Source organism: Hyla sarda, chromosome 6, assembly GCF_029499605.1.
Source record: "Hyla sarda isolate aHylSar1 chromosome 6, aHylSar1.hap1, whole genome shotgun sequence".
NCBI classification, from domain to species: domain Eukaryota; kingdom Metazoa; phylum Chordata; class Amphibia; order Anura; family Hylidae; genus Hyla; species Hyla sarda.
This window is the reverse complement of record NC_079194.1, coordinates 47,810,582-47,954,760: the sequence shown is the minus strand read 5'-3', so window position 1 is coordinate 47,954,760 and position 144,179 is coordinate 47,810,582. Positions and strand designations below refer to the sequence as shown.

Genomic DNA, 144,179 nt, shown 5'->3' with positions numbered 1-144,179 from the left:
TAGTGTATGCCCACAGTGTGTACCAGTAGTGTATGCTCACAGTGTATGCTTGTAATGTATGCCCACAGTGTATGCCCAGAGTGTATGCCCACAGTGTATGCCGTAGTGTATGCCCCCAGTGTCTGAAGGCCGCACTACGGGAGGATATAAGGGAGGGAAACGATAATGTGGAGTCATTATGGGTAGAAATATATGGAGATAAAAATAATACAATTCTGATAGAGGTTTGCTATAAGCCACCAAACATAATTGTCACGATGCCGGCTGGCAGGTAGTGGATCCTCTGTGCCAGAGAGGGATTGGCGTGGACCGTGCTAGTGGATCGGTTCTAAGTCACTACTGGTTTTCACCAGAGCCCGCCGCAAAGCGGGATGGTCTTGCTGCGGCGGTAGTGACCAGGTCGTATCCACTAGCAACGGCTCAACCTCTCTGACTGCTGAAGATAGGCGCGGTACAAGGGAGTAGACAGAAGCAAGGTCGGACGTAGCAGAAGGTCGGGGCAGGCAGCAAGGATCGTAGTCGGGGGCAACGGCAGGAGGTCTGGAACACAGGCTAGGAACACACAAGGAAACGCTTTCACTGGCACAATGGCAACAAGATCTGGCGAGGGAGTGAAGGGGAAGTGAGGTATAAATAGGGAGTGCACAGGTGAACACACTAATTGGAACCACTGCGCCAATCAGCGGCGCAGTGGCCCTTTAAATCGCAGAGACCCGGCGCGCGCGCGCCCTAGGGAGCGGGGCCGCGCGCGCCGGGACAGGACAGACGGAGAGCGAGTCAGGTACGGGAGTCGGGATGCGCATCGCGAGCGGGCGCTACCCGCATCGCGAATCGCATCCCGGCTGGAGACGGTATCGCAGCGCACCGGGTCAGTAGAGCTGCCCGGAGCGCTGCGGTAGCGAGAGAGAAGCGAGCGCTCCGGGGAGGAGCGGGGACCCGGAGCGCTCGGCGTAACAGTACCCCCCCCCTTGGGTCTCCCCCTCTTCTTAGAGCCTGAGAACCTGAGGAGCAGACTTTTGTCTAGGATGTTGTCCTCAGGTTCCCAGGATCTCTCTTCAGGTCCACAGCCCTCCCAATCCACCAAAAAGAACCTTTTTCCTCTGACCGTCTTGGAGGCCAGTATCTCTTTCACTGAGAAGACGTCAGAAGAACCGGAGACAGGAGTGGGAGAAACTAATTTGGGAGAGAAACGGTTGATGATGAGTGGTTTAAGAAGAGAGACATGAAAGGCATTAGGAATACGGAGAGAAGGAGGAAGAAGAAGTTTGTAAGAGACAGGATTAATTTGGCACAAGACTTTGAAAGGACCAAGATAGCGTGGACCCAGTTTGTAACTGGGGACACGAAAGCGGACATATTTAGCGGAGAGCCATACCTTGTCTCCGGGAGCAAAAATGGGGGGAGCTCTTCTTTTCTTATCGGCAAACTTTTTCATGCGAGATGAAGCCTGTAAAAGAGAATCTTGGGTCTCTTTCCATATGGTGGAAAGATCACGAGTCACTTCATCTACAGCGGGCAAACCAGAGGGCAAGGGAGTAGGGAGGGGGGGAAGAGGGTGACGGCCGTACACCACGAAAAATGGGGATTTGGAGGAAGATTCAGAGACTCTAAAGTTATACGAGAATTCGGCCCATGGTAGAAGATCTGCCCAATCATCCTGGCGGGAGGAAACAAAATGTCGTAAATAATCACCCAAGACCTGGTTAATTCTTTCTACTTGTCCATTGGATTGAGGATGATATGCAGAAGAAAAGTTTAATTTAATCTTGAGTTGTTTACAGAGAGCCCTCCAGAATTTTGACACGAATTGGACGCCTCTATCCGAGACTATCTGTGTGGGCAACCCGTGAAGACGAAAAATGTGTACAAAAAATTGTTTAGCCAACTGAGGCGCTGAAGGAAGACCAGGAAGAGGGATGAAATGTGCCATCTTGGAGAATCGATCAACGACCACCCAAACAACAGTGTTGCCACGGGATGGGGGTAGGTCTGTAATAAAATCCATACCAATCAGAGACCAAGGCTGTTCGGGGACAGGCAGAGGATGAAGAAAACCAGCGGGCTTCTGGCGAGGAGTCTTATCCCGGGCACAGACAGTGCAGGCTCGCACAAAGTCCACGACATCCGTCTCCAGAGTCGGCCACCAATAGAAGCGAGAGATGAGTTGCACAGATTTCTTGATGCCTGCATGACCTGCGAGATGGGAGGAGTGACCCCATTTGAGGATTCCGAGGCGTTGGCGTGGAGAGACGAAGGTCTTTCCTGGAGGAGTTTGCCTGATGGAGGCTGGAGAAGTGGAAATCAGGCAGTCAGGAGGAATGATGTGTTGCGGAGAGAGTTCAACTTCCGAGGCATCCGAGGAACGAGAGAGGTGTAAATAATAACTGGAAATCTTGATCCCTCCAGCAGATGCCTCCATTCCTCAAGTGCTAATTTAATGGCTAGAAGCTCTCGATCCCCGATGGAGTAGTTCCTCTCCGCCGGAGAGAAGGTCCTAGAAAAAAAACCACAAGTAACAGCATGCCCGGAAGAATTTTTTTGTAGAAGGACCGCTCCAGCTCCTACAGAGGAGGCATCAACCTCCAATTGGAAGGGTTTAGATGGGTCAGGTCTGGAGAGCACGGGAGCCGAAGAAAAGGCAGACTTGAGCCGTTTAAAGGCGTCTTCCGCTTGAGGAGGCCAAGACTTGGGATTGGCATTTTTTTTGGTTAAAGCCACGATAGGGGCCACAACGGTAGAAAAATGTGGAATAAATTGCCTGTAATAATTGGCGAACCCCAAAAAACGTTGGATAGCACGGAGTCCGGAGGGGCGTGGCCAATCTAAGACGGCAGAGAGTTTGTCTGGATCCATTTGTAGTCCCTGGCCAGAGACCAAGTATCCTAGGAAAGGAAGAGATTGGCATTCAAACAGACATTTCTCTATCTTGGCATAAAGTTGATTGTCACGAAGTCTCTGAAGAACCATACGGACATGCTGGCGGTGTTCTTCTAGATTGGCAGAAAAAATCAGGATATCGTCCAGATATACAACAACACAGGAGTATAAGAGATCACGAAAAATTTCATTAACAAAGTCTTGGAAGACGGCAGGGGCGTTGCACAGGCCAAAGGGCATGACCAGATACTCAAAGTGTCCATCTCTAGTGTTAAATGCCGTTTTCCATTCATCCCCCTCTCTGATGCGGATGAGATTATAAGCACCTCTTAAGTCCAGTTTGGTAAAGATGTGGGCACCTTGGAGGCGATCAAAGAGTTCAGAGATGAGGGGTAGGGGGTAGCGGTTCTTTACCGTGATTTTATTAAGACCGCGGTAGTCAATGCAAGGACGTAGAGAGCCATCTTTTTTGGACACAAAGAAAAATCCGGCTCCGGCAGGAGAGGAGGATTTACGGATAAAGCCTTTTTTTAAATTTTCCTGGATGTACTCCGACATAGCAAGAGTCTCTGGGGCGGACAGAGGATAGATTCTGCCCCGGGGTGGAGTAGTGCCCGGGAGGAGGTCAATAGGACAATCATAAGGCCTGTGAGGAGGTAGAGTCTCAGCTTGTTTTTTGCAAAAAACATCCGCAAAGTCCATATAGGCCTTAGGGAGACCGGTTACAGGGGGAACCACAGAGTCACGGCAAGGGGTACTGGGAACCGGTTTTAGGCAGTCCTTGAAACAAGAGGGCCCCCAACTCTTGATCTCCCCAGTGGACCAATCCAGGGTTGGGGAATGGAGTTGAAGCCAGGGTAGTCCAAGGAGGATTTCGGAAGTGCAATTGGGGAGGACCAAAAATTCAATCTTCTCGTGATGAGGTCCGATGCACATTAGAAGGGGCTTCGTGCGGAAACGTATGGTACAGTCCAATCTTTCATTGTTTACACAATTGATGTAGAGGGGTCTGGTGAGACTAGTCACTGGGATGTTGAACCTGTTGACGAGAGAGGCCAAAATAAAATTTCCTGCAGATCCGGAATCCAAGAAGGCCATAGTAGAGAAGGAGAAGGCAGAGGCAGATATCCGCACAGGCACAGTAAGACGTGGAGAAGCAGAGTAGACATCAAGGACTGTCTCACCTTTGTGCGGAGTCAGCGTACGTCTTTCCAGGCGGGGAGGACGGATAGGACAATCCTTCAGGAAGTGTTCGGTACTGGCACAGTACAGGCAGAGATTCTCCATGCGGCGTCGTGTCCTCTCTTGAGGAGTCAGGCGAGACCGGTCGACCTGCATAGCCTCCACGGCGGGAGGCACAGGAACGGATTGCAGGGGACCAGAGGAGAGAGGAGCCGGGGAGAAAAAACGCCTTGTGCGAACAAAGTCCATATCCTGGCGGAGCTCCTGACGCCTTTCGGAAAAACGCATGTCAATGCGAGTGGCAAGATGGATGAGTTCATGTAGGTTAGCAGGGATTTCTCGTGCGGCCAGAACATCTTTAATGTTGCTGGATAGGCCTTTTTTAAAGGTCGCGCAGAGGGCCTCATTATTCCAGGATAATTCTGAAGCAAGAGTACGGAATTGTACGGCGTACTCGCCAACGGAAGAATTACCCTGGACCAGGTTCAACAGGGCAGTCTCAGCAGAAGAGGCTCGGGCAGGTTCCTCAAAGACACTTCGAATTTCCGAGAAGAAGGAGTGTATAGAGGCAGTGACGGGGTCATTGCGGTCCCAGAGCGGTGTGGCCCATGACAGAGCTTTTCCAGACAGAAGGCTGACTACGAAAGCCACCTTAGACCTTTCAGTAGGAAACTGGTCCGACATCATCTCCAAGTGCAGGGAACATTGGGAAAGAAAGCCACGGCAGAATTTAGAGTCCCCATCAAATTTATCCGGCAAGGATAGTCGTAGACCAGAAGCGGCCACTCGCTGCGGAGGAGGTGCAGGAGCTGGCGGAGGAGATGATTGCTGAAGCTGTGGTAGTAGCTGCTGTAGCATCACGGTCAGTTGAGACAGCTGTTGGCCTTGTTGCGCTATCTGTTGTGACTGCTGGGCGACCACCGTGGTGAGGTCGGCGACAACTGGCAGAGGAACTTCAGCGGGATCCATGGCCGGATCTACTGTCACGATGCCGGCTGGCAGGTAGTGGATCCTCTGTGCCAGAGAGGGATTGGCGTGGACCGTGCTAGTGGATCGGTTCTAAGTCACTACTGGTTTTCACCAGAGCCCGCCGCAAAGCGGGATGGTCTTGCTGCGGCGGTAGTGACCAGGTCGTATCCACTAGCAACGGCTCAACCTCTCTGACTGCTGAAGATAGGCGCGGTACAAGGGAGTAGACAGAAGCAAGGTCGGACGTAGCAGAAGGTCGGGGCAGGCAGCAAGGATCGTAGTCGGGGGCAACGGCAGGAGGTCTGGAACACAGGCTAGGAACACACAAGGAAACGCTTTCACTGGCACAATGGCAACAAGATCCGGCGAGGGAGTGAAGGGGAAGTGAGGTATAAATAGGGAGTGCACAGGTGAACACACTAATTGGAACCACTGCGCCAATCAGCGGCGCAGTGGCCCTTTAAATCGCAGAGACCCGGCGCGCGCGCGCCCTAGGGAGCGGGGCCGCGCGCGCCGGGACAGGACAGACGGAGAGCGAGTCAGGTCCGGGAGCCGGGATGCGCATCGCGAGCGGGCGCTACCCGCATCGCGAATCGCATCCCGGCTGGAGACGGTATCGCAGCGCACCGGGTCAGTAGAGCTGCCCGGAGCGCTGCGGTAGCGAGAGAGAAGCGAGCGCTCCGGGGAGGAGCGGGGACCCGGAGCGCTCGGCGTAACAATAATGGAATAGGCAGTGTATGCCCATAGTGTATGCCCACAGTGTATGCACGTAGTGTATGCCTGCAGTGTATACACCTAGTGTATGCCCACAGTGAATGCTTGCAGTGTATGCCCACAGTGTATGCACGTAATGTATTCCTGCAGTGTATGCCCATAGTATATGCCCACAGTATATGCCCGTATTGTATGCCCACAGTGCATGCCCGTAGTGTATTCCCACAGTGTATGCATGTAATGTATGCCAGTAGTGTATGCCCACAGTGTATGCCAGTAGTGTGTGCCCACAGTGTATGCCGTAGTGTATGCCCACAGTGTATGCCCACAGTGTATTCCCAGTGTATACATGTAATGTATGCTCACAGTGTATACCAGTAGTGTATGCCTGCAGTGTATACACCTAATGTATTCCCACAGTGTATGCCTGCAGTGTATGCCTGCAGTGTATGCCTATAGTGTATGCCCATAGTGATTGCCCACAGTGTATGCACGTAATGTATTCCCGCAGTGTATGCCATAGTGTATGTCACCCAGCCTGAGGTAGGTGAGTGTTTAGGGACCCATCCGATAAGAGGCCACCTCCGCGTGGTGGATGGGGGACACGTTTTGATCAAAAAGTGCGCTAAGAGCCTCCATTTTGTTGACCAAGTGTGCTGCTGCCATTTTCTTTTTTTACATGTTTTGTACTTGCCACAGCAGCGTGCACCCGTGTATTGGGTTTAGGTGCTGGCTACATTTTCAGTTTTTTTTTCTTTGCTGTGCAAATTTGGGGGGAGTGGCTCCCTCTGTAGCCGTGCATTCCCTCCCCTATTTTCACAGGAGGTGGTTTGGATCGTTAGTGGATCCAACATGTCACCCAGCCTGAGGTAGGTGAGTGTTTAGGGACCCATCCGATAAGAGGCCACCTCCGCGTGGTGGATGGGGGACACGTTTTGATCAAAAAGTGCGCTAAGAGCCTCCATTTTGTTGACCAAGTGTGCTGCTGCCATTTTCTTTTTTTACATGTTTTGTACTTGCCACAGCAGCGTGCACCCGTGTATTGGGTTTAGGTGCTGGCTACATTTTCAGTTTTTTTTTCTTTGCTGTGCAAATTTGGGGGAAGTGGCTCCCTCTGTAGCCGTGTATCCCCTCCCCTATTTTCACAGGAGGTGGTTTGGATCGTTAGTGGATCCAACATGTCACCCAGCCTGAGGTAGGTGAGTGTTTAGGGACCCATCCGATAAGAGGCCACCTCCGCGTGGTGGATGGGGGACACGTTTTGATCAAAAAGTGCGCTAAGAGCCTCCATTTTGTTGACCAAGTGTGCTGCTGCCATTTTCTTTTTTTACATGTTATGCCATAGTGTATGCCCACAGTGTATGCCCGTCTTGTATGCCCACAGTGCATGCCGGTAGTGTATTCCCACAGTGTATGCCCACAGTGTAGGCCCATCTTGTATGCCCACAGTGCATGCCCGTAGTGTATTCCCACAGTGTATGTCAGTAGTGTATGCCCACAGTGTATGCCAGTAGTGTATGCCCACAGTGTATGCCAGTAGTGTATGCCCACAGTGTATGCCTACAGTGTATGCTTGTAATGTATGCCCACAGTGTATGCCCATAGTGTATTCCCACAGTGTATACATGTAATGTATGCCCACAGTGTATGCCAGTAGTGTATGCCCACAGTGTATGCCTACAGTGTATGCTTGTAATGTATGCCCACAGTGTATGCCCATAGTGTATTCCCACAGTGTATACATGTAATGTATGCCCACAGTGTATGCCAGTAGTGTATGCCTACAGTGTATGCTTTTAATGTATGCCCACAGTGTATACCCAGAGTGTATGCCCACAGTGTATTCCCACGGTGTATGCCCCCAGTGTCTGAAGGCCGCACTACGGGAGGATATAAGGGAGGGAAACGATAATGTGGAGTCATTATGGGTAGAAATATATGGAGATAAAAATAATACAATTCTGATTGGGGTTTGCTATAAGCCACCAAACATAATGGAAGAGGCAGTGTATGCCCATAGTGTATGCCCACAGTGTGTGCATGTAATGTATGTGTTACGCCGAGCGCTCCGGGTCCCCGCTCCTCCCCGGAGCGCTCGCAACATCCTCGCAATTACAGCGCCCCGGTCAGACCTGCTGACCGGGTGCGCTGCGATACCTCTCCCAGCCGGGATGCGATTCGCGATGCGGGAGGCGCCCGCTCGCGATGCGCATCCCGGCTCCCGTACCTGACTCGCTCTCCGTCGGTCTTGTCCCGGCGCGCGCGGCCCCGCTCCTTAGGGCGCGCGCGCGCCGGGTCTCTGCAATTTAAAGGGCCACTGCGCCACTGATTGGCGCAGTTGGCTTAATTAGTGTGTTCACCTGTGCACTCCCTATTTATACCTCACTTCCCCTGCACTCCCTCGCCGGATCTTGTTGCCATTGTGCCAGTGAAAGCGTTTCCTTGTGTGTTCCTAGCCTGTGTTCCAGACCTCCTGCCGTTGCCCCTGACTACGATCCTTGCTGCCTGCCCCGACCTTCTGCTACATCCGACCTTGCTCTTGTCTACTCCCTTGTACCGCGCCTATCTTCAGCAGTCAGAGAGGTTGAGCCGTTGCTGGTGGATACGACCTGGTTGCTACCGCCGCTGCAAGACCATCCCGCTTTGCGGCGGGCTCTGGTGAATACCAGTAGCAACTTAGAACCGGTCCACCAGCACGGTCCACGCCAATCCCTCTCTGGCACAGAGGATCCACCTCCAGCCAGCCGAATCGTGACAGTATGCCAGTAGGGTATGCCCACAGTGTATGCCAGTAGTGTATGCCTACAGTGTATGCCGTAGTGTATGCCCGTAGTGTATGCCCGTAGTGTATTCCCAGTGTATACATGTAATGTATGCTCACAGTGTATACCAGTAGTGTATGCCTGCAGTGTATACACCTAATGTATGCCCACAGTGTATGCCTGCAGTGTATGCCTATAGTGTATGCCCATAGTGATTGCCCACAGTGTATGCACGTAATGTATTCCTGCAATGTATGCCGTAGTGTTTGCCCACAGTGTATGCCCGTAGTGTATTCCCACAGTGTATGCATGTAATGTATGCCCACAGTGTATGCCAGTAGTGTATGTCCACAGTGTATGCCTACAGTGTATGCTTGTAATGTATGCCCACAGTGTATGCCCATAGTGTATTACCACAGTGTATACATGTAATGTATGCCCACAGTGTATGCCAGTAGTGTATGCCTACAGTGTATGCTTGTAATGTATGCCCACAGTGTATGCCCGGAGTATATGCCCACAGTGTATGCCCACAGTGTATGCCGTAGTGTATGCCCCCAGTGTAATGTATTCCTGCAGTGTATGCCGTAGTGTATGCCCACAGTGTATGCCCCTCTTGTATACCCAGTGCATGCCCGTAGTGTATACCCACAGTGTATGCATGTAATGTATGCCCACAGTATATGCCAGTAGTGTATGCCCACAGTGTATGCCAGTAGTGTATGCCCACAGTGTATGCTTGTAATGTATGCCCACAGTGTATGCCCATAGTGTATACCCACAGTGTATGCACGTAATGTATTCCCCCAGTGGATGCCCATAGTGTATGCCTACAGTGCATGCCCGTATTGTATGCCCACAGTGCATGCCCGTAGTGTATTCCCACAGTGTTTGCATGTAATGTATGCCAGTAGTGTATGCCCACAGTGTATGCCAGTAGTGTATGCCCACAGTGTATGCCGTAGTGTATGCCCACAGTGTATGCTGTAGTGTATGCCCACAGTGTATGCTGTAGTGTATTCCCACAGTATATGTCCACAGTGGATGCCGTAGTGTATGCCCCCAGTGTATGCCATAGTGTATGCCCCAGTGTATGCTGTAGTGCATGCCCACTGTGTATGCCGTAGTGTATGCCCCAGTGTATGCTGTAGTGTATGCCCACTGTGTATGCCGTAGTGTATGCCCACAGTGTATGCCTGTTAAAGTAGGAATAAATATCTAGCTCTTTAAGAAATATTGATCGAAATTTGGCCCTAAGAAGTATTGATTGAATAGATTGTCTTTCCACCTGCCCAGCACGTGGGCTGAATACTGTTGATTCACGATGAATTTGCACCTGATCCCTATCTGACTTACCCACAATAACCTTTGATCCTTCTTGAGATATGTATTACTATCCGTCCGTATTAAGATCCGTCCTCATCAGCAGCGCAGGAACAAGAGAGCGATTAATGGCCGCCGCTCCCTTATATGGGCAGGGGCAGGGCCGTTTTGTATTGGTCCGTGTCAGTATGCCTGCAGTGTATACACCTAATGTATGCCCACAGTGTATGCCTGCAGTGTATGCCTATAGTGATTGCCCACAGTGTATGCCTGCAGTGTATGCCTATAGTGATTGCCCACAGTGTATGTACGTAATGTATTCCTGCAGTGTATGCCGTAGTGTATGTCCACAGTGTATGCCCGTCTTGTATGCCCACAGTGCATGCCCGTAGTGTATTCCCACAGTGTATGCATTTAATGTATGCCCAGAGTGTATGCCAGTAGTGTATGCCCACAGTGTATGCCAGTAGTGTATGCCCACAGTGTATGCCAGTAGTGTATGCCCACAGTGTATGCCTACAGTGTGTGCTTGTAATGTATGCCCACAGTGCATGCCTATAGTGTATTCTCACAGTGTATACATGTAATGTATGCCCACAGTGTGTACCAGTAGTGTATGCCCACAGTGTATGCCTACAGTGTATGCTTGTAATGTATGCCCACAGTGTATGCCCACAGTGTATGCCCACAGTGTATGCCGTATTGTATGCCCACAGTATATGCCCACAGTGTATGCCCGGAGTGTATGCCCACAGTGTATGCCCACAGTCTATGCTTCTAATATATGCCCACAGTGTATGCCCGGAGTGTATGCCCACAGTGTATGCCCACAGTGTATGCCGTAGTGTATGCCCCCAGTGTCTGAAGGCCGCACTACGGGAGGATATAAGGGAGGGAAATGATAATGTGGAGTCATTATGGGTATAAATATATGGAGATAAAAATAATACAATTCTGATAGGGGTTTGCTATAAGCCACCAAACATAATGGAAGAGGCAGTGTATGCCCATAGTGTATGCCCACAGTGTATGCACGTAGTGTATGCCTGCAGTGTATACACCTAGTGTATGCCCACAGTGAATGCCTGCAGTGTATGCCCACAGTGTATGCACGTAATGTATTCCCGCAGTGTATGCCCATAGTGTATGCCCACAGTGTATGCCCACAGTGCATGCCCGTAGTGTATTCCCACAGTGCATGCATGTAATGTATGCCAGTAGTGTATGCCCACATGTATGCCAGTAGTGTATGCCCACATGTATGCCGTAGTGTATGCCCACAGTGTATGCTCGTGGTGTATTCCCAGTGTATACATGTAATGAATGCTCACAGTGTATACCAGTAGTGTATGCCCACAGTGTATGCCTACAGTGTATGCTTGTAATGTATGCCCACAGTGCATTCCGTAGTGTATGCCCACAGTATATACCGTAGTGTATGCCCCAGTGTATACTGTAGTGTATGCCCACAGTGTAGGCCCACTGTGTATGCCGTAGTGTATGCCCACAGTGTATGCCCACAGTGTATGCTGTAGTGTATGCCCCCAGTGTATGCTCGTGGTGTATTCCCAGTGTATACATGTAATGAATGCTCACAGTGTATACCAGTAGTGTATGCCCACAGTGTATGCCTACAGTGTATGCTCGTAATGTATGCCCACAGTGCATGCCGTAGTGTATGCCCACAGTATATACCGTAGTGTATGCCCCAGTGTATGCTGTAGTGTATGCCCACAGTGTAGGCCCACTGTGTATGCCGTAGTGTATGCCCACAGTGTATGCCCACAGTGTATGCTGTAGTGTATGCCCCCAGTGTATGCCGTAGTGTATGCCCACAGTATATGCCCCCAGTGTATGCCGTAGTGTATGCCCCAGTGTATGCTGTAGTGTATGCCCGTAGTGTATGCCCACAGTGTATGCCCACAGTGTATGCCTGTTAAAGTAGGAATAAATATCTAGCTCTTTAAGAAATATTGATCGAAATTTGGCCCTAAGAAGTATTGATTGAATAGATTGTCTTTCCACCTGCCCAGCACGTGGGCTTAATACTGTTGATTCACGATGAATTTGCACTTGATCCCTATCTGGCTTACCCACAATAACCTTCGATCTTCTTGAGATATGTATTACTATGTAACTTATAAATCTTGCTTAAAGTTTTTAATAAACAAGAAGCCGTTGCGTTGTCATTGATACTCAACACTCTCGAGTGTCTGTCTCTGATTCCTCCGATATGATGTACACAATGTGGGTACCCACAGAAACCAGGGATTGGTAATTGATTCAACAATGCCCACAGTATATGCACGTAGTGGATGCCCGCAGTATAAAGGCAACTGCAAATGTCTCAAACAGCAGGTTGTAATAAGAACACATCATTCTGATGCTTCCACTGCCCCTACAAAGCCATAAGCTATCTCTTATACTAGTATTCATCCTTATTGTGTGTTTCTCTACATTCCTAGGCATAAGTTCTTATATCTATGATTTCTTACACTACAGCTTGAGATCTTAATTTAGAAATACAGTAGTGGTATAGCAGCTCACCGGTGGATCACAGCTCCAGTGTTTTGACAGTCAGGTGGCTAGGTATACAGTTTGCATATAGTGCAAGCGTATATCAATGAGTTATAGAGCATGGTCATTTTAAACTCACTATAGGGACACTTTCACACTCATTCTTATTCATAAAAAAAAAAGGTTAAGTTTTATATACAACTTATGATTTTATACCTCCATAATATTACGAGGAAATTGGTCCGTTGTGTCTGACAACTTTTCAAAAGTTCAGCTAGGCAGACCCGCCAAATTTTTGGGAAAGGTTCTGTTCACAGCGAACAGGACCTCTGCAAACCAGCAATGAAATAAGCCTGAAAACATGTACATTGCCTAAGAGCTCTAGAGCCCTGTATAACACTGTTAGGGTCAACTCGTAATGTATTCAAGTAGTTTCAAAGTGGTTTTAAGGCTCCGTTATGGCGACATGCAGTAACCAATAGACATTTTTATGCTTTTTAACACAAAAATAAAGCTGCATCAAGTATCCCTATTTCTTGGCAGATGCCTGCCAGTGTTAAAATGCACACCGAGGTATCAGAAGACACAATGGCTTTTTCCAAGCGTTCCAAAAATTCTTTCTTTTTGGAAGTTGCAGCAGGATTAGTGTCCCAAAATATCAAAGAATAAATAGCTTTTGTATGAAAAGCCGAGAAAACGATTCCTTTTTTGGGGAACATGGGTTGTGAATGTGTAGCCCTGGTTGGTAGTAGTAATAGTAGCAAGGTTGGTGGACTGGTGATAGCTGTAGCTAGTGGAAAGCAGACACTGGTGGATTGGTGGGAGTTGTAGTAGCCAGCAGACAAGACAGGAGGCAGTGGTGGATTGGTATGAGTTTTTGTAGCCAGGGGACTGTAGGCGATGGTTGATTGGTGGGAGAAGTAGTAACCAGCGGACAGCAGTCAGTGGTCGATTGGTGGGAGTTGTAGCAGACAGCAGGCATAAGTGGACTGGTGGGACTTGTAGTAGCCAGTGGATAGGCAGTGGTTGGCTGGTGGAAGTTGTAGTAGCCAGCGGACAGCAAGCAGTGGTGAACTGGTGGACAGTGTACATCCTTTTCCAAAGTATTATGCAAATTCTATTTAACCCATTAAGGACTCAGCGTTTTTCTATTTTGCATTTTCATTTTTTCCTCATCACCTTCTAAAAATCATAACGCTTTCAATTTTGCACATAAAATTCCATATGATGGCTTATTTTTTGCGCTACCAATTCTACTTTGCAGTGACATTAGTCATTTTACCCAAAAATCCAAGCAAAATGGAAAAAAAAGCAGCAAAATGGAAAAAAAAATTATTGTGCGACAAAATTGAAGAAAAAAATTTCATTTTGTAATTTTTTGGGGGCTTCCGTTTCTACGCAGTGCATTTTTTGGTAAAAATTACACCTTATCTTTATTCTGTAGGTCCATACGGTTAAAATCTTATCCTACAGGTTTGATTTTGTCGCACTTCTGAAAGAAATCATAACTACATGCAGGAAAATGTATACATTTAAAATTGTCATCTTCTGACCCCTATAACTTTTTTTATTTTTCCATGTAAGGGCCAGTATGAGGGCTCATTTTTTGTGCCGTGTTCTGATGTTTTCATTGGTACCATTTTTGTATTGATTGGACTTTTTGATCTCTTTTTTTTCCTTTTTTTTATTATGTAAAAAGTGACCAAAAATACGCTATTCTGGACTTTGGATTTTTTTTGCGCGTACGCCATTGACCGTGCGGTTTAATTAACAATATATTTTTATAGTTCGGACATTTATTAACGTGGCGATACTACATATGTTTATTTTTATTTACACAGTTTTTTTTATGGGAAAAGGGGGGTGATTCAAACTTTTATTAGGGAAGGGGTTAAATGACCTTTATTAACTTTTTTTTCACAGTGTTATAGCTCCCATAGGGACGTATAACACTGCACACACTGATCTTTTACCCTGATCCCTGCAAAGCCATAGCTTTGCATGGATCAGCATAATAGGGGCTCGATTGCTCAAGCTTGTAGCTCAGGCTTGGAGCAATCAAACGCCGATCGGACATGACGGAGCAAGGTAAGGGGGCCTCCACTCGCGTCCTAGCTAATCGGGATATCGCGATTTTATAGCGATAGTCCCGATCAGCCCGACTGAGCTGCCGGGAAGCTTTTTCTTTAGTTTTTGACACGGCGATCAACTTTTATCACCGCGTCTGAAGGGTTAATAGCGCGCGGCACAACAATCTGTGCCGCGTGCTATTAGCCCAAGGTCACGGCTATCAATAGCAGCCGGGAACGACCCGGTGAGATGCGGGGTCACGGCGTGACCCCGTTTTAAACACCGGGATCGGGCGCAGGGCATACAGGTACACCCTGCGTCCTTAAGAGGTTAAGTGTCACAAAGATTAAATATTTTGTTTTTCAGTTTAACTCATGGATGGCATTGTGTCTCAGGGCTCTTTTGATCACTGAAAACAATCTAAGATTTAGATTGCCAGGTGAGCCCAATTTAAGGAAAAACTACTAAAGGTGGGTGTTCCACATTATTAAGCAGAGCACCATTTTCAAGCAATATGGGGAAGAAAAAGGATCTGATCTCTCTGCTGCCAAAAATAGTTTAATGCCTTGGACGAGGTATGAAAACATATTTCACGGAAACCTAAGCGTGATCATCGCACTATTAAAAGATTTGTGGCTGATTCAGAGCACAGACGGGTTTGTGCAGATAAAGGCACATTGAGGAAGATTTCTGCCATATCTATGCATCGGATTAAGAGAGCAGCTGCTAAAAATACCATTACATAGCACCAAACAGATATTTAAAGCTGCTGGTGCCTCTGGAGTCCCACGGACATCAAGGGTTAGAGTCCTCCAGAGTCTTGTAACTGTGCAAAAACCTTCTATTCGGCCACCAATAACCAATGCTCACAAATAGAAACGGCTGTATTGGGCAGAAAAATACATGAAGACTATTTTTCAAACAGTCCTCTTCACTGATGAGTGCCGTGCAACCCTGGATGGTCCAGATGGATGGAGTAGTGGATGGTTGTTGGACGGCAACCCTGTCCCAACAAGGCAGTGGTGGAGTCATGTTTTGGGCTGGAATCATGGGAAAAGAGCTGGTTGACCCCTTTTAGGGTCCCCAAATGAGTAAAGATGACCTCTGCAAAGTATGTGGAGTTTCTGACTGACAACTTTCTTCCCTGGTACAGAAGGAAGAACTATGTTTTCCGTAATAAAATCAACTTCATGCATGACAATGCACCATCTCATGCTGCAAAGAATACCTCTGCATCAATGGTTGCTATGGGGATAAAGTGAGAGAAAGTTATGGTGTGGCCTCCATCCCCCCCTGACCTCAATCCTATTGAGAATCTTTGGAGCATCCTTAAGCAAAACATCTATGAGGGTGGGAGGCAGTTTACATCCAAACAGCAGCTCTGGGAAGCTATTCTGACATCTTGCAAACAAATTCAAGCAGAAACTGTCCAAAAACTCAAAAGTTCTATGGATGCAAGAGTTGTGAAGCTGCTATCAAATAAGGGGTCCTATATTCAAAAGTAATGTGACCTGTTAAAATGTTTAAAAAGTTAAAATGTTGTTAAAAGATTGATTGAAATAGCTTTTGATTTCAGTAAATATGCTGCAAACACAATAAATAAAAATTTTCAGTTCTTTACAACCTATAAAGTGTTTTGAAACTTACTGTGTGTAATAATTTGGAACAGAGCATTGTAAGTTCTTTATGTTTAAAAAAAATACTGTTATCATTAGGTTTGTTCAATAAAATTTTCAATGTACTCTTAATAGTTGATAACATGAGAATGATGCTGACTGTTATTTACATCAATTATTTAGGTATATGAGAAAATTATAATTTGCATAATAATTTGGAACAGGGGGTAGTAGTACCCAGCGTACAGCAGACGGTGGTGAGGTACAGTTATCTGTAGTCAGCAGAGAGCAGGCATTGGTGGACTAGGTATACTTCTACCAAGGCATTGTGATACTTGAGGTTCTGACGTAGAGGCCTAATTCTTAAATTTGCACCCTGCCTGTGCCTCACTTTCTCTCTGCAGAGACGGCATCATGCCTGCTTTCCTGCATCTGGTAACATACACTGCTCAAAAAATAAAGGGAACACCTAAACAACACAATGTAACTCCAAGTCAATCTCACTTCTGTGAAATCACACTGTCCACTCAGGAAGCAACGCTGATTGACAATCAATTTCACATGCTGTTGTGCAAATGGAACAGACAACAGGTAGAAATTATAGGCAATTAGCAAGACACCCCCAATGAAGGAGTAGTTATGCAGTTGGTGACCACAGACCACTTCTCAGTTCCTATGCTTCCTGGCTGATGTTTTGGTCACTTTTGAATGCTGGCGGTGCTTTCACTCTAGTGGTAGCATGAGACAGAGTCTACAACCCACCCAAGTGGCTCAGGTACTGCAGCTCACCCAGGATGGCACATCAGTGCAAGCTGTGGCAAGAAGGTTTGCTGCGTCTGTCAGCGTAGTGTCCAGAGAATGGAGGTGCTACCAGGAGACAGGCCAGTACATCAGGAGATGTGGAGGAGGCTGTAGGAGGGAAACAACCCAGCAGCAGGACCGCTACCTCCGCCTTTGTGCAAGGAGGAGCAGGAGGAGCGCTGCCAGAGCCTTGCAAAATGACCTCCAGCATGCCACAAATGTGCATGTGTCCACTCAAATGGTCAGAAACAGACTCCATGAGGGTGGTATGAGGGCCCGACATCCACAGGTGGGGGTTGTGCTTACAGACCAACGCCATGCAGGACGTTTGGCATTTGCCAGAGAACAACAAGATTGGCAAATTCGTCACTGGTGCCCTGTGCTCTTCATAGATGAAAGCAGGTTCACACTAAGCACATGTGACAAACGTAACAGTCTGGAGACGCTGTGGAGAACGTTCTGCTGCCTACAACATCCTCACCATTGACCGGTTTGGTGGTGGGTCAGTAATGGTGTGGGGTGTCATTTCTTTGGGGGGCTGCACAGCCCTCCATGTGCTTGCCAGAGGAAGCCTGATGGGCATTAGGTACCGAGATGAGATCCTCAGACCCCTTGTGAAACCATATGCTGGTTCGGTTGGCCCTTGATTCCTCCTAATGCAAGACAATGCTAGACCTCATGTGGCTGGCTGGAGTGTGTCAGCAGTTCCTGCAAGACGAAGGCATTGATGCTGTGGACTGGCAAGCCTGTTCCCCATACCTGAATCCGATTGAGCACATCTGGGACATCATGTCTCACTCCATCCACCAATGCCACGTTGCACCACAGACTGTCCAGGAGTTGGCGGATGCTTTAGTCCAGGTCTGGGAGGACATCCCTCAGGAGATCATCCACCACTTCATCAGAAGCATGCCCAGGCATTGTAGGAAGGTCATACAGGCACTTGGAGGCCACACACACTACTGAGCCTCATTTTGACTTGTTTTAAGGACATTACAAAAAGTCTGATCAGCCTGTAGTGTGGTTTTCCACTTTGATTTTTAGTGTGACTCCATATCCAGACCTCCATGGGTTGATAAATTTGATTTCCATTGATAACTTTTGTGTGATTTTGAAAGTATTTCATACGATTAGTTCACTCATTCAGATCCAGGACGTGTTATCTTAGTGTTCCCTTTATTTTTTTGAGAAGTGTAGTAAAGAATTTCAACACGGCAGGATACCATAAATAGCAAGGTACATCACCACCCGTTTATGCTCCTGTTCTAGAACGTTTTTTTCTCAAGCCTTCAGATCCAGCACCAGTGTCACCATCACTTGTTCCTGAACTGCTTGGACCAGAAGGCCCACTGACATCCTCCTCTTTAAACTCCTCTTCATCATCCCCAACACTCCTCTCAGTTAGCAATTCTGAAGTGTCATCGTGGCCTCCTTGTTCCCCCGCACCACGACTACCACCAGTCCCACTAGTGCTATGCTCGGCCACTGCAGCCCCTTCCCCTTCCTCAGCAACACGCTCCAAAGGCTGACCGTGACCCAACTCCTCCTCATGGCTAGTGCGTTCCTTCTGCGTAGCAGTAGGGGGGGGGGGGTGGACCAACGACAGAGATGAGGAAACAGACACTCTAGAACGGACAATTCCTTTAACAGACATATTTTTTAAGGATCGTTTTATTATCTTTTTTGGGTGATTTTTCACCAACCTACTTGTCAACTTCAATGCTTTGAACTGCATTTATCTTACCACAAGGTACATATAAGGCAAGTTTAATAACCCCAACATTTATAAAAATACAGTGCTTTAGAAGCCTTCTGGGGGAGATTTATCAAAACCTGCGCAGAGGCACACTTGTCCAGTTGCCCATAGCAACCAATAAACTCCCATCTTTCATTTTCACAAGGCCTCTGAAAAAAGGAAAGAAGCAATCTGATGTGTTGCTATGGGCAATTGTGCAACTTTTCCTTTGCACAGGTTTTGTAGAGGAAGAGTTGTGCAGTTGCCCATAGCAACCAATCAGATTGCTACTTTCATTTTTTAAAAGGCTTCTGAAAAATGAAAGAAGTGATCTGATTGGTTGCTATGGGCAACTCAGAAACTTTTCCTCTGGACAGGTTTTGATAAATCTCCCTCAATTTGTTTGGAATGCAAAGGCTTTTTAGTATAATGAGTGTTTACATGTACACAATTAGAGAGATTTAAGGTGTGTTCTCAGAAAATATGAAATTCAACAAAACTGTGTTAACAGGCCAGATACGTGTCAGAGGAACAAGTTTTTTCATGCCAGAGATGACAGCACAATGAGTACTGATGGTGTTTGTGGAACAATATTAAATGCAACAGATCTGTATTATCATTACAGGCTACATACGTGTAACTTCAGCACGCTTTTTGACTGGCAGAGATGACAGCACAATGAGTACTCTAGAGTTGGGAGAATTTTAATAAATCTATTTACTAGGATTTTCATGTATTACTGTAGGTCAATATTCAATAAAGTAATTGGTCTAAGGTTTTATGGTTTGTCCGGTGACTTGCCGGGGTTTTTTATATATATATTTGTTACGTTCCCCAAGGGGTCTAGTTTCCAAAATGGTATGCCATGTGTTTTTGTTTTTTTTTGCTGTCCTGGCACCATAGGGGCTTCTTAAATGCGGCATGCCCCCAGAGCAAAATTTGCTTCCAAAAAGCCAAATGTGACTACTCCTCTTCTGAGACCTGTAGTTGGGAAACCAAGCATTTTAGGTAAAAAAAAAAAATATATATATATATATATATTTTTTACATATGGAAAAGTTGTGAAACCCCTGTGGGGTATTAAGGTTCACTTTACCCCTTGTTACGTTCCCCAAGGGGTCTAGTTTCCAAAATGGTATGCCATGGGGGGGGGGGGGGGTTGCTGTCCTGGAACCATAGGGGCTTCCTAAATGTGGCATGCCCCCAGAGCAAAATTTGCTTCCAAAAAGCCAAATGTGACTCCTTCTCTTTTGAGACCTGTAGTGCGCCAGCAGAGCACTTTTCATCCCCGCATGGGGTGTTTTCTGAATCAGGAGAAATTGGGCTTCAAAATTTGGGGGGTATTTTCTGCTTTAACCCTTTGTAAAAATGTAAAATTTTGGGGGAAAACAAGCATTTTAGGTAAAATTTTTTTTTTTTTTTTTACATTTGCAAAAGTCATGAAACACCTGTGGGGTATTAAGGCTCACTTTATCCCATGTTACATTCCCCGAGGGGTCCAAAATGGTATGCCATGTGTTTTTTTTTGCTGTTTTGACACCCTAGGGGCTTCCTAAAGGTGACATGCCCCCCAAAAACCATTTCAGAAAAATGTTCGCTCCAAAACCCTTTTGTCGCTCTTTCCCTTCTGAGCCCTCTACTGCGCCCGCTGAACAATTAACATAGACATATGAGGTATGTGCTTACTCAAGAGAAATTGGGCTACAAATACAAGTAAAAATTTTCTCCTTTTACCCCTTGCAAAAATTAAAAAATTGGGTCTACAAGAACATGCGAGTGTAAAAAATTAAGATTTTGAATTTTCTCCTTCACTTTGCTGCTATTCCTGTGAAACACCTAAAGGGTTAAAACACTGACTGAATGTCATTTTGAATACTTTGGGGGGGTGCAGTTTTTATAATGAGGTCATTTGTGGGGTATTTCTAATATGAAGACCCTTCAAATCCACTTCAAAACTGAACTGGTCCCTGAAAAATAGCGAGTTGGAAAATTTTGTGAAAAATTGGAAAATTGCTGCTGAACTTTGAAGCAGCCCCCATAAGGTACATGTAGTGCAGTTCCCCCGTAGGGTAGATCTAGTACAGCAGCCTCCATAAGGAAGATGTAGTGCAGCAGTCCCCTTTAGGTACATGTAGTGTGGCAGCCCCCTTTAGGTATATGTGTTGCAGCAGCCACCTTTAGATACATGTAGTGCAGCAGCCCACTTTTGTACAAAAAAATAAAAATATACTCACCAGGTTTATGTAGTCCGCAGCGTGGCACTCCGGCACATGATGATGACGTCACTCATGCGCCGGAGCATAGAGTGCAGAGGACGGACGATCGGGCCTCTTTTTTGCTTCCTGCATATTGCAGGTGGCCACAAGAGTGATTGACAGGGCGAGGGAGGAGCCAATGGCTCTTCGCTCTATCAATCAGCCAAGCGCCGCATTTAACTATAAGCCCGTCTGTATAACGCGCTTATTGTTAAATGTGTCCTGCACCTGATGGCCCTGTGTATGGTCCCGCCCACCAGACAAATGCCCGGTATGCCCGATGGTCAGTCCGATCCTGTCTCCTGTACTTGTTTTTGTTAATAACATTAAATAGGTGGGATAAAAATGTTCCCTGTTTTTTGTTAGGGCCATAAATTGAAACAATAGTAATTTTTCTTGTTGTTAATATAACAATAAAGAAGAATAAGTCTGCCCTTAGTATCGTACTTAACACTAACTAGACGAAAGGCTATGAGAACACCTTTCTTTTTGGTTGACTAAGGGGTAAAAAAGATAGAAGGAAATCTCTTAACCCTAAACGTGTCGGATATAAGTAGGCATATTTCTTAAGTGCAGATAATATCACAGTTCAAACGAGAACATTCCTTCTAAAATAAACGTCTTTTAAAAGGGTCACATAGTTACATAGTTACATAGTTAGTATGGTTGAAAAAAGACATACGTCCATCAAGTCCAACCAGGGAATTGAAGGGAAGGGTGTAAGGGGATAAGGGGAAGGGATGTAGTTTTATAATTCTGCATAAGCATTAATGTTATTTTGTTCCAGGAATGTATCTAACCCTGTTTTAAAGCTGTTAATTGTTCCTGCTGTGACCAGTTCCTGAGGTAGACCATTCCATAAATTCACAGTCCTCACGGTAAAGAAGGCGTGTCGCCCCTTTAGACTAAACCTTTCCTTCTCCAGACGGAGGGAGTGCCCCCTCGTCCTTTGGGTTAAACATTTAATGTGGATAATTTAAATACCATGAGTTAAAGGGGTACTCCGCCCCTAGACATATTATCCCCGGGGTCCCGCTGCTGGGGACCCCCTGGATATCCGCTGCGGCACCCCGCTATCATTACTGCACAGAGCAAACTCGCTCTGTGCGTAATGACGGGCAATACAGGGGCCGGAGCATCATTAAGTCACGGCTCTGGCCCCTTGCGACGTCAAGGCCCGCCCCTCAATACGAGTCTATAGGAAGGGGGCGTGGCGGCCATGACGCCCCCTACCATAGACTTGCATTAAGGGGGCGGGCCGTGACACCATGAGGAGGCGGAGCCGTGACGTCACGACGCTCCGGCCCCTGTATCGCCGGTCATTATGCACAGAGCGAGTGTGCTCTGTGCAGTAATGATAGGGGGGTGCCGCAGCGGAGATCCAGGGGGTCCCCAGCAGCGGGACCCCGGTGATCTGACATCTTATCCCCTATCCTTTGGATAGGGGATAAGATGTCTAGGGGCGGAGTACCCCTTTATGGGTAAAAGGCTCTGAATGTAATGAAGAGTAACTGCAGAGCCAAAAAATAAAAAACAGTATAAAATCCTGAACAATAAGCAAGGAAATACATTGTTCTTAGTGAACGTGCCGTAAACCTAGAGGTATACATTGGCAATTTAGCGGAGGGAGTAAAGGGAGTAGTAAAGGAGATACAAGGCAGACATAAACAGTAATCTGTCTGGCCCTGACATGAAGACAGCAGGCAGTGGTGGACTAGTGGGAGTTGCAATAGCCAGCAGACAGCAGGGAGTGGTGGATTGGTAGGAGATATAGTAGCCATCGGACAGGACAGCAGGTAGTCTTGGACTGGTGGGACTTGCAGTAGTCTGCATACAGTTGTGGATTTGTAGGAGCCATTCTGGCTTTATACCGAGGGTCTAAGAGTGTGTCTATCCTGTACTTATCTTTTTCCTTTAAGCATGCAATATGTCACTGTGCAAGCAAGAAAACATACAGCTCACCGTCCATGAGAACCAGTATAAAAACCTAAGGAAGGAAATACATTGTTCTAAGTGAATGTGCCGTAAACCTAAAGGTATACATTGGCAAATTGGGGGAGGCGGTAAAGAGACTAGTAAAGGAATTACAAGGCAGATATAAACAGGAATTTGCTTGGCCCTGACATGAAGAGAACCAACCAAATAAAACAAAAGGAAGTACACAAAGTTCTTGGAGAGAAGTCTGCGCATTTGGCTTTCTCTATGATGGATTCACAGGAGAGTTCTGGTCAGGAAATTCTGCTTCATTTTTATGAGGCTGTGAATAGGGAAAAAGAGGGAGGAGAGGAAAGCGAATGCAGGAGTAGTGAAGGAGAGGGAGGGAAGGAGGTAACAGACAGGGAAAGAGCAGAAGCAGAATCGTAAATTAAAGCTATTAGATTCTTGTTTATCCTTGTATGTATCCACAATATAGGGGATAAATGTCTAGATTGCGCGCGGGGCGGGGGGGGGGGGGGGGCACCCCCCCTCCTTACAGCTCTATGGGAGAGGTGGGGATGCACGAACACTGCATCTCCACTTCTCCCAATGAGATACATAAAGGGGGAGTGTCGGAGGGGCCGTGTCATCGACCTCTGTACGGTAGATTGCGGAGGTCCCAGCGGTTGGACCCTCCGTGATCAAACACTCATCCCCTATCCTGCAGATAAGGGATAAGTGTCTATGGCTGCAGTTCTCCTTTAACTGGGAACCTCCTACCGGTCGGTGGATGCCATGCTGTGAGGTGAGGACCCCTTCGTTATCCTGGTCACACATAGCTCTCCTACGTTCTAACCGGCAGCCTCAACCTCCTACTTGTCATTTTTCAGGTCCAAGCCCATCCCAGAGTCCCTAGCACAGCATGTCTAATGTCCCAGTGCAGGTAAATGGTCCTATACTACCTGTAGGCCCTATTAGGTTGGTTTAATAAATTTGTGTATGTTCCTTTAATGCATAGAGAGGATCCCTATGTCTAGATAGTATACAGGACCTTTGGAGGTCTCCAAAACCTGTGAGTAAGCCTGTCACATGTTAGGTTATGCAGTTACATGATTTGTTGAAACATGTACTCCCAGAGAGAACCAGCTTTAACCTATGACCCAGAGCTTGACCAATCGGCTTTAGTCCAGCCCCCCACTATATAAAGGGGGGGGCATTTGCAATTCTCTTAGATTCCATCTGCTCTTAGACCTGAGAACAAGTCTTTGCTGAAGCCGCTACCAGAGATCTCAGGACAAGTGTTCAGCATCTGGAGGCCACAAAGCTACAAATCTCTCCAGTAAGTCTACAAGTCTATGTTTGCTGTCACTACATCTAGTCAAATCCTGCACATAGTCGAGTCAAGTCTAATTACATGTCAAAGTCAAATTTATTACAAGTATTGGTCTAGCAAGCTGCGAGGTCCTCTGGATACTGGCCACCCCTCTGAAAATTCTGGCCTTAGTTGTGAAGATAATTACACCTGTCTTCTACTCAGTAAAGCCTCCATTTACCCATAACTGGTTGTGGACTCTTTATTCACTACTAGCCCGTGGGATAGCTGAGAATCCGGGTGTGTGGTATTCCAAAACTCGAAAACCACACTGGCGTCACGAACACATAGGGGTTAATACCATCCGACCCCCGAGGTTAATAACATCTGATCCCACCACACTCACCGCAACACCCGTTGTCCCGTCATACACCGGTGGTTACCACACATGTGCTGAAGCCCCGGGGTAAGGTGTCCACCATCAAAAGGTGTCCTCAGAGGTGGAGTAATATTGCCCCGAAAACATCCTGGCAATCAAATTGATTAGTATTTGCCCCCCCCCCCCACCCACACACTGTGCAAGAGCAGCAGTGAGCAGAAGCCTTCTTGGGGGGTCTGACTCACACACAGCTTTCCCAGGCTCCTGAATGTTCAGAAATGTGTCAGTATTAACCTCTTCAGGACGCAGGGCATATGCACATGCCCTGCATCCTGAGTCCATAAGGACGCAGGGTGTATCCATACGCCCGTGGGAATTCCGTTCCCCTCCGCTCGGGGACCGTACCAATCACGACCCTGCTGGTCCCGTTGGTGCAGGCGGCAGGATACAGAAGGAGGTGAGGCCTGTTCACCTCCTGCTGTTGCTTAGCAACAACTCGCAGCATGCACAGCCAAAGGGCATGCTGAGAGTTGTAGTTTTGTAACAGCTGGAGTTCCAACTACAACTACCAGCATGCCCTTTGGTAGTCTGTGCATGCTGGGGGTTGTAGTTATGCAACAACTGGAGGCACATTTTTTCTATGAAAAAGTGGGAATCCAGCTGTTGCATAACTACAACTCCCAACATGCACAGACTACCAAAGGGCATGCTGTAAGTTGTAGCAGTGTGCCTCCTGCGGTTGTAAAACTACAACTCTCAGCATGCCCTTCGACTGTCAATGCATGCTGATTGTTGAAGTTTTGCAACAGCTGGAGACACATTGAGATGCGGCAAACTCCCAGCGAGAAACTCATCGTAAACCTCCGCCTGTGTGAATGTACCCTAAAAACACTACACTACACCAAATAAAAAGTAAAACACTACATATACACATACCCCTACACGTGTTGTATGGCACTGTTTCCAAAACGGAGCCTCCAGCTGTTGAAAAACAACAACTTCCAGTATTGCCGGACAGCCACTGACTGTCCAGGCATGCTGGGAGTTTTGCAACAGCTGGAGACACGCTGTTTGGGAAACACTGCTGTAGGGTATTTTTTTTGGTGGATTAAAATCTCCAATTTAGGCCTCAAATGCGCATGGCGCTCTCTCACTTCAGGGCCCTGTCGTATTTCAAGGAAACAGTTTAGGGTCACATATGGGGTATCTCCGTACTCTGGAGAAATTGCGTTACAAATTTTGGGGGGCTTTTTCTCCTTTTACCCCTTATGAAAAGGTAAAGTTGGGGTCTACACCAGCATGTTAGTGTAGAAAAAGTTTTTTTTGACACTAACATGCTGGTGTTGTCCCATACTTTTAATTTTCACAAGCGGTAAAAGAAAAAAAAGACCCGCAAAATTTGTAACGCAATTTCTACTGAGTACAGAACTACCCCATATGTGGGCGTAAAGTGCTCTGTGGGTGCACAACAAGGCTCAGGAGTGAGAGCGCACCATGTACATTTGTGGTCTAAATTGGTGATTTGTACAGGGGTGGCTGATTTTAAAGCGGTTCTGACATAAACGCAAAACAATAAATACCCACATGTGACCCCCTCAAGGAATGTAACAAGGGGTATAGTGAGCCTTAACACCCCACAGGTGTTTGACAAATGTTCGTTAAAGTTTTCACTAAAATGCTGGTATTACCTTACATTTTTCATTTTCACAAGGGAAAAGCCCCTCAAAATTTGCATCCCCATTTACTCTGAGTGCTCAGAAGAGAAGGAGCGCCATTGGGCTTTTGGCAAGAGAATGTGTCCGAAATTGAAGGCCATGTGTGTTTACAAAGCCTCCATAGTGCCAGAACAGTGGACCCCCCCACATGTGACCCAATTTTGGAAACTACACCCCTCACGGAATGTAATAAGGGGTGCAGTGAGCATTTATGTCCCACAGGTGTCTGACAGATTTTTGGAACAGTGGTCTGTGAAAATGAAAAATTAAATTTTTCCATTTGCACAGCCCACTGTTCATAAGATCTTTCAAACGCCAGTGGGGTGTAAATGCTCACTGCACCTCTTATTAAATTCTGTGAGGGGTGTAGTTTCCAAAATGAGGTCACATTTGTTCTGGCACCACGGTGGGCTTTGTAAACGCATATGGCCTCCCACTTCTATTCCAACCAAATTCTCTCACCAAAATCTCAATGGCGCTCCTTCTCTTCTGAGCATTGTATTTTGCCCACAGAGCACTTTACATCCACATATGGAGTATAACCATACACAGAAGAAATGGAGTACTATTCTGCTTTTACATCATGTCTTAGTCTGCAGTGACCCAGCTCTGGAGGTGACTGGAGTATAATTGGGGAGGGGGAGAAGTCTACACCATACTGTGAACCATTCACATCTTTATTAACTTGTTCATGCCCAACTGCAGTACATGAATGGTGGCTGGGTGACGGGGGACTATATATAGTTGACCTGGAGGAGATCTGTTACAATGTCATCCACTTTGCTGGTACTGTAACATACTGCAGATGTTTTACCTGCAAAATCCACACAGTAATCCACTACAGATTTGCCCTTTGTGGGGTTTAACCATAGGGGAAATTTATCATAATGCAAGAAAATGTGGTGCAGTTGACCATAGCAAACAATCAGATCGCTTCTTTCATTTTTCAGAGGCCTTTTTAAAAATGAAAGAAGCGATCTGATTGGTTGTTATGGGCAACTGCACCACTCTTCCTCTACACAGATTTTAATAAATCTCCCCCATAGTCTGTAGCACCTGTACTTTACCACTGATTAGACAGCAACAAAATGGAATAAAAAAAAGTCTTCTGTGGCAGCCTTGGTGGGGGTGTAGGGTAGTTGGGGTGTTGCTGTAGTATATGAGGGGTTAATTTAACCCTTGTCACTCGTGACGCCAGGGTGAGGGTTAAAGCTCTCTAGTGATGCTGGGCCTATCGCCACCCTTCCCAAGAGCGATAGGTGAGTGTAGAATAAATGGATTGTCCACAGCAGTGCTGAACTTAAAACTTGCAGGAACTTTACTGAAGATTTTCTGTACATGCAGTAACGGTAACAGTCCAGATAACAGAGTCTATATAGACAGCACAACAGTGACTGACAGATGCTTAGGAACGTTCATCCCATAATCCTGGTGACTGACTAATAATGTGGCATTCTCAAAGCGCCTGAGCAAACGGCAGGTGTCACATATGAGCTTCCACTGGTTGACATTGAAATTGCACAGAGGAGTAACCCTATCCGCTTGGATCATCAAGAAATCGATGATGGCTTTTCTCTGTTCGTATAGTGGGTCCAACATATGGAGGGTGGAATTCAAACGTGTGGAAATGTCGATAAATGAGATTATGTTGGGGGATACTGTTCTGATGCTGCAGCTCAAGGAGGGTGGGCTTTGAGGTGTACGAGTGGCTGAAGTGCATGCAAAGTTTCCTTCCCATTGTTAGGATGTATTGCGGATGGAGTGAACACTTCAGGAACCACTTGACAAAAAGATTAAACACGTGTGCCATGCAGGGCGCATGCCTCAGGGTTCCTTGTCGCAGCGCAGACAAGATGTTCGTTCCGTTGTCGGTCACCATGGTTCCCATTTCCAGTTTTAGTGGAGAAAGCCGTGCCCTGCACACATGGTATGCTGGAGGGGCACTGAGACTTATCTGTGCAGTGGAGGCTGAGGACACGGTGGAGGATGTCCTGCTGCCGGTGTCGAAAACGTCACACTGCCGCTCAGCCTATCGCCGGCCAAGTCGGGACTTCGCTTCGGCTGGTTATTGGCTGAGTGCAGTATGACTCGCCGACCACCGGCAACCAGGAAGAGGATCTCGGCGGAGACTGGAGCAGGTTACCGGAGGAGCGAAGGAACGTATGTATCTCTCTATTTTTTTTTTACTGCCGGGTGTATGAGGGGCAATTTTCCTATTCCGGAGTTCTCCTTTAAGCTTTAGAGTTGCTGCACACCCCACTGCAGTAGTGGAGTCTCTGTGTATTACACCCAAAAGTGTATTTTCTCTCTGTGGTAGTGGGGTGTGATGAGGGCAGATGTTGTTACCCTAGGGCAGATGGCATTAACCCCTTGTATGCCAGGGCGTGGTTTATCCTCGATACCACCCGAAGGTATACCGCTAGCTCCTGGGCTAGGCACGGGGGCAATAATGACTCCGACGCCAAGTTACCGATAACGGTAGCTTTACTGAGGGTAGACAGATGGTAAAGTCTATACAGTTCAGCCAGGGCCCACGGAGGTGACCAATGACTCAGAGACCTTAAGGGCAGAGACTGGACAATTTAATGCAGGCCCCGCTAACTTGACAGTTGCTGACAGGGACTGACTTGACTTGACTGATGACTGACAATGCTGTGACTGTAGCTTACTTGCAATTGACTGTGGCTGCAGACTTGACTTGAGGCCTCTGAAGACTCTGGACACACACACTAGGACTCGACTTGACTGGACCTCAGCTTAGCAGAAAGAGGAGAGCTCAAAGAGAGTGAGCTAGCTCCTCCCAGGGCTTATATGGGGGAGACTAGCAGGGAGCCCATAGGTCTCCCTGATAGTAGAGGTGTTGAATAGTAAAGTAGCAATCTTTGCAAATGATACTAAACTCTGTAAAGCGGTAAACACTATAGAGGACAGTGCACTGTTCCAAATGGAACTGGATAGGTTGGAGGTTTGGGCTGAGAAGTGGGAGATGAGGTTCAACACTGATAAAGGTAAGGTAATGCACATGTGATGTCACAGTACAGGAAATGGTCCTATACTACCCTTAGGCCCTGTCAGGTTGAGACCTCAGTGACCTGGAGGCTCTCATGCAGTGTCTCCCCTGCTGTTTATAGACTGTCCTTTTTTGTCACAGGATTATAGTCAGTATGTCAATGTAAAGTCAGTATAAAGTTATGTATTTTGTGTATAAGGTCTTAAGTACCTGTGGAAGTCACATGATATGTTCACATGATGTTATCACATGATTACCCAGAGGGCACCAGGTTAACACATGACCCGCAGCTTGACCAATGAGCTTTGGCTCAGCCCCCCTCTATATAAGGAGGCAGCCTTTACAATCTCTCTCTTTCTGCTGAGGACAGCAAAGCACAGACATCACAGATCTTGTGTCCAGTACACCTGGAGGCCATAAAGCCTGCACACCAGCCACATTGTCAGTAAGTCAACTCATCTATATCTGCTGTCTCTACTAAAGTCAAGACACTGATCAAGTCTATTCTAGCCTGCATGGCTGAATTTAAGTCTATTACAATAACTACAAGTCCCAGCAAGGTGCATGGCACTTTCCATGTTACTGGTCTTCTCTCTGGGATTCTGGCCTAGCTGGGAAGATAATAACACCTGTCTTAACTCAGTAAAGCCTCCGTTAAACCATAACTGGTTGTGGACTCTCATTTCACTGCCTAGCTATTGGAATAGCGGAGATACCGTTTGGGTGGTTCCGGTACCCAAAAAACACTCTGGCGTCACGAACATTCGGGGGTTAACAACACCTTGCCCCGGGGGTTAATACCATCTGACCCCACCACCTACACCGCTACATCCCGTGGTCCCGCCATACACAGTGGGTCACTACACACATGGGGAGGAAAAATCCGGGCTGGGATTATATATTAAATGGGAGAACACTTGGGACGACTGACGTTGAAAAGGATTTAGGAGTCCTAGTTAACAGTAAATTTAGCTGTAGTGACCAGTGTCGGGCAGCTGCTGCCAAGGCAAATAAAATCATGGGGTGCATCAATAGGGGCATAGATGCCCACGACAAGGAAATAATTCTACCGCTGTACAAATCACTACTTAGACCACACATAGAATACTGTGTACAGTACTGGTCAGACCACACATAGAATACTGTGTACAGTACTGGGCACCAGTGTACAAGAAAGATATAGTGGAGCTGGAGAGGGTTCAAAGACAGGCAACCAGGGTAATACGGGGAATGGGAGGACTACAGTACCCAGAAAGATTATCAGAATTAGGGTTATTTAGTTTAGAAAAAGAAGGCTAAGGGGAGACCTAATTACTAGTGTTGAGCGGCATAGGCCATATTCGAATTCGCGAAATTTCGCAAATATATAGACGAATATTCGTCATATATTTGCTAAATTCGCATATTCATAATATTCGCGTTTTATTGTCGCATATGTGAAAATTTGCATATGCAGAAATTAGCATATGCGAAAATTACCATAAGCGGACAATTCGTACACAAGTCTCACACAGTAGTATTAGAGCCTTTTTTACACCACACAAGCTGGAAGCAGAGAGGAGTGATCACTGTGATGTGTACTGTGGAAAAAAAAAACAATATTCATAATTGCGAATATATAGTGCTATATTGACAAATATTTGCGAATTCGCGAATATGCGATATTCGCTAATAAAATTTGCATTGCGAATATTCGCGAGCAACACTACTAATAACTATGTATAAAGATATCAGGGGACAGTACAGAGATCTCTCCCATGATCTATTTATACCCAGGACTGTATCTATAACAAGGGGGCATCCTCTACGTCTGGAGGAAAGAAGGTTTCTACACCAGCATAGACAGGGGATCTTTACTGTAAGAGCAGTGAGACTGTGGAATTCTCTGCCTGAGGAGGTGGTCATGGGGAACTCTGTAAAAAAATGTAAAAGGGGTCTGGATGCATTTTTGGAGAATAATAACATTACAGGTTATGGATACTAGAATTATAGGGACAGAACGTTGATCCAGGGATTTATTCTGATGCCATATTTGGAGTCGGGAAGGAATTTTTACCTCTAGTATGAGGGTTTTTTGCCTTCCTCTGGATCAACTCAGTTGGGTTATACATTGAACTTGATAGACTCTGGTCTTTTTTCAACCTTATGAACTATGTTACTATGTTACTACATGTTACTATGTTACCTGGTCACTGGTACCTCCTGGGTAACAATCCCATGGTACATTTCTTAAAGCAACAACACATTATATATTATAATACATAGCAAAACATATACAGGGGGGAGGGGGGGGGGAACAAGTACAAGGGGCCCAGGGGAAACTGAAGGGAGGCTGCTGGACAGGGCAGCAATGTCACAGGGTAACACCTCCCGTACTGGGCCACCACATCTCTCTGTCAGTGCTTTTATGCAGTGATTTGGGCTTATGGTGAATCGCTGCTGTGAAGCTGTTTTTCTGTGCAATGCACACAATGCTCTATCTCTGCCTGCAATGAAACGCTCTCTTCTGAAATAAAACGCTGATGTGACTGGCAGCAAGATGGCTGCCGATTAGGGCTGTGACATTACAGGGGTGACTGGCTGCTGATAGGCTGCATCATGTATGTGATTGAGGGTCATCCCACCTACCTGCCTTCCCAGAGTTCCTTGCCCTATGTCCTCACATGTGGATCCGCCATTTTAGATGCCTTGAAGCCTGGACTGCACTAAATGGAGTTTAATGATGTGATTTGTTTTATCAAATCGCGGCAATATTCGATTCGTTGCGAAGCAAGTTTTTCCTGGAATTATTAATGAATTCGGATTTGTCAGATTCGATTCACTCATCCCTAGTGTATACATTTAGGATGGGACTTTTTTCTGTGTAGTAATGGGATAAGTGCAGAGAGCGGAGATTTCAGAAACAAAAACACTGAAAGTGACGATTTCCATAGAACAGCGCCTTCTAGTGGTAAAAGAAAATAAAACACTGACAAAGAGCAAATCCCAGTGAGGGGCAAAAAGCTCCTTTATAAGTCACCAAATTAGTAAGAACTGTAAAGTAAAAGTCTGTGATTTCCATATATATTGTTGTTAGAGTATCTCAGTATAAGGATGGCAGGTTTGAGTTTTGAACGTTGCTATCTTGGCTAGATAGAAGTTAACTGAGATGAGGCACCTTAGGCTGGGGGGGGGGTTAAGATGGCGGCTGAAGTCTTCTGATGGTGCTGGAGGAGCACTATAGAGATAAATAAAAGAGAGATGCTTATGTTGTGCACTCTCTAAATATTCTGTATGCAGTTCCTTTAAGGTAGGTCCAGAATATTAAAGGCTACTCACTTGTAAGGCTCTGGAAGTGAGAGAGCAGTCTGCCCAGTAATAGGGCATGCGGCAGTGATGGTGAGCCCCATGCAGCACTGCCTGACTTAGTGGACAGCAGGTGTAGTAGGGCAGGTCATTCAGCAGTCAGCTGAGGAGTTGAGATGGAGGACTGGAGCTTGCATGCCACGTGGCCCTCCCGCTTGGGTAAGGGTAGCAAAGCTTTTCTGAGGGTCCAGGAGTCAAGCTGGTTAGGAAGGGGGCACATGAGTAACACTGGAGGCACAGATGGGGCTTCTGGCTTGCCGCAGAGCTTCTAGGTCTCTTCCTAATGAGCAGTCCCACGAAGATGGAGGGGAATGAGAGGGGACTGGGGAAAAGGAAGGGAGAAAATGGCACCACACCTCCGAGCAGCAACTTTGGTGGATAAAAAGCTGTCCTGGATGCAGGGTCATACCCCCAACAATCTGTGCAGATTGTTCAGCTGCTAGCCATGTCTCCTCTTTCTTCTGCTGCTAGCCATGTCTCCTCTTTCTTCAGCTGCTAGCCATGCCTCCCTTTGGCTGTCAGGGCATGCTGGGATTTAATTTTGCAACAGCTAGAGGCCCCCTTTTTGGGGAACATTGCAATAGGGAGTGAAGAAAGAAGAGTAGGGGACAGCAAGAAACTCACCAGGACTTTAAAAGGATACTCAGCCCGTAGACATCTTATCACCTATCCAAAGGATAGGGGATAACATGTCTTATCTCAGAGGTCCCGCCACTGGGGATCCCCGCAATCTTGGCTGTGGCACCCCAGAGATCCGGTGCACCGAGCGAACTTCACTCCGTGCCGGATGACTGGTGATGTGGTGCAGAGGCTCGTGACGTCACGGCCATGCCCCTCAATGCAAGTCTATGGAAGGGAGCATGATGGCGCTGCACACAACGCTCTAAACTAACTAAGATGTCTAGGGGCAGATGTCAAAATACAGTCTAATCTGCAGGCATCATGTTATAGAGCAGAAGGAGCTGAGCAGAATAATATATCATTTTGTAAGAAAAGTTCTAGGATAACTTGTCATTTTTTCATGTACATCTCTGCACAATCTGTGCTAAGTAGTCACGTGGGTGGTCCTACCCAGTGATTGACAGCTCTCTGTATAAGTGTGCGTATATGGGAAGCTGTCAATCACTGAGTAAGACGGCCCACATGACGACGACTTAGCTCAGAATGATGGTCTAAGGAATATTGTAAGCATATATACAACAAGGATACCATTTTATTTAGAAACTTTGTTATAGGATAAACATATAATTAAACTTTGTATGTAAATGTTTGATTTATTTGTGTGCTTTCTATAACTATTCAGATTTGAATTACATTATTATTACCCTGTTCACATTTGGTGTATATTCTGGATAACACTCCAATACATTTAGTTAACATGCGCAGCTGTATTAAATACTGTGTGGCAGGCATGCTTTATTGTAGGATCCCCTATTTTTCTTGGCAGCCAAAATGCTCCTTTAAAAGTATAGGAAAAATGCTGCCAAAAGAATAAAAACAGCAACAACTTTCAGTGCCAGAGGAACAGACCTATCTACGGTATTATTTTCAAGGACTCTGGTCCGAGTTGGCTTTATAATGCGGTTCCACTGAGTCAGGATGGCCTCTCTGGCACCGTGCCACTTCCCTGGTCCCGTAACCCGATACTGGTAAGGAGTGCAAGGTCCGAAAAACACATGAAAAGCCAACCGAGGATCTGTGAGGAACATTGTGAACAGATTGGGCTTCACACCAGCGAGCATAGCCAGTTCATCCATATACTCCAAATAATCCACTTGTATAGTATGACGCTGGCTCTTCGCATAGCTTAAAGAACAGAGAGAGAAAAATTTTAATATACAGACGTACAATGTTAAATATTTTACAAACTATTTTTATGTGGTTAAAACATAACCACACGTTACACATTACAAGCAAATAAGTAACATACTTAACCCCCTCATTCTTAATATTAAACCCACACAAATGTATACATACAGCAGAGGTATCACCTGGCCATCAGATAAATTGGACAGTCCATATAAATAACAGTAACAACCCCCCCTCCCCCAAAATATCAATGCAACATATCAAACTTAAATGGACACTGTCACTTGAAAAAACTTATGACATGTCTTAGGGACACTTTAAAAGTTTTGATTGGTCGCGGTCTCAGTGCTGACACCTTCACCAATCAGGAGAATGAGTGGGGATAAGAGCACGGCAGTGTACATGGCTCTTAGCGATCTTTGTCTTGCGGCTCCATTATTCTATTTGGTAGCGAGACAATTGCTTAAACCCGCTTGTTTTCCTGATAATTTGGGGTCTCAGTACTGAAACCCGAACTGATCAAAACATTTGACATGTCTTTATGACAGATACAATTTTGTAGAAGACAACAACTAGCTGAGGCAGATCACCCCTGCGACTAGTGATACATGTTCTTCAAGAATGTGATATCTTCGGAAGCAGGAAGAACTAGGAGAGCACCAGGGATCGGGCACTGTCAAAACAGCAGTGGCAGGGGATGGGGCAGGTGAGTATGGCTTAAAGTGTACCTGTGGACAAGAAAACTCAAAAGCCTTTGACATGTCCTTGGGACCCCAATGTCTCTACAGCATTTTAAAATATTTTTTTAATGGCATGTACCATTGAAAATATCTTTGTGCCCAGAAACCCCTTTCTAATGGAGTGGACTCCTATCTAGATGCCACAAGCCCTTAGGAGGCTTGATACTAAGAAGAGAATTTAGTGTACGATCCATCCTGATGAGGTCACTTTACTGCAGTGGAATGGTGGATACAATGGTGAGCTAATAAGCTAAGAACCCCAATGTTATGTTTGATATATATATATATATATATATATATATATATATATATATATATATACATATATATATATGGTGACGGGGTGGTGCTGGTGATAGTGTAGGGTATCTTGATGTTAACCCTTTAATGTTGTGACGCCAGGGTGAGGTTTCCTAAATGTGGTAATCCTACCGCCAACTGTCCCACAAATGGCAGGGAGAAATAATGGAATGTCCACAGCAAATTTTATTAAGTAAACTTGAAGTAACTTTACTGTATATTTTATGCAACGGCAGGTAGCACAACAGTCTTTGAGAGAGAGAACCGTGGTACAGGTTCCTCACAGGTTTGCAGGGACTCCAGACTCAATGAGCTTCGTTTGCTAGCCACTGTGCTACTATTTTTAGGAGATTTGGGTTTCTAGTAGTCACACAGGATTCAGTAGTTTTAGCTTTGAGCAACTCATGTTTAGTGGCCACGGATTCTTAGGCTTGGGGCCTAGCTTGAATTGATGATTTATGCTGAGATGTGCTTCTCTGATATTCCAGAACTAAGAGAGTGCAAAGAGACAGAATCTAGTGGCAGCAGCCCCTTATATATTAAGGGGGTGGGACAAAACTCATTGGTCAGCAGAAACTGTCAGTCCTGACCCAGTGAACTCTGGGTATCACAAAGGTCCAAAGGTCCTTAAACCATAGTGCAATTAATTTAAGGCACGTGACCTCTAAGGTCCTATACAGAGGTATTCCTATATAACATATTAAATATACATATTTATACATTAAATATCATTTATATGAGTCGACTAGGGATTAGTCCTAAAAGAGAGCCCTATTGTCATGGAGGGGCTCTGGCTGATGGGACTTTAGACAAAGGGACAGGACCAGGTCCTGCACCGGAACACCACATATATATCATAAATTACATTCTAAATGATTCATATATTCAGTGTATACATATATCATAGCATTTTCCTGTGTGCTGCTGTGGATATTACTTTTACACTGAATAGCACTGTTATTTAGGGAATAGTATTTGAGCAATGTATGTACAGTTATTTGGGCACCAGACTGTATATATGGTTATTTCCACATTTTATGACCTATCACCAGATTAAGTAACGAAGCACCAAATGAAGACATTGGACAGTGTTGTCCTCCAACATAAGGCTGGCCCTTACACGTTTTAAGACCACCTTCATGTACAGTATATTCATAACCTACCGTTCAGACATTTTGAACGATTTAATTATTATATCTCTGGCCATGTTTAATTTATCGGGTAGTTGTACCAAACCTATAAAACAAAAAAAGATGGTTGGATGGTAAAATATCATTTTATACTGAACATGTGCATTAGATAAACAAATAAATAATTCTCCTTGGTTGAACTTGATGGACATGTATTTTTCTAACACTGCTAACTATCAAACACTAAAAAGACTGTTGAAGGACATCCATGTTGAAGGGATCCATTGGGTTCCAACATCCTGTCTATTTTTTGCCTGGTAGAATAGCACAGCACTCTGCATGTTTTCTTCCCATCAATCTGACAGAACTACCAACACAAGCTCTGAACGATACAATGTAGCTATCTTGAGTATGAGGTGCAGAATGTTCCGATAGAATGGAGTGGTGGTTGTGCATCCACTACGCAGCTTAATTTATTGTCTACGGGAGCAGCTAGAGATAGTTGAGCACTGTACTCAGTTAATTCTGGCATCTCCCACAGAAAAGTACTAAAAGCAATGTTAACCACAAGTGTCCAGTTATTGGTCAAAAAAATATCCAGAAGTCAAACTTTGCAACAGCTTATTGTTCAGTAGTTGGTCTCTTCAATAGAAGAACATGAACAATTCTTGGTTAATCATAAGATAAGTCATCCACTATGGTCAATATTCATTGCATGCTTATGGTCTGCACAAGAGAAACGTTTAGTATAAAGATGCCCATATAGTATAAATAATATAAATATTCCACATACACATGAATGTTAGACTTGGCCATTAAAGAGAGGAAAGGTACCCCACTGCCAGACTCTTCTGGTGGTGATCTATGTCTCTGAAAACAAAAGGGTCAAGCAGTTGAAATCCAACATGACTGATCATTCTCTCCCCTGACATCATCTATTGGGGGAGGGGCAAGTTGGAAGGCCCCAATACACTTTAGTCAACCAGTCCAACTTATAAGGATGGTTTGGCCCAACCTTTAATTAATGTGTATGCCATGTGTTTGGCCCAACCTTTATGGATAGCCATTTCAGCTCTGCTTTCTTGTAGCTGAGACATTATGTCACACTTTCTGAATGCAGTCAGCTCCATCCTTGCTCCCTCCTCCCATCCTGCCTGCTTAGGACTAGACCATGAAGTGAAGAGGGGGGACTCATATTACTGAATAGATTGTAAGGCAGCAGGAAGCCTTTCTCGGATAAGAAAGCACTGAGCCTGTTCTGATGGAAACTACTGTGACTGAGGAAGGCTTCCTGCAGCCTAAAATCTAATGAGCAGTAGTATGAGCTCCCCCTCTTCACATCTCTAGTCTTGTCCTTAGCAGACAGGAGGGGGGAAGGAGGGACAGGAACTCTGCTTTTAGAGAGGGTGATGTGATGTCACAGCTACAAGCCGTACAGCTCATCTTATATGTAAGACCTGTGCAGTATGGCCAATAACATCATATTATTAAGTTGCTTTAGTTACTTTTTGACACCATCTACAGGTTATTTCTTTAGCAGGACAACCCCTCTAAGGCTAGCCTTTATTTATATCTATTCTTTAAACTAAACATAGCTTCGTAGAGTGCTATTCCGTCCGAAGGGGGAGGGGGGCCTGGGCCTCCCGGACTGCCGTCTATACTATCTGGCTGCCATGCATGCCAGACTGTTAAATTTACTACACAACTCTACATCGAAACTCTGGGTATGGGTGGCCCATGACATCTACCCGGGAAGGTTGGCTGGACTGCTGTGGACATGGCCCCCGCCCCCCTCCTCCTTGCCCTCTTTATATTTTACCTCGCGACAGACACTGACTGCTCTTTGTGACCGGAGGTTGAGGGATTCTTTGATTGACCATAATGGACCTATGCTCCCTGTGACAGGTAACCCTGCATTCCTCCCAGGTATGTCCCCCAGGTGTCTACTGAAGGTCCCTGATGTGCTCCCTTTGCGTTTTTATCATGTACTCTCCTCTGCTGCGTTGCTGCCCATGGCTTCTCTTGTGCGGGATAGGTCTTCCGAAGGCAGTGGCCTTTTTATTTATTCGCAGCTCCAACATTTTTATGTCTCGGGTTAAGCAGCATGCAAAATTGCATAGAGACCTGACTACATTCGAGAAGCTGTGACTAGCACCCCCGGTTCCCCCAAACACTATTGGTTTTCTATATAGCATACTGCTTTCTCGCTATTATTCCGCCTTGCCTACATATTGCGCAGCATGGGAACAGGAACTGGGCTTAACACTAACCCCGGCCCAATGGGCTAAGTGTTTTCAGCTATTTCACAAATCGGTGGTAGCGTGCAAGGCTCAAGAGACGAATTATAAAGTGCTTTCTCTCTGGTACCGCACACCGGTCCAACTTCACGGTTGGTTCCCTATGGTTCCTGACTCATGCTGGCGATGTGGGGATTCGGTGGGCACCATGTCACATATATAGTGGGCGTGCCCCAAATTGTCATCCTTCTGGTCCATGGTTCTTAGGGTGACTCGGGAGGTGACAAAAATAGCTATCCCTAGTTCCCCGGAAGCTGCTTTACTGTCCCATCAGTTCCTTTCAAAAATCCCTTGGTTACATGCTTCAAGCAGCATGTACGGTTATTCCCCGCAGGTGGAGGTCCAATGAACCTCCCATGGTTGGTGAATGGCTGGCTGAAATTGCGCTCACTCAGAGAATGGAGGAATTGGTGGCCATTACCCCTGTGGAGAATGATCGCTACACGAAGATGTGGTTTGATTGGTTGACGTTCCAGTCTTCGCCTGGATACGGAGCACTGTTTGCCCATGTTCCCCTGGCCCCCCTTGAGATGCTTGTCCTTCCCCTTAGAGTGGACCTTCCCCCTTTTCCTTTCCTTCCCTGGATGTCCTCTGTGTCCCCCTCCCTTATTGCCTCCAGTGTGTTTCCCCCTGTCCGTTCATGTTTCTTCCTGCTTTCCCTTCCGTACACTTTTGTTTCCCTTCTCACTTTGGCTGCTTTTCCTCTTTTCTTCCTTCCCTTCCCCCTTTTTTTTCTTTTCTTTTTTGCATGGTTATGTTTCTTCCTTTCATGTTAAGTGTATGCAGGTCTCACATCTTGGAGATTGCGAATACTCACCTACTTTGGCTTCTCATGCTGTTTACGCCTTGTAATTATTGAGGTAAATGTAGCCTTATGTTCTTTTGGATAATGGACTAACACGGTCTATCACGAATGAGCATCCCATTTTTGTGCCACACATGCGCCACTCTTGTGGTCTTGTGTATTGTCTGCCTTATACCAATGTACTATGCCATTTTCATTGTTTGCAATCTCTTAAGTTGTACATATTACTCAGTTCTTATGTTGTTTCTGTTTTATCATCTAAAAATAAAAATTTTCAAATAAAAAAATAAAAAAAATAAACGTAGCTTAATAAAGAGCATATACCTGTTTATCAATAATAGAAGGTGTCACAGATACCGGTATTCTATGATAAATACTAAAGTGTAAGACAAAGCCGAATACCTTTAAAAACTCGGGAGGCCAGGCGGGACTGAAGCTCAGAAATTGGCATGATGGCACCAATTGGCTGAATGAGTCCGACTACTGCGAGCGTGGGCTTCTCCAAATGATAAGGAAACATAAACTTGTATAAGGAAACCTTGTTCTCTTTAACAGTGATGACCGTTTCTTCACAAAATGGGAAAGAAAAACTGTATCCTGTAGCGAAGATGACGGCATCAATATTTTCCTCTTTTGTCCCATCTTCAAAGATGACACCAGTGTCTGTAAATTCCTTGACATTCGACCTGACCTGAACATATCCAGACACAATGCGATTTGGAAGGTCATCATTGACTGTTGGGTGTTGGCTAGTATATCTGTGAAGAAAGATACAACATTCTTCATGTTTCAGGCCACTGTATTATAAGGACTCAATAAGCCATTGCAAAACTCAATGAGAAAATAAACATATTTGGCCCAGATTTATTGATCTATCATAGGCAAAGACTGTCTGATTTGTAGATGGCAACCAATCACAGCTCAGCTTTTATTACTAAAGTTACTCTGGTCATATACATGATGAGCTGGTTTGGTTGCTATGGGCAACTCAGAGAGTCTTTGTCTCCAACAGATTGATAAATCTTGGCCCATGTCATTCTAAGTCTATATTAATGCTATCTCTACACAAAACAACAAATATAGTCCCAGTAAGTCTTGGGGTAAATTACTATAACTCTCCAATTCCCTGATTGGAAGGGGAAACCCCCTTCGGGGAATAATACCCTCAACTGAAGACCAAACTAAAATTTAACTTTTATTTTCAATTATTAAAACTGACAATACAAAACATATGTGGGTTAAAATTATCAGGTAGTGCAGTGAGGCAAGTTTAGAATTGCCCACTACGTGGTGCTTTTGTATAAGTCTCAGCTAGTTCTTATCACTGTTAATAAGTAATCCTAGATTGGGATTTTATCTGTCTTATTGAGACCATGTTTCCTGCTGCACACCTGTCTAAAACCAGCAAACACCTGCTCTAACGTTTCGCTAGAAAACTAGCATTCTCAAAGGGACATCAGGTATTGTGGTGTCGGCGTCCGGCGGGTTTTACATAACCTCATATGACTGCATCACTTCCCATACGCTGCCTACACTAGTTGATCCAATGAGTGACTGCCACATCGGGACATCCCTGTGTCCCGAAAAATCTTTTACTTCTCGGTGGTAACTTTAAAAATGCAGGGGCCGCCGGGAGGTAGCGCACGCAGGGATGTCACTGATGTCCCTGCGTGCACCCATTGGAGAAAAGCAGAGTGGAGCAGAGCAGTGAGGAGTGACCAGCGGCACATCATCTCCAGTGTTCCGACCACCGCTCCTCTACTCCCGGGACCTACTGCTATGACCGGAGGAGCGGTGGTCGGAACACTGAGGCATACTGACGCAAACAGGCTTACAGCCCCCAGCCATAAACTGTTATGGCTGAAGGCTGTATGTCTGTGGGGGAGCTATACTGCACCTAATGTGGGGGACTATACTGCACCTAATGTGGGGAACTGTACTGCACCTAATGTGGGGGAACTATACTGCACCTAATGTGGGGGAACTATACTGCACCTAATGTGGGGGACTATACTGCACCTAATGTGGGGAACTGTACTACACCTAATGTGGGGAAAACTATAATGCACCTAATGTGGGGAACTGTACTGAGCCTAATGTGGGGGAACTATACTGCACCTTATGTGGGGGGAACTATACTGCACCTAATGTGGAGGAAACTATACTGCACCTAATGTGGGGAACTGTATTCCACCTAATGTGGAGGGAACTGTACTGCACCTAATGTGGGGGAGCTATACTGCACCTAATGTGGGGGAACTGTACTGCATCTAATGTGGGGGAACTATACTGCACCTAATGTGGGGAAACTATACTGCACCTAATGTGGGGAAACTATACTGCACCTAATGTGAGGGAACTATATTGCTCCTAATGTGGGGGAACTATACTGCACCTAATGTGGGGGAACTGTCAGGGGGGGGGGCAACATAATGAAGCACTCCGTCTTCCAGGCAGCCTTAATCTGGCCCTTGTTATGGTATGTACACTTTTGTATTAATGAACTGTCAATCAATAAGAATCATAGCAGGAAGACGTGGTGAGTGCTCCCACCATCTTTTGTCTCTTCAGCCTGATACAATTATGCAATTTATGTTATCGTTTGTGTAGCACACCTATGAGATCCTGCAGAGATACCTATGCCCACTCAGCATATGTAACACCTTTCATAGTCACCTCACGTGGGCAGTGCCAGGTACCTGTCTATATTACTGGTGATAATAATAATAGTCACTTATTTCTTAGAAGCTATACATCTGACCTGTGTCGAGGTAGGAGTCCATAGTTGCCATGATTGAATCTCCTGTTGACTTCTTTTTCTGCCACGTAGTTCCCTAAACTTTTTGGCAACATTTTTTTAAGTAAGTTTAAAAACCGAGAAAGCTTTGCAATGTCTACTGGATAGCCATTAGTAGAGACACGATTGGAAATCCAAGCACCTTTTCTTGTGCTTAGAAAAACCTTATAAGAAAAAGAAAAATAGAATAATCCATAACATTTCAAAGAGAAAAAAAATAGGTTACCATGGGTCTAATAAAAATAAAAGCCAACTATCGGATGGATAGAAATATAACATTTTGGCTTCACGATCACTATTTGCTATCTATGACTGGAGATTTTTTTATGTGATGTAAAAAACAAAGTGTAACTCCAACTATACCTGTTTCTTAGTCTTAAAGGGGTACTCCACTGGAAATTTTTTCGTAAATTACCTGGTGTCAGAAAGTTGAACAGATTTGTAAATTACGTCTATTAAAAAATCTTAATCCTTCCAGTACTTATCAGCTTCTGTATACTACAGAGGAAGTTCTTTTCTTTTTGAATTTCCTTTCTGTCTGACCACAGTGCTCTCTGCTGACACCTCTGTCTGTCTCAGGAACTGTCCAGAGCAGGAGAGGTTTTCTATGGGGATTTGCTCCTGCTCTGGACAGTTCCTAAAATGGACAGATGTGTCAGCAGAGAGCACTGTGGTCAGACAGAAAAGAAGTTCAAAAAGAAAAGAACTTCCTATGGATCATAAAGCAGCTGATAAGTACTGGAAGGATTAGGATTGTTAAATAGAAATTATTTACAAATCTGTTGAACTTTCTGGCACCAGTTGATTAAAGAAAAAATGGTATCCAGTGGAGTACCCCTTTAAACCCACAAGATATGGGTGAATTCATACACACCAGATTTGTTGCAAATTTTTTTTTGCTAAATTCATCTGAAAAGGGGATAGGAGAAAACTTTGGGCATGCTGCAGAAACATCCCCATTCAGATATATACAATTGATTTCAGATATAGAAATTACCAGAAGAGGACCTTTATCCTTTAGTACTAGTGTTGAGCGGCATAGGCCATATTCGAATTTGTGATATTTCGCAAATATATGGATGAATATTCGTCATATATTCGCTAAATTCGCATATTCGTAATATTCGCGTTTTATTTTCGCATGTGCGAAAATTAGCATATACGAAAATTAGCATATGCGAAAATTTTTCGCATATGCGGAAATTCGCACGCCAGTCTCACACAGTAGTATTAGAGCCTTCTTTACACCACAGAGAGGGATGATCACTGTGATGTGTACTGTGAAAAAAAAAAAAATAAATAAATATTCGTAATTATGAATGTATAGTGCTATATTCACGAATATTCGCGAATTCGCGAAAATGCGATATTCGCAAATAAAATTTGCATTGCGAATGTGTGGTACATATTTAGACAAAACTTTACAAGAACACCATCTCCAAAATTTGACATTAAACCTCTTTAGCGGAATAATTGACAGAAACACTACATCTCTCTCACTGATATTTTAGGGATATATAGGATTTAGCTGGTAATGTTAGTTATACCAAATATCATTATTCATCTTACAGGAAAACTGTCACTTGTTTTCTCCCGCACGACCCACAGGTAATGGTGGATAGTGCAGGAGACACTGATTAAAATGAGCCCTACCTTGTCCGGATCTGCGCCGCCGTTCACCCGTAATTGTAGTTTTATTATCTGTTGAAATCTTCCTGTAACTGGCACGGGCGGGGCTTCGGTGCTTAACTGGCACTGACGTCAGCGCCGCTTATGAATATTCATCCCCCCTCCCCCCCAGTTAGGAGCGGCAAAGAGAGGGAGAACTGGAGGGAGGAGGATGAATATTCATAAGCGGCGCTGACGTCAGTGCCAGTTAAGTGCCGAAACCCCGCCTGTGCCAGTTACAGGAAGATTTCAAAAGATAAAAAAAAAAAATTGCGGGAGAACGCCGGCATCAGCGTCTCCCGCACTATTCCCCAGTACCTGTGGATCGTGCGGGAGAAAACAAGTGACAGTTTTCCTTTAACTAATTATCTATAGGATGCCACATTCAGTATAGTGTTGAGCGGCATAGGCCATATTCGAATTCGCGAATATTCGTGAATATATGGACGAATATTCGTCATATATTCGCGAATATTCGCATATTCGTAATATTCGCGGTTTATTTTCGCATAAGCGAAAATTCGCGAATGCGGAAATTAACATATACGAAAATTAGCATATACAAAATTAGCATAAGCGACAATTCGCATATGCGAAAATTCGCACTGTAGTATTACAGCCTTCTTTACACCACACAAGCTGAAAGCAGAGAAGGATGATCACTGTGATGTGTACTGTGAAGAAAAAAAAAAAAAAAAAAAAAAAAACAATATTCGTAATTACGAATATATAGTGCTATATTCGCGAATATTCGCGAATTCGCGATATTCGCGAATAAAATTCGCATTGCGAATATTCGCGAGCAACACTAATTCAGTAATCCCTGTTTATTCTACCAACAACTAACTCCCAATCCTAACAGGATCTACACCAGCGGTCTTCAAACTGTGGCCCTCCAGATGTTGCAAAACTACAACTCCCAGCATGCCCGGACAGCCAACGGCTGTCCGGGCATGCTGGGAATTGTAGTTTTGCAACATCTGGAGGGCCACAGTTTGAAGACCACTGATCTACACCACGGATTTCAATCATCTGGAATGGAGTGCTAATTAGTAACTCCCAATCCTAACTAACAGGATCTGCCTATTAGTATGGGACACTATAAAAAAAAAGACCTATATCTAGCCATTGAAAAAGGGGGACTCCCCCGAAACGCGTCTGGCCTTATCAGTAGTGTTGAGCGGCATAGGCCATATTCGAATTCGCGATATTTTGCGAATATATGGACGAATATTCGTCATATATTCGCTAAATTCGCATATGCGAAAATTAGCATAAGCGGAAATTAGCATATGCAAATTTTCGCAAATGCGAAAATTCGCACGCCAGTCTCACACAGTAGTATTAGAGCCTTCTTTACACCACACAAGCTGGAAGCGAATATTCGCGAGCAACACTACTTATCAGTACACCATATGGTTGAGTGTATATTGGATCCAACATAACCCACGCTAATAATTAAAACAAGAAAGAAGAGCACTCCATAGCGTAAAACCGCCACTCCAGGGTCCAATTTAAAGTGGTAAAAAACCCTTACCGAAGGCGGTTGTGAGAACTCACACACAACAATGGTCTGCGTGGATGAGATAGTACATCTGGTCTGCAGCCTCCCCGACCTAGGCAATATTCAACAGGTGATGACTTCCAAGGGGCGGTGGGGGGTAACGGCGCTGGCCAAGATCGGACACGTCCGGTGAGTAAAAGATTTTTTATTCAAATTCAACGCGTTTCACCGCACTTAGGCGGCTTCATCAGGCATCTGCCTGATGAAGCCGTCCTAAGTGTGGTGAAACGTGTTGCATTTGAATAAAAAAATCTTTTACTCACAGGACGTGTCCGATCTTGGCCAGCGCCGATACCCCCACCGCCCCCTGGAAGTCATCACCTGTTGAACCACGCTAATAATTGACTTTCAGCATAACATCAGAGACAATTCATTAAGGTGGCATATCCCCATTCCTATGTACTTATTTTGTTTTATTTTATACCTATAACTGTTTTCTTAATCCTATCATTATTTTATTAATTTTTTATCAACTATTTATTACCGGATCTAGAGCAAGGGCCCTGCCCAGATACCAGTCTCTGTATTTAAATAATAAATTACACTATTTTATATGAAACCAGCTACATCGTATTTCTCTAGTTACATTTTCAATTAATTACAGACCATAATATCAGTTCATTCCTTGAGGTCTGATTTCCATTATTATTGCTATTTACTTAAAGGGGTACTCCGGTGGAAAACGTATTATTTTTTTAAGAACTGGTGCTAGAAAGTTAAAGGAGTATTCCAGGAAAAAAAACATTTCAAACAGATTTGTAAATTACTTCTATTAAAAAATCTTAATCCTTTCAATAATTATCAGCTGCTGAAGTTGAGTTGTTGTTTTCTGTCTGGCAACAGTGCTCTCTGCTGACATCTCTGCTTGTCTCGGGAACTGCACAGAGCAGAAGAGGTTTGCTATGGGGATTTGCTTCTAAACTGGGTGGTTCCCGAGACACATGTCATCATAGAGCACTTAGGCAGAAAAGAACAACTCAACTTCAGCAGCTCATAAATACTGAAAGGATTAAGATTTTTTTAATAGAAGTAATTTACAAATCTGTTTGAAGGGGTTATCCAGGAATATATATATATATATATATATATATATATATATATATATATATATATATATGTATGTATATGTACACACACATATGTATTCCTGGATAACCCCTTCAAACAGATTTGTAAATTACTTCTGTTAAAAAATGTTTATCCTTCCAGTACTTATTAGCTGATGCATGCTACAGAGGAAATTCTTTGCTTTTTTAATTTCTTTGTTGTCTTGTCCACAGTGTTCTCTGCTGACACCTCTGTCTGTGTAAGGAACTGTCTAGAGCAGCATAGGTTTGCTATGGGGATTTTCTCCTGCTCTGGACAGTTCCTGATACAGGCATCAGTTGTAAGCAGAGAGCACTGTGGACAAGACAAAAAAGAAATTTAAAAAGAAAAGAATTTCATCTGTAGCATACAACTGCTAAAAAGTACTGGAAGGAAAAATATTTTTTAATAGAAGTAATTTACAAATCGGTTTAACTTTCTGGCACCAGTTGATTTAAAAGAAATGTTTTCCACCGGAGTACCCCTTTAAACCCAGAAGATACATTTGCTCCTCAATGTTTGTTTAAAGGGGTTCTCCGCCCCTAGACATCTTATCCCCTATCCAAAGGATAGGGGATATGATGTCTGATCTCTCCTGCAGAACCCCCTGTCGTCTCGTGAACAAATCGAACTTTGCTCCGTGCCTGATGACTGGCGATACAGGGGCTGGAGCCTAGTGACATCACACCCCCGCCCCCCCTTGATGTCACGCCCTGCCCCCTCAATGCAAGTCTATGGGAGGGGCCTGGCATCCGCTACGCCCCCTCCCATAGAATTGCATTGAAGGGGTGGGGCATGACGACATGAGAGTGGCTTGGGCCTGCATCGCTAGTCATCAGGCTCGCTCCATGCACCAGATGGGGTGCTGCAGGAAAGATTGCGAGGCTACTCCTTTAAGAAACATTCAGAAATTCCTGCAGACTAGCAAACAGCCCACAAGTGCACAGTCGAAAATCTGCAGCAGATTACATTGACCTCAAATGGGTCTGCTGTAGCTTTTCTGCTGCAGGAAAGTCCTGGGCAACTTGTCCGTATGAGCGTTCCCTTAGTGCTCATTCACACCGGTGAATGTCTGCCCAGGCAGACATTCTTCGCGCAGCAGGTGCCGACTGACTAAGCAGGCGATAGGGCCGCTTGGAAATGGGCTGTCTATATTATTTCTGAGAATTCTGTTGTGGGTGCCGCTTTCTCTATACACTCATACACAGCTTGTGTGATCTTCCCTCCCTGAAAACGTGGATGCTTTCCCCAATTCAACAAAATTCTTCTCCATCTATTTGCTGCCATCTCTAAGAGAAAAGGGAGTGAGATAGGTGGGAGCTATAAGAGAGATATGACATCGCATCTATGTTGGAAGCAGCAGGAAAGCCGTTTATGTGAAGTAGCAACACAAGGCAGCAAAATAGTAGGACATTTTTAATTCATAAAGTTGCTTCATTTTGCATTTTGGAAGAAACAATAATAAAAAATAAATAATTAAAAAACAGTGCAAAGGTGTCTATAGACTTTAAATTACTAATACTGTGGGGGGGGGGGGGGAGGGTTCATAAAGATGTTTCACTGTACTTTAAATACAAATTCTAATACAGGATACATGCCTGTTGTGCCGTCCGACTTAGTTCCACAGCTATGTCACCTCCAGAGTTGCCAATTCCGATCACCACAATCCTTTTGTCTTTAAAATTATCGGGGGCTTTATAATCTCGACTGTGCATGTATTGTCCTCTAAACTTTTCAATCCCTGAAAGGGAATAAACACAAAATCAGTCAACTTGTACAATGCTTTAAACAACAGTTCTACTGTAAGTAATAATACTTTAAACATGATGTTTTTTTTTTTCTTGCTTTAAGGTGCAAATAGAAACGTACACAAGAATGTACTGCCAATATGCTCAACAGAACGGAATAAAATAAATTATTAATAATTCAAATCAACATCATGTAAAGTCCTACAAGCTATGTGAAAAACTGAATCTAGGCAATGATAAAAATCCATGGCCAAAACTGGATCAAATCTGTAACACGAGCATAATTAATTGTTGATTTTGGTGCAGAGTCTAAAGTTAGTTTGGTAGGTAATTGTTTAAACCATTAGAGACTGGCAAAGGGGAAAAGGAGAAAGAATCAAATGATCACAGGAAATCCTATAATGCCTTACAAACAGCTCTGCCAGCCAACCAGGAGGCAGCATTGGGGTGATGTCAGAGCCACTATAAAAGCACATAACTTCAGCAACCATGTTAGAGATAGCAGGTGTTAGGTGAAGATCTCTGTGAGGGACAGTGAGGAGTGAACAACACAGAGAGGAGTAAGAGCCACAAACATAATAGCTAGTAAAGCAGCAGAGAGCTTTCTGCAGTTCTGTCAGTGCGAAATTAGTTTTAACTGGAAGTTAAGTGTAACAGTTCTTTTGTTTTGCCCTAATTGTGAAGGCCACATAGAGGGTTTTGTGTCAATCCTGTGCATTTTCTAGGATGCCAATCCTGTTGCTATGCCATGAATGGGAATTATTATTCGCAGCTTGTAAAAAGCCATTGCTTCTTCACTTTCCGGGTGCAAAACCTGTTGCTACTCGCAGAAAGGGATAATTTTTGGACTACTTGGAAAATGCCACTGCTTCTTTCAAAACCTCTGTGTGTATATAAACTCTGGCAGGTATCCAAAATTTATTTTGAACTTTTTTTTATTTTAACAAACATAAAAAAATCTGCTAGTGCAATGTGTTTTACCCTTACATGTTGCCATATCTTTGAAATTAACTTTGCCTTAAAAACAGCTCAGAAGTCGATAGATGCACTCCTAGGTGACCTAACAGTGTTATACAGCGGGTTTAGGATCTTAGTGATTCTGATCAAGAACCATTTCACATCATAAAAACAAATGTGGAACTGAATAAATATGAAAATACTGGAAATTTATATCTAATATTGGCGCTGCTACCCAATGTCAGGGTCTCTTTGCTTTGACCCTAGTTTGGCTAGTATTAGATGGTTTTCTTTATTTTTGAGAGATTTGCATACATATTGGGGGATGAAATTGAGGTGAAATCAGATTAGAATTCTTGGTTATACGTTAAATATTTTTTAGATATCTAGGAATTTTTGACTAGGAAAGTCCGTCCTATAATATAGTTGTCACTTATGTATTAACTATAATATATGCTGTGATAACAGATACAGTTACCTGGAAATGAAGACAATGGTAAGTTAGGAAATGTATGATGTCCACTACAGATCAGCACAGCGTCATAAACAGCTTCTTCTTGGTGTCCTTCCTTTTCAGTGGTGACAATCCATTGGCCAGTGGTTGAGAAGCTCGGGCTTCTCTTAATGCTGCACACTGTAGTCTGAAATACATTGACATAATGTAGAGGATAATATTAGCAGATTATGTATCACAGATGACAGACCTGAACCTACTGTAGAGAAGGACAACAATAAGTCTCATCTGGCATTTAATGGAGCTGATAGTGGTTGCCAAACTTATTAAAACCCATTTTTATTTTGCGGTTAAGAGTCACAGATGCAGATCCAAGCTACTGAAGTGCCTAGCACGTCTCCCTCACCTCTTGAAGCTTATTTGTGGTGTCGGGTGAGGGTAATGTGCAATTGACCTTTTGGTGACGCCAGGGCGTGTTTAGCCTATATTCCACTCTGTAAAACGTAACCGCTTCTCCTGGGCCAGATACTGGGCAATAAGTACTCCGACGCAAGGTTACGGAAAAACTGACTTTACTGAGGCAGGCTAGATTATAAAATCCGTTACAGTTCAGATTGGTATAAAGAGATGTGCAGGATCACAGGGGTCCCCAGTGGCGGGACTCCCGCGGTCAGGCATCTTATCCCCTATCCTTTGGATAGGGGATAAGATGTCTAAGCACCGGAGTACCCCTTTAATGGTGTCCTCAAGGCTATAAAGGTAAAAATACATTCTAAGGTGCATAGCCCCTAATGCTATGTTCACACAGCAGAATATTTGAGGAATGTCTGCCCAGAACATTCGGACAGACATTCTGCAAATAGCGGGTGCCGGCAGAACATTCCGGTGCCAGAACCACACAGAAATACACCGTCTCCATAGACTAAAATGAGTTTCCAAGGGATTCTTTGCGGAACTCTTCTCTCCAGGAAACGGTTGTCTGGAAATATTGGGGGGGGGGGTTCATGGAAAGAAAGGGAAAATAATCACTGGAGCTTTCTATCCTGGGGCAGAATCAGGCACCACAATTGTAGGCCCAATTCAATAATTGGTATAGGGTCCATTTCTTTAATGTAAATCACTGCCGGTTTCAGTTGTTGTTTGACACTTGAGCTTTATTTTTGCGTTGTTGTGGTGCATATATATAGTATATAGCGTACATGTATATATAGTCTTGCACTGTGTGTTCTGCTCCTGTACTATTGTCTTGCTTTTCAGCCTGCACTGTGTCGTAGTACACAACATGTATGTATTTTTGATGACTTATTATGAATTAAGCAACTTTAAATAAATAAAATTTAAAAAAGAAAACTGGAAGTACCCTTTAAACACTCACACACAGTTATATTATTGATTCATTTTTTCTTAAAAAATGTGGAGCCAATGCATTGAAATAGCTGTAGTCACATTTTTATGTGCATGTCTTATTTTTCAGCATACAGCATGTGTCAACTGTTCTGTTTTGTGGATTGTCCTCGCATGCACAGTGCAGCATTGGAGGTTGACAATCAGACTAAATGACAGCGCATGCGCAGGCAATACATACAGAACCATCAATAGCCAGTGAGCCTGTGAATCAATCAACAGGTGGAGCAGGCGTGACATCAGAGGAGAGAGACATTGTGGACCCTGATCTCTATGCCTCTCTGACACTTAGGGACACTCTAAAAAACAATTTTTTAGTACAGCAGAAGCGAGGGTGACAACATAACAGGAGGTGCAGCAGGAGGGAGGGTGACAGGAGGGGCAGCAGGAGGGAGGGTGACAGGAGGTTAGCAGGTTCCAGTAGAGTTACTATACAGTGGGGAAAAAAAGTATTTAGTCAGCCACCAATTGTGCAAGTTCTCCCACTTTTAAATAGATAAGAGAGGCTTGTAATTTTCATCATGGGTATACCTCAACTATGAGAGACAGAATGGTGGGAAAGAATACAGGAAATCGCATTGTAGGATTTAAAATGAATTAATCGGTAAATTCCTCAGTAAAATAAGTATTTGGTCATCTACAAACAAGCAGGATTTCTGGCTCTCACAGACCTGTAACTTCTTCTTAAGGAGTCTCCTCTGTCCTCCACTTGTTACCTGTAGGAATGGCACCTGTTTGAACTTGTTATCAGTATAAAAGACACCTGTCCACAACCTCAAACAGTCACACTACAAACTCCACTTTGGCCAAGACCAAAGAGCTGTCAAAGGATACCAGAAACAAAATTGTAGACCTGCACCAGGCTGGGAAGACTGAATCTGCAATAGGCAAGCAGCTTGGTGTGAATAAAACAACTGTGGGAGCAATTATTAGAAAATGGAAGACATACAGGACCACTGATAATCTCCCTTGATCTACAGCTCCACGCAAGATCTCACCCCGTGGTGTCAAAATAATCATAAGAACAGTGAGCAAAAATCCCAGAACCACATGGTGGGACCTAGTGAAGGAACCGCAGAGAGCTAGGATCCAAGTAACAAAGGCTACCATCAGTCACACACTACGCCACCAGGGACTCAAATCATGCAGTGCCAGACATGTCCCCCTGCCTAAGCCAGTACATGTCAGGGCCCGTCTGAAGTTTGCTAGAGAGCATTTGGATGATCCAGAAGAGTATTGGGAGAATGTTATATGGTCAGATGAAACCAAAGTAGAACTTTTTGGTAAAAACTCAACTCGTCGTGTTTGGAGGAGAAAGAATGCTGAGTTGTATCCAAAGAACACCATACCTACTGTGAAGCATGGGGGTGGAAGTATCATGCTTTGGGGCTGTTTTTTTCAGCAAAGGGATTAAGACGACTGATCCATGTAAAAGAAAGAATGAATGGGGCCATCTATCGTGAGATTTTGAGTGAAAACCTCCTTCCATCAGCAGGGCATTGAATATGAAACGTGGCTGGATCTTTCAGCATGACAATGATCCTAAACACACCGCCCGGGCAACGAAGGAGTGGCTTCAAAAAAAGAAACATTTCAAGGTCCTGAAGGGGCCTATCCAGTCTCCAGATCTCAACCCCATAGAAAACCTTTGGAGGGAGTTGAAGGTCTGTGTTGCCCAGCGACAGCCCCAAAACATCACTGCTCTAGAGGAGATCTGCATGGAGGAATGGGACAAAATACCAGCAACAATGTGTGAAAACCTTGTGAAGACTTGCAGAAAACATTTGACCTCTGGCGTTGCCAAGAATGGGTCTATAACAAAGTATTGAGATGAACTTTTGTTCTTGACCAAATACTTCTTTTCCACCATAATTTCCTAATAAATTCTTTACAAATCAGACAATGTGATTTTATGGATTTTTTTCTCTCATTATGTCTCTCATAGTTGAGGTATAGCTATGATGGCCTCTCTCATCTTTAAGTGGGAGAACTTGCACAATTGGTGGCTGATCAAATACTTTTTTGCCCCACTGTATGTATCACCTTGGCAGTAGCAGGCTGCAGAGTAGGAGCCAGTTGTACAGTCCCCCTCTCAATCTTGTTGGCTGTGACAGTGCTGGCCACCTCTTGACTGTCTCCTTCGCTGCTAATGAAAGCTTCTCCTACTGGTTGGTAGGACACACCCTCTGCTACCACTCTTCTTGTGCATTCAGGAGGTGGCACAGAAGGTGGCACAACACTGTTTCGTTACCACTTTCTCAAGGAGCAGCAGCCCCTTGAGAAAGTGGTAACGAAACAGCGTTGGGGTTCAGAGCAGCACTACTAATGGGTAAGCACATATGCACCTAATGATTCTCTGTTATGCACTTTATAAATGTTAGTAGCTTTTGCACTTTACTGATATTTGAGAGGGACTTTAGTCAGTGCTAATTTAAGCACAGATGCAAGGAGGGTATTAGCCCAATAGATATAGGATTAACATGTTTTGCGCCTCTCTTCTCTACATGGATGAAGTGCAATACTGATATAAAGTGCTCCCATGTAATTATTCATACATGCTCCTCTGTTTTTTTCTCAGCCTATTATCTGGGTCCCTCATGATATCCAGATTTTGAGAGCTGTTTGTGATCATATTTTATTATATTCTCTTTCAATAAAGTTAATTCTTTTATTTATTCTAAGTGGTGTGGTGTGAGCTCGTTATTCTATTGTGTACTATATTTAAGGTTGAGTTTTTCAGCTTTATAAGTAGGATCTATAGAGACACGATGTAGCCATGAGGGCCATATATAAATAAAACATTGTCATTTGGGATTCTTTGCTTATGTTTTGCTAAAATGCAAAGCACACAAAGACACACAGGTCTGAACAGGGACCAAGATCAGGATACACAGAACTAATTCACACTAGATACCAAAAACATACTGACTCCTATGTTATGGACAAAGCGAAGCTCAGGAAACTGATCTAACAACAGGAGGAACCTGATAAACTACAAAATAAAACTCTAATCATGGAGGAACACAAAGTACCAAATCCAAATAGACTCCAAGTTAGGGGTACACAACTGGACTTATTCTTTGGGGAATACACAAAATATAAACACACCGGTAAAGATTTGGAATCACAGAAACAGGTGTGAACACTAACCAAGTCACAGGTTCACTAAACAGAAATAAAGCAAGACATGGAAATACCGGCCACAGCACACACAGAACACTGGTAAAATCCAAACAAGACTAAACCAATAAGCCATGGCAAACACAAAGTGCATGTGCACAGACAAGAGTGCAAGGTGAATTAAAACCAGCGGCAAAGACAGAAAGGCTGGAGGACTGGAAATACAACCCACTAGCTGCTGATTGGTCAAAGACTGTTACTCTTACCTGGCCAGAGAGAAAATACACAAAATGGTCAGGTGCACTTATTACACCCTGAAAAGAGCTTGCAGAGCTGCCCTGAAAGAAAGATGGTCGGCCACGCCCCTCATGACATCACTGACACGTCTATAGACTTATATTGAGGGTGTGTGGCCGTGATGTCATGAGGGGTGTGGCCAACCCCCGCAGCGAGAAAACAGCGTTTGGAACATTTAATTCCGAACGCTGGCCAGTGAAGTAACCCTTTAAAGGTATACGAACAATGAATGGCCGGTCTATGAGAATAACAGAGCTCCTTACTTCACACAATACATATCTGAAATGCTAATTTTAATCATCAGGAAAATTAGAAAGATTTTTATTTAAATGAGTTTTGGAAAAGTAACATATTGGAAACATTTACCACAAAGTGATGTAATAGATATATTATAGATATAAACTATAAGTATCACTACTAATAATAAAACATCGACAAAGTAAATGATAAATGAACTTGTTGTACCAGAAGGTGGCAGCATTAGATCAGACATTAGTCTATACTCCTTACCATGTGAATATATCTCGTATATTAAAGGGGTATTCCAGGAAATTTTATTTATTTGATTATGCTACAGGGGCTGTAAAGTTAGTGTAGTTCATAATATAGTGTCTGTACCTGTGTGTGACTGTTTTCTCACAATTCTTCTGTGATTTTCACTCCAATATTTATTTTTAACAGCATACAAAATGACTGTTGTCTCAGATTTTTACCAGCTTGCAATGCGGCCAAGACCAGACTCACTAGTCAGCTGATGACAGGGAGCCTGTCTACTTCAATGGGTGGAGCGATCACTTGGTGGGAGAGAGATCAATCTGCATCTAATGCAACAGCTGTAGGCACCCTGATTGAAAACCACAGGTCTTTTGAATAGATGCAGCTCATTTATGTTTCAATGGGTGGGGTGACTGATGTGTGGGAGGGAGGAAAATGAAATTATGGGACTTGTAGGCAAAAAAGAAAAACTCAAACAGGAAATACCAGTTCACAAAAAGCTAGCCACAGTGTTATGGTAATCTCACAACATAGCCATTTAGCCCCAAGACAAGCACAGATGCTTCCTAAGCATGTCCATTACTGTCTGCCAGGTACATACTAAAATCACCTTATGATGGATAAACCCTTTAACACGCTGCCATATAATAGAAGTACCTTATGACCTCTCGTGGGGACACAGGCTCATGGTCAGAATACAGGTGTAACCTCATTTGGTTTATTATCATACCTTGAGCTGGATGTGATCGAGAAGGTTGAAGTGCTCAGCATACATTCGGAAGTAATCCATTATTTTAGAATTATGCATGTAGTTTGGAAAATGTTCAGGAATTGGGAAATCACTAAAACACATCATCTCCTTGGAAGTGTTAATGATGACAGATTTATAGATGCTGGCCCGGTCATCTTCAGAATGATCCTGTGGAGAAACAAGTCCCTGCTTTACTATACAGAAGACATCAGATGTAATGGTTCATTGCCTAATGTTACTCCTTACAACCACCATATACAGATATAGTATATACAGTAATCCTACAAAAAGGACTATACCAAGTATACACAATCTTATCATGAAAACAATATTCTTTATTGATTTAAAGGGGTTCTCCGGTGCTTACACATCTTATCCCCTATCCAAAGGACATGGGATAAGATTCCTGATCTAGGGAGTCCCGCCGCTGGGGACCCCCGGGATCATGCACGCGGTACCCCGTTTGTAAACAGTCCCCGGAGCGTGTTCGCTCCGGTTCTGATTACGGGAGACTACAGGGCCGGCGGCGTGTGACGTCACGCCTCCACCCCCGTGTGACGTCATGCTCCGCCCCTCAATGCAAGCCTACGGGAGGGGGCGTGATAGCTATCACGCCCCCTCCCGTAGGCTTGCATTGAGGGGCGGAGCGTGACGTCACACGCCGCCGGCCCTGTAGTCGCCCGTAATCAGACCCGGAGCGAACACACTCCGGGGGCTGATTACAAACGGGGTGCCGCGTGCCAGATCACGGGCGTCCCCAGCTGCGTGACTCCCGCGATCAGGCATCTTATCCCCTATCCTTTGCTTAGATGACATGTGCACAGGAGCAAACATGGGAGCCAGTCTACTGTGGCAGTGGCACCGAAATTGCTACCATTCCTATGTGGCAGAGTGGATAGGCGTCTAATGGCTGATACTAAATCAGAAAAAGTGCATGTAACAGTTCAGGTTACAACTAATAGGTCACAAGCACTTAAACATCCAAAATTATGAAACAAGGGGCAAGCAGTTAAACTAGGTCCCAGAAATAAAATCCTTCCCAATAGACCCATAAAATGCCTGAGGCCAAGGTCCCAGTCCCTAGAGACAGTTCAGCAGTAGGATTCTAGGCACACAGGGTCATATTGTCCATGGGCAGGAGAAGGATGGTGGAGCAACGAGAGACCCAGAGTGGCAGGATGCCAGAACCCGGATGCTGCAGGTATCCTGAGCGGGGCATTTCTCTATGACATTATATGCCCTAATGTGGCACATAGACAGTGGCTGTGACCATGAGTCAACCCATGTAATGATTTATTGCTATTTGCAATGTTGTGATTCTCACCTTGTATCTCCATAGTCCTCCTATATCATCACTTTTTTCAAAGCACGTGGGTTTGAGTCCCTCATCGAGACAACACTTTATGGCTGCCAAACCACTGGCTCCAGCTCCAATAACAGCTACAGTCTTCACTGGCATTATCTGTATGACAAATAGCTTGAAAATTAGTTTTTTTTTACAATAGCTCAGTATGGTGCATCCTATTAAGGTCTTTTCCACTTAAAAATAAATAAATAAATGAATGAATGAATGAATGAATAAATAATTTAAAGTGTACTTGTATCAGAAAAAGTGATAGCGTTACTACACAAAAGTATCCACATAATATAATGGAAATATAATGTGGATAAGTGCAAGATAACGCACCATGGACATAAAAACCCAAGAACATAAAAGAATAGAATATGTGATACAGTCCTGACCTTATCTTACCAGGAAAGGTTATAGGACCTTAACTTGTATAGAAAAAAGACGAGACAGAGGGGATATGATAGAGACTTTTATATACATAAAGGGAATCAACACAGTAAAAGAGGAGAGGAGATTTATATAGAAGAAAAACTACCACAAGAGGACATAGTGTTATATTAGAGGGGGAAGGTTTCTGCAGTAATATCAGGAAGTATTACTTTACTGAGAGAGTAGTGGATGCATGGAATAGCCTTCCTGCAGAAGTGGTCACTGCAAATACAGAGAAGGAGTTTAAGCATGCATGGGATAAGTATAAGGCCATCCGTTATATAACATAGAGATATCCATAAGGCTATCCTTTATATAAGATAGAGATAGGCATAAGGCTATCCTTTATATAAGATAGAGATAGGCATAAGGCTATCCTTTATATAAGATAGAGATAGGCATAAGGCTATCCTTCATATAAGATAGGGATAGGCATAATGCTATCCTTCATATAACATAGGGATAGGCATAAGACTATCCTTCATATAAGATAGGAATAGACATAAGGCTATACTTCATATAAGATAGGGATAAGTATAAGGCTATCCTTCATATAAGATAGGGATAGGTATAAGGCTATCCTTCATATAAGATAGGGATAGGCATAAGGCTATCCTTTATATAAGATAGAGATAGACATAAGGCTATCCTTCATATAACATAGGGATAGGCATAAGACTATCCTTCATATAAGATAGGAATAGACATAAGGCTATCCTTCATATAAGATAGAGATACACATAAGGCTATCCTTCATATGAGATAGAGATAGGCATAAGGCTATCCTTCATATAAGATAGGGATAGGAATAAGGCTATCCTTCATATAAGATGGGGGTAGGCATAAGGTTATCCTTCATATAAGATAAGGCAGGGACTATTCATAGTATTCAGAATATTGTTGGATCTATCACACTATACCACCTGCCAACCTGGCAGATGAGTGTGGGGGCTGCCAGCTGTGTATTTCAAGGGAAGAGGAGGAATATTCGCCTTGTAGTTTTTCACAGTTTGAACAGGTACCTATAACATTATGTAAAGATTAATGTTTAATGTTTTTGCTTACCAAACCATCTTAAATGTATTCTATTATTTTCAATATTATTGTTTTTTCTTCAGTCTTCTTCAGTTATCACTGCACCTTAGATAGTATTTATACCTAGTAATTATATGTATCTTATGATATCTATGTATGTTATCTTTATACATGTTTCCTTGATCTTTGTAGTAAACCTTGATCCTGCAGTTCTTTATGTGCACACATATTATTTTGGAATATGTTTGAGATGTGAAGAATCCAAAAACTGTCCATTCACTTGAATTTCACTGAATTCAATCGTAAAATGTCTGTTCATTTATACTTCATTTAATTTTAAAGGGAAACTGGTCGAAATTATTATTTTACCAGGGGCATTAGCAGGGTGAGGCTAAACAGCTGCCCTGTGCCCCATCTCACCATGCGGCACTATTCATCTGCTATTCACCAGACTCCATGCCCGAAGCTCTACATTGTGTCTAGCCGTTTCAACCAGGGGTTTATGTGTAATGCAGAAGTCACTATCTCTATATAAGTCTATGGCGGAGATTTATCAAAGCTGTCTATGTTCCGCATCAATATAGACCAAACTACAGAGCGTTAGGCTGGTCTATTGTGCGTCTACTTTATCAAAGGCGCACGGCTCTTGATACATTCTGCGCTCGGACTTTGGGATCTATGCTTTACACTGTATTTAAACGTGCTCCAACATGGTCTGACATTTCGGCATACTTTCAACCGATGCGACTTGTCGCCGAAAAGTCGCTTTTGATAAATTCGGCACCAATGCATTTTTCCGTCTAAAATAGACGAGAATGCATCATGTTCTAAAAATCCTCTAAAGCAAAATTTGCAGAAAAGTCTCACATATTCAGCCTGCGACTTTCTGTGCGACAAATTTAGACAGGAAAAACGAGTCTAAATCCTTTGATAAATCTCCCCCTATGAGTCTATGACTTCCACTTTATGCATAAACTCCTGTGTGAAATAGCTGATCACAATGCACAGGCTGATGAACAGGCTCGCATGGTGAGATGGGGCACAGGTCAGCTGTTTAGCCTCACCCTGCTAATGCCCCTGATAGAATGATATTGTTGATTGGAGTGGTGCTTTAACCCCCTTCCCGCTATAGAAAGTATGCATACATCCCAGCACCCCACACGTTCGCGCACTGGGACGTATGCATACGTCCTAGCAATCTCCGGCACTGCCGCAAGCAGCGCAGGGGATCGGTGGCGGGACCCGGCTGTGATTGACGCGCCACAGCTGCCGGAGCCGTGATTGCGCCAGTACACAGGCTGGATCGCACAGGCTGTACAGTGTGCAGCTGATCGGGTCATGCTGTGCTGCAGTACTAATGTATTGCTGCATAGTATAACCTGTGAAAAGTGTAAAAAATAAAAAGTTCTTCAATAAAAGTATGAAGTATTTCCCAATAAATGCCCTATATTATCACCCAAAAAGATCAAAAACACAAATCATATACATAATAGGTAATGCCACGTCCGTAATGATGTGTGCTATAAAACTATAATGTAAATTATCCCGCATGGTGAACTCCGTAAAAAAAAAAAAATAAATAAAAATGCACATAGCAGAATAAAAAAGATCAAAAGGTAGCATATCAATAAAAAGTACAGCTCATCCTGCAAAAAATAAGCCTTTACTCAATGGCGTCGAACGAAAAATAAAAAAGTTACAGCTGTTGGAAAATGAATGGCAGAAAAATTATTTTGCTCAGAAAAGGAAAAAGAACATAGATAGCTATATAAAATGGGTATCGCCATAATCAAACTGACCCACAGAATAAGTATAACATCACTTTTACCGCACAGTGTACACCATAAAAAAAAATTTTAAACACCAAAAAAATTTCACTTTTTCACAATATTTTCGAGTTTTTCACAAAAATGTGTCAACAAAAATGCACCACTTATACAAAGTACAATATTTCACAAAAAAACTATCTCAGAATCGCTCCGCTCAGAAAAAACATTCTTAAGTTATTACCATTTAAAGAGACACGTGTCAAATTGAAAAAAAAAAAGAGCCGGATCATTAAGGTAAAAAATGGGTCAGTCTTTAAGGGCTTAAGTATGTAATTATTAAAAACTTAAAATTAAAGGAGTACTGTGGCGTAGGACAACTCATCTAAAGGATAGGGGATAAGTGCCTGATCGCAGGGGGTTTGACTTCCCCCGCGATCTCCTTCCCAGCACCCGGCTCTCTGCACAAAGCTGTAGTCAACTCTTCCCCTCCATGTTTCTCTATGAAAGAGCCAGAGATACAAGAACGCTGTATATCCGGCTCTCCCATAGAGATGAATGGAAAGGGTGTGTTGGCCACCCTGGTCGACATAGCTCCTTTTATGCGGATAGCGTGGTGCGCCATGCAAGAAATCAAGGGGTGTATGATGGGTCGGAAAAGGACCCCACATGGTCAGATACTAATCCCCTACAGATTCCTTTAAATGTCAGGGACATAAAAAAAACAAAAAAAAAACGTGTGTGTCTTGAAATTACATAAAAGATGAAAAAGTCTTTAAAACTTTACAAAATATGCAATAAATGAAAAAAAATTCAAAAAATTTCACACAAATTTAAAAATAAGTTTTGACTGTAAAACAGATGTTTTTTTGCCTCAAAATCCAGAAAGTGCGCACTCAATGGGGGGAGCTTTATCAAAACCTGTTCAGAGAAAAAGTTGCTGAGTTGTCCATAACGTGCCACAAGATAAATCCCCTAGGGGTTTCTGGGCCAATTTAAGTTCCACAAAACCTACTTGGGGAATGAATCCCCTCAGGATTAACCCTGACTAGAAATCCCCCATAAAAATTAACTTTTAATTACGCTCATTAAAATAGTGTCCAAACTAGGAGGTTGCACATCTATTGCTTCTAATTAGCAGTGGTGTTTAAACGTTTTCGCCATTCTGAATGGCTTTCTCAAAGAAATGAGGCATGTCAGACTCACGAGTTTAGCAGATATTTATAGACTTACCAATTACCATAGCTGATTGTTCGGCGTTCTTCACAGCCAATCACACATCGTAGTATCTCTGATGTCACTCCCTTTCATGATGCCTCCCTAACCAATCAAATTGCGTCCTCAGCGCATGCCGTTAATCTTTTTATTTTCGGGCTGAAAATGAACTCTCTGCGCAAACTCAAGTTTCCGCGCAGGTCCGCAAACTTAGAGAAAAAGATGTGGATCTTTATATTGTGCTTTGCGCATGACCGAGTAACTACCATTATATTCGGACTTAGTTTATTTTTTAGTCCTTCAACTGCGCATGTTTTTGAACTTAGATTAATTCCTAAGCTTTTCCATTTACTGCGCATGATTTTAGACTTTGTCTCATTCCAAACTAATTCATGGCATTGCGCATGTTTTAAATCTTAGATTATTTTACAAATCAGGATCTTATTTCTTTCTTCTTAGATGGATTTTTATACGGTCATTTTTTACATATATATGAATTAGTTTATTGATTTTTATTTATTGTGCCACATTTATATCATACCTTGTGATTTTATTGTCAATAATCTCATATTTACAGATTTATGATCACTTCGCCCACAGTAGAAGAGCTCTTGTCACCATACTTACAAGGTAAAGAACTCCATCTATTGAATGTGTATTGTCCATAACAACCAATCAGATCGCTTCTTTCATTTTTTTAACCCCTTAAGGACTTTTTCCGTTTTTGCACTTTTGTTTTTTCCATCTTACCTTTAAAAAATCATAACCCTTTCAATTTTCCACCTAAAAATCCATATTATGGCTTATTTTTTGCGTCGCCAATTCTACTTTGCAGTGACATTAGTCATTTTACCCAAAAATGCACGGCAAAACGGAAAAAAAAATCATTGCGCGACAAAATCGAAAAAAAAGCGCCATTTTGTAACTTTTGGGGGCTTCCGTTTCTACGCAGTGCATATTTCGGTAAAAATTACACCTTATCATTATTTTGTAGGTTCATACGGTTAAAATGATTCCCTACTTATATAGGTTTGATTTTGTCGCACTTCTGGAAAAAATCATAACTACATGCAGGAAAATTTATACGTTTAACCCCTTAAGGACCCAGGACGTACTAGAACGTCCTGGCACCCTGGGCTTTAAGGACCCAGGACGTACTAGTACGTCCTGGTATTTCTCCGGTCTCTGCCGCGCCCCGGGCAGAGATCGGAAGCGGATGCCTGCTGAAATGCTTCAGCAGGCATCCAGGGCAAACGCCGAGGGGGGCCATGTAGGCCCCCCATGTCGGCGATCGCCGCAAATCGCAAGGGAAATCGCCCTTGCGATCTGCGGCGATACCGGGCTGATCGGGTCTCTGGGACCCGACCGCCCGGTAATTTCGCATGATCCCGGCTGTCACAGACAGCCAGGACCATGCTGGAGTATAGGAGCGAGGTGGCAAGCCGGCCACCTCCTCCTATACCCTGCGATCTGTCGGTTAACTAACCGACCAATCGCAGGAGGGGGGGCGGTTACTTCCTCCCGTCCTGCCCGGCCCCTTGAAGTCCGGAGAGGACGGGAGGAAGACCGGAGAACGCGGCGGGGGACGGGGGAGTGCTGGGGACCGGCCCCGGTACTTACCTCGTCCTTGAAGACCCGGATCCCGGCGAGGAAGAAGGCGGCGGCGGCGACAGGTGAGTTGATCTTCAGCCGCGGTCGGGCCCTTTACAGCAATGCACGTCGCCGTAAAGCGACATGCATTGCTGTAATGGGACCCTGTAAACTACAACTGCCAGCATGCCCAGACAGCCCTTGGCGTCTGGGCATGCTGGGAGTTGCAGTTTTGCAACATCTGGAGGTCCACAGTTTGGAGACCACTGTGCCCTTCCAGATGTTGCAAAACTACACATCCTCAGCATGCCCTTACTGTCCAGGCATGCTGGGAGTTGTAGTTCTGTAACATCTGGCCCTTCAGATGTTGCAGAACTACAACTCCCAGCATGCCTGGACAGTTTTGGCATACTGGGAGTTGTAGTTTTGCAACATCTGGAGGGCTGCAGCTTGGACACCACTACACAGTGGTCCCCAAACTGTTCTCCTCCAGCTGTTACGTAACCACTACTCCCAATATGCCCTTCGGCTGCCTGGGCATGCTGGGAGTTGTGGTTTTGCAACAACTGGAGGCACACTGGTTGGGAAACATTGTCTGTTTCCTAACTCAGTGTTTCCCAACCCGTGTGCCTCCAGCTGTTGCAAAACTATAACTGCCAGCATGCACTGATAGACTGTGCATGATGGGAGTTGTAGTTTTGCACCAGCTGGAGGTCCCCCCCCCCCCCTGTGAATGTACAGGGTACTTTCACATGGGCAGGGGCTTACAGTGAGTATCAGGCTGCAAGTTTGCGATGCAGCAAATTTTGCGCGGCAGCTCAAACTCGTAGCGGGAAACTCGCTGTAACCCCCGCCCGCGTGACTGTCCCCTAAAAACACTACACTACTAACACAAAATAAAATAAAAAGTAAAAAACACTACATATACACATACCCCTACACAGCCCCCTCCCCTCCCCAATAAAAATTAAAAACGTCTGGTACGCCACTGTTTCCAAAATGGAGCCTCCAGCTGTTGCAAAACAACAACTCCCAGTATTGCCGGACAGCCGTTGACTGTCCAAGCATGCTGGGAGTTTTGCAACAGCTGGAGGCACCCTGTTTGGGAATCACTGGCGTAGAATACCCCTATGTCCACCCCTATGCAAATCCCTAATTCAGGCCTCAAATGCACATGGCGCTCTCACTTCGGAGCCCTGTCGTATTTCAAGGCAACAGTTTAGGGTCACATATGGGGTATCGCCGTACTCGGGAGAAATTGCCTAACAAATCTTGGGGGGCTTTTTCTCCTTTCACCCCTTATGAAAAGGGGAAGTTGGGGTCTACACCAGCATGTTGGTGTAAAAAAAAAAAATTTTTTACACTAACATGCTGGTGTTGCCCTATACTTTTCATTTTGACAAGAGGTAAAGGGGAAAAAAGCCCCCCAAAATTTGTAATGCAGTTTCTCCTGACTACGGAGATACCACATATGTGGGCGCAAAGTGCTCTGGGGGCGCACAACAAGGCTCAGAAGGGAGAGTGCGCCATGTACATTTGAGGTGATTTGCACAGGGGTGGCTGATTGTTACAGCGGTTTTGACAAACGCAAAAAAGAAAAAAAAAACACATGTGACCCCATTTCGGAAACTACACCCCTCACGGAATGTAATGAGGGGTGCAGTGAGAATTTACCCCCCACTGGTGTCTGACGGATCTATGGAACAATGGGCTGTGCAAATAAAAAATTTTGTACAGCCCACTGTTCCAAAGATCTGACAGACACCAGTGGGGGTAAATGCTCACTGTACCCCTTGTTACATTCCTCAAGGGGTCTAGTTTCCAAAATGGTATGCCATGTGGGGGTTATTTTGCTGTCCTGGCACCATAGGGGCTTCCTAAATGCGACATGCCCCCGAGCAAAATTTGCTCTCAAAAAGCCAAATATGACTCCTTCTCTTCTGAGCATTGTAGTTTGCCCGTAATGCACTTCATGCCAACTTATGGGGTACCTCCATACTCAGAAGAGATGGGGTTACAAATTTTGGGGGGTATTTTCTGCTATTAACCCTTGCAAAAATGTGAAATTTGGGGGGAAACACACATTTTAGTGAAATTTTTTTTTTTTTTTTTTTACATATGCAAAAGTCGTGAAACACCTGTGGGGTATTAAGGCTCACTTAATTCCTTGTTACGTTCCTCATGGGGTCTAGTTTCCAAAATGGTATGACATGTGTTTTTTTTTTGCTGTTCTGGCACCATAGGGGCTTCCTAAATGCAACATGCCCCCCAAAAACCATTTCTGAAAAACGTACTCTCCAAAATCCCCTTGTCGCTCCTTCGCTTCTGAGCCCTCTACTGCGCCCGCCGAACACTTTTCATGGACATATGAGGTATGTGCTTACTCGAGAGAAATTGGGCTACAAATACAAGTATAAATTTTCTCCTTTTACCCCTTGCAAAAATTCAAAAATTGGGTCTACAAGAAAATGCAAGTGTAAAAAATGAATATTGTGAATTTTCTCCTTCACTTTGCTGCTATTCCTGTGAAACACCTAAAGGGTTAAAACGCTGACTGAATGTCGTTTTGAATACTTTGGGGGGTGCGGTTTTTATAATGGGGTCATTTGTGGGGTATTTCTAATATGAAGACCCTTCAAATCCACTTCCAACCTGAACTGGTCCCTGAAAAATAGTGAGTTTGAAAATTTTGTAAAAAATTGGAAAATTGTTGCTGAACTTTGAAGCCCTCTGGTGTCTTCCAAAAGTAAAAACACGTCAATTTTATGATGCAAACATAAAGTAGACATATTGTATATGTGAATAAAATAAAATAAATATTTGGAATATCCATTTTCCTTACAAGCAGAGAGCTTCAAAGTTAGAAAAATGCTAAATTTTCAAATTTTTCATCAAATTTTGGGATTTTTCACCAAGAAAGGATGCAAGTTACCACAAAATTTTACCACTATGTTAAAGTAGAATATGTCACGAAAAAACAATCTCGGAATCAGATTGATAAGTAAAAGCATTCCAGAGTTATTAATGTTTAAAGTGACAGTGGTCAGATGTTCAAAAAATGGCCGGGTCCTAAGGTGTAAAATGGCTGGGTCCTTAAGGGGTTAAAAATGTCATCTTCTGACCCCTATAACTTTTTTTATTTTTCCACGTACAGGGCGGTATGAGGACTCATTTTTTTGCGGCGTGATCTGAAGTTTTTATCGGTATGATTTTTGTTTTGATCGGACTTTTTGATCACTTTTTATTCATTTTTTAATGTTATAAAAAGTAACCAAAATACGCTTTTGAATTTTTTTGCGCGTACGCCATTGACCGTACGGCTTAATTAATGATATATTTTTATAGTTCGGACATTTACACACGCGGTGATACCACATATGTTTATTTATTTATTTTTTTACACTGTTATTTTTTTTATGGGAAAAGGGGGGTGATTCAAACTTTTATTAGGGAAGGGGTTAAATGACCTTTATTAACACTTTTTTTTTTGCAGTGTTATAGGTCCCATAGGGACCTATAACACTGCACACACTGATCTCTCATCCTGATCACAGGCGTGTATTAACACGCCTGTGATCAGCATTATCGGCGCTTGACTGCTCCTGCCTGGATCTCAGGCACGGAGCAGTCATTCGTCGATCGGACACCGAGGAGGCAGGTAAGAGCCCTTCCGGTGTCTAATCAGCTGTTCGGGACGCCGCGATTTCACCGCGGCGGTCCCGAACAGCCCGACTGAGCAGCCGGGATACTTTCAGTTTCACTTTAGAAGCGGCGGTCAGCTTTGACCGCCGCTTCTAAAGGGTTAATACCGCACATCGCCGCGATCGGCGATATGTGGTATTAGCCGCGGGTCCCGGCCGTTGATTAGCGCCGGGACCGACGCGATATGATGCGGGATCGCGGCGCGATCCCGCTTCATATCGCGGGAGCCGGCGCAGGACGTAAATATACGTCCTGCGTCGTTAAGGGGTTAAAAGGCCTCTGAAAAACAAAAGAAGAGATCTGATTGGTTGTTATGGGCAACTCAGCAATTTTTCCTCAGGACAGGTTTTGATAAATCTCCCCCAATGTCCCCGTAAACCTTGTATGAGTCAAGTTTTAGTTTTTTTTGGGGGGGGGGGGGGGGGGAAAGTAAGTGACGGTAAAATCCCAGAAGAGCAAAACTAAAGATAACTTCTTACGGCAATAAATATTTCAATGATCATATCTCTAAAGAACTGTAAGCTTCACCCTCCTTAGTGATGAAAAACTAATATTATCCATCCTCCGAGGCATTCAGCAGATGAAGTATGTGAAGGTTTATTTCATTAGAAGAGATACCTCGAGGACAAATAATTGTACTGATTTAGAGCCGATTCATGTGTGTAGATACAGTGTTGACTGAGCAGCAGATTGTTGACATCTTTACCCTTCTAATCAATGATAATTGTTATTAAATGTTCATTATATCAATTCTGGATATTTAGCTCTAAGGGATTTTTATTTTAATGAGCAATTCTGAACTTGTCCATGGAAACCTTAGCGCCCCTACTAATAATATTATAATTATACTGTATATGTTCAAGCTGTTGTTTAGCAAGAAATGCTTCAGCCTGTGGATGATGTCCCCATATGTTCACTATACCTACATATCTGGGGGCTGGGATGATAGAAGATGCTGCCATCTGTAGAAACATTTATGATTTAATTTATTTATTATTGTTGGCCATTCAGAAAAGGGTTAAAGGGGTATTCTTGGATTTTTCTATTTGACTATGCAACAGGGGTTGTAAGGTTAGTGTAGTTCATAATAAAGTGTCTGTACCTGATTTTTGCCCCGATGTTCACTTTTATTAGTATACAAAAGGAGTTTTGCAACAGCTGGAGGCACACTGGTTAGAAAGCACTGGTCTGTTGCATGGGAGGCAGCACAGGTGTGTTTCAACAGGCTGACCTGTGGAAGAGAGAAAAGTGACAGGAAATAGTCATTCTACAAAAAGAAAGCAGCAGCGTTATGGTGGACTAACAACACATCCATTTAGCCCCCAGACAAGCACGGATCATTCCTAAGCATGTCCATTACTGTCTGGCAAGTACTTAAGTCTACTTATGTTACCTTTAAATTGGCACTGTTAGATTTAAAAACTTTTTATATGTTGTTACTGATGAAAATTAAATACATTTTGTAATATGGTTGCTTAAATTCTTTTTTTTATCTTTAATAAAGAAAACGGCTCCTGAAAATCCCACCACTAGGGGGCCCCGTACCTCCTGAGACATTAATCAGTCCTGCAGCAGCATCAGGCTTGTCCATGAGTCATGGACAAGTGACGAGTCATGAACAAGAAATGACTTTTGGACAAGGCTTTGTGGTATGCCTCGGGGGGTGTAGGGTAGTTGGGGTGTTGCTGTAGTATATGAGGGGTTAATTTAACCCTTGTCACTCGTGACACCAAGGTGAGGGTTAAAACTCTGAGGTAATGCTGGGCTTATCGCCACCCTTCCCAAGAGCGTAAGGTGAGTGTAGAATAACGTATTGTCCACAGCCATTGCTTAGCTGAAAACTTGTAGAAACTTTACAGAAGATTTTCTGTAACATGCAGCAGTAACAACAGTCCAGATAGCAGAGTCTATATACAGCTGAAGCAGCGATTGACAGATAGTTGGGACCTTGTAAGTTCTCCGCATAGATCCACTGGATTTAGGGGTAGGTTTAGGTCCAGTGATCTTGCGGAGATAGCGGGGAATGAGAAGAACTCACAGTCTTTAGCGTAGGCCGAGGCTGCAAGGCTTAGGCCTAGTAATTGTCTTTGTAAGTTGCGGAGGTCCTACCTCTTCCAGAGTCAGCAACCCAAGAGAGCGATCAATGGCTGCAGCTCCCTTATATGGGCAGGGGCTGAGTGGTTTTGGATTGGTCCATACAGCTGTCACTCACCGTTACATTGCATTGTGGATGAACATCTGACACAAGAACCACCAAAGGTCCTTTAGCAAACCATAGAGTTCTGTGAACCAAGTCACATGACCCGCAGGTCCTGCGACGCTAATGAGGTAAGCATCTTAAATATACATATTTACACTTTTATTTACATGAATTTTAGCTAACTGAGGGGTGACGAGGGGTTAACTAAAGAAGAGGCCCCCCACTGTTCCAACGGACTTTGACTTTGGGGACCCCACCACAAGGTACGGTATGAAATACGGTACCGGGACACCACAGCTGCATAAGCAGACACACCAATCACCTTCCACCACCACAAGGGAGGGACACACCCCCTTCCACTACACACCAATCACCTCCCACCACCACAATGAGGGACATGCCCCCTCCCAATACACACCAATCACCTCCACAACGACTCACGCAGTAAATAATATTGGAGCCTTTTTTTTAACACAGTACACATCATTTTTGGGATGTGTACTGTGAAGGAGAAAAAAAGTCAGTATTATGACTGACCGATAATTCGTTTTTCCTGAGACCACCATGACAGCGACCAGAGAGATGGTCCCCTAGGACCTAATAGGAACAGGAAACAGAGGTTAAAAGCTCCTCCCTCCAACTCCTCCTCAGTGTATTTCAAATTACCCATAGGGACAGGATAAACAAAAGAATACACAACATAATATAATAAACATAAGGGGCTGAATTAAGGGGCTGTCATGGTGGACTCAAAAAAGCTGAATTATCTGTAAGTCATAATTCTAATTATGTAACACCTTTCTACCAAAGGAATGGGTCTGAGAATCTGATAAGTCAAGCCTATAATGTCTAAAAAATTTATGAGAGCTAGACCAGGTGGCAGCCTTGCAAATCTGGTCAATAAATGCGGCAGATCTTTCTGCCCAAGAAGTAGACATGGCCCTAGTAGAATGGGCCTTTAATCCTTTCTGGACCGGTTCCCCTTTGGAAGAGTAAGCTTCTGAGATAACGGATTTCAGCCATCTAGCAATGGAGCCCTTGGAGGCTTTTTTCCCCTTGTTTGGACCTTGAAATTGTAAAAGCAGATTTTCATCTTTCCTCCAAGGATTGGAGACTTCAAGATATCTAAGAAGACATCTCCTGACATCCAGGGTATATGTCATGTCTCTTCTTGCTCATTTTTAGGGTTGTTACAAAATGATGGAAGTACAATTTCCTTGTTCCTGTGGAAATCAGAAACTACCTTCAGCAAAAAAGCAGGGTCTAATCTCAGAGTCACTGTCACCAGATATAGTCATATAAGGTTCCCTTATGGATAGAGCCTGAATTTCTCCCACTCTACGGGCAGTAGTGATTGCAATCAAGAAGGTAGCTTTGAAAGTCAAATATTTTAGAGAAGCTTTATCCAAAGGTTCAAATGGAGGACTAGTTAAGGCTGACAGCACCCAATTTAGATTCCATGATTGAGTTGCGAACTGGAATTCTAGGTTTAATTCGAAATAATGCCCTGAAAAAACGCTTTATCCAATGGTGATCTGCAATTTGTTGATCAAACACTGCACCCAAGGCTGCCACCTGGACCTTTAGGGTACTAAAAGGCCCTTCTCAAATCCTTCAGTAGAAAATCAAGAATACAGGGAATATCAGGTTTAGAAATATTAATTTCTTTTGGAGCACTAGAGTTCATAAACTTCTTCCAAGTTTTTAAAACGATTTTGGATGTAGACTTTGTCCTACTCATCATAAGAGTAGAGAGATCACTCTTTTAGATAGTCCCCTTTGTTCTAAGAGAAGCTCTTCAGAATCCAAGCCATGAGCTGTAAATTTTGGATGCCCTGATGACATACTGGGCCCTGGAAAAGAAGATCGTCCCTCAAAGGAAGATGAAATGGGTTGTCTATTGTTAGCTCTTCAGAAGACAAAACCCCTCTTTGGCCAAAAGGGGGCTACAAATATTACTGAAAGATTGCTGTCCCTGATTTTTGCCGTGCTATTGCAATAAGAGGGATTGGAGGGAAGGCATATGCTAGCGGAAATTACCAAGTTTGAGCTAAAGCATCCACTGCTTCTGGGCAATCTCTCGGGTCCAGGGAGAAGAACCTGTCTACCTATGCATTTTTCAGGGACACAAAAAGATCTCTACAGGGCATCTCCCATTTGTTTGTTAGTAACTGGAAGACCAGAGGATTGACAGACCATTCCCCTGGGTCCAGACCTCTCCGATTTAGAAAGTCTTCAGGTGGACTGCCGTGATTGAGGTTAGGTTCCTTTCTGCCCAGACAAAAATTCTTGAGGAGATCGCTTGCAGAGCTCTGTGTTTTGTGCCTCCCTGATGTATTATAAACGCCACTGCAGAATTGTCCGTATACAGTCTTACATCCTGGTTGGACAGAAGATGTTTGGCTTCCTGTAGGGCTTCCCAGATTGCTCTTGACTCCTTGTAGTTTGAGGAAAACCTTACCAGGTGTGGAGGCCATTGAGCTTGAACCCGAGGTGCTTGCATCTGTTGTGATTATCAATGGATCTGGATACCAGACAACTCCTTTCTTCAGATTTGACTCCTTCAGCCAATTTATGGATCTTCCCACTTTGGGTGATAGGCAAAATTTCTCCTCTAGAGAAAACTGGGTTTTGTCCCAGACCGCTAAAGTCTGGGCTTGTAGTAGCCTTGAGTGAAATTGTGCCCACTGTACTGCTGAGATGGTGGATGTCATGGATCTTAATACCGACATTGTTTCCCTTACTGACACCAACTTTTTCCTCTGAACGCTTGAAAATTTCCCCCGAATTTCTTCCGAATCATCTTTTCTTTTGGAAGAAATGTGGACATCTTCCTTGAATCCAGGATAAAGCCAAGAAATATTTTCCTGTGGCTGGGAGTCAAATCCGATTTCTCTAAGTTGATTAACCAACCTTGATTTTGTAAGCAAGAAATCACCTGATCTTGATGTACTCTGGGAAGACCCCTTAATCCTGCTGAGATAAGGAGATCGTCTAGGTATGCCATTCTTTCTACCATCAGCTTTGTGAAGAGTCTGAGGGCGGAAGCAATCCTGAACGGAAGTACTAAAAATTGGAAAAGCAGGATCTCCCCGTTGTGACAAATGGCAAGTCTGAGGTACTTCTGAAAATGTACATGAATGGGGACATGGAAGTAAGCGTCCTTCAAGTCTAGTATTATCATCAGAGCCCCCGCTGCAATCATAGCAATTGTTGATTTCAAGGATTCCATTTTGAATTTTTTGTATACAATAAACGTGTTTAGAGGCTTCAAGTTTATTATCGTGTGGAATGAGCCATTTGGCTTCAGAACCATGAACAGAGAAGAATAATGACCCTGACCTTGCTCCAGCACTGGAACCCGAGAAATTGGTCCCAATTGCAGGAGACTCTGAATGCCTTCCAACATTCTGTTTTGAAGCATAGGTGATGCCTGACTTGAAATAAGAAATTTTGGAGGAGGGAGAGAAGAAAATTCTATCTTGTATCTAAATTTTATCAGATTCAAGATCCAGGCATTTGAAGTAATCTCTTTCCATTGGGAGAGAAAAAACTTCAGTCTTCCTCCTACCGGTCTCCCATCATTGTTTCTTGGGGGTCTGACTGGGGTTAAGGATAAACTTCTTTCCCTTACCCCCTTTAGGGTAACTCCATCTCCTGGATTTATCTTTACCTCTGAAATTTGTGACCTTATTCCCTTGGGGACGAAAATTTTTCTGAGATTTTTTTGTTTTTTCTTCCAGGAAACCATTTTTCCTGTCTGCCGCCTTCTCCAGAATGTCGTCTAGGAAAGGACCAAACACCACTTTTCCTATGCAGGGAATAGCCCAAAGTTTAGATTTAGAAGTATTATCTCCCTTCCAATTTTTTAACCACAGGGCTCTCCTAGATGAGTTAGAAAGTCCTGCAGACTTTGCCGCCAATCTGATTCCAGAGATGCATTAGCCAAAAACCCTGCTGCCAGTTTCAGCATGGGAATAGATGAGAGAAGGTCTTCCCTAGGGGTCTTATTCTCAATATGATCTTCCAGATTAGAGAACCATACATACAAGGCCCTAGCTACACTTGTAGCTGCAATATTCGGATTAAGCATAGCTGACAATGCTTCCCAAGTTTTTTGCAAGAGAGCATCAACTTTGCGATCCATAGGATCTTTTTATTGAGATGAATCCTCGAATGGTAAAGATAACTTTTTTACAACCTTAGTAACCTGAACTTAAACTTTTGGGATCTCATTCCACAAATCAGTATCTTTTTCACCAAAGGGAAACAACTTTTAAACTCTCTGGGAAGGACAATTCTTCTCTCAGGTTCTTTCCACTTATCAATAATAATGTTCTTAATATTTTCTTGAATATTTTTAACATAACCATTTTCTTTTGAGGTCTTAGACCCCCCCAAACATTTCATCCTGAATGGTTCTAGGAGGATTCTCATTCTATAATCCCATAATATTCCTGACTGCTTTCGAGGGAGTCTCTGTATCATCAGATGAAAATAAATATTTAGGATTATCCCGTTTAGAGGGCTCAGGAGAAACTTCACCCTCCTCCATACCCTCTATATCAAAGCGAGATATTAAAGGGGTTATTCAGGAAAAAACTTTTATATATATATATATATATATATATATATATATATATATATATATATATATATATATATATATATCAACTGGCTCCAGAAAGTTAAACAGATTTGTAAATTACTTCTATTAAAAAATCTTAATCCTTTCAGTACTTATGAGCTTCTGAAGTTAAGGTTGTTCTTTTTTGTCTAAGTGCTCTCTGATGACAAGTGTCTCGGGAACCGCCCAGTTTAGAAGAGGTTTGCTATAGGGATTTGCTTCTTATCTGGGCGGTTCCCGAGACACGTGTCATCAGAGAGCACTTAGAAAGAAAAGATTTTTTACAAAGTGGTTGGTAATCCCCGGATGTATGAAGACTCTGCACCTATTTATGATAACCAGATGGAATACTGGGGTTTAATGACATACTTTGATTAAAACCCAAGGGCGACAGACCAGGAGAAACCTGAGAAGTGACATTAGGTAGGTATCCCGTAGGTACAGAAGCTATACTAATAGCAGTATCTGAGGTAGGTACAGCCGGGAACACATTCACAGCAGGAGGAACATTCATAGAGGCATGACTGCCTGTAGAAGGAGTAAATTAAAGGCCGCCATGGATGCTTGGATTTCTTGATGAATAAGAAAATACCTCAGAAATTCCCGGCTTCTCCTCTTGCACTACTTAAAAAATACAGCCTTTATAGTTTTTTTTTTATAAGATTCCGGTAATTTCGTAAAACACATCATACATTTCCGGACTTTAACTCTAGGCTTTTGAGATGGTTCCTTGTCTCCCTAAAAGAAACAAAGAGAACCATAAGCACTAGCAAGAGGAGAGACAACCATGATACTTTTACTAAAGCAGCAGTACTCACAGACAGGAGGAACAAGCTGCTGCATAGGATCCACCTTGGAGGGAGCTTGAGAGTCCATTATAGCATGTAGCAAAATACACACTGCACAATAGACAGGAAAACAATGCTGAGACCCTACCGTTATGCTTCAGAAATTCAAATTCTAGCACCCTGTGACGTCACTTCTGCCCCCTCGGCACCTCTGTGCAGACCGGAGCTTCCGGAGGCTGGCGTTTACCTTACTCCTTCCGGCTGCGATGGGGTTTAGACATTTGCGGCTGGGCAGAGAAAGATGCAGAAGAGATCCACTCCCCTGAATGCTGCTGCAGACAGCCTGCAGGAGCTCCGCAGCACCCGGAGGTACGGACAGCCTGCACATACACACGGGGAACCCGGTCAGGCAGGATACACAGTATCCTAGTATGGGGACATGTAACCCCACAGGAGAGCAGTCCCCATACAGTCTGCAGGCAGGTGAACCAGCTCCCCCATGACCAAGGGGCTGTTTAAGGTTAGGGAGCCCAGAAAGGGACCTCAACCCACCCCGGACCAAAAGTTAAAAATAAAAAATGAAAAATCCCCAGTGTCTATTACGGAGAACGGACCCCGGACCTCTGTCCTGGACCTAATAGGATCAGAAAAAACACTGAGGAGTGGGAGGGGAGGGGCTATTAACCTCTTTGTTTCCTGTTCCTATTAGGTCCTAGGGGACCATCTCTCCGGTGGCTGTCATGGTGGACGCATGGTGGACACAAATATTTGCATTTCAAATGTTTGCGCTCAACACTAGTACACTTTAAGATAACAGGGTGCTGTCAGATAATTCACTACTTCCCGGGCCTAGTAATGTGATTCGATGTTACATTATTTCATGTACAGACAAATGTAATTGCAAATATAATAGATATTATATATTTCAGAAGAAAACTAAATAACCTGTTGCCCCAAAATCAATGACTGGACTAAAATTTGCCTTACACATTGAAAACTTTGTATTTTAAGGGGAGACAAAGCTGTTCAACTATATAGTCTTGAATTATTAACAAGAAAAATGAGGATGGTCAATACAATCTGAACCTATTAAAGGGAAACACAAAAAAGCAGTTTATCTCTTATTTAACTCATCCAAGTTAAGCGACTGTCCAGTCGTGACCTCAAAAATGATATGTAAGTCAGATCTTGCCCATTGGCTTGTTTTTAGCTGAGCTCCATTGTGGCAGTGCGGGGATCTGTGACTATTACATAGCTCCAGTGTCTATAGGGAGAATGTGGTGATCTATGACAGGCCGGCTGACCCCTATCACACCAAGAGTCTCACAGAGACTGACTCTCTCCAGGATCACGGGGTACAAATCCTGTGCTTGATGACTGGTGAAGCAGGGGCCGGAGGATCATGACGTCACGGCCCCGCACCCTTAATGCAAGTCTATGGGAGGGGGCATGGTGGCCACCACGCCCCCTCCCATAAACTTGCATTAAGGGGAGGGGGGTGGGGCATGATGTCATGATCCTCCGGCCCTTGCATTGCCAGTCATCAGGCACAGAGTCAAGCTTTCTCCGTGCACCAGATAACAGGGGGTGCTGCAGGAGAGATTGCGGGGGTCCCCAGCGGCGAGACCCCCATGATCAGACATCTTATCCCCTATCCTTTTTGATGTCTAGGAATGTCTACCCCTTTAAAACCAAAGATCTTAGTCCACTGAGTATATAAGTTGCTTTCAGCCGAGAGTCTTGATAACAGGGTCTGCTGTATGGACTGGGATACTGATGAATAAAATATTAACTGTTCGCCTCCCCTACATGTAAAGCATAAAGAAAACTCTGGTTGCAATATTTGAGACTTCTTCTCGTTGTCAGTTTTTATACATGAGACTTAAAATTTTTCATCTATTTTTATCTCAGCAATTATCATTTAAATCTCAATTTACAATACATTACAGACATTAAAAAAGAACTAAAGAACTGAAAATCGAATCCGCCTATGGCGAGACAACTACCATAATCTCTTTATTTCATTAGAATCTTTTTATGTAAAGTTAAAAGCTCCTTTCCCACTTGTTTAATCTTCCAGCTATAGCAAATGTTGTGAACATCATCTCCCAACCTGACCCCAAAGCATTACCACTGTGCATACATCTACATCTACACAAAGACTGTGTGAATGCTTTATGGGAAACGAGAAGCATATCATAGATAATGTATTTAAATATTTCTTCCAGGTTTCTTCATAGTTTTTGTGTTCACAGTTTTCTTAAAGGGGTAGTCCAGGATTTTTTTTTCTTTGACTAAGCTACAGGGGCTGTAAAGTTCGTGTAGTTCATAATATGGTGTCTGTACCTGTGTGTGACGGTTTATTCACAATTCTTCTGTGATTTTCACCCCAATATTTATTTTTATCAGCATACAAAATTACTGTTGTCTCAGATTTTTCCCAGGTTGCAATGTGGCAGCTGATGACAGGGAGCCTGTCTGCTTCAATGGGTGGAGGGATCGCTTGGTGGGAGAGAGATAAATCTGCAACTAATGCAACAGCTGGAGGCACCCTGATTGAAAACCACGGGTCTTTTGAATGGATGCAGCTCATTTATGTTTCAATGGGTGGGGTGGCTGATGTGTGGGAGGGAGAAAAATTGGAATTATGGGATTTGTAGTCAAAAAAAAGAAAAGTCAAACAGGAAATACCAGTTCACAAAAAGCTAGCCACAGTGTTATGGCAATCTCATGACATAGCCATTTAGCCCCAAGACAAGCGCAGATCCTTCCTAAGAATGTCCATTACTGCCTGCCAGGTACATACACAAATCCCCTTATGAAGGTGAACCCCTTTAAATTTTGGTTATACAACCGATCTCTAAAACTGTTCTCCAGTCTTCACAGAAACTGTTTAGTAAAGGGGAGTAAGATTTCTCCTTACCATAGAATGAAGCCCCTCTACTTCCCATGTCCCCCTGATGTTACTGCTAAGAAGTTTGGCCCTGTGATACACCCCTTCCTACTGTCACGATGCCGGCTGGCAGGTAGTGGACCCTCTGTGCCAGAGAGGGATTGGCGTGGACCGTGCTAGTGGACCGGTTCTAAGCCACTACTGGTTTTCACCAGAGCCCGCCGCAAAGCGGGATGGTCTTGCTGCGGCGGTAGTGACCAGGTCGTATCCACTAGCAACGGCTCACCTCTCTGGCTGCTGAAGATAGGCGCGGTACAAGGGAGTAGGCAGAAGCAAGGTCGGACGTAGCAGAAGGTCGGGGCAGGCAGCAAGGATCGTAGTCAGGGGCAACGGCAGAAGGTCTGGAAACACTGGCAAGGGACACACAGGGAACGCTTTCACTGGCACTAAGGCAACAAGATCCGGCAAGGGAGTGCAAGGAAAGTGAGGTAATATAGGGAGTGCACAGGTGATAACTCTAATTGGAACCACTGCGCCAATCAGCGGCGCAGTGGCCCTTTAAATCGCAGAGACCCGGCGCGCGCGCGCCCTAGGGAGCGGGGCCGCGCGCGCCGGGACAGAACAGACGGGGAGCGAGTCAGGTAGGAGAGCCGGGGTGCGCATCGCGAGCGGGCGCTACCCGCATCGCGAATCGCATCCCGGCTAGCAGCAGGATCGCAGCGCCCCGGGTCAGAGGACGTGACCGGGGCGCTGCAGCGGAGGAGGTGAAGCGAGCGCTCCGGGGAGGAGCGGGAACCCGGAGCGCTCGGCGTAACAGTACCCCCCCCCTTGGGTCTCCCCCTCTTCTTGGAGCCTGAGAACCTGAGGAGCAGACTTTTGTCAAGGATGTTGTCCTCAGGTTCCCAGGATCTCTCTTCAGGACCACAACCCTCCCAGTCTACTAAAAAAAAATTTTTTCCTCTGACCTTTTTGGCAGCCAAAATCTCCTTGACCGAGAAGACGTCCGAGGAGCCGGAAACAGGAGTGGGAGGAACAGATTTGGGAGAAAAACGGTTGAGGATGAGTGGTTTGAGAAGAGAGACGTGAAAGGCATTAGGGATACGAAGAGAAGGAGGAAGAAGAAGTTTATAAGAGACAGGATTAATTTGACACAGAATTTTGAAAGGACCAAGATAGCGTGGTCCCAACTTGTAGCTAGGGACACGGAAGCGGACATATTTAGCGGAGAGCCATACCTTGTCTCCAGGGGAAAAAACGGGGGGAGCTCTTCTTTTCTTATCCGCGAACCTCTTCATGCGTGAAGAAGCCTGTAAGAGAGAATTTTGGGTCTCTCTCCATATAATGGAAAGGTCACGAGAGATTTCATCCACAGCGGGCAGACCAGAGGGCAAGGGGGTAGGGAGGGGGGGAAGAGGGTGACGGCCGTACACCACGAAAAATGGGGATTTGGAGGAAGATTCAGAGACCCTGAAGTTATACGAGAATTCGGCCCATGGAAGGAGATCTGCCCAGTCATCCTGGCGGGAGGAAACAAAATGTCGCAAATAATCACCCAGGATCTGGTTAATTCTTTCTACTTGTCCATTGGACTGGGGATGATATGCAGAGGAAAAATTTAATTTAATCTTGAGTTGTTTACAGAGAGCTCTCCAGAATTTAGACACGAATTGGACCCCTCTATCCGAGACAATCTGCGTAGGCAACCCGTGAAGACGAAAAATGTGTACAAAAAATTGTTTAGCCAACTGAGGCGCAGAAGGAAGACCAGGAAGAGGAATGAAATGTGCCATTTTGGAGAATCGATCAACGACCACCCAAATAACGGTGTTGCCACGGGAAGGGGGTAAATCAGTAATAAAATCCATACCAATCAGAGACCAAGGCTGTTCGGGGACAGGCAGAGGATGAAGAAAACCAGCGGGCTTCTGGCGAGGAGTCTTATCCCGGGCACAGATAGTGCAGGCTCGCACAAAGTCCCCAACATCCGTCTCCAGAGTTGGCCACCAATAGAAGCGGGAGATGAGTTGCACAGATTTCTTGATGCCCGCATGACCTGCGAGATGGGAGGAGTGACCCCATTTGAGGATTCCGAGGCGTTGGCGTGGAGAAACAAAGGTCTTTCCTGGAGGAGTCTGTCTGATGGAGGCAGGAGAAGTGGAGATCAGGCAGTCAGGTGGAATGATGTGTTGCGGAGGGAGATCAACTTCTGAGGCATCCGAGGAACGAGAGAGAGCATCGGCTCTAATGTTCTTATCGGCAGGACGAAAGTGAATCTCAAAATTAAATCGGGCAAAGAACAGAGACCACCGGGCCTGGCGAGGATTCAGCCGTTGGGCCGACTGGAGGTAGGAGAGGTTCTTGTGGTCGGTGTAGATAATAACAGGAAATCTTGATCCCTCCAGCAGATGCCTCCATTCCTCAAGTGCTAATTTAATGGCTAGAAGTTCTCGATCCCCGATGGAGTAGTTCCTCTCCGCTGGAGAGAAGGTCCTAGAGAAAAAACCACAAGTGACAGCATGCCCGGAAGGATTTTTTGTGGAAGAACAGCTCCAGCTCCTACTGAGGAGGCATCAACCTCCAATAGGAAGGGTTTGGAAGGGTCAGGTCTGGAGAGCACGGGAGCCGAAGAAAAGGCAGACTTGAGTTGTTTAAAGGAGTCTTCTGCTTGAGGAGGCCAGGACTTGGGATCAGCATTTTTCTTGGTTAAAGCCACGATAGGAGCCACAATGGTAGAAAAATGTGGAATAAATTGCCTGTAATAATTGGCGAACCCCAAAAAGCGTTGGATAGCACGGAGTCCGGAGGGGCGTGGCCAATTTAAGACGGCAGAGAGTTTGTCTGGATCCATCTGTAGTCCCTGGCCAGAGACCAAATATCCTAGAAAAGGAAGAGATTGGCATTCAAACAGACATTTCTCAATTTTGGCATAGAGTTGGTTGTCACGAAGTCTCTGAAGAACCATACGGACATGCCGGCGGTGTTCCTCTAGATTGGCAGAAAAAATTAGGATATCGTCCAGATATACCACAACACAGGAGTATAATAGATCACGAAAAATTTCATTGACAAAGTCTTGGAAGACGGCAGGGGCATTGCACAGTCCAAAGGGCATGACCAGATACTCAAAGTGTCCATCTCTGGTGTTAAATGCCGTTTTCCACTCGTCCCCCTCTCTGATGCGGATGAGGTTATAGGCGCCTCTTAAGTCCAATTTAGTGAAGATGTGGGCACCTTGGAGGCGATCAAAGAGTTCAGAGATGAGGGGTAAGGGGTAGCGGTTCTTAACCGTGATTTTATTAAGACCGCGGTAGTCAATGCAAGGACGTAGGGAGCCATCTTTTTTGGAGACAAAGAAAAATCCGGCTCCGGCAGGAGAGGAGGATTTACGGATAAAGCCCCTTTTTAGATTCTCCTGGACGTATTCGGACATGGCAAGAGTCTCTGGGGCAGAGAGAGGATAAATTCTGCCCCGGGGTGGAGTAGTACCCGGGAGGAGGTCGATAGGGCAATCATAAGGCCTGTGAGGAGGTAGAGTCTCAGCTTGTTTTTTGCAGAAAACATCCGCGAAGTCCATATAGGCCTTGGGGAGACCGGTTACTGGAGGAACCACAGAGTTATGGCAAGGGTTACTGGGAAGCGGTTTTAGACAGTTCTTGGAACAAGAGGACCCCCAACTCTTGATCTCCCCAGTGGACCAATCCAGGGTTGGGGAATGAAGTTGAAGCCAGGGAAGTCCAAGGAGAATCTCCGAGGTGCAATTGGGGAGGACCAAAAGTTCAATCCTCTCATGATGAGATCCGATGCTCATAAGAAGGGGCTCCGTGCGGAAACGTATGGTACAGTCCAATCTTTCATTATTTACACAATTGATGTAGAGGGGTCTGGCGAGACTGGTCACTGGGATGTTGAACTTGTTGACGAGAGAGGCCAAAATAAAATTTCCTGCAGAACCAGAGTCCAAGAAGGCCACTGTAGAGAAGGAGAAGGCAGAAGCAGACATCCGCACAGGCACAGTAAGACGTGGAGAAGCAGAGTAGACATCAAGGACTGTCTCACCTTTGTGCGGAGTCAGCGTACGTCTTTCCAGGCGGGGAGGACGGATAGGACAATCCCTCAGGAAGTGTTCGGTACTAGCACAGTACAGGCAGAGGTTCTCCATACGGCGTCGTGTCCTCTCTTGAGGTGTCAGGCGAGACCGGTCGACCTGCATAGCCTCCACGGCGGGAGGCACAGGAACAGATTGCAGGGGACCAGAGGAGAGAGGAGCCGAGGAGACGAAACGCCTCGTGCGAACAGAGTCCATATCTTGGCGGAGTTCCTGACGCCTTTCAGAAAAACGCATGTCAATGCGAGTGGCTAGGTGAATAAGTTCATGTAGATTAGCAGGAATTTCTCGTGCGGCCAGAACATCTTTAATGTTGCTGGATAGGCCTTTTTTGAAGGTCGCGCAGAGGGCCTCATTATTCCAGGACAATTCTGAAGCAAGTGTACGGAATTGTACGGCATACTCGCCAACGGAAGAATTACCCTGGACCAGGTTCAACAGGGCAGTCTCAGCAGAAGAGGCTCGGGCAGGTTCCTCAAAGACACTTCGGATTTCCGAGAAGAAGGAGTGTACTGAGGCAGTGACGGGGTCGTTGCGGTCCCAGAGCGGTGTGGCCCATGACAGGGCTTTTCCGGACAGAAGACTGACTACGAAAGCCACCTTAGACCTTTCAGTGGGAAACAGGTCCGACATCATCTCCAGATGCAGGGAACATTGGGAAAGGAAGCCACGGCAAAACTTAGAGTCCCCATCAAACTTATCCGGCAAGGATAAGCGTATCCCAGGAGCGGCCACTCGCTGCGGAGGAGGTGCAGGAGCTGGCGGAGGAGATGACTGCTGAAGCTGTGGTAGCAACTGTTGTAGCATAACGGTCAGTTGAGACAGCTGTTGGCCTTGTTGCGCAATCTGTTGTGACTGCTGGGCGACCACCGTGGTGAGGTCAGCGACAACTGGCAGAGGAACTTCAGCGGGATCCATGGCCGGATCTACTGTCACGATGCCGGCTGGCAGGTAGTGGACCCTCTGTGCCAGAGAGGGATTGGCGTGGACCGTGCTAGTGGACCGGTTCTAAGCCACTACTGGTTTTCACCAGAGCCCGCCGCAAAGCGGGATGGTCTTGCTGCGGCGGTAGTGACCAGGTCGTATCCACTAGCAACGGCTCACCTCTCTGGCTGCTGAAGATAGGCGCGGTACAAGGGAGTAGGCAGAAGCAAGGTCGGACGTAGCAGAAGGTCGGGGCAGGCAGCAAGGATCGTAGTCAGGGGCAACGGCAGAAGGTCTGGAAACACTGGCAAGGGACACACAGGGAACGCTTTCACTGGCACTAAGGCAACAAGATCCGGCAAGGGAGTGCAAGGAAAGTGAGGTAATATAGGGAGTGCACAGGTGATAACTCTAATTGGAACCACTGCGCCAATCAGCGGCGCAGTGGCCCTTTAAATCGCAGAGACCCGGCGCGCGCGCGCCCTAGGGAGCGGGGCCGCGCGCGCCGGGACAGAACAGACGGGGAGCGAGTCAGGTAGGAGAGCCGGGGTGCGCATCGCGAGCGGGCGCTACCCGCATCGCGAATCGCATCCCGGCTAGCAGCAGGATCGCAGCGCCCCGGGTCAGAGGACGTGACCGGGGCGCTGCAGCGGAGGAGGTGAAGCGAGCGCTCCGGGGAGGAGCGGGAACCCGGAGCGCTCGGCGTAACACCTACCTACTCCTACAGTCCCCCTTTCCCTCCCTGATCACTTCCCTCCCTGATCACAGATTGTGATGTTTTGTTATTAGATTTTGGTGTTTTTTCTCTTTCAGGAAGGAGTGTTAGTCTAGCATGTGGTGCGATGTATAGTTTAGGGAACCTGTGCTGCGTATTGTACTGCCATGCTGGACAATCAATAAAACTCTTTTAATAACAGTAACAGATGTCTGCGGACACTCTCACAGACACACGGCAGATACTCTGCTGTCTGCAGACACTCTCACAGACACACTGCAGGTACTCTGCTGTCTGCAGACACTCTCACAGACACACTGCAGGTACTCTGCTGTCTGCAGACACTCAGACACACCGCAGGTACTCTGCTGCCTGCGGACACTCTCACAGACACACGGCAGGTACTCTGCTGTCTGCAGACACTCTCACAGACACACTGCAGGTATTCTGCTGTCTGCAGACACTCTCACAGACACACTGCAGGTACTCTGCTGTCTGCAGACACTCTTACAGACACACTGCAGGTACTCTGCTGCCTGCAGACACTCTCACAGACACACTGCAGGTACTCTGCTGCCTGCAGACACTCTCACAGACACACTGCAGGTACTCTCCTGTCTGCAGACACTCTCACAGTCACACTGCAGGTACTCTGCTGTCTGCAGACACTCTCACATACACACTGCAGGTACTCTGCTGTCTGCAGACACTCTCACAGACACATGGCAGGTACTCTGCTGTCTGCAGACACTCTCACAGTCACACTGCAGGTACTCTGCTGTCTGCAGACACTCTCACAGTCACACTGCAGGTACTCTGCTGTCTGCAGACACTCTCACATACACACTGCAGGTACTCTGCTGTCTGCAGACACTCTCACAGACACATGGCAGGTACTCTGCTGTCTGCAGACACTCTCACAGTCACACTGCAGGTACTCTGCTGTCTGCAGACACTCTCACATATACACTGCAGGTATTCTGCTGTCTGCAGACACTCTCACAGACACACTGCAGGCACTCTGCTGTCTGCAGACACTCTCACAGACACATGGCAGGTACTCTCTTCTTCTGGAGAGATCTCTGGCTCGGTTTTAAATCCCAATCAGTTTGTAAAACTCTATAGTTGGAGTGAAAAGCTGATGTTTAGGGAAAACTACCAGAAAAGATGTGTATGAGCTGCTTCCTTTACCAATAAACTGTTCAACAGAGTAGATAAAAGGATGACAATTCTCTCTAATACAATCTGCTCAACTCATAGGAGGATTCTTGCTTATGGCAGCAGCTGCTGGCATGTCATCGCTTTCTTCCCACAATAGTCACTTATTTAGTCATAAAATACGAGGCTATTCCCTTGCACAGCAAATCTTTTGAAATATTAAGAGATGCAGTTTTGTTATTTAGATATCCTCTGGGCATTATGTTCACACTTTCTTATATAATCTATTATGTAAGCAACTGCTGAGCAAACAATATAAAAAGTATATCACTGTACTGAAATAAAAGCAGCGCTATTGTTACTGTCTTCTAGTAAAGCCAAATAAAGAACAGACCCCAATGATACTTAGTACAGTAAACATGCATCAAAATGGACTTACCTCGAATGGCTGTCTCTTACTTCTCCACCTAAAGATCCATTGACATATTAAACACAGAAATGCTGCCAGATACTCATCTTGCAGAGCAAAGGACACGGGGCTGGAGTTATTCCTGTGAAAAATTAACTAGCGGCGACCTTAATAAAGTCATTGTCCCTTACAAACCAGAACTGTTTGTCATGCAAATGACTGCCAGGAGAGGTTTGCTATGGGGATTTGCTCCTGCTCTGGACAGTTCCTCACACAGACAGAGGTGGCAGCAGAGAGCACTGTGGTCAGACTGAAAAGAACTACACAACTTCCTCTGAAGCTACAGCAGCTGATAAGTACTGGAAGGATTAAAGGAGTACTCCGAATGGAAAAACATTTTTTTTCAAATCGACTGGTGTCAAAGAGTTAAACAGATTTGCAAATTACTTCTGTTTAAGAATCTTAAAGAGGTACTCCGCTGCTCAGCGTTTGGAACAAACTGTTCCGAACGCTGGAGCCGATGCCGTGAGCTTGTGACGTCATAGCCCCGCCTCCTCATGACGTCACACCCCACCCCCTCAATGCAATTCTAAGAGAGGGGGCGTGACGACTGTCACGCCCCCTCCCATAGACTTGCATTGAGGGGGCGGGATGTGATATCATGAGGGGAGTGGGGCTATGACGTCACGCGCTCACGGCACCGGCTCCAGCGTTCGGAACAGTTTGTTCTGGCACAGACACAATTATGTTGCAAAAACGATGTTATCAATAGTAAATCATTGTCTTATAATGGAACAACAGAATGCAGAGGCGCACATCAAAAACCAACCAAATACAATAAAAAACGAGTAGACTGTTAACAAATCGGACCAAATGGGAAAAAAAACTCTAGGCCATAATGTTCTTATAGGAATCTTAGTAATACTATAAGTATTGTACCTAAAAAAGAACGTGTCATCAATATTATGGGCATAGATTTAAGAATATATGCATAGAGATTTTAGACATGTTTTGTGCAAATTGCTGGACACAGAGATAAGTAGCAATATGAACATTACATATTGATAGATATGTGTACTCTGGAAGGGGAAAAAAAATTCAAATGGTGCCAGAAAGTTAAACAGATTTGCAATTTACTTCTATTTAAAAATCTTAACCCTTCCAGTATTTATCAGCTGCTGTATGCTACAGAGGAAGTTGTGTAGTTCTTTCCAGTCTGACCACTGTGCTCTCTGCTGACACCTCTGTCCGTGTCAGGAACTGTCCAGAGCAGGAGAGGTTTGCTATGGGGATTTGCTCCTACTCTGGACAGTTCCTGAGGTGTCAGCAGAGAACACTGTGGTCAGACAGAAAAAGACTACACAACTTTCTCTGGAGCATATAGCAGCTGATAATTACTGGAAGAATTAAGGTTTTTAATAGAAGTAATTTACAAATCTGTTTAACTTTCTGGCACCAGTTGATTTGAAAACATTTTTTCTCTCTGGAGTACCCCCAACTTTGGATTTTTATGTTATTCCCCTTTTTTACCTTCTAAGACCCATAAAGGGTTTTTCTTTTTTCTATCTATGGAGTTGTCATGGACTTATTTTTTCACAAGAAGAGGGTTACTTTTTTATTAGCAGCCTTTATTTTACCATATAATGTACTTCATACAAATTTCCAATAGTGTTTTTTCTTTTTTATAGGCACTATCTGTTGTATATACTTATCCATTAATGTAAACTGATTTGGAGCCCTGTATATGGGGTCTGGTGTGTCGGTGCTTTTCTATATAGTGCATTGCAAAAAATAGCACAATTGTATTTTCTGGACCATTGTAACTTAAAAACCAGACACAACATACAATGCTACAGACAGTCCAGATCTGCGAAACATGTCAATGGCTGGAAGAACGACCAATCAGAATGGGCAATCACTGGTAAATCCCCTGTATTACTGAAGTGCATGCACTGACTGGTGTCTGGTAGTGCCCCCTACAGTACAGGGGTACTACATGTTCTGTACTACTCATTACCTGTGCCAGGGTTAGTTGCTCCTTTGGACACCAGGTAAAGGCGGCTCCATGTGACTTTTTTAGGACATTGCGTGTACTGTACAGGACCCTGAAGAAGCTCCTGTCCTCTACATAGACAGTGATTACAGCTCCCAGCAGATCTTTCTTACTTTAATATGTAAGGACTTGCTTAACCCCTTAAGGACCCAGCCCATTTATACATTAAGGACCCGGCCATTTTTTGAACATCTGACCACTGTCACTTCAAGCATTAATAACTCTGGGATGCTTTTACTTTTCATTCTGATTCCGAGATTGTTTTTTCGTGACATATTCTACTTTATGTTAGTGGTAAAGTTTTGACGATACTTGCATCATTTCTTGGTGAAAAATTCCAAAATTTTAACTTTGAAGCTCTCTGCTTATAAGGAAAATGGACATTCTAAATAAATTATATATTGATTCACATATACAATATGTCTACTTTATGTTTCCATCATAAAATTGACGTGTTTTTACTTTTGGAAGACACCAGAGGGCTTCAAAGTTCAGCAGCAATTTTCAAATTTTTCACAAAATTTTCAAAATCTAAATTTTTCAGGGACCAGTTCTGGTTTGAAGTGGATTTGAGGGGCCTTCATATTAGAAATACCCCATAAATGACCCCATTATAAAAACTGCACCCCTCAAAGTATCCAAAATGACATTCAGTAAGTGTGTTAACCCTTTAGGTGTTTCACATGAATAGCAGCAAAGTGAGGGAGAAAATTCAAAATCTTCATTTTTTACACTCGTATGTTCTTGTAGACCCAGTTTTTGAATTTTTACAAGTGGTAATAGGAGAAAAAGCCCCCCAAAATTTGTAACCAAATTTCTCTCGAGTAAGGAAATACCTCATATCTGTATGTCAAGTGTTCGGCGGGCACACTAGAGGGCTCAGAAGGGAAGGAGCGACAATGGGATTTTGGAGAGTGAATTTTGCTGAAATGGTTTTGGGGGGCATGTCACATTTAGGAAGCCCCTATGGTGCCAGAACAGCAGAAAACCCCACATGGCATACCATTTTTGAAACTATACCCCTGAAGGAACATAACAAGGGGTCCAGTTAGCCTTAACACCCCACAGGTGTTTGATGACTTTTCGTTAAAATCGGATGTGTAAATGGAAAAAAAAATGTTTACACTAAAGTGCAGTTTTTCCCCAAATATACCATTTTTACAAAGGGTAATGGGAGAAAATGCCCCCCCCCAAAATTTGTAACCCAATTTCTCTCGAGTAAGGAAAAACCTCATATGTGTATGTCAAGTGTTCGTCAGGAGCACTAGAGGGCTCAGAAGCGAAGGAGCAACAACACCCCTTAAAGAACGTAACAAGGGGTACACTGAGCTTTAACTACCCACAGGTATTTGATGACTTTTTGTTAAAGTTGGATGTGTAAATGAAAAAAAAAATGTTTTTTTTTTTACTAAAATGCAGTTTTTTCCCTAAATTTTACATTTTTACATGGGGTAATAGGAGAAAATGACCCGCAAAATTTGTAACCCTATTTCTTCTGAGTATGGAAATACCCCATATGTGGATGTCAAGTGCTCTGCTGGCGAACTACAATGTTCAGAATAGGAGGAGCGCCATTGAGCTTTTGGAAAGAGAATTAGTTTGGAATGGTAGTCAGGGGCCATGTGCGTTTACAAAGCCCCCCGTGTTGCCAGAACATTGGACCCCCCCCCCCCCACATGTGACCCCATTTTGGAAACTACACCCCTCATAGAATTTAATAAGGGGTACAGTGAGTATTTACACCCCACTGGCGTTTGGCAGATCTTTGGAACAGTGGGCTGTGCAAATGAAAAATTAAATTTTTCATTTTCACGGACCACTGTTCCAAAAATCTGTCAGACACCTGTGGGGTGTAAATGGTCACTGAGGGGTGTAGTTTCCAAAATGGGGTCACATGTGGGGGGGGTTGCATTGTTCTGGCACTATGGGGGCTTTGTAAACACACGTGGCCTTCAATTCCGGACAAATTTTCTCTTCAAAATCCCAATGGCGCTCCTTTTCTTCTGAGCATTGTAGTTCGCCCGCAGAGCACTTTACATCCACACATGGGGTATGGTCTTAGAAGAAATGGGGTTACAGATTTTGGGGGCTTTTTTCCTATTTTCCCTTGTGAAAATGAAAATTTTAGGGTAACACCAGCATTTTTAGTAAAATTAATTTTTTCATTTTCCCATCCAACTTCGTGAAACACCTGTGGGGTGTTCAGGCGCACTATACCCCTTGTCACGTTTCGTGAGGTGTGTAGTTTCCAAAATGGGGTCACATGTGGGTATTTCTTTTTTTGCGTTTATGTCAGAACCGCTGTAAAATCAGCCCCTCCTGTGCAAATCACCAATTTAGGCCTCAAATGTACATAGTGCGCTCCCACTCCTGAGCATTGTTGTGCGCCCACAGAGCATTTTACGCCCACATATGGGGTATTTCCGTACTCAGGAGAAATTGCGTCACAAATTTTGGGGGTCTTTTTTTCCTTTTACCGCTTGAGAAAATAAAAAGTATGGGGCAACACCAGCATGTTAGTGTAACATTTTTTATTTTTTTACACTAACAGGCTGGTGTAGCCCCCAACTTTTCCTTTTTATAACGGGTAAAAGGAGAAAAAGCCCCCAAAATTTGTAGTGCAATTTCTCCCAAGTACAGAAATACCCCATATGTCGCCCTAAACCGTTTCCTTGAAATACGACAGGGCTCCGAAGTGAGTGAGTGCAATGCGCATTTGAGGACTAAATTAGGGATTGCATAGGGGTGGACATAGGGGTATTCCACGCCAGTGATTCCCAAACAGGGTGCCTCCAGCTGTTGCTAAACTCCCAGCATGCCTGGACAGTCAGTGGCTGTCCAGAAATGCTGGGAGTTGTTGTTTTGCAACAGCTGGAGGCTCCATTTTGGAAACACTGCCATACAATACATTTTTCATTTTTATTGGAGGGGACAGTGTAAGGGGTGTATATGTAGTGTTTTACCCATTATTATATGGTAGTGTAGTGTAGTGTAGTGTTTTTAGGGTACATTTGCACTGGCGGGTTAGCGTGAGTTTCCCGCTAGGAGTTTGCGTTGCGGCGGAAAATTTGCCGCAGCCCAAACTTGAAGCAGGAAACTTACTGTAAACCTGCCCATGTGAATGTACCCTGCACATTCACATGGGGGGCAAACCTCCAGCTGTTTCAAAACTACAACTCCCAGCATGCACTGACAGACATGCTGGGAGTTGTACTTTTGCAACAGCTGGAGGCACACTGGTTGGAAAACCTTCAGTTAGGTTCTGTTACCTAACTCAGTATTTTCCAACCAGTGTGCCTCCATCTGTTGCAAAACTACAACTCCCAGCATGTACTGATCACCGAAGGGCATGCTTGGAGATGTAGTTATGCAACAGCTGGAGGTATGCAACTACAACTCCCAGCATGCCGAGCCAGCTGTTTGCTGTTTGGGCATGCTGGGATTTGCAGTTGTGCAACATCTGGAGAGCTACAGTTTAGAAACCACTGTACAGTGATCTCCAAACTGTGACCCTCCAGATATTGCAAAACTACAAATCCCAGCATACAAATCCCAGCATGCCCAAAACTACAAATCCCAGCATGCCCAGAAGATCCACTTACCCAGCAAACAGCTGTTTGGGCATGCTAGGAGTTGTAGTTTTGCAATATCTGGAGGGCTACAGTGTAGAGACCACGGTATAGTGGTCTCACACTGTATCCCTCCAGATGTTGCTAGGCAACTTACCGGCTTCTGTACGATCCAGGGAGCCGTCCTCTTCTGCCGCACGACTTCGCCGCCCGCGCCGATCACCGTAGCCTGCGCAGATCACCGTCGCCCGCTGCCTCCTGACGGGTAAGTGGATCTTCAGCATTCGGTCCCCTTCGTTTCCCCGTTCTGCCCCGCCTATTGCGGGTGGGCAGGACGGTGAAAACGAAAGTTAACCCCCCCGCCCCCGATCTGCTATTGGTGGTCACTTCTGACGCCCAATAGCAGGGATAGGAGGGGTGGCACCCCTGCCACCTCACTCCTATCCCTTCAGGGGGATCGTAGGTGTCTTAGACAACCACGACCCCCCTTATATTCCAGATCACCGGGTCACCATAGACCCGTATGACCCGGAATAGGCGCAAATCGCAAGTGTGAATTCACTTGCGATTTGTGCCGATCGCCAACATGGGGGGGGTCTGATGACCCCCCTGGGCATTTGCGCGGGGTACCTGCCGATCGATATCAGCAGTCACCCCGGTCCGGTCCCCCCCCCCCCCCCCCGGCGCGTGGCAGGTACCGAAATTCCCACAGGCGTATGGATGAGTCCTGGGTCCTTAAAGAGGCACTGTCATTGTTAAAAAAAACTTTTCATATATTGCAGGACTCATTATAATATGACATTTCACAATATACACCTGTTGAAAAAAAAATTCAATTTTCACCTGAAATTCAAGCTCAAAATAGCCACCACTAGGGGTCGCCCGTCTTTTAGCCAGACAGACTAGTCTAGATTTTACAGCATACTGGATACCGGCCGTAAAGCATACCGGTATCCAGTATAGGAGATTTCTATTGTGTATGCAAAACTACAGATAAAGGATGTGTGGACATGCTGGGAGCTGTAGTTTTAAAACAGCTGGAGGCAACACTGCTCTAACACAGTTATTTACAAACATTGCAGCTTCAGTTGTTACTAAACTACAATTCCCAGCATGCTGAAATATTCAAAGCTTTCTCGGACTCCTGAATGACAAAGAAGTTGATCAGACATTCAGGAGTCTGTGAAAGATGAATGACACACATAGTGACAGCTATGCTGATTAGCATACAGCTTTACTAGGAGAAGATAAAACAGATAGAACATGTATTCATAAAAATGCTGTACTTTCATCTAAAAAATCCTTGCACTAATTTTATAAAGATCAATTGTTATATTTATACATTTTATCCTGTTATGAATTCACCATAATGTCTTCTGATTACTGCAGGCAAGCTCCAAGTATCTTCCTCTGACACATGACACAGCATAAAACCAGAGAGGAAAGGGTTACAGAGTAGAGAGTACTGATTGGCTGACTGCACAGGCTTGCTCCTGTGAGGGAGACAGACTGACACGCCCCCTCCAGCCTGCACAATGAAAAAGTAACTCACCAGCAGATAAATGCTTATATCTCTGGATATATAGGTCAGAGACACGTAACAATTATATGCACATGATCAGGATTGGGTCCTGAGTAGCATATCACTTTTTTCTTTTTTTTTGCACTATGACAGGTACGATTTAAGTACCAGAAAGCCAGGGTGTATCCATATGCCCTAGGTCCTTAAGGGGTTAATCCATATTAGTTATCTACTTATTTTTCTTTAATCCTCACTTTTTGCTACTTTTGGATGACATTTTGGTGGCTTCAGAACCAATTACCAGGTTTCCATAGAGTTGTGGTCTCAACATACAATGGTTTTAACATACAATGGTCGTCCTGGAACCAATTAAAGGGGTACTCCGGCCCTAAGACATCTTATCCCTTATCCAAAGGATAGGGGATAAGGTGCCTGATCGCTGGGGTCTCGCCGCTGGGGACTTCCAGAATCTTTCATGCAGCACCCCACTATCATCATCCTCTGGAGCGAACATCACTCTGGTTCTGATTAATAACAATCAAGGGGCTTGAGTATCGTGACGTCACGGCTCCTCCCCGTGTGACATTATGCTCTGCCCCCTCAATGCAAGCCTATGGTAGGGGGCGTGGCGTCTATCACAACTTCTCCCATAGGCTTGCATTTAGGAGGCGGATCGTGATGTCACAATACTCTGGCCCTGTGATCGTGATTCATCAGACCTGGAGCGATGTTTGCTCCGGAGGCTGATGATAGCAGGGTGCTGCATGAAAGATTGCGGGGGTACCCAGCAGCGGGATCCTCGCAATCAAGCATTTTATCCCCTATACTTTGCATAGGGGATAAGATGTCTTAGGGCCGGAGTACCTCTTTAATATTGTATAAAGAGACAGTAATATTATATATACATATATAAAGAGACAGTAATATATATACACACACACACACACATATATATATATATATATATATATATATATATATACATATATATCTAGACACAGTGATATTATATATGCATATATATGTTACAGTTAAAACTAGTTTTGACTTCATGCCTTTGTGAAAACTAGTGTTGACTGCTTTTCCCCAGTAAAAACTAGTTTTGATTGAACATCTTTGTAAAAAATAGAATTGACTGCATTTTCCTAGTTAAAACTAGTTTTTACTGAATGCCTTTGTTGAAACACCATTTTTTACTAAAAGCCTGTGTACAAACTAGAATATTTACTGAACGCCTTCGTATAAACTAGAATTTACTGATAATCAAAAAGCAAATGTCAATTGAAACTGGTTTATAGTAGAGAAAAATGGTTCAGTTCAAACTGTTTCCACAGAGGTCAAAGTTCATCTAGCTTACATGTGATGCTTGAGATCAAAATTAATCTAGCTCAGTGGTATACCCCTTGACAGCCCATTCCTGAAAATTTGTACCCCCATATTAGAGACATTTTGTAATGATTATAGTATAAATCATATGCTTTACTTTCCTATACAACAGGCCCCCTGTTCCTCTCCCTGTCTCCCCAGTCCCCCCGATTTATAGGTGACGTCTTCTCTAACCGGAGTTGTTTACTTCTCTTTTCTTCACTATCTGGCCTAGACCGCCATTAAGATTTGTCCCTTACAAGACTTCTCCACAGAACCTTCCTGCAGTACAATACCTACCTATTTACAAAGTCCCCATGTTTATTGTCAAACACAGTAATCGCACCCGCTTTGCGGACCCATAAAGTTGATAGGCCCCCTCTGTGCCCCCAAATATAGCTCTAGGCCCCCCAACTTCCCACATATATAGTTGTAGGCCACAATACTGTCCTGCTTTGCTGCTCCACTGCTCCTTTAGTCTGGGGACCTATTGCTATGGCTCATAGTAGTAGGTCCCCGGTCTGTAGGGGCAGTGGAGCAACTAAGCTGATGGTAGCCCAGTGCCCGCGTTGCCCCTTTGCTGTCCTCCTGCTCCGCTCCTCGGTGCAGTGGCGTCAGCCAACCATTTCTTTCAAAGTGATCCAGACCAGTAACCAGTGGCTGCCATTACTGATTTTTTTTCAAGTACCCCCTGGACACCACCTCCGCATACTTGTGTACCCCTCTGCTAAGCATGCTCATGCTGTTTGACCATGCTGCCTCCACATAACCACGTACCCCCTCCACTAAGCACGCTGGTGCGGGCTGACCACATAGCCCTTGCAAACCCGTGTATCCCTCCGCTAAGCACCAAAACAAAACTTTTCATATGCTGTGCATCTTGGCAAAACAATAGTTTTTCTAATATAATTCTAAAAAGAAAAAAAAAATCACATTTTATTAAAGAAATTTGTCTTTGAAAATCGTCTCTAGGGGTCCCCATACCTCCTGGGACACTGATGAGTCCTGCAACAGCATCAGCTTGTCCACGAGTCACGAGTGAGGGACTTCTGCTGCCTACCTAATGTGGGGAGCTATCTACTACCTGAAAGCTATAATGGAGACTAACTACTAAGCTTATATACCTATCTGGGCCCTGTGACCCTCATCATGCTAGGAATGCTACCTACTACCTACATAGCTTTTATGAGGGTTTTCATTTATGGGACAGCTAGCTGAGGGATTTACTTTTACATTCATTATGTTTAGTTTTTTGTTTTTATATAAAAAGCCATTCCCTAATAAAAACTTCCCCCCCCCCCCCCCACGCATTAAAACAAAACAAAAAAAAAAACTTTCACATTTAAAATAGTATCGTAATTGGTATTGGCGAGTACTTAAAAAAAAGTATAGGTACTCGTACTTGGTCTTACCAAATTGGTATCTGGACATCCCTAACAACTAGATTTATTTGACATGACTATCTCTCTTACAAGTAGAGAATTTCAAATCTAGAAAAATGCAAAATAAAAAAACCCTGCATATGTCAACAAAATTTACTACTAATATAAAGTACAATATGTCACAAAAAACAACCTTAAGCAAAAAAAAACAAAAAAAAAAAACAGTCAATTCTAGTTTTCACACAGGCATAAATTCTAGTTTGTACAATGGCGTTCAGTAAATATTCTAGTTTGTATGAAGGTGTTCAGTAAAAACTTCAGTTTAAACTAGGAAAAAGCAGTCAATTCTAGTTTTCACAAGGCGTTCAGTCAAAACTAGTTTTCACTGGGGAAACTAGTTTTAACTGTAACATATAGACACAATAATATTATATATACATATTTATAGACACAGTAATATCTCAGTAGTGAAATGGGGTTTAATGGATGAACAGAAAATGTGCAACTTGCATCAAAACCAAAGTAGACGGGCGCATAAATTTGGGCCCCAACAGAAATATCCCATCAATACTTAGTGTCTCCTCCTTTAGCAGAAATAACGTCCTCTAGAAGATTCCTAGCATGATGAGGGTCACAGGGCCCGGATAGGGATATTATATACAGCCCGCATATAGGTATATTATATACAGCCCACATATAGGTATATTATATACAGCCCACATATAGGTATATTATATACAGGGCACATATAGGTATATTATATACAGCCCACATATAGGTATATTATATACAGCCCACATATAGGTATATTATATACAGGGCACATATAGGTATATTATATACAGGGCACATATAGGCATATTATATACAGGGCACATATAGGTATATTATATACAGGCATCATATAGGTGTATTATATACACGGCACATATAGGTCTATAAAAATATAGGTATAGACATGAATTGAGGGGGTGTGGTGTGACGTCACATCTCCCGCCTCAGGAACCCAGTGTTTTAAACATACTGTTTAGAATGCCGGGTGCTGCACACAGATCACGGAGGGTCCCTTTGTATAGGGGATAAGATGTCTAGGGGTGGAGTACCCCTTTAACAAGACTCCCAGTACCGGCCACACAGCCCCCACAACATGATGGAACCTCCACCAAATGTTACGGTGCGTAGCAAGGGTTTTGTCTTGGGACGCTTTGTGTGTTCTTTTAACAACCCTTTATGAGCAAATAATTCCAACTTTGTTTGGTAAGTCCACAGAACCTTCTTCCAAAATGAAGCATTTGCATACCTGCTGATCCAAAATCCCAATATTTATAAATGAAAACCATGAAATTGTCAGGGGGGCATAAACTTTTGTATACGACTCCATACTGTATGGACAATTCTACCTTTAGTATTAAAGCCAGGACGATGTGTTATTCATCTGGAATAAATGTGTTATCCAACAACGTCTACAATGAAAGTTCGGTAACATAACTGACCTCATCTGTACAGGATCTATTTATACTGAAACACTTAATAAGTATTATAGCCGGTGAGAACTAATCTATATCTATTACGGAGTCATCTCTTAATATGTCAATCCTTCTTTAACATCTGAGCATTCCGCCAGAGGGGTTACTTTTACGACCAAAGAAAGGGACTTGTCAAAACGTATATATCCAAGAAATAATTAATAGATAATAAAGGTAAATGCAGTTTTTCTGGACTTTGCAGTAAATAAAAATTTGAATCCTGTAGAACCAAACAACTATTTTCATGTTATTTTGAAAAAGAATCTTCTTACCTTTGTTGATATTGAATATTGATGGCAAGTCCTGATGCTGAAAGACTGACAGAAGACAAATCACTTACTTTACACTCGGTATTTGGGGATTTAAAAAGAGAAAAAAAAAACTCCCTGTTGCCAGAAGGAGCTGATCTAACAAAAAACAAATAAATATGTCAGCTGTATGGACGGCCCTAAAATTCAACCAACCACAACCCTCTCTGCAAAAATGATTTATCCGTGCAGTCTATAGCCTCCCGAGTGCATATCATGGTGGATAGTTACAATTTATGTCATCCCTATTAGTATGCAGAAGAAATGTTTTTTTAACCCCTAGAGCCCTGGTACATAGCACACAGCGTCATACTGAAAATGTATGTCGCAGTGTTCCGTGATCATTGCATGTCCCAAAATAGTGACTGCGATCAGCAGCCAAGGACCTTAGTGATTATGCTGATGTCCGCCATTAAAGGAGTACTGCAGCCATAGACACTTACTCCGCCTCTCCCATAAAGATAGATGGAGGGGGGGTTGCCAGCCTCGGCATCATGATGCAGCTGACATGCCTCCTGCACGTTGAGAGCGACGGCAGAGCTGGGGCCCACACATTAGATCGAGGGGGTCCCAGTGGATAGAGGGTATATAAGTTATATTAGGCTGCAGTTTTCCTTAAATCCTTTAGGTGCCGTGGTCCTTTAGGTGCTGGTGGCCAGAGGTCTACTTACCTTGTTCATGCCGCTCTGCTGTGATTCATCTGTATGGTCTGCCTTCTCACAGGCTATACATAAGTGGATCGCAGATATCACTGATCAGTGCTATGCCCTTTTTCCTATTTTACAAAGAAAAAAAGTAAAGAAAAAAAAAAACAACAACATTATTATTACATATAGCAGGATGCGGAAATGTTGGAACAATAAGTCTTGCATGCACAATTTTGCTAATTTTGGAGGGTTTCGTTAACATGCGCATTGCTGCAGATGCCATGATCTGTATTGATCACAGCATCTGAGGGGTTAATGGCGGACATCAGCGCGATTGCTTATGTCCACCATTACCGGCAGGTCCTCGGTTGCTGCTAGCAGCCGGGACCTGCCGTGTATGATGCAAGCACCGCTCCGATGCTCACGGTCATACACAGGATGTAAATGTACGTCCTGGTGCGCAAAGTACCTCCGCACCAGGACATACATTTACATCCATGGTCGTTAAGGAGTTAAGTGTCCCAAAGATATTAAATATTTGTTTTTTCAGTTTAACTCATGGATGGCATTGTGTCTCAGGCTCTTTTGATCACTGAAAACAATCTCGGACACCTGTGATAATTAGATTGCCAGGTGAGCCCAATTTAAGGAAAAACTACAAAAGGGGGCTGGATGTTCCACATTATTAAGCCGAGCACCATTTTCAAGCAATATGGAGAAGAAAATGGATCTCTCTGCTGCCGAAAAGAGTGAAATAGTTCAATTGGACAAGGTATGAAAACATTAGATATTTCCCAAAAACTTAAGCGTGATCATCGCACTATTAAGAGATTTGTGGCTGATTCAGAGCACAGACGGGTTCGTGCAGATAAACATTGAGGAAGATTTCTTCCAGATCCATGCATCGGATCAAGAGAACAGCTGCTAAAATACCATCACATAGCAGCAAATAGATATTTGAAGCTGCGGGTGCCTCTGGAGTCCCACGGACATCAAGGTGTGGAGTCCTCCAGAGTCTTGCAACTCTGCATAAACCTTCTATTCGGCCACCACCAACCAATGCTCACAAGCAGAAATGGCTGCATTGGGCAGAAAAATACATGAAGACTAATTTTCAAACAATCCTCTTCACTGATGAGTGCCGAGCAACCCTGGATGGTCCAGATGGATGGAGTAGTGGATGGCCACCCTGTTCCGACATCAGCAAGACAATGGTGGAGTCATGTTTTAGGCCAGAATCATGGGAAGAGAGTTGGTCGGCCCCCTTTGGGGTCTCTGAAGGTGTAAAGATGACCTCTGCAAAGTATGTGGAGTTTCTGACTGACCACTTTCTTCCCTGGTACAGAAGAAAGAACTATGCTTTCCATAATAAAATCATTTTATTATTTTTTATCTCGTGCTGCAAAGAATACCTCTGCAACAATGGCTGCTATGGGGATAAAAGGAGAAAAATTCATGGTGTGGCCTCCATCCTCCCCTGACCTCAATCCTATTGAGAACCTTTGGAGTTTCCTAAGCATAAGATCTATGAGGCTGGGAGGCAGTTTACATCCAAACAGCAGCTCTGGGAGGCTATTCTGACATCTTGCAAACAAATTCAAGCAGAAACTGTTCAAAAACTCAAAAGTTCAATGGATGCAAGACTTGTGAAACTGCTATCAAATAAGGGCCCTATGTTAAAATGTAGCATGACCTGTTAAAAATGTTTAAAAAGTTAAAATGTTGTTAAAAGTTTGATTGAAATAGCTTTTGATTTCAGTAAATATGCTGCAAACACAACAAATGACAATTTCTAGTTCTTTACAACCTATAAAGTGTTTTGAAACTTACTGTGTGTAATAATTTGGAACAGAGCATTGTAAGTTTTTTATGTTTAACAAATACTGTTATCATTAGGAGGTTTGTTCAATAACATTTTTATTGTACTCTTAATAGTTGATAACATGAGAATTATGCTGACTGTTATTTACATAAATGATTTAGGTAAATGAGAATAATATCATTTGCATAATAAATTGGAACAGGGGTATGTCCAGTAGGTCCTGAGATATGTTTCCGAGAAGATCCTCTGCTTAACTGTTTCTATTTACATATTTATTGCGTCTGACTCCACATCCTAGTAAAGTGGAGTCACAGACAATGAATATGTAAATTGAGCGGACAGAGCCACGCCCCCTGCGTGCAATTCATTGAATTCAGCAGAAGATCTTCTTTGGGACTTATCTCAGGACCTACTGGACACATTTAAGTAAGTTACCCATCGTTGGACTCCTGTTCACCCACACTATAACCCAAAGTATTGGGTTTAGTGTGGGTGAACAGGCTGACAGTTTTCCTTTAACCCCTTAAGGACCAAGACCATTTTGACCTTGAGTTTTTGTTTTTTCCTCCTTGCCTTCTAAAGTCCATAACTCTTTTATATTTCCATCTACAGACCCATATAATGGCTTGTTTTTTGCATGACCAATTCTACTTTGTAATGACATCACTTATTTTACCATAAAATGTACAGCGAACCCAAAAAATTATTTTTTTAGGGAGGAAATTAAAAGCGTACCCTTCAGATACAACAAAAAACTATTTTATAATATATCACTCAGTACCTAATCCTGCCCATGTACATCTAATTTTATGTGTCTAGCACATTTATTTATTTTTTTATTACACTTTTAATTTAGCTCACTAGTCTGAATTCCTAGCAAAGGGAGGGGGCGTGGCCTCACTGTGCAGGTCTCCGCCCCGTCCCTCAGTATGCTGTCTGCTCACATGTCCCCAAGCATTAGCAAAACTACAACTCCCAGCTTGTCCTCACTGACAGAAGTGGGACACAAGCTGACAGTGCTCACAGCTGTTATATCAAGGAAGTGTGTCCATGACATAGGTGATGATGCATGGACACAGCAGGACTAGTATGTGTTTAAGTAGGCAGGGGGGGCAGTTGTTTGACTGGCTTTTTAAGTATAAAATACTGAAAATATTCTAATGAAAGCAATTGCAAAACCTATTGGTATTGCATGCTTTACAACATATCAAAAGTTTTTGTATCTGACAGTACCCCTTTAAATGAAAACCACAATTTTGCAAATTTTGGAGGGATTCGTTTTCACACTGTACACTTTATGGAAAACAATTACATGTGTTCTTTATTCTGTGGGACAATATAATTAAAATGATACCCATGGCTACTTACTTTTCTATTATTGTACCGCTTAAAAATGTTTTGTACAAAATCAGCATGTTTAAAATTGCCCTATTTTGACCACCTATAACTTTTTCATTTTTCCATATATGTGGCAGTATGAGGGCACTTTTTATATGCCGTGATCTGTACTTTTTATTGATACCTCATTTGTGTATATGAAACTTTAAAATCACTTTTTATTAAAAAAAAAAAAAAAAAGTTGAGCCTAAAATGTGACAAGAAAGCAATTTTGGACATTTTTTTTCTTTTTTTACGTTTATGCCGTTCACCATACGGGATCATTAACATTATATTTTGATAGGGACGGACATTTATGCACTCGGCAATACCAAATATGTATTTTTTTTACGCTTTTTTTTCACTTTTTATGTCCCCATAGGGGACTATTTATAGTAATCACTTGATTGCTAATACTGTTCAGTGCTATGCATAGGGCATATCCCTGATCAGTGTTATCGGTCATCTTCTGCTCTGGTCTGCTCGATCTCAGACCAGAGCAGAAGACCCCTGGAGACGGTCGGAGCCAGGTGAGGGGACCTTCGGCCACCAATCATTTATTTAAGATGCATGATGTGAATTGCATGATGCCATGATGTGAATTGATTACGGCATCTGAGGGGTTAATGGCAGACATCAGCGCGATCGCTGATGTCCGTCATTACCGGCGGGTCCCCGGCTGCTGATAGCAGCTGGGACCTGCAGTGCATGACGCGAGCACCGCTCGTACAGGACGTAAATGTACGTTCTGGTGTGCGAAGTACCTCCGCACTAGGATGTACATTTACGTCCGTGGTCGTTAAGGGGTTAAAGGTGTATCATAAAACAAGAAGCGGGATCAGGATCCCGTTCCAATGGAAAAATACACAGCAAATACATGGCATAGCATTGATCAATCTATAGATTGCATGTAATAGTCCCCTCTGGGGACTAAAACATAGTGAAAAAAATTAAAATAATAAATGTAAATTAACCCCTTCTCTAATAAAAATTTGAATCATCCCCTTTTCAAAAAGTTTAAATAAAATAAAATAAATATATATATAAAATAAAAAAATATAATATAATACTGAAAACAGCTATATCATAATACAGTGAGAAGATAGTAGTAGGAGTGTGGTGTCCCAGGACCAATAGCTGTCCTGTATCTTTGGACTGTCTTGGGCAGCTTGGTAGCGTACGGTGTTGGGCCCACTAAACAACTTACTGTTGTATTCTATTGCAGAGTAATATATATTTTCTAAATCAGTTATATTCTTGTTATATGTATATATGTTTTTCTGTTACTGTACCCTTAAGAGTGAATAGTGAACCTCATGTGACCCTGCCTGCCAATGGGAACCACTAAATTCTACCCTATGTAGTGTAGTGGGGAGAGGAGTTGCCTCAGTATAGTTACTGCTGAGCTGCAGTGAGGTTCAGGTGTGCTGTGTGTCGTGTGCTCTGAGGAGAGGTCTCGCTCAAATCTAATCTCAACTGGTCATCCCAAAAGGATTACTCGCACGGTGGAAGTTCATGCTCCTGAAACGAAGGCTTCAGTACTTTGACAGGACCCTACCAACCGGGATTCATCTTTCGTCTCACAAGTCATTATCGATCTGTTTGGGGCAAGCACCACACGTCCCAGCAAGGCAACAGGACTGCCAAGGTGTTACACTGCACTCTCTCACCTAAAGCTAGCTCTACCTGTATTACCATCTGCACCCTGTTCAGTAAAGACAGGTATCTGTAACCTGACGTCGGTGTGTTCATTTATTCCCCGTGTCTGGCCCAGGACAAGCTATCCCTAAACTCGGTCCATGAATAGGATAACAGTGCCCTGGCATCACAAAGTGATCAGTTATTCTTACTAACACCCCATAGCTACCACAGGAGGACAGTTTGAAAATCCTTCAGAGAATCAGAATTTTTAAACCAATAACCTAAATAAGTACATAAAAAAGAATACATAAAAATAACCAGCACACAAAGTACCCATATTTATATACAAAAGACATATAAAAGTATGCACATTAAATAGCTTTATCCGTTAACTAACAGGAAGAGTGACTTTCTAAATCAGCGAGCTGGATAAACCCAAAGACTATTGTATTATGCTGAATATTTTACTGTTTGCTTATAGGGGGAAAACATTATGTTTTTATTTCAGCATTCCACAATGGATGCCTCATCTCAGTATACAATAGTACATTGTGTCATTTTGTTCTTTGGGTCTCTGATGTCCCCTATTACCTGTACACATCTGGTCCCACGATCGTGTCCATGATCAGCAGCTGTCCATATATCGTTACTTGGTTGTATACTCACTGGGTATATAACAGGAGTTAATGTGTTTTGAGAGATGATACACTGACAGTGCAGTCATGTGTTTACACACCTCATGTGTATTCACGATCTAATATTAAATTATGATAATGATTTTATATCACCTTAGTTGTCTTTGGAGTTTTAATTTCTTGTATGTTTTAAGAGGTGTTTTCATGCCTTCTCATCTTATTAAAGGGGTTTTCCAGGATTGTTTTTTTTTTGACTATGCTACAGGGGCTGTAAAGTTAGTGTAGTTCATAATATAGTGTCTGTACCTGTGTGTGACTGTGGTCTCGCAATTCTTCTGTGATTTTCACCCCAATATTTATTTTTAACAGCATACAAAATTACTCAGGTCTTAGGTTTTCCCAGGTTGCAGTGCGGCCGAGACATTACATCACTAGTAAGGTGTGCAAAGGGAGACTGTCCTGCTTCAATGTGTGGAGCAACCGCTGGGTGGGAGAGAGATCATTCTGCAACTTTTTTTTTTTTGCAACAGCTGGAGGCACCCTGGTTTAAAAACACTGGTCTTTTGAATGGAATGCAGCTCACTTGTGTTTCAATGGGTGGGGTGCCTGATATGTGAGAGGGAGGAAAGTGACCTCACGCTTACAAACAAGGAACTATGGAATTTGTAGTTGAAGAAGGAAACTCCAACCGGAAACAGCCAGTTCAAAAAAAGCCTCAGCGTTATGGTGGACTCACAACATGGCCACTTAGCACCAAGACAAGCACACATCTTTCCTAAGCATGTCCATTACTGTCTGGCAGGTACATACTAAAATCCTGTTATGGTGGAAAACCTCTTTAAAGGAGATCTGTAGTGCTCTGAACTTAAAATTTTAGACCGCGGGGGGGGTCCGAGCACCGGGGCCCCCCACGATCTCCTGTATGGGGCCACGGCAATGTACAGGAAAGGGGGCATTCCATCCCCGCATGATGCGGCAGCTGCCACGCCCCTCCATGTATCTCTATGTTCAGAGCACTACAGATCTCCTTTAGGTTATTCCCTATCCAGGAATAACAAACAGATCATGGAGGGAGGGGTCCAACCTCTGGGACCCCTTGCATATCTCAAAAATGGAAAAATTATTGTCACTGAAATGAATGGTAGGGACTGTGCCTGCAAGGTCATCAGTCTAATTACTCTCTATGGGGCCACAGAACCTCTCCAAGTTTAGCACTTGTAAATGTTCTGCATCCTTACAGACAATAAATTGAGCAGTGGCAATGCAGGAGCTGAGGAGCTGTAAATAAAATGGCTGGAGTACATATAGAAGTTGTCAACTAGACTTTGCACACATACCCCATCCAGGGGGGTGGCACTGTCATCCAGATCATTTCCCCACTTTAACCCAACAGTATATAAAGGACTCAATTGAGTGCTAATGTATGGAGCTGAGGAAGGGGGTTGCAATACCCCCAAAACGTGTTGTTCCTTGTTATTTTGTTTATTTAATTTTATTTATGTCACGATTCGGCTTCCAGGTAGTGGATCCTCTGTGTCAGCGAGGGATTGGCGTGGACCGTGCTAGTGGACCGGTTCTAAGAGGCTACTGGTTTTCACCAGAGCCCGCCGCAAAGCGGGATGGTCTTGCTGCGGCAGTAGCAACCAGGTCGTATCCACTAGCAACGGCTCTACCTCGCTGACTGCTGAGAAGGCGTGGGACAGAAGGACTAGGCAGAGGCAAGGTCAGACGTAGCAGAAGGTCGGGGGCAGGCGGCAAGGTTCGTAGTCAGGATGGGTAGCAGAAGTTCAGGTACACAGGCTTTGGACACACTAAACGCTTTCACTGGCACAAGGCAACAAGATCCGGCAAGGGAGTGCATGGGAGGAGGTCAGATAAAGGCAGGGAGCAGATGGAAGCCAATTAAGCTAATTGGGCCAGGCACCAATCATTGGTGCACTGGCCCTTTAAGTCTCAGAGAGCTGGCGCGCGCGCGCCCTAGAGAGCGGAGCCGCGCGCGCCAGCACATGACAGCAGGGGACCGGGACGGGTAAGTGACCTGGGATGCGATTCGCGAGCGGGCGCGTCCCGCTGTGCGAATCGCATCCCCAACGGCCATGACAGTGCAGCGCTCCCGGTCAGCGGGACTGACCGGGGCGCTGCAGGGAGAAAGACGCCGTGAGCGCTCCGGGGAGGAGCGGGGACCCGGAGCGCTAGGCGTAACAGTACCCCCCCCCTTAGGTCTCCCCTTCTCTTTGTCCGGTAACTGCCTCCCCTGGGATGAGGACACCGGGAAAGAATGGAGGGTTTCCTCAACGGCAGGCAGTACAGCAGGAGTGGGGATGGGGAGGGAGGGCAGAGGGCGAGGCCTGGCACGGGGCAGTGTGACACCAGGACGGGGGCCATGGGGAGGCACAGAGGCTTGCCTGACGGGACTGGGAGGGGGGGAGAGGCACTTCCTGTGGCAGGCAGAGTCCCAGTTCCTGATCTCCCCGGTGGTCCAATCAATGGTGGGGGAATGAAGCCGGAGCCAAGGCAGACCGAGGAGGACCTCAGAGGTACAGTTGGGGAGAATGAAGAACTCAATCCTCTCAAGGTGGGGTCCAATAGACATGAGGAGGGGCTCTGTGCGGTAACGCACGGTGCAGTCCAATCTGGCTCCGTTGACCGCGGAAATGTAGAGCGGCTTGACGAGACGGGTCACCGGGATGCTGAATTTATTAACAAACGACTCCAAAATAAAATTTCCAGAGGCACCGGAGTCCAAGCAGGCCACGGCTGAGAGGGAGGAGTTGGCTGAAGAAGAAATCCGCACGGGTACCGTGAGACGTGGAGGAGCAGACTTGGAACCAAGAGACGCCACACCCACGTGAGCTGGTTGCGTGCGTGCGTTTCCCAGGCGTGGAGGACGGATAGGGCAATCCACCAAGAAATGCTCGGTACTGGCACAGTAAAGACAGAGATTTTCTTCTCTACGGCGATTCCTCTCTTCCTGGGTCAGGCGAGACCGATCCACTTGCATGGCCTCCTCGGCGGGAGGCCCAGACGAAGACTGCAAAGGATGCTGTGGGAGAGGTGCCCAGAGATCTAAGTCTTTTTCCTGGCGGAGCTCTTGGTGTCGCTCAGAAAAACGCATGTCAATGCGGGTAGCCAAATGGATGAGTTCTTGGAGGTTGGCAGGAATCTCTCGTGCGGCCAGCACATCCTTGATGCGACTGGATAGGCCTTTTTTAAAGGTCGCGCAGAGAGCCTCATTATTCCAGGATAGTTCAGAAGCAAAAGTACGGAATTGTATGGCGTACTCGCCAACGGAAGAATTACCCTGGACCAGGTTCAACAGGGCAGTCTCGGCAGAAGAAGCTCGGGCTGGCTCCTCGAAGACACTCCGGAGTTCAGCGAAGAAGGCCTGGACTGTGGCTGTGGCAGGATCATTGCGGTCCCAGAGCGGTGTGGCCCAAGACAAGGCCTTTCCTGAAAGAAGGCTTACTACGAACGCCACCTTAGACCGTTCTGAAGGAAACAAGTCCGACAACATCTCCATATGCAGGGAACACTGAGACAAAAATCCACGGCAGAGTTTAGAGTTCCCATCAAATTTGTCCGGCAGGGACAAGCGGAGGTTAGGAGCGGCCACTCGCTGCGGAGGAGGTGCAGGAGCTGGCGGAGGAGATGGTTGCTGCTGTAGCAGAGGCAGAAGTTGCTGTAACATGGCGGTCAACTGCGACAGCTGCTGTCCTTGTTGGGCAATCTGCTGCGATTGCTGAGCGACCACCGTGGGAAGATCAGCGAGACTTGGCAGCGGCACCTCAGCGGGATCCATGGCCGGATCTACTGTCACGATTCGGCTTCCAGGTAGTGGATCCTCTGTGTCAGCGAGGGATTGGCGTGGACCGTGCTAGTGGACCGGTTCTAAGAGGCTACTGGTTTTCACCAGAGCCCGCCGCAAAGCGGGATGGTCTTGCTGCGGCAGTAGCAACCAGGTCGTATCCACTAGCAACGGCTCTACCTCGCTGACTGCTGAGAAGGCGTGGGACAGAAGGACTAGGCAGAGGCAAGGTCAGACGTAGCAGAAGGTCGGGGGCAGGCGGCAAGGTTCGTAGTCAGGATGGGTAGCAGAAGTTCAGGTACACAGGCTTTGGACACACTAAACGCTTTCACTGGCACAAGGCAACAAGATCCGGCAAGGGAGTGCATGGGAGGAGGTCAGATAAAGGCAGGGAGCAGATGGAAGCCAATTAAGCTAATTGGGCCAGGCACCAATCATTGGTGCACTGGCCCTTTAAGTCTCAGAGAGCTGGCGCGCGCGCGCCCTAGAGAGCGGAGCCGCGCGCGCCAGCACATGACAGCAGGGGACCGGGACGGGTAAGTGACCTGGGATGCGATTCGCGAGCGGGCGCGTCCCGCTGTGCGAATCGCATCCCCAACGGCCATGACAGTGCAGCGCTCCCGGTCAGCGGGACTGACCGGGGCGCTGCAGGGAGAAAGACGCCGTGAGCGCTCCGGGGAGGAGCGGGGACCCGGAGCGCTAGGCGTAACAATTTATTTCAATACACTTTTTATACCTCGACTGCTATCCGAGACGCAAGTGAATTCCTCTGTCTAAATCAGGCATAGGTAATCATCGGGGAGCGCCAAACTCACAAACATCATCTTTTCCATGCTGGCTCCAAAATTTACCCTAAGCAAGGCCGGCCTTAGGGGTGTGCGAGCTGTGCGGCCGCACAGGGCGCCATAGCAACAGGGGCGCCGGGCGGCCGACACAGCTCGCACCAAGTATGCCAGTGTAATGAAGAAAACTGTGCCCTGTAGCGGAATGTGACCCTCCGCACAGGGACACAGCTTTCTGCTTTGCAGTCCGCTCCCTCTTATTACATTCCCACTACCCTCTCTCAACTGTGTCCCTATGCGGAGGGTCACATTCCACTTCAGGGCACAGTTTTCTTCATTACACAGGGAGGTTTCACTTACCCCGGCCTCCTCCACGTCTCTGGTTGGCTGGCAGGCCCGAGTATGAAGAGGGACGTCACACATGTGACGTACCTCCGCAAACCCGCACAGGAGGACGTAAGTAACATCACTCGTCAGGCCGACGCCGGAGAGAAGAGAAGCGCAGCGCAGGTCAGGTAAGATTGTCTATGTGTATGTGTGCATGTGTGGGTGTCTGTCTGTGTGAGTCGGTGGGGGGACGTGGGGGGGGGGGTAGGTGGTGGGATAGGGGAACGACAATGCTACCAAATTTAGGGAACCTGCTACTACCTAATGTGGGGCTATACTGCACCTAATGTGGGGCTATGCTGCACCTAATGTGGGGAGCTATACTGCACCTAATGTGGGGGAACTACACTGCACCTAATGTGGGGGAACTATACTGCACCTAATGTGGGAGAACTATACTGCACCTAATGTGGGGGAACTATAATGCACCTAATGTGGAGGAACTATACTGCACCTAATGTGGGGGAGCTATACTGCACCTGTGGGGAACTATACTGCACCTAATGTGGGGAACTGTACTGCACCTAATGTGGGGAACTATACTGCACCTAATGTGGGGAGCTATACTGCACCTAATGTGGGGAACTATACTCCACCAAATGTGGGGAACTATACTGCACCTAATGTCGGGAACTATACTGCACCTAATGTGGGGAACTATACTGCACCTAATGTGGAGAACTATATGGCACCTAATGTGGAGAACTATACTGCACCTAATGTGGGGGAACTATACTGCCAACCTAATGTGGGGAACTATACTGCACCTAATGTGGGGGAACTGTACTGCACCTATTGTGGGGGAACTGTACTGCACCTAATGCGTAGGAACTATACTGCACCTAATGTGGAGGACTATACTGCATCTAATGTGGGGAACTATACTGAACCTAATGTGGGGAACTATACTGCACCTAATGTGGAGGACTATACTGCACCTAATTTGGTGAACTATACTGAACCTAATGTGGGGAACTATACTGCACCTAATGTGGGGAACTATACTGCACCTAATGTGGAGAACTATATGGCACCTAATGTGGAGAACTATACTGCACCTAATGTGGGGGAACTATACTGCCAACCTAATGTGGGGAACTATACTGCACCTAATGTGGGGGAACTGTACTGCACCTATTGTGGGGGAACTATACTGCACCTAATGTGGAGGAACTATACTGCACCTAATGTGGGGAACCATACTGCACCTAATGTGGGGAACTATACTGCGCCTAATGTGGGGAACTATACTGCACCTAATGTGGGGAACTATACTGCACCTAATGTGCGGAACTATACTGCACCTAATGTGGAGAACTATATGGCACCTAATGTGGAGAACTATACTGCACCTAATGTGGGGGAACTATACTGCCAACCTAATGTGGAAAACTATACTGCACCTAATGTGGGGAACTATACTGCACCTAATGTGGGGAACTATACTGCACCTAATGTGGGGGAACTGTACTGCACCTATTGTGGGGGAACTGTACTGCACCTAATGTGGGGGGAACTATACTGCACCTAATGTGGAGGAACTATACTGCACCTAATGTGGAGGACTATACTGCACCTAATGTGGAGAACTATACTGCACCTAATGTGGAGAACTATACTGCACCTAATGTGGAGAACTATACTGCACCTAATGTGGGGGAACCATACTGCACCTATTGTGGGGGAACTGTACTGCACCTAATGTGGAGGAACTATACTGCACCTAATGTGGAGGACTATACTGCACTTAATGTGGGGAACTATACTGCACCTAATGTGGGGAACTATACTGCACCTAATGTGGGGAACTATACTGCACCTAATGTGGGGGAACTGTACTGCACCTAATGTGGGGGGAACTATACTGCACCTAATGTGGAGGAACTATACTGCACCTAATGTGGAGGACTATATTGCACCTAATGTGGAGAACTATACTGCACCTAATGTGGAGAACTATACTGCACCTAATGTGGAGAACTATACTGCACCTAATGTGGGGAACTATACGGCACCTCATGTGGGGGAACTATACTGCACCTAATGTGGGGAGCTATACTGCACCTAATGTGGGGAACTATACTGCACCTAATGTGGGGGAACATACTGCACCTAATGTGGGGGAACCATACTGCACCTATTGTGGGGGAACTGTACTGCACCTAATGTGGAGGAACTATACTGCACCTAATGTGGAGGACTATACTGCACTTAATGTGGGGAACTATACTGCACCTAATGTGGGGAACTATACTGCACCTAATGTGGGGAACTATACTGCACCTAATGTGGGGGAACTGTACTGCACCTAATGTGGGGGGAACTATACTGCACCTAATGTGGAGGAACTATACTGCACCTAATGTGGAGGACTATACTGCACCTAATGTGGAGAACTATACTGCACCTAATGTGGAGAACTATACTGCACCTAATGTGGAGAACTATACTGCACCTAATGTGGGGAACTATACGGCACCTCATGTGGGGGAACTATACTGCACCTAATGTGGGGAGCTATACTGCACCTAATGTGGGGAACTATACTGCACCTAATGTGGGGAATTATACTGCACCTAATTTGGGGAACTATACTGCACCAAATGTGGGGAATTATACTGCACCTAATGTGGGGGAACTATACTGCACCTAATGTGGGGAACTATACTGCACCTAATGTGGGGAACTATACTGCACCTAATGTGGGGGAACTATACTGCACCTAATGTGGGGGAACTATACTGCATCTGATTAAGGGGGACATGGGACTGATTAAGGGGGTAGGGGAATGATTAAATATAAAAAAATATATTTGTTACAAAGATTTTTTTCCTCTTTGTATATGTTTATGGGATAATGGGGGGGGGGGGGGGGGGGTGCCACAAGGTTAGCTCGCACAGGGCGGCTGAACACCTAAGGGCGGCCCTGACCCTAAGTTTTGCCAAAAAAATCTACTGCCATGAATTTTTGACATATAAATTCATGACAGTGAAAGATGCATCATCTTTCCCTTTACACCGGCATATGATGTTGGGGATTGGAAGCCCTGTTTTCAGATACTTTTTGTTGCCTTATCCAACCAAGAGGGAATGGTTTCTATGACATAGGTATGGCTTAAATGCCACAAAATGGGCCATAATTGCACCAAGATTTGCACCATAATTGACCCAATTGCACGCCCTTAGTTTTAATAAAAGTGAATAATCCCCTTCCCCCAAAAATAAGGTACCCTATTTTCCCATTTTCCAAATAAAAAAAAAGTTAAATAATTAAATAGATAAACATATTTGGTATCACCGCATGTGGAAATATCCAAATCCGATCTATTAAAATAAAATGTTAATGGTCCAATGCGGTGAATGCCGTAAACATAAAAAAATACCTAATAGTCCAAAATTTCACATTTTTGGTCACATTACATAAAAAAAAAAAAAAAAAAAAAAATGTCACATATACACAAAAGTGTGAAAAACTACAGATCATGGCACGAAATGAGCCCCCATACAGCCTCATACTTGGAAAAATAATGAAGTTATAGGGGGGGTCAGCAATGCAATACAGCAACACACAGCACTGAACACAGCCCCTTTTTCTTTCAGTTTGAAATTGACTGTGCTGGGGTAATTTCCCCTAGCTGTGCATTGCTCCGACAAATTTATCCCATGCTGTGCGCCATTTCATATATTTGACGTACGTCAGCACTTTCACTGCTGTAAATGATTGACTGTAAAACATGTCCACCTCAGATAATAATGATAAATTTGCCCCATTGACCCCCAACTCCTCAAAAGTGCTAACAGTGCCCCCCTGCTTAACAATCCGTTTCTTATTCTCAAAGAAGGTACAGTACTTCTAAACAACCAGCAGGGGGTCCTCACATTTATCTTCCAAAGCCTGCGCTGATAGGTCATCTTGGTTGGGTGTCGCACACACCAGCACTATGCGTAGTGCACTATGCGTAGTGATATAAAACAATGTAAGTCCATGCACACCCTATCAGTGATGTTCACTAATGTCAGTATTATTGGAGCAAGAACCTGTCCTTATTCTGGATGCTATCTTTATCATTTGCACTTATGCCTCCATATACAGTGGTCCCTCAAGTTACAATATTAATTGGTTCTGGGATGACCATTGTATGTTGAAACCATTGTATGTTGAGACCAGAACTCTATGGAAACTTGGTAATTGGTTCTAAAGCGCCAAAAGGTCATCCAAAAATAGGAAAAAGTGAGAAATAAAGAAAAATAAGTAGATAATTAATATAGATAAAGCAAATCCTTACATATAAAAGTAAGAAAGATCTGCAGGGAGCTGTAATCACTGTCTATTTCAGTGTTTTCCAAGCAGGGAGCCTCCAGCTGTTGCAAAACTACAACTCCCAGCATGCCCGGACAGCCTTTGGCTGTCCGGGCATGCTGGGAGTTGTAGTTTTGCAACAGCTGGGGGCACCCTGCTTGGGAAACACTGGTCTATGTAGAGGACAGGGTCCTGTACAGAACATGCAATGTCCTAAAAAAGTAACATGGAGTCGCCCTCACCTGGTGTCAAAAGGAGCAGGTAACCCTGGCACAGGTAAAGTGTACAGAACATGTAATACCTCCCTGTACTGTAGGGGGCGCTACCAGACACCAGTGAGTGCATACGCTTCAGTAATACAGGTAGAGTAGTACAGAACATGTAATACCTCTCTGTATTGTAGGGGGCGCTACCAGACGCCAGTGAGTGCATACGCTTCAGTAATACAGGTAGAGTAGTACAGAACATGTAAGACCTCCCTGTACTGTAGGGGGCGCTACCAGACACCAGTTAGTGCATATGCTTCAGTAATACAGGGGTTTTACCAGTAAATTGCCCATCCTGATTGGTCAGTTCTTCCGGCCATTGACACGTTTCGCAGATCTGGACTGTACATTGTATGGTGAGTCTGGTTTCAACTTACAATGGTCCAGAAAAGACCATTGTATGCTGAAACTATTGTATGTTGAGGCCATTGTAAGTAGAGATGAGCGAACTTACAGTAAATTCGATTCGTCACGAACTTCTCGGCTCGGCAGTTGATGACTTTTCCTGCATAAATTAGTTCAGCTTTCAGGTGCTCCCGTGGGCTGGAAAAGGTGGATACAGTCCTAGGAGACAGTCCTAGGATAAGTAATCAACTGCCGAGCCGAGAAGTTCGTGACGAATCAAATTTACTGTAAGTTTGCTGATCTCTAATTGTAAGTTGAGGGATCACTGTAGTCATAAATCAGATTTTTTTAATGAAAAAATATGGAAACTAAGTCAAAGCAAAAGGTTAATGTATTACCTGCAGATGGTTATGTGAGTTGGACCTTGTGGAGTTCATGCCGGTGGAGCAATGTTATGTTAAAGATTACAGAAACCTTATTGATCTAACATAAATAAAGAGATAATCGTACATGATCCCCAAGAAACAGACTCATAAATAACTAAACATTATTTAACAGATAAGCAAAAATTATACATGACATGGACAGAGGTGGCAGCAGAGAGCACTGTGCTCAGACTGGAAGGAACTACATAACTTCCTTCAGGACATACATCAGCTGATACGTTTTGGAAAACTTTTTTTTTTTCAATTCTTTATAATTTTCTGGCACCAGTTAATTTGAAAACTATTTCTATAATTATTTACTACAGTCATCTTGTGTAAATTGGAATAAAAACAATAAAAATAAATGAAAAATAAAATGAATAAATTAATTAATTAATTAATTAATTAATTAAAAACCCACCTTGAAAAATTGACTTAAATCTGGCATTATTGTACAACTTTATATTATTGCTAATTGTTATTGTGCTAAAATAACATACATTATAATAACCTGTATAATCCCGGCCATGTTCAGCCCTTCTGCTCCAGTCTTCTCCGCAGGCTTGGTTTCCATGGCTACAGCAATGTAAATAAAGCTGGCAGGGAGGACTGAGCCGGGGTCCTGGAACACAGCCGAGATTAAACTGGTTATTTGTTTGGCTTTTTTTCCTGTTTTGCACAGTCAAAAAAAAAAACTATGGGAAACTTTTCTATATGTATTTTATTTTATTAAATATGTCTGCGAACCCCTATAAAACTTTATCCCCTTAAAGGGGTACTCCACCCCTAGACATCTTATCCCCTATCCAAAGGATTGGGGATAAGATGTCAGATCGCCGCGGTCCCGCTGCTGGGGCCCCCCGGGGATCACTGCTGCAGCACCCCGCCATCATTACTGCACAGAGCGAGTTTGCTCTGTGCGTAATGACGGGCGATACAGGGGCCGGAGCAGCGTGACGTCATGGCCCCGCCCCTCATGACATCACGGCCCCCTTTATGCAAGTCTATGACAGGGGGCGTGACGACCACCACGCCCCCTCCCATAGACTTGTATTGACGGGGGCGGGCCGTGATGTCATGAGGGGCGGTGCCATGACGTAACGATGCTTCGGCCCCTGTATTGCCCGTCATTACGTGCAGAGCGATCTCGCTCTGCGCAGTAATGGTAGCAGTGATCTGACATCTTATCCCCTGTCCTTTATCCTCTATCCCTTATCCTTCGAAGAACTATAACTTTTTTATTTTTCTCACTTCAGACCCATATGAGGGCTCGATTTTTTTATATGACCATTTGTACTTTGTAATGGCACCTTTATTTTTACCATAAAATGTACGGCGAAAGCAAAATGTATTATTTGTGGGGAGAAATTGAACAGAAAACTGCAATATTGCATCTTTTTTGGTGGTTTTGTTTTTACGCAGTGAACTTCATGGTAAAAATGATATATTATCTTTATTTTGTAGGTCAATGCGATTAAAATGATCCTCGATTTATATCCTTTTTCTATTATTGTGAGTCAAACTTTATTGAACAAAATTAATATATTTTAAATGATCCTCTTCAGACCCCTACAACTTTTTTATTTTTCCATATATGGGGATGTTTGAAGGCTAATTTTTTGCGCCCTGATCTGTAGTTTCAATCGGAACCATTCTGGGTTTTTTTAACATGTTTTTGATTGCTTTTGATTAATTTTATTTTCCCATATATTGTGTGATTTAAAAATCTATATATTTGGTATTTTTTTTACATTTACGCCGCTCATCGTATGGGATCATTAATGCAATATTTTAATAGATCGGACATTTCTGCACGCAGTGATACCAAGAAGGTTGATTTATTTTTATTTTTTATTTGGGGAGGGGCTGTTTCACTTTACTAGAAACTTGTTTTTTTACACTTTTATAGTCCCAGTCACAGGGGACTATTTTTTGCAATCTTTAGATTGCAGATACTGATTAGTGCTATGCATAGACATAGCACTGATCAGTGTTATCTGCGATCTACTTCTCTGGTCTGCTCGACGGCCGACCAGAGAAGAAGACCCCATGATGGCAGCAGGAGGCAGGTAAAGGAGACCTCCGGCCACCATCTTAGCTGATCTGATCCCCACAGTCGTTCTGTGGGCAATCAGATCAACCACAGGAACCGCCACAATATTGATCACAGCATCTGAGAGGTTAAGGGCGGACATCAGGGTGAGGTTTGAAAAATGTATGGCAAAATATAAGAATAAATGATATATAGTGTAGCAAATAGAATTTCCTTATGAGAAGACCATTTGATGTTCCCTTTTATAAATAGTTTAACAATTGGTTGCCCAATCAGTTTGCAGCTAAATGTTAATTCTTAAGCTTATATTGATTTTTGCTTTTTGTCTTATACCTGTGAGATTCCTTTTTGTTGATTATCACTTGTTAAAGGGGTACTCCCGTGGAAAAACTTTTTTTTTTTTTTTAAATCAACTAGTGCCAGAAAGTTAAACAGATTAGTACATTACTTCTATTTAAAAATCTTAATCCTTCCAGTACTTTTTAGGGGCTATATACTACAGAGGAAATGCTTATCTTTTTAGATTTCTCTGATGTCATGACCACAGTGCTCTCTACTGACCTCTGCTGTCCATTTTAAGAACTGTCCAGAACAGGAGAAAATCCTCTTGCAAACATGTGCTGCTTCGGACAGTACCTAAAATAGACACCAGAGGTCAGCAGAGAGCACTGTGGTCATGACATCAGAGAAATCTAAAAGGATAAGCATTTCCTCTGTAGTATATAGCCCCTAAAAAGTACTGGAAGGATTAAGATTTTTAAATAGAAGTAATTTACAAATCTGTTTAACTTTCTGGCACCAGTTGATTTAAAAAAAAAAAAAAAAAAACGTTTTCCACGGTAGTACCCCTTCAATACAAAAAGAGGGGGCTCAACCTATATGTATACATACAAGGGTGCTACTCTCAGCAAAAACAAAAAACAAATGTACTACACCGAGAAAAGCTATCACTGCACAAAGCGCACACTTATAGATCTAAAAGTCTTATATAATTCTTTTATTAGTAGCCCTCACATATATACAAATACATAAACAAAAGGGCATTAAAAACAATTAAAATTGCTCATAAAGAGCAAAGCAGAACATGGGGGAGGGGCCATGAACCCCCTCTCTCCACAGACCCCATCCTCTAGTGGATAGTATCTTATTGCTGTAAATCCAAATTATTCACACCGCACAGTCGCACCAATATTAAATAAATACCGTAATTCACTATGGTATACCAATAAAGTGTCTAAATAGTGCCATATATATACTCATCAATAAGTGACATAATAATATAATAGCTACCACAGTGTATTTAATACATAAAGCAGGAAAAGTCCAGAGGTATTGTAAACCACAAATGGAGAAACAGCAAGGTGTTATGATTCATGGGGCGGGATCACAAGAGAACCCTACGCATTCCATCACTAATGGCGACTTCCTCAGGGGTGTTGACACTTTATTGGTGTACCATAGTGCATTATTTATTTTATCCAATGGAAAAGAAGAGAAATTGCACTCACCGCTCCGGTATGGACAAAAGCCGGTTTATTTCACATATTCATAGAAAAGGTACAAGGTGCAAACATGGACAAGACGTGGCTTCTTTCAGTAGATGGGTGACAGCTGTTGCGCGTGCGCAACAGCTGTCACCCAACTACTGAAAGAAGCCACGTCTTGTCCATGTTTGCACCTTGTCTATGAATATGTGAAATTTGTCCATACCGGAGTGGTGAGTGCAATTTTTCTTCTTTTCCATTGAATTTATCTGAACTGTACCTCTTGAATACGCACCCCGTATGCAGGTTCTTGCTGCCGCTTTTCCTGCTGCATTCGGATTTCAGTGTACTTTGGGTTGAAGTGCCGACTCCTGTGTCTGTGTGCAATCATTATTTATTTTGTATTGGTGTAACTTGCTGGAATATGCTGTTCAGTTTTGGTCGCCTGTTCATAAAAGGGACACTGCGGAGTTGGAAAGGGTGCAGAGACGCGCGACTAAACTAATATGGGCCATGGAACATCTTAGCTATGAGGAGCGATTAAAGGAGTTACAATTGTTTAGTCTTGAGAAGAGACGTTTAAGGGGGGATATGATAAACGTACATAAGTATATAAATGGCCCTTACAAAAAGTATGGAGAAAAACTGTTCCAGGTTAAACCCCCCCAAAGGACGAGTGGGCACTCCCTCCGTCTGGAGAAGAAAAGGTTTAGTCTAAAGGGGCAACACGCCTTCTTTACCGTGAGGACTGTGAACTTATGGAACGGCCTACCTCAGGAACTGGTCACAGCAGGAACAATTAACAGCTTTAAAACAGGGTTAGATACATTCCTGGAACAAAATAACATTAATGCTTATGCAGAATTATAAAACTACCTCCCTTCCCCTTATCCCCTTACACCCTTCACTTCAATTCCCTGGTTGGACTTGATGGACGTATGTCTTTTTTCAACCATACTAACTATGTAACATCTGTGATTAATTTGGATTTACAGCAATAAGATATTATCCACTAGATGACGGGGTCTGTGGAGAGAGGGGGTTCATGGCCCCTCCCCCATGTTCTACTTTGCTCTTTATGAGCAATTTTAATAGTTCTTAATGCCCTTTTGTTTATGTATTTGTATATATGTGAGTGCTACTAATAAAGGAATTACCGTATATATGACTTTTGGATCTATAGGTGTGCGCTTTGTATAGTGATAGCTTTTCTCGGTGTAGTAGATTATCACTTGTCATCATTCTTTGTTTGTATACTTAGATGATGTTATCCATATCCTACACACTTGTGACATACGATTTGTACATTTCTGAAAATGCAGTGCCCTTGATTTTCTAAAAAAATTCCCCTGAACTCTTTGATGTGTAACTTAGCTGTCATCAGTTTTATGCTGCCCAAGCCTCGGGCAGCATAATACTGGTGCAGTCATCACGATCCTGACACATTATGAATTACTCTGAGACGCTCGGACATTACACAGTAACCGCACTTTATAAACTAGTCATTGGTGGGGAAGAAAAGTCCAACCAGCTCACCCCGTCTGGACAACCGGAGCACGAATCCAGGTGCTGGACGGCAACGAAGCAAGTAGGAAAAAACATAGAGTAGGATCCAGCTCCAAGTGCAATAAAACCGTCTTTATTCAAAGGACATAACAGGAACAGCAGAGGTTACGCGTAACCTCTGCTGTTCCTGTTATGTCCTTTGAATAAAGACGGTTTTATTGCACTTTGAGCCGGATCCTACTCTACGTTTTTTCCTAGTCATTGGTGGGGGTCCTATTGGCTGCTCTCTGCCCTACAACCATTGGGTGACACGTCTCACCCTATAGATTGCTCACAGAGACATGTCACTCAAGCCGGCCAGGTTAGGAACAGCCACCAGGACTTGCCTCAATGACTACTTACCTGGGTCCTGGTGGCATTTTAAATTATGGTTACCCTCAATATATTTCATAGTGACCCGCGAACGCGATGCCTGCAACAGTGTTATGCTGCTTGCAGTTTGGGCAGCAAAAACTAATGACAGGTTCAAGTTAATATAAATGTATTGAAATAACTTAAAAAATCTTAAAGCCAACTGGTTGCTATGTGCTCCACTTTTAATTTGAATAAATATTCTGTAGTGTACCTCAGACCTCATTAGCAGTGAACTCTTGAGAATGGGAAAGCTACCGCAATCACTTATTAAAAATAGTTGCACCAGCACACCCAAATAATTGTCTAGAACAATGAGAAAGGTTTTGGATGTATAAAGAAGCTTGCGATATGATTGTGAAATGTATATTAATCCCCTTATCCATTATTCTAATAAAAGTCACCTCCAATAAGTGATATGGTGTATGAAAGCTTTCCTTTTATAATATAGATTTGTCATTCTCATCAGTGATTTGCTCTAGGCCACTTTCTATTCACATAGCATAGAGAAAGAAATAGTGTTAAACCGCCAAAGTGTATGTACATAATCTGTTTGTCTTTAAAGGAGAAGTCACATGCTGAAAAAACCTATCCCCTATCCATAAGATAGGGGATAAGTTTTAGATCACGGGGGTCTGACTGCTGGGGCCCCCTGAGATCTCCTGTACGGAGCCTCGGCTCTCTATGGAAGTGGCGTGTCACAACCCCCACACCCTCCATATATCTCCATGTCACTTCAGGCAGGGGTCATGATGTGCTGCTCCCGGGGGGGGGGGGGGGGGGGGGAAGCCGGGGCTCCGTACAGAAGTTTTTTTAGTATGGGATATCTACTTTTACTGGTGTGGCAATGGGGGCAGCCTATCTGTCTATGCTTATAGTTGTGGGAGGGGACCATTTTCCTGTTAGATCAGGCTGTGTCAATCGATCATGTGCTTCTTTAGGTGAAGACCATTGACAAAATTGTCATGATCTGCCTGGGACCACTAGAGGACTTAAATGGGTATTCCAGTGTGGACAAAAAAATGGATGTATTACTGGGGAGTATTGATCATGTTGACCTTCGAGTAACAAAGTAACAAAGAAGAACACCACCCAATAAACTGGCACAGATTGAGAACAAATGGAGCTAGAAACCAACAACAATACAATGATTTGGCTCAATCATGTCAACTGGTTTACAAGGAGATATCAGGCCAAAAGTGTTAAAAATAAAAACTTAAATAAGATATATAAATAAATATATATATATATATATATATATATATATATATATATATATATACTCACCATGACTCCATAAGGCATCCCTACTGATTTACTTCATAATCGGACTCCCATAAGCAGCCTTTGAAAATCCAGCTGAAAGCTGCACAAGACTACACAAAGCATCAGCCCCGGCTCTTGTTTCCTGCGTGAGCTGCCTTGAGAGAGCTGAGAAGGTCACATGGTTAGAGAAGCAGTAAATATAGATGAGGGAGGCATGTTTACCTCAGTCAATCAGCAACAATCATACACTGCACGCTGAAGCGCTGAACTGAGGAGAAGGGAGTGTGAACAGTAGTCTACTGTAGACGACAGTCATCATGTGTAATAAGAACTACTGAACTTCCTGCCTGGAAAAAAAAAACTTGAGAGAAACAGAATATGTGCTCAGCAAAAACCACACTTGTACATTGCAAGGTTATATAGCTTAAATATGTGCAGCTATATAAAGGTAATTTCATTTGGCTGGAGTTCCCCTTTAAGGACCTGGGAGGTTGGTTCTTTGGCTTGTGATAAGACGTGTTGATTTACAACTTGTAACTCCCTCCTCAACTCATATCCCCCTCCTCCCCACAAACCTATTAATAAAGTATTGTGCTTTGTGTCTGAAGATGTTTCTAGTGACCCAACCCTCCAATAGGGTTAGTCTAAATCTGTGTTTCCCAACCAGGGTGCCTCCAGCTGTTGCAAAAAAAAAGTTTTGCTACACTGGTCTATAGGCAGCCAGCAAGCGGATAATTCTCATATACAGTTGGGCAAAAAAGTATTTATTCAGCCACCAATTGAGCAAATTCTCACGCTTAAAAAGATGAGAGAGGCCTGTAATTCATAGTTATACCTCAACTATGAGAGACATCATGAGGAAAAAAAAAATCCATAAAATCACATTGTCTGATTTTTAAAGAATTTATTTGTAAATTATGATGGAAAATAAGTATTTAAGGTTTTCTATGGGGTTGAGATCTGGAGACTGGCTAGGCCACTCCAGGACCTTGAAATGCTTCTTACTAAGCCACTCCTTTGTTGCCCGGGCGGTGTGTTTGGGATCATTGTCATGCTGAAAGACCCAGCCACGTTTCATCTTCAATACCCTTGCTGATGGTAGGAGGTTTTCACTCAATATCTCACGATACATGACCCCATTCATACCTTACTCTACACGGATCAGTCGTCCTGGTCCCTTAGCAGAAAAACAGCCCCAAAGCATGATGCTTCCACCCCCATGCTTCACAGTAGGTATGGTGTTCTTTGGATGCAACTCAGCATTCTTTCTCCTCCAAACATGACAAGTTGAGTTTTTACTAAAAAGTTCTACTTTGGTTTCATCTGACCATATGACATTCTCCCAATGCTCTTCTGAATCTCTAGCAAACTTCAGATGGGCCCAGTCATGTACTGGCTTAAGCAGGGGGACACATCTGGCACTGCATGATTTGAGTCCCTGGCAGTGTAGTGTGTTACTGATGGTAGCCTTTGTTACTTTGGTCCCAGCTCTCTGCAGGTCACTCACTAGGTCCCCCTGTGTGGTTCTGGGATTTTTGCTCACTGTTCTTGTGATCATTTTGACACTACGGGGTGAGATTTTGCGTGGAGCCCCAGATCGAGGGATATTATCAGTGGTCTTGTATGTCTTCCATTTTTCTAATAATTGCTCCCACAGTTGATTTCTTCACACCAAGCTGCTTGCCTATTGCAGATTCAGTCTTTTCAGCCTGGTGAATGTCTACAATTTTGTTTCTGGTGTCCTTCGACAGCTGTTTGGTCTTGGCCATAATGGAGTTTGGAGTGTGACTGTTTGAGGTTGTGGACAGGTGTCTTTTATACTGATAACATGTTCAAACAGGTGCCATTAATACAGGTAACGAGTGGAGGACAGAGGAGACTCTTAAAGAAGAAGTTACAGGTCTGTGAGAGCTAGAAATCTTGCTTGTTTGTAGGTGACCAAATACTTATTTTCCACCATAATTTGAAAATAAATTCTTTAAAAATCAGACAATGTGATTTTATGGATTTTTTTTTCTCATTATGTCTCTCATAGTTGAGGTATACCTATGATGGAGATTACAGGCCGTTCTTATCTTTTTAAGTGGGAGAATTTGCATAATTGGTGGCTGACTAAATACTTTTTTGCCCCACTGTAAACACATTTATACTATAAGCACCTATTAGCAGAGCACCTGGCACTGCTCCCCGGACCTATGCGTAATGTGTACTGTGGTCACTAGGTAGTGTGATTGCACTTCATGTGGACCTGAGGTGGTGCTCACGCTGGAAAAGTTCCAAGTAACATATATCCAATGTAGACAGAAAAAAGAGAAGCGGTTCACTCACCAATCCGTGCACTGCCATTCCATCTGACTTTATAGTGCCTATGTAACTACTCTACCTAATAAAGAGCACAGCAACGGATTGGTGAGTGAACCGCTTCTCTTTTTTTCTGTCTACATTGGATATACATTTATACTATATTTCACTACCTTACATTCATTGTTCAATTATAAAGGGATATTCATCCTTGCTCTCCATTAGCTCCTGTAGATACAACCTGAACAATTATAGGATTATTTCTTCAGATCTCACCTGTGTCTTCTTATGTAAGAACTTAATTAAATAGGAGCAGTAATCTTCTGGGGTGCGCTGTGTGACTGGCACCTACAATATCTGACTTCAGGCCAAAGACAGGAAAACACCTTAATAGCACAGACTCAGTAATCTGGGAGTATCCAAGCCCTTTAAATAAAAGGTTTTAAACATAATCCAGTTTAAATTAAAGGAGATATCTCATGAATAAAAATGTATCCCCTATCCACAGGATAAGGCATATATTTATGATCATGGGGGGTCCGAACACTGGGCTCCCCAGAATCTCCTGTATGAAGCCTCAGCTCTCCCCTGGACGGCGTGTCACGACCCCTGCCCGAAGCGGGGGCTGCCACGCCCCCTCTATATATTTCTATGGGAGAGCCGAAAATAACCAAACGGCTCTCCCATAGGGATATATAGAGGGGGCGTTGTGGCCCCCCACTTCAGGCGAGGGTCATGGCACGCTGCTCCAAGGAAGAGCTGGGGCTCCATACAGGAGATGGAGCCAGATGATATGGAAAAAAAAAATTTTCACCGGAGTACCACTTTAAGATTTCTGGTTGCTTCTTTACATTTTCGATGCAGAAGTCTGATGGGTGTGACGACATCGTGACCTGCTTTATCCAAGGGTCCTGGCCTATGCAATTTGGCAAATTAATAATGGAGGGCTAGCTGACACATTCTCTCCATTCTGTTCTGTAAGTCACAGAACCGCTGAGCATGTCAGAACATGCTGGGAGTTGCAGTTTTGCAACAGCTGGAAGCACTCTGGTTCGGAAACACTGGTCTACACTGACACAGAGTCATTTAGACGTATGGTTTACAAAAAAAAACAGCTTACTCCTAAAATATTTCTAATAAAACATGATTGGTGTTATGGTGGCAACAAAATTTTTGCAGACCTATTGTAGCTGTAGCATGATGTTTAGCGGTGAGTCAGCGCACCTCAGAATGCAGACTGCAGGGCTATCGGAAGAGAACAAAGTGTCCTCCCTCCAGAGAGAAATAACTATATCTTCTTAAGGATAGGCAGAGATTTCATATAGATTTCATGTACATACACTATAAGAACAAAAGTATTGGGACGCCTCTCTTAACCCCTTAAGGACCCAGCCCAAATATACCTTAAGGACCCGGCCATTTTTTGAACATCTGACCACTGTCACTTCAAGCATTAATAACTCTGGGATGCTTTTACCTTTTATTCTGATTCCGAGATAGTTTTTTCGTGACATATTCTACTTTATGTTAGTGGTAAAATTTGGTCGATACTTGCATCATTTCATGGTGAAAAATTCCCAAATTTGATGAAAAAATTGAAAATTTTGCATTTTTTTTTACTTTGAAGCTCTCTGCTTATAAGGAAAATAGACATTCCAAATAAATTATACATTGATTCACATATACAATATGTCTACTTTATGTTTGCATCATAAAGTTGACATGTTTTTACTTTTGGAAGACATCAGAGGGCTTCAAAGTTCAGCAGAAATTTTCAAATTTTTCACAACATTTTCAAAATCGGAATTTTTCAGGGACCAGTTCAGTTTTGAAGTGGATTTGAAGGGCCTTCATATTAGAAATACCCCATAAATGACCCCATTATAAAAACTGCACCCCTCAAAGTATTCAAAATGACATTCAGTAAGTGTGTTAACCCTTTAGGTGTTTCACAGGAATAGCAGCAAAGTGAAGGAGAAAATTCAAAATCTTCATTTTTGCACTCGCATGTTCTTGTAGACCCAGTTTTTTAATTTTTCAAGTGGTAATAGGAGAAAAAGCCCCCAAAATTTGTAACCCAATTTCTCTTGAGTAAGGAAATACCTCATATGTGTATGTCAAGTGTACGACGGGCGCAGTAGAGGGCACAGAAGGGAAGGAGCGACAATGGGATTTTGGAGAGTGAATTTTGCTGAAATGGTTTTTTGGGGGGCATGTCACATTTAGAAAGCCCCTATGGTACCAGAACAGCAGAAAACACCACATAGCATACCATTTTGGAAACTACACCCCTCAAGGCACGTAACAAGGGGTCCAATTAGCCTTAACACCCCACAGGTGCTTGACAACTTTTCGTTAAAATAGGATGTGTAAATGGAAAAAAAAATTCACACTAAAGTGCAGTTTTTCTCCCAAATTTACCATTTTTACAAAGGGTAATGGGAGAAAATGCCTCCCCCCCCAATTTGTAACCCCATCTCTTCTGAGTATGGAAATACCCCATGTTTGGACGTAAAATGCTTTGCGGGCGAACTACAATGCTCAGAAGAGAAGGAGTCACATTTTGCTTTTTGAAAGCAACTTTTGCTGAAATGGTTTTTTGGGGGCATGTCGCATTTAGGAAGCCCCTGTGATGCCAGAACAGCAAAAAATACCCCCATGGCATACTATTTTGGAAACTACACCCCTCAAGGAACGTAACAAGGGGTCCGCTGAGCCTTAACACCCCACCGGTATTTGACGACTTTTCGTTAAAGTTGGATGTGTATATGAAAAAAAATTTTTTTTTTACTAAAATGCAGTTTTTACCCTAAATTTTACATTTTTACAAGGGGTAATAGGAGAAAATGACCCCCAAAATTTGTAACCTCATTTCTTCTGAGTATGGAAATACCCCATGTTAGGACATAAAATGCTCTGCTGGCGAACTACAATGCTCAGAAGAGGAGGAGCGCCATTGAGCTCTTGGAAAGAGAATTCATTTGGAATGGTAGTCAGGGGCCATGTGCCTTTACAAAGCCCCCCGTGGTGCCAGAACAGTGGACCCCTCCCACATGTGACCCCATTTTGGAAACTACACCCCTCACAGAATTTAATAAGGGGTGCAGTGAGTATTTACACCCCACAGATCTTTGGAAAAGTGGGCTGTGCAAATGAAAAATAAAATTTTTCATTTTTACGGACCACTGTTCCAAAAATCTGTCAGACACCTGTGGGGCGTAAATTCTCAATGTATCCCTTATTACATTACGTGAGGGGTGTAGTTTCCAAAATGGGGTCACATGTGTCGGGGGTCCATTGTTCTGGCACTATGGGGGCTTTGTAAACACATGTGGCCTTCAATTCTGGACAAATTTTCTCTACAAAATCCCAATGGCGCTCCTTCTCTTCTGAGCATTGTAGTTCGCCCGCAGAGCACTTTAAATTCACATATGGGGTATGTTCTTACTCAGAAGAGATGGGGTTACAAATTTGGGGGGGCTTTTTTCCTATTTTCCCTTGTGAAAAGGAAAAATTTAGGGTAACACCAGCATTTTAGTGAAAAAATATAATTTTTTTCATTTTCCCATCCAACTTTAATGAAAATTCGTCAAACACCTGTGGGGTGTTCAGGCTCACTATACCCCTTGTCACATTCGGTGAGGGGTGTAGTTTGCAATTTGCAGTTTGGGGTCACATGTGGGTATTTTTTTTTTTTTTGCGTTTGTCAGAACCGCTGTAAAATCAGCCACCCCTGTGCAAATCACCAATTTAGGCCTCAAATGTACATGGTGCGCTCTCATTCCCGAGCCTTGTTGTGCGTCCGCAGAGCATTTTATGCCCACATCTGGGGTATTTCCGTACTCAGGAGAAATTGTGTTACAAATTTTGGGGGTCTTTTTTTCCTTTTACCGCTTGTGGTAATAAAAAGTATGGGGCAACACCAGCATGTTAGTGTAAATTTTTATTTATTTTTTTACACTAACAGGCTGGTGTAGCCCCCAACTTTTCCTTTTCACAAGCGGTAAAAGGAAAAATAGACCCCCATAATTTGTAGTGCAATTTCTCCCGAGTATGGCGATACCCCATATATGGCCCTAAACTGTTTCCTTGAAATACGACAGGGCTCCGAAGTGAGAGAGCACCATGCGCATTTGAGGACTAAATTAGGGATTGCATAGGGGTGGAAATAGGGGTATTCTACACCAGTGATACCCAAACAGGGTGCCTCCAGCTGTTGCTAAACTCCCAGCACGCCTGGACAGTCAGTGGCTGTCCAGAAATGCTGGGAGTTGTTGTTTTGCAACAGCTGGAGGCTCCGTTTTGGAAACCCTGCCGTACAAGACGTTTTTAATTTTTATTGGGGGGGACAGTGTAAGGGGTGTATATGTAGTGTTTTATCCTTTATTATGTGGTAGTATAGTGTAGTGTTTTTAGGGTGCATTCACACTGGCGTGTTACGGTGAATTTCCCGCTAGGAGTTTGCATTGCGGCGAAAAATTTGCCGCAGCCCAAACTTGAAGCAGGAAATTTACTGTAAACCTGCCCGTGTGAATGTACCCTGTACATTCACATGGGGGGGGGGGGGGGGCAAACCTCCAGCTGTTTCAAAACTACAACTCCCAGCATGTACTAATCACCAAAAGGGCATGCTGGGAGATGTAGTTATGCAACAGCTGGAGGTACCCAACTATAACTCCCAGCATGCCGAGACAGCAGTTTGCTTTCTGGGCATGCTGGGATTTGCAGTTTTGCAACATCTGGAGAGCTGCAGTTTTTAGACCAGTGCACGGTGATCTCCAAACTGTGGACCTCCAGATGTTGCAAAACTACAACTCCCAGCATGCCCAGACAACAATCAGCTATGTGGGCATGTTAGGAGTTGTAGTTTTGCAAGATCTGGAGGGATATAGTTTAGAGGCCACTGTATAGTGATCTCAAACTGCAGCCCTCCAGCTGTTGCAAAACTACATATTCCAGCATGCCCAAACAGCTGTCTGGGCATGCTGGGAGTTGTAGTTTTGCAACATCTGGAGGGCTATAGTTAGAGACCACAGTCTCAGACTGTAGCCCTCCAGATCAACTTACCGGCTTCCGTAGGACCCAGGGAGCCGTCCTCTTCTGACGCACGTCACGCCGCCCGCCGAACAACGTCGCCGCAGCCTCCGGACGGGTAAGTGGACGTCGACGCCCGGTCCCCTTCGGTTCCCCGTTCTGCGCCGCCTATTGTGGGTGGGCAGGACGGGGAAAACTAAAGTTAACCCCCCCGCCCCCAGTCTGCTATTGGTGGTCGCCTCTGACGATCAATAGCAGACCAATAGCAGGGATAGGAGGGGTGGCAACCCTGCCACCTCACTCCTATGCCTACAGGGGGATCGTGGGTGTCTTAGACAACCGCAATCCCCCTTCTATTCCGGGACACCGGGTCACCATAGACCCGTATGACCCGGAATCGGCGCAAATCGCAAGTGTGAATTCACTTTCGATTTGCGCCGATCGCCGACAAGGGGTCTAATGACCCCCTGGGCATTTGCGCGGGGTGCCTGCTGATTGATATCCCGGCACGCGGCGGGGACCGAAATTCCGACTGGCGTATGAATAAGCCCTGGGTCCTTAAGTACCAGGATGTCAAGGCATATCCATCCGCCCTAGGTCCTTAAGTGGTTAAAGAGTACTCTAGGACAGTGTTTCCCAACCCAGTCCTCAAAGCACACCAACAGTCCAGGATTTTAATTTTTCCCTGTTCTATTCCAATGGATTAACTGATTAACTGAAAAAACCCGGAATGTTGGTGTGCCTTGAGGACTGGGTTGGGAAACACTGCTCTAGGATACAAAAATGTATAGCTTATCCTAAGGATAGGGGATAAGTGTCAGATTGCGGGGGTCTGACCACTGGGACCCCAAGCATTCTCCCATATGGCGCCCCCGCTCTCCTCCGGAATGGGACGTGTCCAAACACCGCAAGGAGCAGCCGCTAACGCGCCCCTCAATGCAGCTCTATGGGAGAGCCTTAGCGCTGCACTCAGCAACCTCCAGCTTTCCCATAGAGCTGCATTAAGGGTATTTGTCGGATGCTGCTTTGTGCGGTGGTCGACATGCTCCATTTTGAAGGAGAGCTGGGCCCAGTAAGAGAGATCGCGGGGGGAGGGGAATGGCATTGGTATGCTATGGGGTGGTGTTTTAGGGGTTGGCCTAGGCCCCTTAGATCCAGCACAGGTAAATCTTAAGGCACCTTCAAAGCAATTTGGACAATTTTATGCTTCCACCTTTGTTGCAACATCTTGGGTTTGGCCCTTTTCTTTTCCGACATGACTGTTCCCCAGTGCACAAAGCAAGGTCCATAGGAGTCTGGTATGGAAGAACCTGTCTGGTTTCACAGAGTCCTGACTTCAACATCACTGAACACCTGCTATTCTGCTTAAATTCCGTTCTGCAAAGCTCACCGTGGAATTTTTCCAGTTTTGCAGAATATGAGCAGTTTCGGCAGAAAATCTGTTTGCTCAAAACACTGAAATGTAAAGCCCCATTAAGTTCAATAGGATTCAGACCAAATTTCTGCAGAATTTAAAGACAGATCTTGAATTTTTCCAGCGCTTCGGAAAGCAGAACTTCCACAGCAGAAATTCTGCCGTGTGAATGGGACAGTGGAAACCCCCATTCAATTTAAGGTGCAATAAATTTTGTAGAATTTCCAAGCAGAATTTTCTGGTGGAATTCTGCACAGAAATTCCGCCATGTGAACATAGCCTCAGTATGGAGGGGCATGACGTGACGTCACAAACACGAAAGCCCCAGGCTTCCATGTTCAGAACTTGCAGTGCCGGCCCAGGAATTGCGGGGGGTTCCCAGCAGCCGGACCCCCCCACCCCCACCCTCTGACATCTCATTCCCTATCTTTTTGGATAACTGAAGTTGGTTACATTTTATAATAGTCTGCTGAATGAACACAGCAACTGCAATGAATAATTTGTACACTCCATTGTGGCAGGATCAGTAGGATTTATAGCTACATATGAACTATTTGCTATAGAAATGCAACAATTATTTTTATATTTTAATCTAAATACTGGTGCTATATAACATATTTAATTGTGTAAACCTATATATCAATTACCTCACTGTGATGATTACAATGGCCCTGTGGTCTCCCAGTTTTTTATTTAGATCGCCAATCCTATTATGAATTGTTTATTGTAATATTTTTATGGTGTATTAAATATTAACTACTAACTAGTTGCAAATAGAGGTATCCTCTCTTAGAGACTAATCTGCTCGGAGCGCCCGCTGCGTAAATTCTGCTGTGTGAATATCTTAGCAAAATCCCATTAAAGTTAATGGGCAATAAATTTAGGTGGAATTTCCGTCATCTGAACGCGGCCTTAGGGGTAAAATAAAAGCTAAAAGGTAATCAGTTATTCTTAACCCTAAACGTGTTATTTATAAGTAGGTGCATTTCTTGAGCACAGATAATATCAGAGTTCAAACGAGAACATTCCTTCCAAAATAAACTTCTTTTTAACCCCCTTAAGGACACAGGGTGTACAGGTACGCCCTGAGGTCCTGGCACTTAAGGACCCAGGGCGTACCTGGACACCCGGGGGAATTCCGGTCCCTGCCGCTCGCCAGGAGGGGACTGGACCGGGATGCCTGCTGAAATCATTCATCAGGCACCCCGTGCAAACCCCTGTCGCCAATTCCGGGCCTATCGGGTCTCCGGTGACCCGGAAAAAAAAGGGTGATAGGTGGTGTCCTTTTATCACCCTATACCAGCAGGTGTGAGAGGGCACGGGTACCACCTCACAATCACTGTCCTGCTGTGTGGTGATCAGCGGTGATCAGAGCCTTACTTACCTCAGCGGTTACATTACCATTGGGTCCTGTATTGGCTGAGATATATGGGCAACACGTCTCCCCAAACATTTTACATACCCCCACTTTTTCCGATAACACCATATTTAATGCCATACGATTTTGGAATGTCATAGTGGACGTGGCACTTAGTTGTTCGGCCTGACCTTTAAAAGCATACACTGAGAAATATATGAATCTCTGCTGGTTGTAAAAGATATAATTAATCCAGTCTACATTCTTGTTTATGGAAATCTGGGGCATTATACACTCATCTGGCTTTTACTTGATCTCTAGCTTTAAATTAATCTGGGACCCCCCTTTGGACTCCTATAGCATCAATACACACACAGGGGTCAAGTCTCCCAGCAGGGGCTGCACATTTAATAATGGAGTGTGGTTTGGGTTCCTTTGTAGGTTCGGTAGTGAAAATGTGTATAGGTATAAGAGCCTTGGCTAATGTGTATTCTCCAGTCCAATTCCCTTCTCATCAGGTTCTGCGCTTCACATCCTCAAGTATCCCATACCTTACAGTAGTTAACATGTACTCATCCCACTGGCTAGGCCTATCATTTCTATATTTTTACACCAAGTATTCTTTTCCTTATAACATTATCACCCACTAAGATGCTTATTTCACCCCACTATTTGTACAGGACACCAATGTTCACCCACTGATTCTCCTCATACAATGTCACATCCTAACAATTTGTTGTGATTATCTTTTCCTCTGAAAATACTATGGTTATGTAAGGACATAGTTTTAACAGTTATCAGAGAATATATCTTAAATACATCTATACGGGATCATCATATGTCTCTCACTTGTAAACATCTCTCACTTGTTTCCTGACACACAATCATGGGTTTATGGAATTGGGTAACAATTACAGAATCTGAACTAGGCACAACTCTAGAAAAGGTTCTTAGTTGTATTCTTTACTGTATCTATGGTTAGGGAATCATTACAGTCAGACAAGGAGATACTTATATTGGTCCACCTTAGGCAGTTAGATGAAGTCTACTCATAGTCTCTGAAACAGGTAAGATGATTATGAAGTGATTTAGTCAGGTACCATATATGTTACCATGGGTTACAAGACTGTGGGCACACACAGTTTCTTACCAACTCTCCAGATGCCGTCTTTGCCCTGTACCACCTCTTTCTTCTTCCATTGGACTCTCTCAGCATGCATTGCCAGTTCCTGCAAGAGATCCACACTCCCCATCCACCTGTACATATGTACCATAACTGTGGGAAGACAGGAGCACTGCAGCCTTGGCAGCCTTCTCCACCATCGAGTCCCCTTGGCTTCTGAGGTTGTTTCCTTCATGTGGGTCTGATCTTTTATGATAGAAAACAAAAGCAGATGAGCACACCAATGTGCAGTGATTCCCAGACAAATAAAGGGATCCACAGGTTGGATAAAACTTACCAATTTTTGTTGTGCAACAACCGAGGCACAGCGCTCAAAGAATTGAATGGACCCTCACGTCCTACAGGCTCAGATGGTAATGATCGAGAATCTGTCTTGACTGCAGCTTCAACCCTTCACTCACATATCCATGTGGAGTCGACAATATACAAGTGGTTCCCACACTAATTAAAATGCCAGTTATAGGGATGTGCAAAAAAGTGCTGCCACAGATAAGATGCAGAGGTAAGTGAAAAATTTTGAAGAAAAAAAAGTGCAAATGTATTATAAACATGTAACGTGTTTCCACAAAACAGTCACACTGCAATATAACTAAATCAAATCATAATTTGCTCTCAAGAATCACACTGCTGTATATGACTGTATATAACACTGCTATATTTGAATAATTTTGTCCATCAACCATCAGTATATTTCAAACTTTCAACTGCCTTAATATCCATAATATCCATTCTCCATTTTGTTTCTCTAGTATACATCAAAACCGTGAGTCTCCATTTTGTTTCTCTAGTATTCATCAAAACTAGAGATGAGCGAATTTACAGTAAATTCGATTCGTCACGAACTTCTCGGCTCGGCAGTTGATGACTTTTCCTGCATAAATTAGTTCAGCTTTCAGGTGCTCCGGTGGGCTGGAAAAGGTGGATACAGTCCTAGGAGACTCATTCCTAGGAATGTATCCACCTTTTCCAGCCCACCGGAGCACCTGAAGGCTGAACTAATTTACGCAGGATAAGTCATCAACTGCTGAGCCGAGAAGTTCGTGACGAATCGAATTTACTGTAAGTTCGCTCATCTCTAATCAAAACATGAGTCTCCATTTTGTTTTCTCTAACCCTATTCTGCTGCTAACAACAGTCTGCTCCTCTTTTACTTGTCTTATCACTTAGAGACAAAAATAACCCAACCCGTGCTCGGCTCACAAAAATAAAAAAGAGAGGGGGGGGGGGGTTTGGGGAAACCAAATATGAACACCTATATGTGCACGGCATGCTTGAACAATACCCCCAAGAAAATAGATGTGTAAATAAATAAATAGATAACTTAATGTGAAAAAAATCTATATGTTTTATTTAATTCATGGTTATGACAATATATTACACATAAGAACAGAGTAAAAAGATAAAAACACAGTATGAAATGAATTTAATATATATATAAAACCTGCAAGGAGTGGGGGGGGGGGAGCCCGTTTAATGTGCCTAATAAAAAGAGGGAGCAAATAAATAAGCCTCTATGTATGCTGAGGACACTGCTGTATAAAAAAAGGGGGAATAAAAATGTATGTGAAAAATAAATAAACGTGAATACACACCGTGGTACAAGTGAAGTCAGCCTATATAACATTTTGACAACCAAAAAATAAAAAAAGGAGGCGTGCAACAATTCACATGAAAAAATTACTTGCTAAGTGCAAAAAACAATCAGATGTGACAATGTGAAACAAACAAAGTGCTAGTGCAAAGGAAATAGCAGCAGTGACACTGGTCCGGTAATACATACAAAGCAGGACTCCGCTACACCACTCCGCATCTCCAATGCATTTCGCTCGAGGGCTTTGTCAACATCTGAGGTATGGAGGGATAAGTGCGGTATAAATACAGCTCTGAACCAATCCGGTTCGATATACACACCTGCCGGTGTTCGAAAATCTCCGGCGGGGATGGCCATGATCAATTGTGCATGCGCATGATGTGCGAAGCATCGTGAGATGCCCGCAAGTCACATAATCTACAAGTGACTACAAATACAGGGCTGCCGCTGTAGCCAATGCGCATGCGCGCGCAGTGAACGCTAGAGGTAAAGGTGGATATTATCTCCACCAAAATGGCCACGGTCATTGTGGAAAAAATACTGTACTGTGACATCACTGTGTGTATTATCTCTGTACTGTGACATCACAGTGTGTAATATCTCTGTACTGTGACATCACTGTGTACTATCCCTGTACTGTGACATCACTGTGTGTATTATTCCTGTACTGTGACATCACTTTGTATTATCCATGTACTGTGACATCACTGTGTGCATCATCCCTGTACTGTTACATCACTGTGTATTATCCCTGTATTGTGGCATCACTATGTATTATCCTTGTACTGTGACATCACTGTGTGTATTATCCCTGTACTGTGACATCACTGTGTGTATTATTCCTGTACTGTGACCTCACTGTGTATTATCCCTGTACTGTGACATCACTGTGTATTATCCCTGTACTGTGACATCACTATGTCTATTATGCCTGTACTGTGACATCACTGTGTGTATTCTCCCTGTACTGTGACATCACTGTGTGTATTATCCCTGTACTGTGACATCACTGTGTGTATTATCCCTGTACTGTGACATCACTTTGTATTATCCCTGTACTGTGACTTCACTCAGCATTATTATATTATATATATGTGGGGCACAGGACAGGGAACATTATTACTATATTTGAGGGGCACTGAGTGTTTTGCATTTCAGTGGTATGGTGTATATTAAAAGCAATTTCTGAGGGGTGGTACAGTTTTTATGGGCCACAATATGTTGCGATATTGTATTCAGAGGGTACTGTATGGCAAGGTTATATTCAGAGGCGCCGTGTGTAATAGTATTATATTCAGAGAGCACAGTGTGTGGCAGTATTATATTCAGAGGGTACAGTGTGTGGTAGTATTATATTCAGAGGATACAGTGTGTGTCTGTATTATATTCTGAGGGTACAGTGTGTGGTAGTATATACAAAGGATACAGTGTGTGTCAGTATTATATTCAGAGGGTACAGTGTGCGGTAGTATTACTTTTAGAAAGTGCAGTGTGTGGCAGGTTTATATTCAGAGGGTACAGTGTGTGGTAGTATTATATTCAAGGGTACATTGTGCAGTAGTATTACTTTTAGAAAGTGCAGTGTGTGGCAGGTTTATATTCAGAGGGTACAGTGTGCGGTAGTATTATATTCAGAGGGTACAGTGTGTGGTAGTATTAAATACAGAGGGTACAGTGTGTGGTAGTATTATATTCAAAGGGTACAGTGTGTGGTAGTATTATATTCAGAGGGTACAGTGTGCGGTAGTATTACTTTTAGAAAGAGCAGTGTGTGGCAGGTTTATATTCAGAGGGTACAGTCAGTGGCGTTGCGACCGGGGTGCGGTGGGTGCGGCCTCTGTACTAGCACCAAATCCCCCCCCCGTCATCACTTGCACTGTCTCTGTAATAGCACCCCCCCTCACTTGCGCTGTCTCCGTACTGGTAGCACCAATCCCCCCCGTCACCTGCACAGTGAACCGGCCTGCGCCCCCACGTCTTCTGTTGCGCCGGCCCGACGTCCCTCCACAGGGCCACGCAGGAGGACGTGACGCCACTCACAGAGCGCCCGGAGAGGAGCGCTGCGTTGGATGGGTGAGTGAGTGTGTGTCTTTCTCACTCTATCTCTGTTTGTGTGTCTCTGTCTGTGTGTGACTCTCTGTCTGTATGTGTGTGTGTGTGACTGTGTGTGATTCTCTGTGTGTGTGTGTGTGACTGTGTGTGACTCTGTGTGTGTGTGACTGTGTTTGACTGTGTGTGACTCTGTCTGTGTGTGTGACTGTGTGTGACTCTGTCTGTGTGTGTGTGTGTGTGTGACTCTGTGTGTGTGACTCTGTGTGTGTGTGACTCTGTGACTGTGTGTGTGTGTGACTCTCTGTCTGTGTATGTGACTGTGTGTGACTCTGTGTGTGTGACTGTGTGTGTGTCTCTGTCTGTGAGTGTGTCTCTGTGTGTGTGTGTGTTTGTGTGTGTGTCTGTCGCTATCTCTGTCTGTGTGTGGCTCTCTGTCTGTGTGTGACTCTCTGTCTGTGTGTGACTCTCTGTCTGTGTGTGACTCTGTGTGTGTGTGACTCCGTGTGACTGTGTGTATGTGACTGTGTGTGTGTGACTGTGTGTGACTGTGTGTGACTGTGTGTGTGTGACTGTGTGTTACTGTCTGTGTGTGTGTCTCTCTCTGACTGTGTGTGTGTGTGTGTGTCTCTATCTGTGTGTGTGTGTGTCTCTGTGTTGTGTGTGTTTTTTTTGTGTGGGGGGAGGGGGGGTTTGTTTGAACCAGCGATCTAATGTGGGGAGACTTTGATCTATTGTGGGGAGCATGCAAGGGAACCTGCGGCCTAATGGTGGGAAACTACTACCAAATGTGGGGAATCTATACTACCTAATGTGGGGAAACTGCTACCTAATGTTGGAAAACTGCTACCTAATGTGCGAAGGCTGCTACATAATGTGGGAAAACTGCTACCTAATGTGTGGAATCTGTGCTACCTAATGTGTGGAATCTGTGCTACCTAATGTGGGGAATCTGTGCTACCTAATGTGGGGAAATTACTACCTAATGTGGGGTAACTGCTACCTACCTAATGTGGGGGAACTGCTACCTACCTTAAGTGGGGGAACTGCTACCTACCTTAAGTGGGGGAACTGCTGCCTACCTAATGCTCCCCCCCCTGGCAGTAGCACCCACATCATTCACCAGCAAACCCCTCCCCCCCAGCAGCAGCACCTCCATCAGCAGATCCTGATGATGGAGGTGCTCCTGCCAGGAGGATGATCCTGCCGATGGATGATGGGGGTGATACTGCCAGGGGGGATGGCCAGTAGCACCCTCATCATCCTCCAGCAACATCCCCCCAGTACTAGCACCCCCATCATCCACTAGCAACACCACCAGATTTATATTCAGTGGGTACAGTATGTGGCGATATTATATTCAGAGGGTACAGTATGTAGCAGATTTATATTCAGAGTGTACTGTATGTGTTGGTATTATATTCATGTACAGATGTGTGGTAGTATTATATTCATTGGTTACGGTGTATGGAATGTTTATAATCAAAGAGTATAGTGTATAGTAGTATTATATTTAGAGGATAAAGTGTCTGGCAGGTTTATAATAATACTTGTTTTCATATAGAGGATGAGAATGCGCTGACATAGTGAGGAGACGTCTGGGCGTCACATTCTACAGACAGACGTTTTAGCTGGACCAGGCGGTATGTACCATCTGAATTAGATAAGGGAAGACTATAGAGAAGACGTCACCTGTAGTCACTGATATCATTGTGTATTCTCCTCACTATAGAGAAGACGTCACCTGTAGTCACTGATATCATTGTGTATTCTCCTCACTATAGAGAAGATGTCACCTGTAGTCACTGATATCATTGTGTATTCTCCTCACTATAGAGAAGATGTCACCTGTAATCACTGATATCATTGTACATTCTCCTCTCTATGTCCCATCAGAGCTGTAGTCACTTGTCAGTTCTACAGTTATGATGAGTGAAACTACAACTCCCAGCATAACCTCACCACTGCTAAAGGGGTACTCTACTGGAAAACATTTTTTTTAACCAACTGGTGCTACAAAGTTAAACAGATTTATAAATTACTTCTACTTAAAAATCTTAATCCTTCCAGTAATTATTAGCTGCTGTATAAGTGATTCACAGGAAGTTCTTTTCTTTTTTTAATTTATTTTCTGTCTGACCACAGTGCTCTGTGCTGACACCTCTGTCCATGTCAAGAACTGTCCATAGTAGGAGCAAATCCCCATTGCAAACAATCCTGCTCTGCACAGTTCCTAACATGGACAGACAGAGCACTGTGGACAGACTGGAAAGAACTACACAACTTCCTGTGGAGAATACAACAGCTTATAAGTACTGAAAGGATTAAGATTTTAAATAGAAGTAATTTAAAAATCTGTTTAACTTTCTGGCACCAGTTGATATAAAAGTAAATGTTTTCCAGTGGAGTACCCCTTTAAGTAATTCTGGGAGCTGTATATTTAAATGGTGAAAACTTCTTTAACAATTTACCATTCTGTGGCAACTGGTATATCTGATTATTATACTGGAATTTCTTACAATGCGCTCCAACAGTGGTGTCTGTCACAACAGGCTAAAAGCTTACTGAGGGGGGGAGGTATGGGGTGACGCCATTTTCTACCGCACCGGGTGACACCAACCCTAGCAACGCCACTGGGTACAGTGTGTGTCAGTATTATATTCAGAGGGTACAGTGTGTGTCAGTATTATATTCAGAGGGTACAGTGTGTGGAAGTATTATATTCAGAGGGTACAGTGTGTGTCAGTATTATATTCAGAGGGTACAGTGTGTGGAAGTATTATATTCAGAGGGTACAGTGTGTGGCAAGTTTATGTTCAGAGGGTACCGTGCGTGGTAGTATTATATTCAGTGGGTACGTGTAGTGTGTGTCAGTATTATATACAGAGTGTACAGTGTGTGGTAGTATTACATTCAGAAAGTGCAGTGTGTGGCAGGTTTATATTCAGAGGGTACAGTGTGTGGCAGTATTATAATAATTATTGTTCTCATATAGAGGATCAGAATGCACTGACACAGTGAGGAGCCATCTAAATTAGATAAGGAAAGACTATAGAGAAGAAGTCACCTGTAGTCACTGATATCAACATCCCCATACCACCACTTAGATCAGTGATTCCCAACCGGCGTGCCGCGGAATTTTGCCGTCAATTGTTAATTAATAAATTTTTTTATTTACCGCCCAGCCTGCACGCCTGTGACTTATGGTGCCGCAGGGGGAAGGAAAGCCTGTGCGCACACAGCATCCCCCAGCTTCCCCCACTCCCTCCTGCGGCGCAGTGAGTGACTCGCAGGCCGAAAATGGTGCCCTGCTACACCGGAGAGGGAAAAAACTCTCTGTGCAAGCTGCACCGGATTCCTGTGCCGGCTTGCTTAAAGGGGTACTCTGCCCCTAGACATCTTATCCCCTATCCAAAGGACAGGGGATGAAGGGGTTACTGTATTGTATGTATCCATCACACAGTGTCTTTATCCTGTCAGCATTTAATGTTATATCTTTGCTAGGAATGTAGCCGCGAAGGTTAATTAACCATATTAGGACTTCCTATTCTTACATGTGTTATGGCTTTCTCGATCATCTGTCTCTCCCATGAATTCTCTCAGAAACCTCTGTATACCTAATATTATAGGCTAGAGATTATACCAAATATTTGAGTGACGGAAGGAGGGGTGCAACCCCCCCCCCTATATTATGTGCTTACGGACTACCGAATAAACTAGAGTGAATTTGACCAGACAAACTGTTGTTACGTGTTATTTCTGGTAGATTCATTCTCCTGGATCCAGATAAAGACTTAAATCAAGCTAACCACCGAAGTTCGGTACCAGGGGTACTTAGATAAGATCAGATCTCCTTACAATCTGGGGGCTCGTCCGGGATCGAGAAAGTCATCCCTGGATCCGTATGAGGGATATCTGTTTTATCCTCTGGCTGATCCGAGGGCACTGACAGCGTCTCGATCCAAGTAAGTAGAAACTTCGGGGGGTTGCTGTGTCTGGGACACAGAGTGTCAGGGACACAATAGACAAAGGCTCAGGGAGTCATAGGTGATTATAAGAGGTGCTCCGGGAGCCCCATATCACCTTAGTCAGAGATAAGTGCACTTAAAACTAAAAGAAGCTGTTCGGGGAACAGAAGGTAACAAGCTTGATTTAACTCTTATATATATGTAGTTTGTAATAATAAGAAATTTTAGAAGTGATAAGATCATTTGTTTGTGTGAGACGTTGACCGGGTGGTAAGTGTACGGTCAAATCTCACTGTGATTTTTTTGTACTAACATCATTGACTGTGTAAAATTGCATGCGTTGTGGAGAGCTGCAAGACGCCCCACCACTCTGGCTAGGAGAGAATCTGTTGACCCAGAGACCGGTGAACGCAAGTGGCGGCTCAAAACAGCACTAGTCGATAGGGGTTTTGGGAGAGTGAGCAAACATTAAGACACGAGTCCGCTGATCAGTTGACAGGAATTGTCGGAGCCTCTGCGGCTCAGTACAGCCAGTCCTGACAGTGATTGTATGATCGCACTCCAAAACCAAACATACTAACATGGGAGCAAAAGGCTCTAAAACTAAGTACCCTGAACCAGAGCCAGGGGAAACTTGCAAATGTTATGTAGCCCGTGTTAGTCCAAAAAACTATTACCTGATCAATCCATGGGTAGACGATTTAGCAGGCTGGACTGAGGTAATGGATGCTGCAGATCCATTCCCCAGAGACGGTGACAATAGTGTGTATCATATGGATATGGTCAAAGGACTATGTCTGGGTGATAAGGCAGCCTGGCCGCATTTCGATGCGGACCCTTCCTGGGACATGGATTATATGTCCAAGGGAGGGGAACAGTGGCTAGAAATAGCCCCCCATTGGTATGAGGCAGGTAATAAGAAAAGGAATAAGAACCACAGCTGTCCCAAAGATGATAGGTCCCTTCATGAGATAGAACGGGAAATAAGTTTGAAAGGGAGAGACCAGAAATTTCCACCACCACCCCCTTCACCGTATAACAGACCCCCTCCAGTAGTGCCTCAGTACCCAGTGTTGACTCCAGATGAAGAAGATGCAGTCACAGCAGTCGTAGCTAGGAGAACTCCCCAGCCATAACCTTTAGCAGAATTAGCAGGAGGGGGGGGAGCTGCAGGAAGAGATAAGGACGCTGGTGCTCAAGGAGTTACTAGTAGGGGGGTCCCGCAGTATGTATGACAAACAAGAAGTAAGTGAAGAAGTTAAAATGTTTGCCCCTTTTCTAACAGCAGGACAGCATCTTATAAAAAAGCCCATAGATCTAGATCTCCTCAACAAAATCATCAAACATTGTCCAAAGCCCTCTGTAACCCCATTAGGGACAGTTTCATATCTGAAAAAGGCATGTGAAGGAAGGAATTATACACAGGAGGATTTAAGGCTTATTATAGATGGCATAGTAGGCAAATATACAGCATGGAATTGGGAAAATGTAACATCCATATCAGAAATAGAGGGAGACATAGATGCCCCAAATTATGTATGTAACACAGAAGAAGGACGGAAAAAGATATGGAAGGAAATAAAAGAGGAAATGAACCAGGTGTTCAAACAGAAATCCTCACTGCCCGTAGCAGTTGCATGCAGACAGAAGTCTGCTGAGACTGTCACTGAGTTTTGGAAGCGATTTATGGATTGTTGGAAAACTGAGGCAGGATTGGCTGTAAAGGACAATGATAACCTAATCATTTCCACATTTGTGAATAATCTGTCAGATAAACTAATCCTGATAGTAAAACAAAATGTATCCACCTGGACCTCAGATTCCATTGCTGAATTTGAGAAACATCTTTATGAGAAAGAGTCTGCAGGCTGCTTTGACGTCAAGGGAGTAACCCTCCCTACACACGCATACAGCAGTAGAGGAAGAGGGAGGGCTAGAGGAAGAGGGAGGAACAGCAGCAGATCCCACAGTGCAGGACAGGGCTACAACAGAGAGCAGGGCTCATACATACCTAATGATTGCTGCTACAATTGTGGGAAGAGTGGACATTGGGCTAGACAGTGCCGCGCACCAAAGAAAGCTGCTCAAACACAAAACGCACAGGGACCTGATGTTCAGTCACAACACAATCAAGTGGGTCAGACACTTCAGGCACAGGGTTCACAGGGATCCACACAGGGACAGCCCAGATTCCCACTGGACTGGAGCCAGCAACAGCCCTACTGAGGGTGCCCGGAGGGACAAAACCCGACTTTCACACAGGTCACAACACATTGGAAAGACACACCAGTAATCCTGTTAAGAGTAGGAGAAAGAAAGGTGGGATTCATGGTAGACAGTGGAGCTACTTCTAGTGTGTTGAACAGTTCAATGTACAAGGGACCATTGAGAAAGTCTGAGCCCTCTATGGGAATAAATGGGGTTTTAACAAAGACCTATTGCACAGAGTCCTTGCCAGTAGAGACCATTGACAGGGAATACATTACAGATCACACTTTCAGCATTATACCTGAGTGCCCCGTGAGTCTTCTTGGGAGAGATCTGTTTGTAAAGCTGGGATTACAGCTCACAGTTGAAAACAACGGTATCAGTATATACTCTGATGCTTTGCCCATTGTAACTCCACTGATTTTTACAAACATACAGGAACACCCAGAGCTAGGGGACATAGACCCATCACTGTGGGCAAATGGGGACTATGACACAGGGCTCATTGATTGCACACCATACAAAGCTACCCTAAGGGAAGGCAGTACACCTGTATATCAGAAACAATACCCCCTTTCAAGAGAAAAACTTGATGGACTTAGGCCAATGATAGAAGAATTCCTTAAAAAAGGAATCCTGGAAGAGGTGATTTCACCCTACAGCACGCCCGTCAATCCAGTGACAAAGGCAGATGGTACTACCCACTTTGTACAGGATTTGAGGGCAATAAACAACATTATTGTGCCTATTGCTCCTATTGTCCCAGATGTTAATTCACTTCTTTCTGCCATTCCTGCAGACGCTGTCTATTTCAGTGCGATAGATCTGAAGAATGCTTTCTTTTCTATCCCAGTTGATAAGGCGACCAGACCACTTTTTGCTTTTTCCTTTGACGGACGTCAACTGACCTGGTGCAGAATGCCCCAGGGATATGCTGATTCACCTGTTGTGTACAGCATAGTCCTCCAAGCCACATTAAAACCATGGTACCCCCCCCCCCCCAAGGTTCTGTGCTGCTGCAATATGTCGATGATTTGTTGTTATGTAGCATGTCAGCGGAGGCCAGCATTAGGGATGGTTTATCACTGTTACAATGGTTATCAGGATGTGGTCACAAAGTGGCACTTAAGAAAATGCAATGGTGTAAAAAGCAGGTGAAATATTTAGGGTTTGTCCTCACGAAGGGAGAAAGGAGAATCAGCACAGAAAGGGTCAAGTCTATTGCGGGCCTGGTCACCCCGCACACCAAGAAAGAAATGCTTTCCTTCCTTGGTATGATAAACTACTGTAGACAATGGATCCCTGATTGCTCCTACTATGACAATGTTCTGAGGCAAGCCACTCTGGAACAGAGTCCAGATTTGGTGAAATGGTCTCCTGGAATGTATGATGCATTTGATTATTTGAAATGTTCGCTCATGTCGAGTCCGGGGCTTGGCCTCCCTGACTATAAAATGCCTTTTCACATGTTTGCACGCCAAAATTGTAAAACCATGGCGGGGGTACTGACACAAGAACATGGAGGCAAGTTACGTCCTTGTGCATTTTTCTCAAAGGTGATGCCCACCTCTGTACAGGGGATGCCGGCATGTCTGCGTTCCCTTGCAGCCTGTGCAATGATGGTAGAACTGACAACTCCTATTACCCTGGGACATTTGACCTTCCTGCACACCACACATGATGTTGTAGGCTTACTTAAAGGTGTACATACACAGCACATGTCAGCACAAAGATTGTCTGGATATGAAATACTGTTGCTCAGCAACCCCTCCCTCCAGATTAAGTATGCATCCGATGTTGCAGGACCAGCACCCATTTTAAATGCGTTACTAGGGCTGAAGGGAGCTGAAGATGTCCTTCCTGACACACATGATTGCCTACAAGTACTTAACCACGAGACATCTCCCAGAGCTGACCTATCCACTGTCCCCATACCTGATGCACCAGAGGTTTTTGTTGACGGCTCATGCTCCCGCCCCACTGACACCACATTTTGTGCAGCTTATGCTATTGTCATGCTGCCTGACATAGTCCTCGAAACAAGGCCAATTCCCACTCAATCCGCACAAGCAGCTGAGCTCATTGCACTGACAAGGGCCTGCATACTACACATCAACAAACCTGTCACAATATACACAGATAGTCGATATGCCCATGGAATAGTGTGGGACCATGGGATGATTTGGCAGAGGAGAGGATTCATTGCAGCAGATGGTAAGAAAATCTCACACGCACAACTGGTCACAGATCTCTTACATGCAATCAGGTTACCTTCAGACCTAGCTATTGTACACTGCAAGGCACACACAAATGGAAAAGACAGGATTTCAAAAGGTAATGCTCTTGCAGATAGTGTGGCAAAGGACACAGCAAAGAGAAACCCACACAGAACAGATCATGACAACTGGGAAATGGCAGTCCTACATCCACCTTCACCTGACATGACACTAATGATCACAGACCTACAGAAGTATGCAACTGAAACAGAAGAAAAAGATTGGTGCTATCCAATTTTGCAGAAAAATCCAAAAACAGGATTGATCTGCAAAGAGGGGAAGCCGTGCATACCAAAATATAGCGCATCTGTTTTCATTGCACATTTTCATGGGGTAGGACACAACAGCATACAAACCACCCACATGTTGTTGAGCCAAAGTTTCTACATCACTGATGCCAAGCAGTTAGTCACAGACTACATACACAGATGCATCACATGTTTGAGAAACAACCCTAACAACCCATTGATGATTCCTCACCAACACCTTGACTACCCCACTACACCATTCACTCACTTGCAGGTTGATTACACGCATATACCTAAAACAAAAGGGAAACAGGAATATGCATTAGTGATAGTGGACATGTTCTCCAGATGGCCAGAAGTCTTTCCTACAAAGTCAGAGGATGCTAAAACTACAGCCAAAATCCTGACCCAACAGATAGTCCCAAGATGGGGCTGTCCTCTGGTCATTGAATCAGACCGTGGGCCGGCCTTCACCTCAAAGCTCAACAAGGAGATAGCAAGACTATTACAGGTGGAGTGGAAATTCCATATTCCATATCACCCAGAGAGTTCAGGGGTCGTGGAACGGATGAACAGAACAGTGAAAGACAAACTTAGGAAGGCCACTGCTGGAACATTCGAAAAATGGAAACAAATCCTGCCCATAATACTTGCAGAGATCAGAATGACACCTAATAAAAAGCTAGGGTTGTCACCATTTGAAATTCTAATGGGTAGGCCCTTCCCTACACCCTGGGCACAGCGCCCCCTAATGATACAGGAAGGGGATTTGGACCTGATCAGAGATGAGTATGTTATTAATCTGATCAAGGTCCTCAGTAAAACTGAAGAAAAAGTTGCTTGTAA

The 144,179-nt window shown here is 44.1% G+C and overlaps 1 protein-coding gene across 6 annotated transcripts; it reads right to left on the bottom strand.

Moving 5' to 3' along the window:
- Positions 1-33,704: 33,704 nt before the first annotated feature.
- On the bottom strand, positions 33,705-113,520 carry LOC130275543 (flavin-containing monooxygenase 5-like). 6 transcript variants are annotated; one of them, XM_056523604.1, is made up of 12 exons: positions 113,485-113,520; positions 97,225-97,328; positions 96,518-96,562; positions 68,112-68,240; positions 57,246-57,383; positions 55,901-56,089; positions 49,879-50,041; positions 48,294-48,436; positions 42,342-42,541; positions 39,983-40,338; positions 36,512-36,584; positions 33,705-34,305 (listed from the first exon to the last, which is right to left on the bottom strand). In XM_056523604.1, the coding sequence occupies exons 2-12, from the start codon at positions 97,231-97,233 to the stop codon at positions 33,960-33,962; spliced, it is 1,791 nt and encodes a 596-aa protein (XP_056379579.1). In that variant the 5' UTR covers positions 97,234-97,328; positions 113,485-113,520; the 3' UTR covers positions 33,705-33,959. The 6 variants fall into 6 exon arrangements, with proteins under 6 accessions (XP_056379579.1, XP_056379581.1, XP_056379580.1 ...); XM_056523606.1 differs by lacking the exon at positions 96,518-96,562 and having other exon boundaries at positions 113,485-113,518; XM_056523605.1 differs by lacking the exons at positions 96,518-96,562; positions 97,225-97,328 and adding an exon at positions 84,859-84,886 and having other exon boundaries at positions 113,485-113,502.
- Positions 113,521-144,179: the final 30,659 nt, after the last annotated feature.

What these genes read in the sequence shown, in the direction of transcription:
- LOC130275543 (XM_056523604.1), bottom strand. An exon ending in GGACTCCTACCTCGACACAG is followed by an intron (nt 40,339 to 42,341) that starts GTCAGATGTATA and finishes CTTTCTTCACAG; the next exon opens with ATATACTAGCCAACACCCAA. An exon ending in TCGTTCAAAATGTCTGAACG is followed by an intron (nt 34,306 to 36,511) that starts GTAGGTTATGAA and finishes CTGTTCTTTAAG; the next exon opens with CTATGCGAAGAGCCAGCGTC.